The 144,179-nt window shown below is 40.7% G+C and overlaps 4 protein-coding genes and 1 pseudogene across 5 annotated transcripts in view; 3 read left to right on the forward strand and 2 right to left on the reverse strand.

Moving 5' to 3' along the window:
• Positions 1-8,364: 8,364 nt before the first annotated feature.
• LOC137262022 (uncharacterized) lies at positions 8,365-40,996 on the forward strand. The gene is made up of 6 exons (XM_067799818.1): positions 8,365-8,552; positions 33,832-34,173; positions 37,010-37,561; positions 37,919-38,026; positions 38,566-39,128; positions 39,430-40,996. Exons 1-5 carry the CDS (start codon positions 8,495-8,497, stop codon positions 38,688-38,690), a joined length of 1,185 nt encoding a protein of 394 aa, XP_067655919.1. The 5' UTR covers positions 8,365-8,494; the 3' UTR covers positions 38,691-39,128; positions 39,430-40,996.
• Positions 20,084-21,612, reverse strand: LOC137261928 (uncharacterized; annotated as a pseudogene).
• Positions 40,997-54,346: 13,350 nt separating the features above from the next.
• On the reverse strand, positions 54,347-55,207 carry LOC137262003 (uncharacterized). Its single transcript, XM_067799804.1, has one exon. It carries the CDS (start codon positions 55,205-55,207, stop codon positions 54,347-54,349), a length of 861 nt encoding a protein of 286 aa, XP_067655905.1.
• Positions 55,208-66,532: 11,325 nt separating this feature from the next.
• Positions 66,533-100,709, forward strand: LOC137262298 (protein rtoA-like). 2 transcript variants are annotated; one of them, XR_010954908.1, is made up of 6 exons: positions 66,579-66,696; positions 95,290-95,625; positions 95,987-96,634; positions 96,878-96,985; positions 97,249-97,816; positions 98,053-100,709. XR_010954908.1 is itself a non-coding variant. In XM_067800115.1 (5 exons), the coding sequence occupies exons 1-5, from the start codon at positions 66,639-66,641 to the stop codon at positions 97,365-97,367; spliced, it is 1,269 nt and encodes a 422-aa protein (XP_067656216.1). In that variant the 5' UTR covers positions 66,533-66,638; the 3' UTR covers positions 97,368-98,277. The 2 variants fall into 2 exon arrangements, 1 of the variants encoding a protein (XP_067656216.1); XM_067800115.1 differs by having other exon boundaries at positions 66,533-66,696; positions 97,249-98,277.
• A 35,250-nt stretch (positions 100,710-135,959) lies between these two features.
• LOC137261679 (autotransporter adhesin BpaC-like) overlaps positions 135,960-144,179 on the forward strand; it is a 9,584-nt gene continuing 1,364 nt past the window's right edge. Inside the window, exons 1-7 of the mRNA XM_067799457.1 lie at positions 135,960-136,138; positions 137,463-137,780; positions 138,324-139,220; positions 139,583-139,705; positions 141,681-141,717; positions 143,270-143,316; positions 144,133-144,179. The exon at positions 144,133-144,179 is cut by the window's right edge and continues 40 nt beyond it. Coding sequence (XP_067655558.1) covers positions 135,973-136,138; positions 137,463-137,780; positions 138,324-139,220; positions 139,583-139,705; positions 141,681-141,717; positions 143,270-143,316; positions 144,133-144,179 — 1,635 coding nt within the window. The 5' untranslated portion in view covers positions 135,960-135,972. The remainder of the gene's footprint in view (positions 136,139-137,462; positions 137,781-138,323; positions 139,221-139,582; positions 139,706-141,680; positions 141,718-143,269; positions 143,317-144,132) is intronic.

A 144,179-nucleotide genomic window follows, 5' to 3' on the forward strand; every position in this document is an offset into this window, starting at 1 on the left:
GCTTTGAATGTCCGTCTTCGCTTTGTAATGTACTCCATCAGTCATAAACAGACATGGATTTTCTGTGATCAAAAGACTGACATTACCATAACTAATCTGACAAATTAGCATATGACCTCTATAATTTGCACCGATATCCGTATTTGACCCCAACGGATACGGAAAATATCCGTTGACTTTATCAAGTGCCTTTGCCAACCAACCAACCAACCAACCAACCTGTCAGCCAGCCAGCCAGCCAGCCAAGCAAGCAAGCAAGCAAACAGATCAATCAATCAATCAATCATGATTTTGATGGACCTCTAGGCTAATGTACTAGAAGTAAACAGAAATATGGCGTCTTCCACATTTGCAATTGTAGTACAGGCATTGTTAATGATTACCCCAAGATGCGATTTACTGTAATCCAATTAATAAACGCTCCATACCTCAGCAATACGTTTAACGATTGACCATGAGACCAAAAACAAGTCGGGAGAATTTCAATTGATAAGTCAATCACAATGACGTTGCGAGTCCACAAGCAGGACAGGGACCAAACGACCATGTCACAAGCTTAATAACGGGTATGTCCACCAACATTGCATCGACGACGCATAGAGTCTATCAAACGTGCAAGGAAGGCTTGTGGGATGTGACGCCAGATTCACTCAAGTTTTGTTGCAAGGTCAAGGACGTTATCTGGTGGATGAGGAAGACGGCCAAGGCGTCGATCCATCTCGTTCCAAACATGCTCTATGAAAGGGAAAGATCCGGTGAATCTGCAGCCCACCTCAGTAAGTATGAGGGCAGGCATTGTCGAAGGCACAAGAAACGTTCTCCCACGCTTCTATTTCTCCATCAAATGAGTTCTTTGGCGTGCCATTATTCTACCCCAAATCACCACGAAACCACCACCACCACCACCAAAGCAATTTCTTTCCAAGACATGGGCCTGTGTATAACGTTCTAACACACGTCTAATGGCACGTTGACGTTCATCACTATGGAAATTGTTATAAAACTCTTGACTCATCTGTAAAAACATTTCTCCACCAACATAAGAGTCTGCGGCACCACATTCGGCGAGTTTGTCGATGGCGTTGTGTCAGGATATAGCGGGACGTCGTAGTCTGATCCAGTGATGACGTAAACGTTGTCGAACTGTGTTGAGGTGAAGTACGGTGACGTCCTGGGATGGTCCCAGCAGTCATCACTGCAGTCTGAAACCTGTGTCGAATATGGGTCACGCTTATCCATCTTTCCTGTCTTGGCGTTGTTACATGTGGACGTTCTGAATGTGGTCTATCGATGACGTCATTTGTTTTCTGATCGCGTTTCACCAGTGCAGAAATGGTGTTCCGGTGGCAGTGGAAATGTGCAACCACTTGTCGTTGAGACATTCCCCCATGGACCATAACAATGGCCTCATGACGTTATGCAGACGTTAGCCTTGGCATGCTATGCGTTTGAATAGAAGTTTAAGTTTTTGAACGATCGCAAGGGTTGGGATTGAGCTTTCCAAAGTGACTGTATTGTGTGCCATTCTTTTGCTCTGTTTCTCTTTCTCGGAATTCACGAGCAACAACGTATTGCACGTATCAAGGACGAAACCACTGACGTCACGGAACGTGGCACTTGCATGTATGTTGGATACATGTCATTAATCTCCGAGTTTAAATCCTTATATGTCTACACAGGTTTGACAAATTTAGATTATAATTTTTGTATGCACAGTTTCTTTATGTGCCTAGTATATAACGATCGATATCACTTGGTGCCGGTGCCCTGTAATAGATCATTGACATCACATGACCGTAACCTGGCCAATTTTCATGAAAAGCAGGTATTGCACGTGCGCTTCCTGCGCTACCTGACTCGTGAGGAACACATGGTTCATTCTGAAAAACGATCTCATTCTTCACATCGATCCTCCTCCCGCCAAACTGGAGAGCAAAAGGATGCGAGTTCGAAACCAGCCGTCGCCACGATATGTTGGAAGTTCCAATAATGTGATATTTTCCGATCAGTGATAGCCAGACACCTTGGTTTAGATATCAAAGTCACATCCCAGGGATTAATCATCTTGCCTGCGTATGACGTAATCCAACAGGAAGCTGAATAACCATTTGTTTTTGTCGCACAGAATAAAATGCACATGCTTTTAAATTCTATGGCATTTTTGTAATTATTCTTTTAACCTGTCTAGTCAATAATCCAACAATAACTCCATAAACCGAGACTGTCTTTGTTGAAATAAATGAGTGTTTTGAAAGCCTGTGAAAAGCTTAACAAGGCCTGGATTTATTCCTAGCTTACATTTCTCTATTGTCATTTCCCTTGTTAAATGCGATCATTGTTATCTCATCACTCATGCCTGGATGAACAGTCCCTGGATTCCATTTGCCCACCCACCCTGCCTGTTTAGCGCAAAGTAACTATCGGCTTCCTTGTTATCTTATCACGGTTGTTTCAATTGTTCGTATATAGCTTTCCGTTCCAGAGATTCTTCATACACCTGAGCGACATAAATCGATAGAATCTCACTCACTTAATTGGGTTGTTGCAGTGGTTGCAGTTGTTGCAGTGGATGATTGTTTGGATGTGTAGGTTGCGTTAGTGCTATCACAATGCCTTATTTTATTGAGAAAATACGGATGGCAATTGAGCTCCAGTTTGTTGTCATTCATGCCTAGACAGGGCTGAATTGTGGGTACTATTGCTTCTCGCTCTCTCGCTCTATTGCTTTCTCGCTCCCTTCCTCGATCGCTTTCTCAAGCAACGATATTGCTTTCTCGTCTCGCGTTATCGCCTTCTCGTCTTGTATGGTGGCTGATTTGGGCCATCGCTTTCTCGCCTTAAAATTTGGAGGTGAGAAGGTGAGAAAGCGATAGCACAAGACGAGAAAGCGATAAAACGATAGAGCGAGATGAGAAAGTGATAAGACGAGATGAGAAAGTGATAACGCAAAACGAGAAAGCGATAGCACTAGACGAGAAAGCAATAAAGCGATAGAGCGAGAAAGCAATAGCGTGATAGTGCGAAAAAGCAATAAAACAAGGCGAGAAAGCGAGAAAGCCAGAAAGCGAGAAAGCGATAGAGTGCGAAAGCGATACCACCTGTCGAAAAAGGCGAGAAAGTAAGAAAGCGAGAAAGCGATAAAACGATAGAGCGATAGGGCGATAAAGCGATAAAGTGATTGAGCGAGAAAGCGAGAAAGTCAGAAAGCGATACAGCGATAAAACCAGAAAGCGAGAAAGCTATATTTACCTTAATACTGCCGTGTCTGCGCATGTCGTCTTGCCTGCATATGACTTAATCCAATAGAAAGCTGAATCACCATTTGTTTTGGTCGCGTACAATAAAATGCGTATGCTTTCAAATTCTATGGCAATTTTGCAATTAATCTTTTAACTTGTCTAGCCAATAATCCAACGACGTCTTCTCTCTTTTGTAGGTAGGTATTGTTATGGGATTAAAAGAGCGGTTGACCGTTCTAATCCTTAAAACAAACAGATTAGACAGGGGTCATCTCAAACTTCACGCCCTACTTTAGCACAGTCACATTTAACTTTACACACAGAAAGAAAATTTACTTAAAGACTTCACAGTCACATTTTAAAATGCAATATATCAGAGACACTTTCATGAACTTTATATCACTCACACATACATTTACATATGTATCACGTATTATTTACTCGCTTTTCAATTCACAATCCTACCAGATGGGACATTGCGTCACCATAAACACCTTAAATTTAAAGTCTATATTTCTGGATGTCAGTGCTCCCGATATTGTTTGCTTTTTAGTCGAAGGGAACCACCGGCTTCCAGTTTCAGAAAGGTGACTTCAGTATGGCATTGTTCAGATTTGATAATGTTAATCAACTTTTATGGTGACATATTTTGGTGACTGGCAGCTGAAAATATCAGTATCTGCAGTCTAAGCAAACTTATACTCAGTACTTTTCGTTACACTCCACTACTGAGGCTAACAAAACCTTATGGGAGATCGTGTCAAGTAACATTTGAGATTGACCAAACAGAACACAGCTTACCAAATCACTTAAGCGTTTCCTGTAGTATTGTACAGCACGTGCTTGATAACAGTGTCTACACCAAAACGTTGCTTATATTATAATAAAGAAGCTGTATATCCATAGAACTGTCCCCACTGTTTAGCACACTAACTGCTAAATACCTCTCTAAGTTCACGATGGTTAGTTAGACCAGCGTTTAACTGCGTAGTGTATACTGTATATACTACCGACGAGAAATAAGGGAACTAATGAAATAATAGCGAATTTGAAACTGCTTTAAATATCCACTAAATCAATTTTAGGCGTCAAGTTCAAGCTGGGCCAGGTTGGCGGGTCCTGGGTCCCTGGCGTACACCCTTCGACCAAGAACGTCCCAGACATGTTCAATTGGGGACAGGTCTGGGGACTTAGAGGGCCAGTCCAATGTCTGGATACCTTCTTGTCTCCGTTAATGATGACCAAATCTGATCGTCTGTCATGTGTAATCCCACCCCACACCATGACACTTCACCTCCATATCGATCATGGTCAAGAATTGCTGCTCTGGCATATCGCTCCCCGCTCCGACGCCAACAACGTTTTCTGCCATCTGTGAATCGTAGGCAAAACCTTGACTCATCAGAGAACATGGTGTAACGCCAGTGGCGCATAGCCCGTCCCTGATGCTGCCTAGCCCATGCCAATCTTTGGCGTTTATGGTGAGCTGAAAGGGTGACACCCTTAAAAGGCCGTCTTGCTTTCAGACGAGCTTGATAGAGTCGGTTTTTAACGGTTGAGGTTGAAATGCGTCTTCCAGTGAGTGTGCGGAATTCTCTATTGATGGCAGGGGCCGATTTAAACCTATCACGTAGAGCAATTAACGTAATGAGACGATCCTGTCGTGGTGTCGTTGATTTTGGTCCGTTTGACGGTACTTATCCCACAGGCGTGAAATTACACTTTTTGATTTACCCATCTGCCGGGCAACTTCACATAATGATGTCCCCCCTCTATCATCCCCACAATTCTCCATTTTGTTGCTTCACCGAGATACTGCCCTCGGAGGCATTTCTGTCAGTAAGTGTCAATCTCTATTGCATTAGTGATTGCGACTTCTCCAGTACATTTACAGGAGTTAACTTCTGTATGCACGTGTAGCACATGCTGGGCATGCATTATGCGAAATTCCATTGTCATTGGATGTTGCGTTTGGGAGATACGTCACGATAACGGACCCTGTCACAGTCAAAGTCATCTACATTCAATTTCTTGGTTCCCTTATTTTCTGTCGGTAGCATATTTTCAACTTTGACTGGACGACTGCATCCTTTTGCCTACGTTAGACCACTGACTGGAATGGATCTGTTTCTACATTTCGGTGCCAATTTAAGGTGCTTTACTGTCAGGCGCGCCTCTTCGTTTACTTGATTTGGGGCGATTTGGGTTCATAAAGGTGAAGATCGTCAGTTAATAAATTTTATCATCTTGAAGAAATCAAAGAAAGTACAACTCTAATTTTTGATAACCATGAAAAACATAAATGGCTCCAGCTTTTTATTATTGCTAAGAGCGACGTAAATCGAATCTCACTCACTTAATGGGGTTGTAGCAGTGACTTTATTTTAGGATGAATGTTTGGATGTGGTTGAATACACCGTTTTAGGTTGCGCTAGTGCTACCACAATGCCTTATTTGTCATTACCCCCCTCCACACTAATAATAATTAGTTGATGTCATTAGGTTTGTTAAGACAATTCCAGTTCAGTGATGGCATAAATCATGCAATTCCCTCAGTCACTTTACAAAATGAATGTTTCCGGTATTTCACATTCAAATAGTATGCCAAAGGAAAGTTTACATCTATCTTAACTTTCAAGCCAAGAAACAATGTCAAGAACATTACTGAAAACCATTTTATACTATTGAGAAACTAAGAATGGCGATAAAGCTCCAGTGTGTAGTCATTCATGTCCAGACATGACTGAATTGTGGGTAATATTGCTTTCTTGCTTTCTCGCATCCTTGCTCTATCGCCTTCTCTCACAATGATATAACTTTCTCGTTTCGTGCTATCGCTTTCTCGTTTCGCGTTATCGCTTTCTCGTCTTGTGCTATCGCTTTCTCGTCTCGTGTTATCGCTTTATCGTCTTGTGATATCGCTTTCTCGCTCTATCGCTTTATCACATTCTCCCCTTGTTTTATTGCTTTCTCGAGCTATCGCGCTATCACTTTCTTGCTCTATCGCTTTATTGCTTTCTCGTCTAGTGCTATCGCTTTCTCGTCTCGTGTTATCGCTTCCTCGTCTCGTGTTATAGCTTTCTCGTCTCGCGATATCGCTTTCTCGCCTCCAAAATTTAAGGCGAGAATGCGATGGCTCAAATAAGCCACCATAGTCATGTGCTATTGCTTTCTCGTTTCGTGTTATCACTTTCCCTTCTCGCGATATCACTATCTCGCCTCCAAAATTTAGGCGAGAAAGCGATGGCCCAAATCAGCCACCATAGAGGTGACTGCTATAAGCGAGCTGGGTTGATAATCTAGAATTACATTTAGGCTATTGCGAATGGGAAGTGACTGGTCCTACAGAAGTAGTGAAAGCAGGGTAGAGTTACAATGGACGATACAGAACGCATTCTACATTATATTTGTTTTGGTTTATTATTTTATTAATAAATGCCTGCTGTACAGATAGAATGTATGAGCTGGTCACATCACGTATGATCTGGTCACATCACGTATTCATGTACATACCTGTGAAAGCGCACGCTCCACACACCTTGAGTCCAACATTGTTTAATCGTCAGGACTTGACGGGTTTGTGTTACATGCAGTCTACTATGCAAGGTACTTGTGACTAAGTATGCACCTTCCCGTCCTTGTGCAACGTGCACAGACTGACCCTGGTTTATGAATCGTATAAGTCGTACTTAACTCTTCAGCTGCAAGTGTCGTTGTAAAACTCCTTTGGTTATGCAATAATTTTAGGTTTGTTTGTGATGTTTACATTTGTCTGTGAATTCATGTTCTTGTTTCAAACCATATTTACTTATTACCGATAGTCACAAAACATTTACAGTTAACAAACGCCTTATCTGTATGGTAGGTGAGCGAGCAGGTACGGACATATGACGAACATGGAGACTGTCAACGTTAGGGTATTCTGCCAGCAGATACTGACAGGCTGTACTTGTCCTGCTATCAAGGATGACATATATCTGTACATATCTAACCACCTGAAACACGTGATGCAATTTATGTAATATTTTCACTATGTATTGTTCGTTCCTATGAGTACTTACCAACTTGGCATGTAACGAACATCGGTGACAACATTCCTTGACGCGTTCATGCATTATATCATTCTGTTTTACATAAATCTCATACAGTTAGGCACATACAAGCATCCGTGATGTCATTCAATGATGCACACATACACGTGCGTGATATTATTTAGTGACACGCAAATATATCATTAGGTGATGCTTGTATCATAAAAAATGTAAACTGTTGCTATTAAACAATTCAATTCCATCAATAACACACACTGAAACATATTTCAGCGATACACATCTAAACAACTCAGAGACACATGCATACTTATGTCGCTCCATGACACACATGTAAGTATCCAGCTTTAACACACGTGTAAGTATGTAGCTCCATGACACACATGTAAGTATGTAGTTTTAACACACGTGTAAGTATGTAGCTCCATGACACAAATGTAAGTATGTAGTTTTAACACACATGTAAGTGTGTAGCTCCATGACACACATGTAAGTATGTAGCTCTGACACACGTGTAAGTGTGTAGCTTCATGACACACATGTAAGTGTGTAGCTCCATGACACGCATGTAAGTATGTAGCTCCGACACACATGTAAGTGTGTAGCTCCATGACACACATGTAAGTATGTAGCTCTGACACACGTGTAAGTGTGTAGCTCCATGACACACATGTACGTATGTAGCTCTGACACACGTGTAAGTGTGTAGCTTCATGACACACATGTAAGTGTGTAGTTCCATCACTTACATGTAATAGTCTGCTCACAAGGTTTTTACACCCTGTCACAGGTGGGCTCAATCCCGTCACCTCAACCTCGTTGGATCATTAGCAGACACTTTAGTCAGCTCGCCCACTGCGCCCCGCAAATTGGGATTATATCAATAATATCCAACTCCTCCACATGTTATAAAAAATTGTACTACCCGGAGCAAGCTTTGTACTGACTGACTGGATCACTAAGCTTAGTACTCCAGATACCCAAAACACTCTCACATGTGTTGTAAACCAGGAAGTTTCTTCGATTATCGCTTTTTATTAGTGGCGAGGCACATACGTTATCTTTTAATAACCTTTGTCCTTTCTTTTCCTTTCTAATCATTTGTGAGTCTGTGACACACCACCCAAAGTGATTTACTGCGACTCTGAAATTGCATGTGATAAATTTACAGGACAGGAGTCAGTAACAGTTCATCTAGCTACGGTCATGGAAACCTTCTTGTACCATATGTTAATTGTGATGGTTTCATCGGCTTCCGTTTGTGGTAAGTTTTCGAAAGAAAATACCCTTTTTCATAATTCGTTGTCTCCAGTTGTTATCTTCTTATAAAACTGAACCTTTGAAACATGGCAATCAATGTCAAATGTGTGTTTTCATCTTATACTCAGTTTCAAAAAGAATGATCATTCCGAAGAAATGACATGAATGAATACACTGAACGCCAAAAGAAACGTTACCTTCCTACCTTTATGAATTACTGAAAAAAATATCAAAGATGATTATGTTACCTTTATGATGTATCTGGAAACCTATCAAAGATGATTCTGTTAGAAGGCACCCATATACAAGAACGCTGAAGAACACAAAGTTTAAGAAAATCACGAAAACACATTTCTCAAATGCTTTCATATTTAGGTGAAATACATTCTTTTAAGAAGTGCCAAATTGTCTTCTTTTCGACCACGCCGAAATAATCCACAACAGTGATTTAGATGTCCAAAAGAAACGTTGAAATAAAATTCTGCTTTCAGACAAAGATAAATGATTTATAAAGTCGCAGTTTTCAACTATTAAAACAAGAAAAGATGTAAAAGAATCATTCTTATGATATCAGGCTTAGAAAAATGTTTCTGCCGATCTAAACTATTGAAAAGGAGTAAAACGTGTCTTTGATATTGTGAAAATGTGTTTACAACATCTAAAATTATCTTTCCTACAAGTTTTGCTTGCAAATGTAACATTTTCTGTTGCGCATAGCAATATCAAACGCCAAAATGTAGCAATATTCAAGCTGTATTTACATCCATTTCAATGATTCAACAGGGTATAAAGAGAGACTAGAACGCATGGTATAATACGCAAGTACGCAAAATATGCTACCATTAACAACTGAAGAGAGAGAAAGAGCTGTTGGGGTGTTGTAGATGAGGTCGACATACAATGCTGTTGCCAATGCCCTCGGATGCCAACGTATCACAGTTATAAAACTTATTCAGTGTAACAGGGAGACTGTGGTCACCGGAGACAGACCATGAAGTGGACGTCCATGCATCACAACGATACTTTCCGCATTAAAGGTCACATGCAACGTAAAACACAACACCTTTCGGTATGCACTTACCGAAACAAATCATCCAAAATGCCAGTTCCACCTATAAAGTATAAACACGATGAAAAAAAGCCCGCGATAAAGGAATTCAAACCAGTCACTAATTTCAATAACTATGTGTATAACTATGGTATGCCTGCCCAGAGCATGAGTTCGCGAGCAGTAGTTTAATGTAATAATTTAATAACATACTCGTTAAATAAAAAATCACAATGTCTGGTTTATTGACACCTATAAATGTCTGCCTGTCTGCCTGATAATGACAATATACAATGCACAACTTCAAAAAATTGACCACATGCAATGGGCTTGTAAGCGGTAAAGAAGAGCCGGCAAAGCGTATCGGCAAATGAACAAGTAACCAATAAAAAGGCTTCGTTACACTTGAGTGCACACCCTCCGGCTCTGACTGGATTCGGCATCGCGGCTGCTTCGTTTCGAGGGATGTAAGCCCAAGAACAAAATACGGGACATTTGATCTGTGATTATACGCTTATAATTTTGTTGATTTGTTTTTTCTTAATCAGCAATGCATTTCATATATCATGAATAAGTGATAACTGTGTTTTAATCATGTTAAAAGGGTAACGTTTCTTTTGGCGACTATTATGTGTAGTGGCTCTAAGTGTCCTGCGTTATAACTTGTTCGAAGTATTAATAAACATTTCACTTGAAAGACCGAGAGGCTGGATAATTCCTTATCTAGAGCAGAATGAAAACGTACACTGCCGCTGTGATTTCTTAAACCTGACATATATTCTTGAAAAAGAACGCACAAGCCCTAAGTAAGAAAATGTAAAAACGTGTACATTAATCGATTAAGTTTGAGCATATACTCTTTAAAAATAAAACAGCTTGACATACTAACAAGTTGAATTTTCGGAAAATATCTGACTCAAACCAGTACATACTGAATCCCAACATGTAGAGGAATGGTTGCCGACGACAAGACGTTCGTGAAAAAGGGAACAAAGGAAAACATCTGACAAAAAACAATATATGCTTTTTCCGAACATGACTGCCGACGACAAAATGTTTAAAAATAGGAACGTTGAAGAAAAACTTAACGTTACACTTTAGTGAAACGCTAAAACGCAACCTACATGAAATGCACGTGCATCATGATACGTGTATCACCCCGTGCTGAAGTCTATGACTATAGACTCTAAAACACCACATGAATGGTACACCACATGTATTTCTTTAAGTAACTATAGACGGCAAGAGAATCAAAAGACTGACGGAAGCTCAACGCCATCGGCCGTTTTACAACAACGGGCAAATGGCAGGGCAACTGTTAAACGCAGTTCGGCACAAAAGTGCGTGGCATCGACAGACACGTTGTCTCCCATCCCGTCGTTTGCAGGAGGAAACACGATTCATCGCTGAACCAAACGTGTCGCCAGTCCTCAAGGTTCCATGCCTGTACCATGTTGCACCACTGAATAGAACCAAATAGAATCGGGCATATGGATGCCATAATGGAGACATGGCATAGGAACAGCAGACTGGAACTCCTCTGCTTCCAAACGTTCAGTGCCGATATTTCGGTCAGTAGCACTGGATCTTGGCATTTTGGTTTACGTCATAGATTTCATTTGGCTTTTTGTGCGTTTGGGATGCGTTCGCGGGCAATATACAACCACAACCCGAATTGGACTGCTGAAAACGCTTGTACACTTATTGTCTTTCTTTCGAAGAGTGTACAAATTTTGAAAAACACATATATCGATGGATGATTTTTTAGTGATCAATGACCTAAATAGTTTATACAGGAAGGTGTACTTCATGATCTGAGTGGTGCTGTAGTGACTACACAAGCATTCATGCCTTATGTACAGTTATTACAGTTATTTTTTTTAAAAAATACACACTGGGGAACAGTACGATATATAAGGAATGAGCATCAATTAAGCACCCAAAAGTGATCAAATCAGAGACGTCAACGAATTATATCTAAATACGCATGCAGTTAACATGGAATTCACTTGCAGACTCAAATGCATGCTTTTCATGCTAACGTTCTGTCATGGTACAAGCGACTGAGGGGTATGAACAGGTGAAATGAAGTTTCTCATTGCTTTCTTATCGACGCATCAATAAGTGAACAGTGCTAAAATTTTAGACATGCAGAGGCGTAGGCTTTCTGGAAATACCAGACGGCAGATTATTGGTATGCAAGAAGCTGGTTTGTCCTGTCAAGGCTTGGGGTCCTGATTGAATATCTGTCACACTGTCATTAGTCGCCTTGTAAGGAAACATAACGGCCACTACGTCAAGGATCGTCCATGATCAGGATGGCCGAGAAGGACCACTCCCTGTGATGACCGTGTCCCTGTTCGCCGACTGAGACGCAGGCCCATGACCAGTGCCAAAGATCTCAGAGAACAATGGAGAGTGGGTGTTCGTCTCCATCCAAAGGAGGCTCAGGTCCGCTTGACTGCACGTCGTCGAATCAGACGTTCTTTACTCAGTGATAGACACAAGGCTCAACGTTTGGCTTGATGACATTGACGGGAAAACCACAATCTGAGGACATGGCGCAGGATCCATTGGTCTGATGTAAGCCGTTTTCTTCTTCGTGTTACTGATGGTCGTTGGCGAGTTTGGAGAAGGTGCAATGAGGGTTATCAACAGTGGATGATCAATGCAGTTGAACCCTTTGAACCTCTGTAATGGTGTGGGGGTGTATCTCCTATGACTGTAAGGTGAATCAGACAGATTACAGATTGACAGATTACCTTGGTCTGTGAGAAGCCCTGATCTCAACCCATTTGAGCATTTATGGGGCCATCTGGGGTGTCACGTTCAAGAAATGATCCATCTGCTCAAAATCTACAGGAATTAGCCCAGGCTCTTCATAACAAATGGCAGAGGATTCCAATGATGTGCATTCGGCGTTTGATTTCCAGCATCAGGAGGAGGGTTGCAGCAGCTATCCGTGCGACGGGAGGATACACCAAATACTGATGTCACCATTACCACAGACATTGTCTGTGTATCCATAGTTTTGGACATGATAACGTTTGATAACGTTTTTAGTGCCCCCATATGACCGTCAATAAATTACAGATGAAAGTAGCAGCAGTGTTGTTAGTTGACAGATTGACATTTTAGATCATTCAGTAACGAAATTGTAGCCATGTGTTTAGTTTCCATATCATGAGTGACCAGAGTGTTGTGTTAAAGACAAAATCTTATAGATCAAATCTAAATACAACAAGTGGTATTTGATGGATGAAAATTCATATTGCTAAAATAGACATATTCATGACGCCTGGAGAGGGAGTTTGGATGGCTGAACAGTGAAAGTCACCAACATAATCCGTTTATCAACGTTTATAAAACTCTGCCTACAATTTATATACATATAGAATAATCAATAGACTTGTGCTAGTTACATGGTTGACGCCAAATGTTGCATGTAGTGTTATGAATAAAGAATGCATCTAATTATATTATATATAAACAAAACCTGATCAAATGACATCCAGAAATTGTCCAGTGAAGACTACACCTATGACAGAGACCAAGAGGAGACACCGCTTTCTCGCATTCAATTAGGGCAGCAAGAAAATGATAAAGCTATAACATGAGACAATATGGCAATAACACCGAGTAGTATAAGTACTGGGGCTTCTAACTCACATCAAATATATAAGCTATATAATATCAATAACGTGATCTAGACCTTCTTCTTCACAAACTCTGAAAAAACAGACACTACCCGTCTGGGTTCACATAAGGTCGGGTTTGTTCACATAAGGTGATCTTGGGGTGACGTGCAGACAGCCAACTGCAAGTCACTACACAACCTGTTTGAGAGGTCCGACAGTAGACATTGCAGAAGTATATATGTATATCAGTTTCTAATAGGATACTTACACAGTAATCACGTGCTGTATTCAGGGTAACTACATCGATTATGGGCTCAGTGTTGTATTCTTTTCTTATCATGTCGTTTAGGTAGCTGGCTATACATATATGTAAACTATCAACAATCAGTTCAGTCAGAAAATACTCTTTGAAGACATCTTCATTAATAACAATAGTCAACTGATAGATGCCGTGCCCTAATTCTATGAGTTTGTTAACAATCAGAGGCTTGGCATCAGCCAAAGATATATTTTCAGCCCACCACAAGTCCATTATTATACATAGGTGAGAACAAATCTCTAATGGGGTCGTGATCACGTGATAGGAAAATATTTGAGAGGCTGGAAGATGGAAGTTCAAAGAAGTATAAACTTTGGGGATATAATACAATTGGTATTTCATAAAGTGGATAAAGAACTGAAACATTTAAGAGGTATTAAATTTCAGCTCACATCAACCTGGATATAGCAAACTATAAACCGTTGAAAGGAGGGAAATCTTACCAACCCCTAAATATTTCACAGACAAACACGCTACAGTCAATATTCCAAATATTCAAGGGGAAAAATGTATGAGGATATGATTAAGAGTTATCAAATTTCCAGTTAAGAAAAATCAATGCAGACTTTCCAGTTACCCGGAAGATGATGGCTTTATTTGGGATGGTATAGATGAACCCATCCTTATCTCTCAGTGCACAAAAATAGAAAAAATGGATCCAGATTTGGCTATAAACATATTCGGGCACGAAGGAAAAAAACTCATATTCCACAGGATAAGTCCTGTAATTGTATAAGGATGGTAGAAAAACAGCTAATGTATTTCTAATACAAGAATGTGAACAATGTCACTACATATCGGTAACACATTTCAGCCGCTTGGTGTACAGTCAGTCTAAACACAAGGAAAAGAAACACTTGTGAAAGGTGCTTTCACAGGTTTTTTAGAGCCGATCTGTTCAATTCGCACACGGAAGATTACCTAGGTGTAGGGGAGACAGTTGTACAAATAGGTACGCTGACCGAAAACACTAAAATCTTCCAGAAATATCAAATGTCAGTACCTTATATTATCTACGCCGACTTCGAGGCTATCATTAAACCAATCGATACGATTGCTCCATTCCCTAACAATACTTTCACTCAGAAAGTTCAACAGCACGAAGTGTGGGTATGTGGTCGTTCGTTGTGATGGCCAAACTACCCCTCCCATTATTTATAGAGGCCCAGACATGGCTCGGGCATTTCTAAAGTTTTTACAACGTGAAGAGGAAGAGATTACGAAAAAATTGCACAACATAACACAAGTGCCCATGACCCAAGCAGATAAGGAAGCCCACAGCAAAAGCATGCATTGTCATGTATGCTGTAAACCTCTGAATGGTGATTTGGTCAGAGACCACTGTCACATTACTGGTAAATACAGAGGTGCAGCTCACAATGACTGTAATTTTAAGTTGAGGATCAATCATAAACTTATTCATATCCTGGTTGAGTATTCCAAACAATATGGAGAGATAAATATCCTTTTCGTTAAACAGGTTGAGATTCATAGACAGTGTTCAGTTTCTGTTGTCGTCTCTAGACAGTGTGGTCAAGGCCAATAATCCATACGACTTGGCTGTAACTAATCATTACACAGAAGAGACACTAGAACTTTGGTGGTACGTAAGGTTATTTACCCGTATCAATATATGGATGACTGGTCTAAGTTTAATGAGACATAGTTACTTCCCATTAACCGCTTCTATAGAAAGCTGACTGATGCGTCTGTCTCGCAAGACATTTATGAACACGTGAAAAATGTATGGGAAAAACTAGACTGTAAGAATTTAGGTGATTACCACGATTTATATTTGAAAACGAACGTGTTGTTGCCAGCTAATGTCTTCGAGATATTCAGAAAAACGTGTTCGAAGCAATACGGTTTGGACCCCGCTTGGTATTATTCAAGTCCTGGGTTCCCTCGGGATGCCCTACTGAAGAAAACCAGTGTGGAATTATTCACAGATTATGATATGCATCTGTTTATTGAGAAACAGTTAGGCGGGGTATTTCTATGGTATCGAAACGTTATGCTTATCAAGTATGTGGAAGGTCATAACCCTAATAAACCAGCAAACCACCTACAACAGGGGGATTCAAATGGGTCCAGTCGGATTGGGCTTTACCCCACGGGGATGTCATGAGTATTGCACCTGATTCTAATAAGGGTTATATACTCGAAGTGGACTTAGAATACCCCATGTGGAATTGCACCAGTCTGACAACAGTTACCCCCTGGCACCCGAACGGTTGAGGGTTAGCCAAGACTGGATGTCTGAGTAACCAGCTTGGGGTAATGGGGGTATCCCCCATTGAGAAACTGGTACTGAATTTGATGAAAAAAAGTATATCGTTCACTATCGTAATTTACAGCTGTATCTATCGCTGGGTATGAAGCTGTCTAAAATACATAGAATACTGAAGTTCAATCAAAACCCCTGAATGGAACCCTACGTCGGGATGAACATGGACTTGAGAAAGCTGGCCACTAACAACCTCAAGAAAAACCTGTACAAACTAATGAACACCTCTGTATTCGGTAAAATGTTGGAGCATTTATGAAAACGCATTAACATGAAGCTAGTCTGGTCGAATGAGGAAGATATGATCAGGAAACTGATAGCGAGGTTGCCATACAATAGACGTACTATATTCGATGGTGACCTGGCAGCGATACATATGAAAAGAGCCACACTGAACGTAATCGACCAGTCTATGTTGGTGTGAGCATTCTAGACCTTTCCAAACACCTGTTGAATGACTTCTACTATAATGAGCTCAAGAAGTAGTATCCGGGTAGGGGTTTGGGAGGCACCCCCACCTGTGAGGTGTTGCACACGGATACTGATTCACTTCTGATGGAGATTCAAACCGAGGACATGTACGAGGATATGAAATCAAATATACACCTGTACAACCCCAGTGACTACCGGAGAGACCACCCTATGCACAGTCAAGTCAACAAGAAGGTATTGGATAAGATGCAGGATGAGTGTGCTGGTGCACCAATTGTTGAATACGTGGGACTGAGACCTGGCTGAAACAACATATCAAGCATACCATCTACAGACAGGCCCCATTCGAGAAAAAAACGTTCAAACACCAAATGAATATAGTTCGTTGTGATGGGCATAAGATATGTGGGTTGAATTTGAAAAAGACGTCTCTGTCACCGATGGACACAAAACGATGGATAGCTCTGGAGGGTGTCAATACATACGCTTATGGTCACAAAAATATTTAAATTATGTATACATAAGTGAGAAAATTTACTACAGCCTGTGGGGATATTGGAAAAGGGCAGATGCTATTAAAAAATTAACTAAAGCCGCACACGTTTCTGAAGGAAAAGCCAGAGCCTGGTTACAAAAACAAGCTAAATGGCTACTATACTTATCAGCGCCGAGATATATACCCAGGAGAAAAATTGGTATTCATATTCCTAATCAAGTTCACCAGACCGACCTGTTGTGTCTTCCACGTGATATGGTCAGATGTAAATCCTACAAGTATGCCCTGACAGTTGTAGACATAGCCAGTCGCTATAAGGAAGCTGAACCGTTGACCATGAAGGACGCGACACAAGCAGCACGTGGTTTCAACCGTATATACAAATGCAGTCCACTGACGTGGCCCTTCCAGCTGCAAGTCGACACAGGTCAGGAATTCATGGGTGACGTGTCACAACCAAACACAATGTCGAGATAAGGAGGGGTGCGGACAGTGAACATCGAAGTCAAGCCATAGTCGAGCGATTCAATCGCTCCATAGCGGAACGTTTGTTTGCACATCAATATTCACGTGACTTGCAGTCAGCTGTCTGCAGGACCTCCAACACTGAATGGATAGTACGACTTCCTCGTGTGGTTGACTCGATGAATCACGAAGTAACAAGACTACTTGGGGGTGTGGGTAGACCCCACACGAGGACAGTCAACACGATCCGTATGAAATTAGTTGTATCAGAGGTGGTAACACCATGTCCAAAAAAAGAAAAAGATTCCAGATTGCGCGATTGTTAGATATTTATATCAACCAGGTGAATACGAGGGATACACCCATAAACGTGCTACAAATCCTATCTGGTCAATGAAAACATACAATATTGATCGAGTGGATATCAAAGCCGGGCAATCCAACCTGTACTTCTTGGAAAATGGGGCACATAGAGGGTTCATACACGAGGAATTACAAATGACACCTTGATCTTTAATAAACGTTTAACATCACTGATGTAGCCTTTTTTCTCTTGTAAATAATCTGAAATCGTTTTTTATCCGTGCCGTGGGCTTTACATAATCGGTAATAACCTTTCACCCCTATACCACACACCGAGCACGTATAGTTAGTATGGCTTGTACGGTGAAAACAACAATAATCCTCTACTTCGGTTTTATTACCAATTTCAAATTACAGTTTTCCCCATATGCACCCGGTGACAAATATACGGAGCTGTTCTCATTTTTTGTGATATACTAATTTGTGTAATGAATCTAATTGTTTAACTATTAACACTGTCGCTGCTAAGCCAAGTGCCATGAAGACCAATTCACGATCTTTCTGACCCTCTCAAGGACTGTAATACTGAGACATAGTTGGGGCATTGCCTAATGGTTCCAGTTGTTTACCCGTTAACACGTCGTATTCTTTCAGAGCTTCGTTGACGTCCTCGAAACTTCTAACGGCATGATTTTTGCGCTGGAGTTGATTATTGATAAAATCTAGTCTCTTCATTCATCTCTTAGCATATTCAGCCTGTGAAGCCTGTAGTTTTTCTACGGCTATATTCTGTTGTTTTCGCTCTGCTTCTACCTCAGCCACGTTTGCCTCTCAATTGAGAAACCAGAAAATTACTCCTGGAAAATGCTAGGGCATTCACGAGAGTCCCGCCAACCATCATTGCTACTGTGGCCATTTTATATATATCACTTTAACATATTTTCGGGTATAATACCTTGCTTTACCAGAACGTCTTTGGTGGCCATTGCCATACCAATGTTCATAGTAAGCATAAAAATTTCTCCTAGCCCCTCCAACACAATACAACAAATAACATAACACACACTGGATGGCTATGCTGTGCACCGCCGTGTTTATTGCGTGAAAAAAGGGTGCATATGTCTACGAGTATGCCTCTCAGACACTTGTGACAAGCCTCAAAATTGGGGACAAGCCTCTGAAATGTGTGACAAGCCACTTTGACGGCAACGAGCCTCCACAACAGCAACAAGCCTGATGGCAGCAACGAGCTGCTCACATAACGATGAGCTGTACACTGACCTGAAACATTTAGAATAGGTTAAAGCACAGTATCAGAACCCTTTTTTTAAGTATCCATGCCGCAATGTGTAAGTGGTGCACAACAAGCGAGAATGATAATTCAAATACAATACGCCGTATATACTCTCAGTAGGCGTCACCTACAAATGAATTACACCCCTTCGTTGTATTCCCCTAAAACGATAGAAATATCATTTCTCCTAGCCCCTCCAACACAATACAACAGATAACATAACACAGATTGGATGGCTATGCTGCAAGACTCAAAGAATGAGCAAACTAAAGGCCAAGTGAATGCAACACTTGCAAACGCTTTTCCATGGAATCTTTTACATAACCATCTTTAGCGCTCTTGCTCTTCCATCCACCGTGCCTCTTGGACATCTTGTCTGGAAAAGCACTGTTAACAGCTACTGAGGTGCCACCTGCATGCAAACTGTGCGAACCGTATTGCCTAATGTCGGAAATGAAGGGAGAAAACGTTTCAATATACAACTCTCTCAAGCGTGAATAAGTCATAGATCTATTTTCTTTTCTGAGAACAAACCTAGCTTGGCACTTGGAAATGTTTCTATACAAGTATTCTTGTGATCCTTCAAGGAACTGCGTTAACTCCAGATACTTCTCCAACCACATGACTGGACACATTTTGGAACCTGTCCTACTGATCAATAACCATGCACCATCTTTATACACATCAGTCTTTGATTTCTCAATAAAAACCATTATGTAAGCTTCATAAGTCAGAATATCGGTGCGTCTCAAACTCAGCAATATCTCAGGAACCCTGCATAGGCATGCTGACACATTGGCACAGTGAGGACATCTTTCAAGCACTCTGTATCTGAATGAAAATCAACCAAATGTTCTAATATGTCGATAGATATAGGTTCTTTTTTACACACTGGTTTAGCCAGTTTGCTCTGAGCAGGCTCCAATACATTTCTCACCAGAAGATTCTCAGTTGGACTGGACAAGCCTATAATACTGTGAGCGTGATGAATGCTATAAAAAGCCGCATGTACAGGAGAAAAAGAATGACTTAGTTGCATCACAGAAACTAGATAAATGGCACAATGTAAAGGTTTAATGGGAAAATGTATAGGCATATCCTTACTTCTTGCCCACCTAAGCCACTTCTGAATTCCATAGTCATATTTCTTATTAGTTGAATCAGCTCGAGTAAATTCCAAACGTTCTGGAATTCTTCTAACCAGCTCTCTGCCTGGGCCTGAAAGGCTATGAATGTCATCAACGTATGCATTCTCAAACACATCTGCAAAGAGAACAAGTCAATCTGTATTTCATTTTGATTGCAAGCATGTCAAAGGTTAAGTCTCTCTCACCAAAGATACCCCCTGGAATACGATTCCTTGTCTCTGGTAAATACACGAAATCAAGCAATTCAGGTATGAAAGTTCCTTTCAGACACAACAGTGGCCAATAACTAGTTGAGTACCATGCAGGTACAACTAAAGTACCTTTAGCTTTACAAACCCTCATATGTGCAAGAACTGTACAAAACAAAGGTTGTACACAGGCGGTACAATCCACTTGATTGTATCACCCCAATGCTCAGTGAGAACATCTATTGCAGCGCATCTTTGATCCCAGAATCGTGAACAGAAACTTGAGACTTTTGCATTGTAATGAGAAGCGACTCTGTCAACATCATATCTTCCCCACATCTTCTCCAGATTTGTGGAAATATATAGTGAAATTCACCAATCATCGTGATCTTTATTCCTGTTCAACAAGTCAGCCTTATCAGTAAGGGACCTAGGAAGCCACTGCATTTCCAAATGAACGAAATGATCTAGACACGCGTCGAATGTAGATCTGGCAACAGCCTGCATGTCTGGTTTCATGCTACCTTTACACACTGTGGATTCAACGTTCATATTGTCAGTGAACCATTTCACTCGCTGTGAAGCTAACTTTCCAGCCAAGCTTCACGTTCACTGCCATCAGCTCTCGCCAGGTAGAGCTTTTATTCGCCTCTTCTGTGGACCAATGTCCATGTATCTCACTCTTGCCAAGCTGAACACAATATCCACCATACCCACTAGAACTAGCATCACTGTACACTACCTTAGTGACCATGCCTTGTTCTACTAGCATACAGTCCTTGTGCTTATGCAGATTGTTCTTCCTAAATAGCAGTTGATCTATACTCTCAGGAGAAAGTGAAATATAATCATTCCAAGAAATAACTTCTAGAGTCTGCATAGTCAATGATCTTGTCATCAGCTGACAATCTTTATGGAAACAATCTGACCAACAACTAAAGTGACAGATTGAACGGGAACTTTGCCTGAATGATCTAGCAGATACTGGACAGATGACAATAGTTTATCCAGTCTCCGTATAGGAATTGACATCATATCTATGGTATCAATAACAAGACCCAACCAGTCAACAAGTTGATTTGGCTCCCATGAGGACTTCACGACCTTCGGTACAAAACCAGATTTTACTAGGTCACTCTTGATAGCTAACCCAGTGCTTCTTACATCATTCAAACTATGACCGGAGATTATTCCATCATCCAGAAATGTCACACATCTGTACGACTGAGATCACCAGTACTTTACCAATTGCCGTGTAATTTTAGTAAACACGTATTGAGCAGTTGTCAGTCCAAAGGGCATAGCTACAAACTTGTAAAATGTCCTATCACCACCAACACCCCAGGAAAATCCTAGAAAATCAGTATGAGGTTCGAAAATATGTACATGGTGATAGGCAGAATGTATGTCAAATTTCACCAACCAATCATTTTTGTTTATGTACATAAGAGCTGTACGCCAATCTTCATACTTCACAGAGCATTTCCAAACATGCCTATTTAGTAATGATAGATCTAAATCAGTCTCTTCTTCCCGGACGGACCCGTGAAGGTCCCGGGGTAGAATAGGCCTTCAGCAACCCATGCTTGCCATAAAAGGTGACTATGCTTGTCGTAAGAGGCGACTAACGGGATCGGGTGGTCAGACTAGCTGACTTGGTTGACACATGTCATCGGTTCCCAAATGCGCAGATCGATGCTCATGTTGTTGATCACTGGATTGTCTGGTCCAGACTTGATTATTTACAGACCGTCGCCATATAGCTGGAATATTGCTAAGTGCGGCGTAAAACTAAACTCACTCACTCACTCACTCTTCCCGGACGACCGAGTCACAACAGATAGACGACTAACGATAGTAGGCTTCTTTTCACAGACAACGACCAAACCTTTCTTGACTAAATCATGAATAGCACCTTCTACAAAATCAAGATTTGCATAGCGCTGATCGGTTATTCCTAATTATCTGGGGGATGAATAGAAAGGTATTCTGTAGCCATTATCAGTGATGTCAATGTTACAGCTGAGATAAGGCGCCAAGAATCACATGACTCGCTGTAGGGGAGTGAGGGGTGGTTTATTCAGTTCATATTGGTAATCGTAAGCACTGGAATGACATAACATTCTTATTAAAATTTGTACAATACATGATGTTTGGCATAGGCAGCCCAAGCAGTTTACCACAATAAATTCTGTAATCCAACAATGAAGTTATTCAACATAACTGAGCAAGTGAAATAATTACATGATACATTGGCTGTGCCACCAAGGGAAATAGTTCATGGTCCAGTAACCTAGTTTGCCCAAGAAACTGTTAAACTTAGCAATATGTACACATATATTGATAGGCAATAAAGTTCACAACTATAAAAACATACAGTCAGATAAATATTTGATAACCCTTCGTAGATACTGGAAAGCTGTACATAACAAATAGACATATGTGGACAAATGAAAATGCATCTTACCCATTTGTGGAATAGAGCCTAGTATGTGATCTTGATAATCTGGACCATGTGTTCACATGTGACCTGCCAAGTGCAAACATCATTTGTCATTGTGACAACACATTCACCATCATATTTGATGATCTCCATTCACACAATGCAAAGAAACCCATTGCATGCATAAACACAGGGAAGCAGATACCAATCATTCAGAAATATAAAAAAACGCTTTCATCTATATCTCTGCTCTCCACTCACAAACAAACAATAAACCTATAGCACATATACATCTAAACAACCGTGAACCATGGTTGTAGAAAAATGAAAGAATACTTGCAATACTGTTTGATTTTACACCTGAGCTATAATACAATATGACATGAACTTTGGGTTTAAACATAAGTTATCACCTTTGTCTAGTTTACAATATTACCATATGTAGCAAATTACCAAATAACATTTATAATGTAATTAAATTAATGAAGTTATTAAAAAGTCCAAGGCACTTGAACTTAGCATCATGTTAAAGTATCAAACTGACCTGTCTGATGAAAACTACAGCTGTACGCCTGGGCGACCTTGTTCCTTGTTGTACTGTGCTATATTAAAGTATTCTTAGATGAGTACCCATTGTAGCATAGGAATTATGGGAATTTTTAAAATTAGCCAATTGGGAACTAAAAATTAGGGTCATGTGATACACAATATTCCAAAGTGAGACAATACTCTTGATCCAGCACTTTTCTGAACCACAAATGCAATAGCAACTTTTCAGATGAATAAAATGCATCTGGAATACTTTCCATACCGTACTAAATGTCAATATGATTGACATATGCATAAAACCACAAACTTTAGAACACTACCACCAACCTTCAATATTTTTAGTGACCTTTTTATGACTTATATAATATTTTTATTCCTATTTTCCTTGTAAAGAATAAAACACTGTAACACCAATTTATATAAGATAGTTATAAAATAGTTCACAGCAAACAAACCAAACTGATTTATGAAAAGCATTAAAATATCACTGCTACATCAAGAACAAAATCACTTGCATTAATAAACTTCCAAAATGCGATATTTTCTTTCAATATGCCTTTAACCATAACTTCCACGTGACATTGTTCATACTCGTAATAATCTGTCATTAACCTCAAATTATCTGAACGAACCTTAAGGGAATCATGAAAACTGTTGTACTTAACTGTAGAACCACTCTGATCATGCTGAACTCTATCCGATGTGGCATGTTTGCTGACGTGGAGGGGACAATTCCTACGCCAGTGTGAGAAGTCACCACAGTGAAAGCATGATCCAGACCTTTGACCTCCCCAAACCCGATATCTCGCTCTGCACTACTTCTTTGATATAATATAATTTGTCATACTCGACGCCAAATTCAGTTTGACGAAGGGTCTCAATTGTCTTTTATTGAAATTAGACTGGATTCTGTTACCGTCTCTTGTCCATGTACGTCTCTTGTCCATGTAAACTCTTTGTCCGCCTTCAATTTTTTAAATTTCGTTTGTGTTTTTTTGCAAATTCTGGTCTCAAACCCTCGAGACTGGCCTCTATTTTAGATTCAATCTTACGTTCCAAGTCCACCTGAGAAGAATCCATACGCTTTAACAAGGCGTCGAGTCTGTCGTTGATGGGATTTCTGTTTTTGGAAGTATCCATGACGCAATGTGTACATGGTGCACAACAAGCGAGAATGATAATTCAAATACACTACACAATATATACTCTCAGTAAGCGTCACCTACAAATGAATTACACCCCTTTTTTGTATTCCCCTATGCTAGGAGAAAGTAATTTCTATCTCATTTGTCCCTTAAACGACAGAAATATCATATCTTGCATGTCGATAGCTGGTTGTTTTATATGCATTTTAGTCAACCAAATGTACATAATATATTAAGGAAAATATATAATTTTAATTACAACACAATATGAGGATCGATTGGGGGAGCCCCCACTGGGGTGACTCGCAGTCGGCTGTCTGCTGGTTCTAACCCCTCCCCCCCCAAAAGTCTGTGGTGAGGGCATGGAAAATGCACGTCTTTTGCAGTCGGTTGTCTGCAGGACCATATATAATGAAACAGCAGCAACGGCTCCTACACCACCTACGGTCACAATATAATTTTTTTTTTTGTGCCTGACTAAGGCATTTTTCCTACCAGCTTCACCTCTTTTTTGGTTCTTCTTCTTGGTGACTTCCGTCACTGGCTCCGCAGGACTACCCATCAGGCTCTCCACCGTCTGGGGGTGTGGGGCTTGCCCCGCTATCTCTTGGGCAGCATTCATCATCTATATTATTATTATGTTTTACAGATTAAGATAGAATGCAGCAGACAGGGTTTGGGTGATCCTGGCACAATCAGGCCGGTAAGGCTCATCATCAGCTCAGGGCCCTCGCCCCCTCTACAATTAGCCCAGACAGTGAAACGGACTTCTCCCAGGAAACACTGCCTAGTCGAACCCACCAAGAACTTTCCGGAGAATATGAAGGTTCCCCAACACTGCAGTCTTCTGCATTACCCAGATTGTCAGAAGGGCTGTGCTCCCGGTGGAAAACCCGGGCACTCTCCTCATCTGCGCCAAGAGATCAGGAGGTACCAAACCAAGCTTAAGGGCACCGAGAACAATAGGGAACCTTACGACAGTGTACTTGGGATGCAATCGAGACATTTCAAATGCGAGGTCCACATATTTATCATGCTTTTCCTGAATCTTGCCAATCACATTGCTGTCAAAAGGGACAGAAAATTCTATGATATAAATAATTTCATTGGCTTTATCAAAAAGAACAAGATCAGGTTTGTTGGCTGGAATTCGTCTCAGACTGTACATTGGCCTGTTCCAGAGAAGCTTAAAAGCATCATTTTCCAGGACGCCCTGGACATGTTCAGGGTTGTACCATGGATGGACCTCGAAGTCAAAGCCACAGGCATGGTGGAGACGATAGTAAAAGCAGCGAGCCATGCCATCATGTCTTTTAAGATATACTGTTTGTGCCAAGGAAGGGCATCCACAGACAAGGTGTTGGACACTCTCTGTAAATTCATTGCAAAGACGACATTTCATTTTGATATTGTCTTTAAGAATAACATTCTGGCGATTGCGAGTGGGAAGTGACTGGTCCTGAGCAGCAAAAAGGAAGCCCTCAGTTTCACATTTGAGACCAGCCGACTTCATCCAGTCGAAGGAGTCGCTTGGATTGCTGTTCTGTTCCACACACTCCAGGTACACACGATGCAATGGCTTCTCAGACAGCTTCTCCACAAAGGACCGACTCTGGGCTGACTTGGTGAAGGACTTCACCTGGTTTACTCCCATCACTGTACCGTCCAGCAGTACATCGCCATCAACAAAATCAACCGCCATCAACAAAATCAACCGCCATCAAGAAAATCAACTTAGATGTTTTGACCAAGATATTCTTGGTCGGGTTCTGTGCCTTCCCATGGGGCAAGTCCCAGCTCCAGTGTGGTTGGTGTCACTACCGGAGGAAGGCTGACTGGGCTGCGGAGTTGTGAGATGTTGTTCTCCTTGTTTGTCTGTAACCCAGTAAAAACCAGCTTCGTGGGGTAAGCACTAACTGGGCGATGTACGTTCAGTTCAGGGAATAAAATTCCCCTATCTAGGCCCACCACGGAGAGGCTGGCCCACCACGGAGATTATTATTATTACTATTTGTTTTATTAAATGTACAATGCTTTGCCGTGATGATCGCTGCCGTCATCGGGGCTAGATACATACCGTATTTGTGATACAAAGCACAACTGATGTAGCAGAAGGCACTATCAATAAACGGGTCCTTCTCTAAGTCCTCCCACAAATAGAGTCGACATTCCGCTGGGATCGGTAAAAAGTGTGACACTATGCCAGTGCAAATCTTGGTAATAGTAGAACCTATGACTTTTGTCATCTCGGCCCCGAGTTGTGCCTCATACCTAGCATATCATTTATTGATTTCCTAGTCTGACATTTTTCTGAATTTTGTCAGCAGCGATGTTGTTGCCTAAATATTGCTTTCCCTTACCACCTACAACTAGTGTTACCAGTCTGTCTCGCTGCTTGTTGTCCTTTCGTTCCTCTGAAACTAATAGCTGTTCTAGTAATTCATCACACTCCATTTTATAATATATTAATCTAGTTTTAATTTTCAAAAAATAACAACCAACAAACACTAAACTCAGAGAGATAAAGCTTAGGTTACATACAACCAGAACTTCAAAAACCGACATTGCTAACATTTACTAAAATGTTACTGAAAATTACTAAAACATTACTAAAAATTACTAAAACGTTATTAAAAACAAAGGCCGACCAATAGGTCATTACTAAAAATTACTAGGCCGACCGCTAGGTCACTTGGTAATCCACTGGTTTTCAAAAAGAACTTGGCATGTTTAGTTCCATAGAACTGTTTTTTCACCCGTTCCCCCTCTAATTTACTCATCACATTGTTCTCTCTCAAACACTCCTCGATCGAATCCCTGTCCTTGCAGTGAAATAATGGAACCCAAACACGTCTGCTCCCTCAAATCTTTCAAGACCGAGTTTAATTTTTGTGTCAACACCCAGATGCTGTCATTTGTGTGCCGGCCAGAGAAGGCTAAATATGATAGCATGTCTCTCTATTTTGTTATATCTCTGTTACCACTGCAGTCATCCAGGATGAACGACTTTTTCCTTCAAATTGGTTGTGAAACAACGTTAAATACTCTTGCAGGCGTGTACCAGGATCGACTCTGTGTACGTCCGGGTCCGTCATCACCCAAGCTCTTTCCTTGTAAGTCTTGTTCTTGCCTATAGTAGGGCATAGGATAATGATTTTATCAAATACTTCCTTATAATATCCCTCCGACAAATCAAGCATGAAAACAGTCTTGCCACACCCCATCTGCCCGCATGTAATAGCGTGGTGTGGATCATTGGGTAAGTGGGGGTGAATTGCAGTCGGCTGTCCACAGGACCCATCAGTGGGCCCAGCCAACAACAGGTCAGTAGATGGCTTGCATGAATCTCCCATTTGCTATATTAAGATGCACGTCCATAATTACATATATATATGAATACAATTTACCAGTTGATTGAGCCTTCTTCTTTATTTGAATCGTTATCCCCTTGCTTCCATTTTCGATGCGGCGCCTACTACTGTGTAGATTGTTATCATCCGGGATTCAAATTCTGCTCCCGTATGCTTTGGCGATTGCTTTTTCACTACCAGTACCAGTGGTTTTACAGTGGTCTTCTTAACTATAGCACGTCCCACATTATTCACGAGATGACGTTTGTCGTTGTCCGAAGTCAACTTGATGTTAAACGCCAATCGTGCCGTACCCGTTACTTTGGCGTCGTTCTCACCCAAGTTTGGAAATCTAACCAACAGTACTAGTACTTGGTTCTGGTCTATCTTGCTGGGGTTGTTCGTAATAGTAACCGACTGGTGCACGGCTTTGACACCTAGTGGTTCTCTTTAGAAAGGATTTAGTATTCTACCGTAAGACATTATACTTTTATAATATTTGATACAATATAATTTCAAAATATGGGTGATTTTGAGATGGATGATTTAGGAACTACTGCACCAACTGATGTTGATGACGATGAAGAAACTTTGTTAACTAGATCGCCGTCAATGCATGAAGAACTTTTGAACCCAGCAGTAGATAATTATTACAACGGATTCAAAAATGATAATAACTGTGTCGAGCCTCTGTACCGAGACTATTCAAAGTTCACCTTAGATGATTATGGAAATAGAACACGAGTATATGAAGCGTCGTATCACGGAATAACTATGCAATTTAGAAGACGAGAGACGCATGCGATTAGAATCTGATTCCTCGAATCGTGAACAGCTTTGAACTCAGATCAGCCGCATTCGGAAAACAATCGATAGAATGCTGAACGAGGATACAACTTTAGCCAACAATCCGGTGGGTGGTACTACGTGGGAGACGTTTATATCAACATTAACACCCATTTTTTGATCGGCTGTGGCGATGATTATTTCATTGTTGTAGCCCGTAATTTTATTGATTCTCAGGCTCATGTCACTAAGAGCCATGTGCAATCCCACACCAAACATGTTGTCGACTTTTGACTTATGATATTGCAACATGTCCTGGTATCTCTTAATAGCAGTAGGTAGATGTACCGGTATTAGCCACGAACTGTTCTGTGCATCGTAAGCGGTTCCATGACCTATGATACTGGAGTGTGTCTGCGATTGTGCACCCAGAATAGTCCACACGTACGCTCTAATCGAATTATTTAAATGGATAATGCCAGCACGAGTGTATCCTTTCGATATATCCAGCATAAATATTTTCCAACCATCATTCAAACTGGGAGGCTGCCCCACTTTTTGGACGGTGAAAGCCACGCCACCTTCAAATTTCATACGATCATCCCTCCATTCATTACTCGACAAAGCAAAGTCCGGCCCAAGAAGACCTCGTTTCAGTAAATCATCACTGACCTCTTTTACTGTTCTCGCACCAGAAAAGACATCAATAGACCCTGCAATGGCAACGTGCCCCCCATTGCTATGTGTATCAGTTCTGGAGTATGGAATGCCTAATCCATGATTTACACCGGGCAAACGCCAGTCTGTCTTTGGATCGACACCAAATTCGTTACAAACTAGATCATATGCCCACCTATCATACGGGTTGTTTATTGCATTTCACGCCTTATCTTGAGGTATTCGTGCACTTATTTCTTTGAGAATACGTCTGATATGGTAGTACACGTGAAATGTAAACAAAGATTCACTCAATTCATCACGTCTAGTGTCTGTCAACGTCCAGTGGTCGCGCACCATATCGCAAAATTGAATTGATTCTGCCAGAATTGCATCAGGTTGTTAAACCATGTGTGTGCCGTGTTCACATTCATGGCAGAAACCAAATAATGTTCAAACACATCCATGAATTGGGTTTTGAAATACGAACCATCCGCATCAACCAAGATTTTCATTTGTGTGAAGTCGGAGGCATTTATGTTGTCGTTTTTTTTATAACGTACTTTGGGTTTATACATATTTATTATTGTATATGATTAATATTTTATATACATTACTCTTCCGGACATAACGAACGTTGAGACCATTCAGCTTATACACGCCATTGATAACACGTCTGGCCAACTCGATATAACGTACTATACACGATGGACAAACATCAACAAAAGTACTAATGAGATATTCATTAATGGGGACAAACGCTTAATACCCAATGGATACTACAGCGTGTGTTCTCTCGACGATGAAATTTTCAAACCCTTAGGAGCTGAACTTAAAATAAATGACTCAAACGGAACAGTGGTGTTAGACAACAAAAATATGAAAAAACACACTGAGACTCGCTCGACCGTTGGCGAAGATACTAGGGTTCGCAACAAGTGATATAAACCCTCAGTCTGCCGTCACTGGTTCGAAAGTATCAGAGCTAATTCCATACCATGAGTTATGCTTTCATCTAGACCAGCTTAGCACAACGAATAACATACAAAATGAACGTCCTTCTACGTTGTTGAGAGCTGTCCCGGTTAGAACAGAAAAATAATGAGGGTCGCACCAAGTCATTTTCATCGCGCCTGTATAAAACATTAATAAATGGTAATATTCCCGAATGAAAAGTATCAATTGTAGATACCAAAAACAATACTGTCAATATAGGACACCTAAACGTAGCACTACATATACAAAATGGCTAGTAATCAAGAGCCAGGAATGCGAATAAAAAGATGCATTTATGTTGGTTTATCAGACCTAGGTGATACCAGAGGGTTTGATGAAAGGAATAGATGGTAAAATATAAGCTTATGAACAAAATTTACAAACGATTTGAAGTTCCCGTCATCGGTGGGAGTTCACCCACCCACCTCGTTTCCGAAATTACTAACAATGGCTTCCTTCTCACGTCCTTTGTTCAGTAGATATCAGTAGATAATTTCTATACAAGTGTTACGAATACCATATCACATTGGCAACATGTTAGCCACAGTCAACTCAGACGCCATTTTAATTATTCACACTAAATCCCATTACCATCGTCTTTATTTTCTGGGTTCATAGCTTAAAATCACACACAACACTAATTATAGACGTATATCTCGCAAAGAGTCCCACCGATCCAATAGAACTTTTATATGGACTGTCAATAATTTGGAATAAAAACACCTGAGATTAAACGTTGTCGAATCATAATAATACAAAGCTAAAAACTATCAATAAGCCTCGATGGGGTTCATATTATGGATAGAACAGATATTTTAATCAATAGAATTTGCATATACAATAATTTAAACTTTATAGGCTTAAACTATATCAATCAAAAATTAACTTGACGTATAATTAAAAACTAATTAATACACCATATTAAAGACAAATAGAATGGGTCTGTATCCAGCTGTAGATGAAGAAGGAAATATCAAGGGAATTGCAGACGGATTGAAACAGATATGTAAAATAAAACGTCGGCTATAGCAAGGGCATGATACGTGGACATCACTACATAAAAAATACAATAGAACATTAAACTACATAGATGGTGCAGATATCACCCTAATGACAACTAGCATGGGATTAGGAGCAGTAGAAGTTGGACTGTTGACAACAGTTGTAGCCGCACCGGTGGTGTTAGGACTTAAATTAGCAGCCACAGTGACAGGAACATTTGGGTCGATGTTTAAATTTGTTGCTCACAAATTGAATCATAAAGCAAAGAAACACGATGGAATTAGACTTCTTGCTGGAGCAAAGTTAAGCACGACAGAATATCATGTTTCAGATGCACTCAATGACAATAAAATCTCAGAAGATGAGTTTCGTTAGATCTTAGGCGAAGTAGAAAAATACAAGAAAATGAAAGAAGAGATTCAATTGAAAATTCATAAAACATCATCTATAAGTGAGGAGGAGAAAAAAATATATAAAACAAGGGATCCAACAAGCCCAAAAGGCATTTATTATCAAACCCAATGACATAACATAAGATACACATTAAACTGTTTTGCTGAGGTCATTATAGGGGGTCCTGCAAGACAGCCAAATGAAGTGTCCTGCGGACAGCCAACTACAAGTCACCCGACCATCCCGCTACATCTAAACTGTAATTATTTTATAGGTATTCCATGACGACCCACATAGACCGCTTGTGAAAAAGCAATGAGACTTAGTACTTGCCTTTTTAACTCGTACACTGTAGTCATGTTACAGTGTATGTCACTGGTGCAGACTTTATCGATCGCATACATTGTGCTCAGCCAGCTCAGCACTTTATCAATCGTGTACTTTTAAACATTTGGGTCACTACCATATATTGAAAGGACCCAAGGTCACCTTATGTGTACAAACCCAGCCTTATGTGAACGCAGACCGGTAGTGTCTTTTTTTTTAGAGTTTGTGAAAAAGAGGGTCTAGATCGTGTTATTGATATTATTTACCTTAGATATTTGATGTGAGTTAGAAGACCCATTACTTATACTACTCACCGTACGATATGGTCATGTACAAAATATCACTTTCTCATAAATTTGTATCACTTCCTTGCTTTCATTATCCCCGTTCTGTCAAAATTAATTTTCTCGATAAGATGCACATGTATCCTCAGTTACTAGATTCACGATTTTCTTCATCTCACTGTCCTTCAAATTGGGCTAAAGAGTTATTATCCCGTCCGAGGGCTGAATTATTATAAACACAGTTTCCTATTCACGTAGTGTTTCACAATTACGGAAAGTGTCCTTTACTTTAATGCAAAATAGGATAAATACGAAGTTACACGTGAGAGGCATCTTGGAATTGTCTCACGATACAAACTGTCCACGTGAGGAGTAAACGGGGTCATCACGACGTCGAGGGCATTGCTAGCTTAATATTTCAGTTTAACTAGATTTATACAATCAAGAGAATTTACAGACCGCCAGTTTCTTGTTCGTGGTAATCTGTGAATAGTAAGAGAGGTACAATTTTTTTAGAAGGGTTAAATTTCAAATGATGCCAAAATGTCTTGTATGGGCAAAAAACGGAATATGACCTTTCCCTGTTCCCGATAAACCACTAGTTATCCCCACCATCCCAGCACATATCCCTGCATTTCCACCACTTATCCCTGCATCCCTACATCTTAACACCGTATCCCCAACACTTATTCCCACCACCTTTCATTTATCCCCGCATTCCCACCACTTATCCCCACCACTCCACCACTTTTCTCCATCACAGCACCAGTTATAGCCACCACTCCACCACTTATCCAGCATCCCCACCACTTATCCCCGCATCCCCACCACTTATCCCCCAAATCCTAAAACCCCATCATCCAACCATCACCCAACCATTTATCCTGCATCCCCACCCATCGACTACACTTCAACATTGTGATACCACTTATCCCCACCACCCAATCACTTATCCCCGCATCCAGACCACTGATCCTGGCATCCCCACCATTAATCCCCGCACCCCCACTACGTATCCACACCACCCTATCACTTATTCCCACCACCCTACCACTTATCCCAGCATCACCGCCAGTTATCCCCGCATCTTCACCACCTATCCTGCATCCCGGCATGAATCCCCGCATCCCCACCACCCTACCACTTATCCCCACCTCTTATGCACTCATGCCACCACTTTGTCCTGCATTAACACTACTTATTCAAACGACCCTACCACTTATTCCCAGCAAATTACCACTTATCCCAGCATCCCCACCACTTATTCCGCATCCCACCCTTTATCTTCACCCTACCATTTATCCCCGAGTCCCGACCACTTATCCGCACCACTCAAATGCTTATCCACACATCTCAACCTTTCATTATCACTGCCCTACCACTTATCGACACATCCCCACCAATTATCCTCACCACCCTACCACTAATCCCCACGTCCCCACCACTTATCCCTACCACCCTACCTCTTATCCACACATCCCCACCTATTTTCCTCTCCACCCTACCACTCATCCACAAATCCACGCCACTTATCCTCACCATCTCACCACTTATCCACGAGAGAGAGAGAGAGAGAGAGAGAGAGAGAGAGAGAGAGAGAGAAATCATTCATGAGCGAAAGGTCACAATATTTGTTATACGCAAATTCCGATCCCTTGTAGCTCTGCTTTATGTACACTGACCACCCTATATCCTTAAAAGAACGTTACACTGAAAGTAGCTGTGTTGTTTAGCAACAGGATCTGTCAACCTTACAAGCCTCCGACTAACCAGTTCACAGACGGACCAGTATACCCTCGAGTGTGACAGTGACGTCAGCACTCCCGGAGGACGTATTATCTTTTGGTTTAGAAACGGAACAGAAATCTTTCAGACAGAAGAGCAACCCAAGTCATCCTGTAGAGTGACAACGTCCAATGTTAGCAACATCATCGATGGTAGTATCGATTTCAACTGTACATCAACGAGTCACATTGTGACGTTCAGACTCAGTTCCGGTGCTGACGATGGTTCTGAGTGGTGGTGTGAGGAAACGGCAGAGGGTCAGTCACGTACCAGCAGCCCCTTGAGACTAGGTGAGTACAGAATCCAAGGAATACACATGTTTAAAATGTATCTGTGGAACAGCACATACTTACTGAGACTAGGTGAATACAGGATCCAGAGAATACACATACACAAGTTTTTTTGGTTTTTTTTTTGTTTTGTTTTTTTCCAAAGTCAAGATTCTTTAATTATAAGATGAAAGGAAGGTCTTATAGCAAAACATATGTAAAACCCGAATACTGTCGTTTTATATCCTGATTTCAGCTAACTGAAGTTCGCAGTCTGAAACCTCAAATTGAAATCCTGACGTTTGAGGTATGAATGACATTCACAAAGATTCAATTTGCAGTGAACACAGACTCTATAATCAGAGGAAACAGTTTACAGAAGTACCACAGCTGTCAAATATAGAATGATCCTCACTATCGGGACAATGCAGCTGAGAGCAACTACTTTGTACATTTACAAGGGTTAACATGAAAACAGATGTGAGAAATTCGAGTTCACAGGGGTTAAGATGGGAACACAAACATTCCAGAATGACTGAGCCATGTGTTTGTCGTTTTTCACGAAACACTTCCATGAGGATATAGAGAGTATCAATTAGTCTGGGCAAAGCTGACGTACATCTACATCTTGTCCCTAATTATGTACCTGATTTTTTTATATTTTTATTGTTATTATTATTATTTTTATTGGTTCAGGTTATTACATATTGTGTCATGTACAAAGCAGAAGTACATATCGATGGATGATATACAGAAATTATATCGACATTATGATAATAGACATATACAGGTTGATATAGGTGATATATGACAGATATATAGAAACATTCCAATTTATCCAAGCACTGGGAAAAGAGGGCCCCATTTATGATTGAAATGGCCTATCTTATTTTTTTCTCGACAAAGAAAATTTCTTTTACGGTTTTTGTAAATGAAGTTATGTTAGGGTGTATATTCTTAATACCACATATGTAAATGTGTCTTTGGCTGCAATGATGATGTGACTTAGTAATGTATTTCGGTGTAGAGTACCAAACCAAACCAGATGTTTTATAAAGTGAAATGGATGAGGGAATGAATTGTTAAGCCAAATTTGTAATTTTCTCCCAAAAGTATGTGTCACTTAACAAACACTCTCATTTAGATCCTTGCAGAAACAGCATATATTACTATCGGCTCACTTCATTTTAAGCAATTCTCGTTTAGTATAAATAGCACCCTGTGGAGATCTATATTGAAAATCTATGAGTTTTGTGTCTTGCAAAACTTTTCTGTATCATGTAAATATTTTTCCCAGTCAAAGTCTGTTTCCGGGAATAATAGCTGTCACTTTTCACAAACATTTTGGTATATATCACTGGAAATAAGCTTATCATAAAAATTTCTGCATCCTTTAGATGTTTTTATGAGACAAATCTGGCAATGGTTAATATTTAAATACCAAACTGCCATTAAATGACATAGGTTTAGGGTTTTTTTCCAAGAGTCTGAAAATATATGTTGTAAATATTTATAATCTAAAAAAGTACCTTGGATATCATATATTTCTTTTAAAGATTCCAATGAGAATAGTCCATTTTTATGACAGAGATCCCTAATATTGATAATCCCTTTATCTGCCCATTCTTTATATAGTTTAATGAAGTTTTGAAATTGTGATTAAGCCATAATGGTTTTGATCGAATTTCATTGATGTTATTTGGGTCAATATAATTTTTAGGTGAAATATTTGTCATGGTTTTAGTACATCCTACCAAAAAGGGTTTTCAATCTTAATGTAGGTATCAGAATTTGCTCCTTAATCAAATATGTCTTTGAAAGGTATGTTGCATGGATTTTCCTTTTCACCTTTTCCGAAATATCGTCGTAACGTAGATAATTTCAAAGCGTCTATAAATGTTTTAATATCGATCATTCTCAAACCTCCTTCTTCATAGTTATTTTTTATTATGTTCCTCTTTATTTTGTCATTCTTATCATTCCAAACAAATTCTAAAAAACATTTTTTCTATAGAAGTAATAAAATCTGCTGGTGGGTTGGGCAGGGAATTGAAAATATGAACCAATTTGGAGATTGCTAGAGTTTTTATTACTGTTATTTTACCAATAAGTGTTAAATTTCTATTTCCCCAAGACGCCAGGATTCTTTTAATTTCTTCTAGTCTTATTCTAGTGTTAATTACCCAGAGATCTTCAAGATCTGGTGTAAATTTTATACCTAGTACATCAAATTCACAAACTACCCATTCAACGTTTAGACCATTACATATCACATCAGTAGATTTAGCTTTTGATCCAATCCATATTGCTTTTGATTTATCCAAATTGATTTTCAAACCTGACATTTTGTAAGAAAAGGTATTAACTGTGTCTATTGCAGAGTACAAACTCTCTTCAGTCCCATTCAGGAATAGTTTAGTATCATCAGCATATTTATTCAGTTTATATTCATTATCATTGATAACTATACCTTTGATGTTTTCATTATGTCTTATCATGCAACTACGAATCTCAGCTACAAGTTTATGTGTGTGGAACAGCACATACTTATTGTTAATCTGTCAGTGGGATAAAGTGTGTATCTATCGATAGTACTACAAAGTGCGTATCTGTCTCTAGACGTACTCATGAAGCATGTGGCGATGTGTGTATGACTACACATGGTACGTTGTAATTGTATGTCGAAATAGACAACATCAGTGACGTAATATGACATTTTACCTGTCAAGTTTAGTGTGTTTTTTATTATTTTTTACTCCTTTTCTTGAAGTTTCGCATGTTCAATGAAGAAACCAAAATGTGACTTGCGAGGTTAGACACCTTTCAGTCATTTGTCTCGTCTGTAACGTTTTAACAGGAAGTACAACCATCGAATCATCTAGTAGAAAAACCTTACCGACAGGCAGCGCATCAACTGGAGTTGATGCCAGTGGTACCTCAACAGGCAGTACAACCATCGCATCATCTAGTGGAAACAGATCATCCACAGGCAGCACATCAACTCGAGTTGGTGTCAGTGGTACCTCAACAAGAAGTGCCGCCATGGCATCATCTACTGGAGAGAGGTCATCGACAGGTAGAACATCAACTGGAGCTGATGTCACTGGTACTTCAACAGGCAGTACAACCATCGCATCATCTAGTGGAAACAGATCATCCACAGGCAGAACATCAACTGGAGCTGATGTCACTGGTACTTCAACAGGCAGTACAACCATCGCATCATCTAGTGGAAACAGATCATCCACAGGCAGAACATCAACTGGAGTTGATGTCACTGGTACCTCAACAAGAAGTGCCGCCATCGCATCATCTACTGGAGAGAGGTCATCGACAGACAGAACATCAACTGGAGCTGATGTCACTGGTACTTCAACAGGAAGTACAACCATCGCATCATCTACTGAAAGTTTGTAAAGTTCCATTTCATGACTTTTTGTTTTCCTCGAATGCTGTAATTGTTTATAACATACTCAGCATATCGGAAGTTGCATTAACACAAAGGGCACTTTCTATAAGGTTCAAATACTATAGGACACTTTCTATAAGGTTTAAATACTATAGGACACTTTCTATAAGGTTTAAATACTATAGGACACTTTCTATAAGGTTTAAATACTATATGAAAAGAACTAAACCTTGTATTGATTCATCTCTTGAGTGAGATAATAACTCTTTAACCAAATTTGATTTGAAGGAGAGTGAGGAGAAAGTTTGATCAAGTCATGTCACTTTTAACTGAGGATGTATGCGTTTCTTATTCAAGACTCTAGCGACCTTGTCTACGCTATTGTTGGCTCGGTATGGGGAATTGTCGTTGCTGCAATAGCCGTCGCCATAGTTGTATATGTCTGCAGGAAACGCGGAGAGAGAGGTAGGAGGTTCACACATTATCACATGTAACATTTGTCATATCAGCACTGAAGATGGTTAACAGCATAGTGGGTCATCTGCTACGTCAAAGATCTGGATGTTATTACCCATTTGAATGTGTGTACGCTTATGATAGGACTGGCATGTTGTCAAACATGACATAAAGGTATACCCATCCATAACTATAGGGGCTAACAAACCAAAAACCAGCGGGAATGGAAGAGGGGATGGAACCAAAGATCATCAGAGATCCTGGTACATATTTCGTATTACGAAGCCTGCCCGCCAGTGATCTTTGGACTTTCCCATCACTGCCACTCGGCTTCAGTTCTTAGACTTTGTTGCCGTTGGGCTTTCTTCTAGGAAATGTGTTTTTCCGGGTTTCCCTTACCTCTTATTATGTGTTATTTCATGATCCGATCCTTAAAGGATCCATTTTTTATTAAGCATTTTTGTCTGAGTACTCAATGAGAGGTGTCAAATATAAACTTCCTTGAAACTCCCAAGATTTAACTAGTCTATTTATTATGATTGTTTCAGAAATGGAGGATGACTTGCCTATGAATTCAAACGAAGAGCCCCCTCCTGAACATTCACCAAGTATTGAAAGCACTCACAAGGGGAGGTCAAACAGTTTTGAGAACAGGATATACAATATTCACTGAGCAGCTTTGAAACCTTCAATTTTAACTATCATCTTCCTCCAATTCAATACACTTTAAGCAAGCTGGCAATGGCCTGGAAATATATTGATCCCTAAACCAAGCTTTTGTTCTAGCCTTGCGTTCAGCATCATTGTTAAATCGTCTTCCAAGCAAATGAGACTTCAAATTTTCGAAAGAGTTTATAATCACTGGGTACCCGGTCAGGACTGTACTCGTGGATTCTGTTTGCCCTCTGGTGTGAGGACGTGAACTACAGCTCTGTACCTAGCTTTAGAATTCTCCTTGATATCAGTAGGGTATATGGTATATCATCCCTGGTGGAGCAGTTGAGGCATCTCATGAATGATTAATGTATGCAATACTACTGCAGGCATAGCTGTTTCACACCTTTAGGTAGTGAGTTCTGAAAACGTTTTGACGTCCCCTCATATGTAAAAGGTGAGGCATTACGGTAATGCGAACATTTTGTCATTTTCTTCGATATTAAAATACCATTGAATTAAGTAAACGTTATACCACACACTCTAGAATCTCATGATAGACAAGCAAAGTGACAAACCTGAAACTTGGTGACACGTCATATACAGTGATGGCGTCCACTGAAATGAAATGAGTAAGAAAATGTTTACCCTTTATTTTGCTTGGCGAAAACAAAGTAATCGGAAATTTGTCACCACATTGCCAGAATTACAGGATGTATGATTCACCGTATTTATAGAAACATCTTACTTGATTTCAGATGTGTATACAAAGGGCACGACACGACCTAATGAACAGATGCACGTGTGACAGTGAATACTGATCATCAATTAATCGATACGGTCCTTGAGAAACACTGTTGTCCTATTGCAATACATACGAAGTTACTTATACCTATCCATAATGCTATTGTAGTGTGTTATGCACGTGTTTAAAGTGGGTCGTCTAAGACCCCGCAATTAGGTCAACAAACTTAGAGTATAACAGTACCGTTATCATTTTTTCATAAATAACTATCGATTAGATCATGAATGTTCAAGAAGTGACCGTAAACAGTGGACAAGTCTGACTTATACATAAGTGTCCCACACTGTATAGTTGCCAAGGTATACTCTCATTTGGCCTACATCTCAGTCTGCCTACAGACATGATAAAAGTGTAGGCAGAATGAGAAAATCAGGCTACCCCTAATTTGGAAATGGACTTGCCCATGACAACAACATAACACGAGCCTGATTGGTTTTTTCGATGAGAGCGTTGTGCTGGACCATATAGAAAGCTTTACTAAAGTGAATTAATAAGGTCATGGTGTATCGTCTTTCTGCCTGCTCCACTTTACCGTCATGATCCAAAGGTAACACATGGTCTAACGTTTGTCGCTTTGGCGTACAACCACTCAGGTCCTCCTTGATAAGTTTTTTAGTGAGGATTTGGTGTTTAAGCCAATTGTTTTATATGTACATGAGCTGGATTTGGGTGACATCGGTTGAAGGGAGTCGTGGTCGTTGTTTGGTTTCACTGTTTTGAGGATTGACCCCCATCCTGGCTGTTTTCCAAGATGTGGATATGTTAAATGACGTCCAGATATGCTTGAAGAGATTAAGTGTGAGGTTTTGCATGTTAGGTGGGAACTTGTTTGTGTTTGTGATGTTATCTGGACCTGATGTTATCCAGTTATTGCTGCCCTCATAATTTGTTTAGATTTCTTTCTTAGGTTTTTAGCCAAAAATAATTAGGATCTGTGCCTTTTAGATTGTTTAAGTTACAGATACCTAAACTCAAGAAACGTTGTAGGTAATTTAGATGCACAATATTATTTAGAGAGAAACCAGTCTGTACGTTGGTGTAACTGTTAGGTAAGAAATCGGTAAGCAACAAAATCATATACAGTATATGAATGTCCACATAACAAGGCTTCATCAAGCAGTCTGCATATCAAAACAACTTAAACAAAAAACCGAAGACACATAAAGGCACCAAAAAATCAAGCTCTGTTATTTTTGTCATGTGGGGAGGTAGTGTCAATTATTATCTATCGCCTTTTCATTCTGCCTACACAGTTGTGACCAACAGACCATGACTTGTGTTGTCTTTAGCCGTAGGCAGAATGAGAGAATATCGTTGCCAACCCATTGGGGTAAACGTGTCATACCGCACCAGCGATGGGACAAGGCCAAGTCGACCTATGATGTGTGTAAGTCATTATAAGTCGAACCAGATGTTCCAGATGTGTGTGTGTGTGTGTGTGTGTGTGTGTGTGTGTGTGCGTGTGCGTGTGTGTGTGTTTGGGTGTTTCATAGGAAATAAACATTATATTTAGCGAGCCTTTGAGAGTTAAATGCATTGTGGTTATTCTTAATGCTGAATATTAACCATCTCAAAACACACGACTGTAATCTTCTTTTTGTCATACGATGTTATTCTTGCATTACGATTTTAGAAAATGCGATTTTAAATGCCACAAATAAAGAAACTAAATTTCGTGGAATGTCTATGACGTCACAAATATGTGTGTAGTAATACATGACGTCAGTGACATATTTTTCTCCTGATCACTCAGCTTACCGCGTTAGGTCATCTGGTTGTTAGTAGGTTTTTATGTTAAAGCACGTATTGCTTTGAATTTCTGTCTTCGCTTTGTAATGTACTCCATCAGTCATAAACAGACATGGATTTTCTGGGATCAAAGGATTGACATTACCGTAACTGCATGATAAATAAATAAATAAATAAATAAATAAATAAATAAATAAATAAATAAAGAAATAAATAAAGAAATACATTTAATGGACCTCTAGACTAATGTAGTCGGTATAAACAGGAATATGGCGCCTTCGACATTTGCAGTTGTAGTACAGGCATTGTTAATGATTACCAAAAGATGTGATTTACTGTAATCCAATCAATACACGCTCCATGCCTAAACAATAAGTTTAATGATTGATATTACCACTGACAATTTATATTCATTTCATGTATACGGAAAAAACCCTCCGTAAACATATCAGCCGAAATAGACAGAAACGTTCAAAGCGAATGTTTACCAAAGCGTGCAGCCATCATGGGTCTGTGTGCACTCCTGTGGATGGAACTCCTACCCGCTAACTTGTTCAACTGTCCGCATCCCAGTGCAGTATGGCCCCTGCTTGTCCAGAATATTCTGGGATTTCCATATTATATACATCTACATATTAGTATTGTATACTGATGAACTTGGAAAACGCATGGATGATCTTTAAAGATATTAATGCAAAAAATATACCAATTGAAAATGAGTTATCCAACGTTTGAAATGCTTAAAGAAAGACAAGGTTATGACTTATTGTCCGAATTCAAATCCACGTCATGTTTTCGGAAGCAGGTAGCGTCGATAAAACACATCTTCTCCTCATTATGTTGATAATGCAATGTGGTATTGTGAAAAAGGAAATGCACGTGCATTACAAAAGGCGTCATGCATTTAATGCAAAGGAGTCGATGGCAGAGCAGTCATTTGAAACAATACCACGACTGACATTAGACGAACGAGAGCGTGCTCTTGGACTGCTCGAAGCAGGAACTTCACAGACAGCTGCTGCCAGGCGTCGCCATGTCCAACAGTCAACCATCAGGTGAAGAGCCAGGTTCTATTCCCAACACGGGTACAATTTCTGGAGTCGTGATGCTGCTGCATATCGCTAAATGCGAAGTAAAACCATACTCACTTTCCCATCCAGCGATGAGCGTAAACCGGGTGACCGAAGTCTGCTCAGAGTAGGTCCTTTGTGGAGAAACTGTCTGAGAAGCTATTGCATGTGGATGGTACATGCAGTGGATGGAACAGAATACCAATCCAACCGACTCCTTCGCCAGGATGAAGTTGGCTGGTCTAAAAAATGTGAAACAGAGGGCTTTTTTGCTGCTCAGGTCCAGTCACTTACCATCCGCAATCGCCTAAATGTAATTCTAAATTATCAACCTGGCCATAGCGGTCGTCTCAGACAGTCTTTTCAAGGTCGTACCAACTGGTTACACTATATAATCAGGAGATACGACAGTGATTTCTAAACCAAGGTGTTGAAACTTTGTCCTGTTTGTCTTGCTATCACTGATCGTAAAATATCACATTAATAGAAACTTCCAACATATTATGGCGACACCTGGTTTCGGACCTGCAACCCTTTGCTCTCTACCTTGACGGGTTTATCAGCTCGGCTACGAAGGATCGATGTGAAGAAATGAGACAGGTACTGCAAGAAGCCCACGTGCAATACGTGGAATGCACCAGCTTTCCATGAAAAATGGCCAGGTTACGGCCATGTGATGTCAATGCGCTCACTTTACCGTGTACCCCATTGCGATCTGTCACAAGGCACCGGCGCCAAGTGATATCGATCGTTATATACTAGGCACATAAAGAAACTGTGCATACAAAAAAATTAAATCTAAATTTATCAAACCCGTATAGACACATAACGATTTAAACTCAGAGACTAATGACATGTATCTAACGTGCATGCACGTGCCACATTCTGCGACGTCAGTGGTTTCGTCCTTGAGGCCTGTAGTACGTTGTTTCACGTGCATTCCGGGAAAAAGAAACAGAGCAAATGAATGTCACACAATACTGTCAGTTTGGAAAGATCAACCCCTGCACTTGCGATCGTTGAAGAAATTAAACGGCATTTGAAACGCATAGGATGCCAAGGCTAACGTCTGCACAACGTCATGAGGCCATAGGGGAATGACTCAACGATTACTGGTTGCACATTTGCACTGCCCCCGAAACACTATTTCTGCACTCGTGAGACGCGACCAGAACACAAATCAACTATATTACCCATCTAAAGTTTAGACTCACTAGTGTAAATCTAGTCGCACACTTCAGTCAACTGTTCTAAACTAGGTGTTGTCAAATATTCCATTCTGTTTAAAGGTACTGTTTACACATGAACTGATGTTTAGTAAAGCAAATTGGTAAAGTTGAAAAGATTACTGTCGTGCTTTCAACAAATGATGAGACTGGGTGAAAAATGGGAAATTCTTATCAAATCTTTACAGCAAACCCATCAGTTCAAATGCACGATATTTGCTCATACTTTTCAGCAATTTGATGAATCATCCTCGTGCAATTAATCTGCATAAGGTTTGAAGTTGTTTACCCCAAGTTGGTGGAGAAATTCGTCTTCATTGTAACCATGTATACATGTATAAGTACATATAGTAAGTGTTTTAAGTGAGTCTAGACTTTTAATGGGTAGTATCATTGTTGCACAGTACTTTCATGTGTTGGACCGACTGGTGTACGTTACTGCCTCACGTTCAGTTTGCTCTATTGTTGCGTTGCAGTTAGTTCACTAGTACATGTTGCACTTTGCTACATATTTCTAGTATGCGCTGGAGATTAGTCATAATCTGCGTGCACAGACGTGTCTTATGATGATAGTTAAAACAGAGAACCACGCCAACTGTATTGATTGGTTAATCCTGTCTGATGACGTCACACTAAAAGTAGACACACATCAAAATAGTTAATAATAGCACTACATTCTTTCAATGACAAGTAGGTCACATAATGAACTTTGAAAGAGATACCAAGCCAGGTGATTCAATATGGAGAGTCGAGAAAGTGCTTTAGTGTTAGCTTATAATTATGGGTTTTGCATTCTTTTACTTCACTTAACACGTATCCAGTATCTTTTACAGGCCCGTCAAAATTATATTACATCATGAAAAGTGAAGGAAACATTGATATAGGTTTACATCGCATCAAGAAGTGGTTAGCTAATCAGGATGCTTATTCTCTGCAACGTGCATTGAGATACAAGTTCAAAAGCAACAGAGTGGTATCAATGGGTTTGGATTCGCGTGGGACTTAGATCTAGCCGATGTATCCAATACAGCCTAAGACAATGAGGCAGCTGTGCAAAAACTGTATGACAATCTGACTGTTGATCTACGACCTACCACTCTTGAGTCAGATAGACTACAACCTAATGCAGTTACAAAAGCTGGCATACTCTGGGATAATAAAAGATAAATCATCCATCAGAATCAAGAGACATTGAGACAGGGGGCATATCTATAAAAGAGGAGCAACCTGAACCACCTTATCGTTTGTCTCCAGACACTCAAAGAGATAACATCTCCATGCTGGCCGAGAATACTGTACCCCCGCAAGACGAAAACGTACCCTCCTGTTACGAGTGTGATATTGTATTTGAAAACAACAACGGTCTTCAACGTCGCGTGAGGACCTGGTGCCCGGAAAAGGGCGGTGAGCCTCTGCAGAAGCGAGCTAAGGTGGATGCAGCTGCTGATGCTAAGAATGATACCCTGCGTCCAGTAGAGACAGGTACTATAGTTGATCAAGAGAGAGAAGTGAAAGGGCATTGAATAAATGTGGGAACAAACTTTGGAAACCTGTAAGGAGGACATCTGGAAGAAAAATGAAGACTTTGATGATAAAGGAAAGAATAAGCGATATATTGAATAGTAACTGAGAAAATGCTGGCAAACTACTTTTTTTATATGCTTGCAATATCTATTTGCTATGCTAGCTATTTTGGACCCCTCTTCAAGCCCTTAATAGAGAAAGTAAGAGCCGCCCTGGATCCTGACATGGACCCCAAAAGACATGAATGCTAAAATCAGTAAGTGGATGAAAACTATCGTGGATATTCTCTCCCTTGTGGACCTAGCCCAGGCTGAAGATTTGGACCTTGTCGACATGGGGTGGGGTGGTAGCGAGATACCATTCATTCAAAACGTAAGCCTAGTCAGAGTTAAATATATCTCGCTGATATAGAGGCACACAAGGCGAAAGATATCTGGATCACTCGTTATCATAGCAAGTCACAAAGTGTGTTGGTGACGTCACAGACCAGCCATATAGCTCGCACATCGCTGTGGACAGATGACAAAGCAAAGTGAGCTGGCTGTAAGTGAAAGGGTTGTTGAAACAGATATGGCTTGGGTGCTGAGTGAGAAATACACAATCATGTTCATTATGTCTCAACATGTCCAAAGCTGACAATCGCTCATCGATTTCAGATTCAAACTTTAGTTCGACCTACTTTTTTATGTGAAGAGAGTTTCATGTGTTTTAATAATAGCTCGTAAACTTCGCCCATCTTCGGCAAATTCCGGCAGGAAATTGTAAATACATAATTCCAGTAAGATTTCATAACCTTCCCATATATTTTACAGTTACTGTTATTTGGTTGCAAATCAATTCGCTCTTCACTAAAGTATTTCAATTGTAAACAATCTTTGTGAAAGTCGTCAGGACACTCGGCAGAAGAAAGCACGCTCTTGCCGAGGTCGGTCACAAAGAACATTATCACGCTCGTTCATCATTGTTCCACCTATATTTCAATGTGAGTACACTCCTTAAGCTATTTCATACATGCGTTGTATACCAACTACAGAAAACCCACTTGATGTGTATGTGATTTCTTATAATTGTTATTGTACAGATGAAATTGTCTGTCCGTTTTTTCTGAGCAATGGCCCACCACAGTATATGCGAACTGCAAATCATGAATTAACATTGCTCTACAATTTTATATTAATGTAGTACTGATGCATTTTGTAAGTTTTAATTTGTCTTACATGTACCTACCAAGTATATATTATGTTTTGGAATCGCTGTCAATGAGTTACCTTTCGCGCGAGAACAGGCAATCCTTAGTTCCCCTTGCCAACACACCGTGCAGCAGCAGTCGTGATAGATAATGTGAATATACACAGGCTGGCAGAATATGATATTTACATTTTCTGTCTCAGGATTCTGTTTTTATTGTTCACAAATCCAGTCATTGTTATTTAACTATTCTAGCATTTGTGTCAACTTTGAACCTTCAAGTATTAGTGTATTTGTGTTTTTGTGAGGTAGCTTGAGCGTCAGTACGTGGTGACTGATGTCACTCCAAGCTTGGCTTCGCTGTTGAGCAAGTCTCCTGGGGGTGAGTTCATCATTCTGAAGTGTATACCGTTCATATGTATTCCAGAATTTGTTATGAACAAGCTGTTAGAATTTGTTGGTGCTATCCTTCATTGTACTGTAAAGTAGAAATACATTTTCATTACAATCACATGTATGTCAGTCCAACTGTAGGTAAAAATTGTTTCATATTTGGGATTCTAGTCATATTTTCATATCTTTATATGCTCAATGTTCATCTTGGTATTATGTTTCATGTTTGGAATTCTAATCATATTATCATATCTTTAAATACTCAATGTTTATCTTGGTATTATGTGTAAGCTGAACTAATTGTCAGTTTATATCTGTACTTCCGTCGGAATATCAGTACTGAACTTTGTGTATAACATACAATATCAGGTGTAGGTATATAGCATGGTGATGAAGCATTATACAGAAATATTTTTCATTCTGTTGCTCAGTGACTGTTACCTAATAGAGATATTTGTATGTTGCAGGTATCTTGCTTCAAGCTGAGAAGATTAAAATATGCACTGAATACTCAACACCTTGTGTCACATTTTCCGCCTCACACTTAATTTATCTACACTACATTTGTGTTGTAATAAAAGTGAATTCATTTTAACTAATTGTAGTCTCATGTCAATGATGATCCGTTTGTAGGTTAGATAAACTCACTTTATCCACACTATGATATAAATTAATCACAACTTGACTGTAAGATAATCACACGTGTCCTGTAGCCACTCTGTACAAGAGGCAAGGTGTTTAGTGCTGAACCAATCTGCTATGACATCCATAAGCATACACAGCTAGTTAACATGGTGTGACTGAACATAAACATCAGGCATTGCCAGAGTTGAGCTAGATCTGTGTAAAGTATAGACAACCATATCTACTTTTAGTGCGACGTCATCAGACGGGATATTATTAATCAATCAATACAATGGCACCATGGTCAGCTGGTGCGGTTCTACAATGGCGCCATGGTCACTTGGCGTGGTTCTTCTAACTATCATCAGTCTTAGGCTATCGGTGGCAGTCTATGCGCACTTGTTGCCTTATGTTTATACAAACAACTATAATGACAGTTGTTTCCCTTTATTGCCGTATTGCATTACACCGCATTCAATACTTTTCCACCCGATCCATGTCAACTTGTAAACAATCACGAAAACACAAATCGAGCATTATATATGACCCAGCCTATGAAGACAAGCCATATGAGAATTTCACATCCGAAACTTCTTCAAACCTCCTCTGTGTCTGTGCATGCGTGCGTGAGAGTGTGTGTGTGTGTGTGTGAGAGAGAGAGAGAGAGAGAGAGAGAGAGAGAGGGAGAGGTGAGAAAGATAGAATGCCCATAATTGGTATTAGATCAAGGTCCACGTCACCCAAACGTTACACACATACACACACACACACACACACACACACACACACACACACATACACACAAAATAACACTGTGTCGTAACACTGCCTTCGTCTTAAGAATATGCATTTTCTACTATCTTAAGTCCTGCATAAACAAACATTTCTCAACTTAATAACCACAATTCATAATCCGAACCTTTAGCAGGATATAAGAGGTACTACATAGCAGATAGTATGTCCTACGCAGGGAATACTATGTCATACGTGGGTGGTAATTATGTCCTATGAAGGAGATATATAACGTATGAGATAGTAAGTCCTACGTATAAGACAGTATGTCTTACGTAGGAGAAAGTGACACCCAAAACAATTTCACTACACTCAAGGGCAAAAGAAACGATACCAAACTTATAAAGGTGATAAGTGGTGTTTGGACGTCAATATTATGAGAAATTATGGCTAAGAACATTCACCCAAACGCAACAAGGCTGGCGCAATGAAACAAAGATGCACGTGCAAAACAAGAAGCCAGAAAAATGAACTTATTCGCAATAGTTTAGTGCACGTGCACGCATGATACACGTGACTATATTCGGTATGAAAGCACATGAAAATGTTTGTCGATATCTACATTTTGCGATTACATTTGCGACCATGCCGAGATTATCGACAGTAGAGAAAGAAAGGGCAATTGGCATGATCCAGCTTGGCGTCACACACACTCACGTCGCAAGGATCTGCTGTTGTACCCGACTTACAATGACCAGGCTAATGACCCGTTAAAGACAGACAGGCAGGACACAGGACAGGCCCAGGAGTGGCAGACCTCGGGTCACGAACCCAGCTAAAGATCGGTACCTGCGCGCACTGCATTTGCGCAACCGACTTCTCACTGTGACGTCACAAGCAGCGACTGTCCTGGGTCATCGTATCAGCCGGAGGACTGTGTCCAGGAGACTTCTTCATGCATGGTATCCGAGCCTACAGACTCTACCGTGGTGTAGCACTGAGGCGTGAACATCGACGTCAACGTGTGAGATGGGCACGTGTCGTTCAAGGTTGGCAGCGCAGACAGACCTGATGGCAGGCAACGAGTGCATCGACGCAGAGGAGAGCGGACGGCACGTTGCTGCGTGCAGGAGGTTGAGCCGTTTGGAGGGGGAGGCGTTATGGTGTGGGGGAGCGATATGTGGTGACAGAAAGACAGATCGGGCTGTTGTGGATGGGAATTTGAATGGGCAGCGTTATATCGACCAAGTCCCTCTACCCTTCCTGCAACAGAATCCAAGAACCGTCTTTCAACAGGACAACGCCCCATGTTACACAGCTCGACGTGTTCAAGGCTTTCTAAACGCTAACAACGTTGTTGTCCTGCCATGGCCATCACGCTCTCCGGACCTTTCACCCATTGAGCATTTGTGGGACCATCTTGGGAGACAGATTCATGCCACACAAGGCGCCCCGGTGAACAGGCAAACCCTCATCCAAGCTTTGAGGGAGGGATGGAACAGGATACCTCCTCGCGTGATCAGACGTCTGACCTCATCTGTTCGACGTCGTGTTAGAGCCTGTATTGATGCCGGTGGTGACCACACTCGATATTGACTCACAGTCGTGTCTCTGTGTCACTGACATTGTGTTATCTCATAAAGCTGGAGTGATTGAATACAGGACATATAAATATCATGTGGTTTTATGCCATTATCTCTCACAATTATTGACCTCGTTTGATGAATTTGATGTTCCACACTCCTCACCCATTTGTCTTCAAATTACAACATTGATGTTCTGTTTATATTTTGTCATCTTTGATTAATTGTCTTCAATAATGTGGTATCGTTTCTTTTGCCCCTAAGTGTATGGGCCTACTGTGCTTCCGTACATGACCCCTTCCTTGGTACAAGCAGCACATCACAACTGACATAATGGCATGGCTTGCTGCTCTTACTGCCGTCTCTGCCTGTGACATTGACTTCGAGGCACATCCTTGAACTCCGGGTTCTCCATGTGTGGGCACAGCCTTTCTGACACTCTGGGTAATGCAGGAGACTGCAGTGTTGGGGGGCCTACATATTCTCCGAAAAGTTCTTGGTGGGTTCCATTAGTCACCGTTTCATAGGAGACGTCTCATTCGCTGCCTGGGCTGCGTGTAGAGGGGGCAAGATCCCGACCTGATGGTAAGCCTTACCAGCCTGACTGTGCCAGGATCACCCGAACACACTCTAATGCATTTTCATCTTAATCTGTAAAACATTATAACGTGTCAGAAGGTACAATAAAACTTATGTAATTGTTACCATAACAAGAATATCACTATCTCGAGCAACATTTGTACTGCGTGAGTTAAATTTAACGTCACATCGGCAATATTTCAGCCATATCGTGACGAGAACATTTAATACTGAAATGGAAGATATGTATTTCATAAATAAACCTGTCGCCAAAGGACAGTAAAACAAATAGAATATCACAGTTGCAATTTAAAACCAGTGTCGAAAGTTAAAATCAGGAAATCTAGCCATAGATTTGAAAAGACGGTTGTTCTACGATTAGAAACAGTGGAACGTTTTGATGTACTTTGAATGTTTTGGGACTTACGTACCCTCTCATGAGGAAGAGTTTAGAGTGCTTTTACCCCGCTCGAGGATACAGCAGCCACTAACACTCTGGGTTACTAATTCAAACTTCCAGTGATAAAATATTTATTTATATACAAATCATCTAGCAAATGTTTCATCGATAAACGCTATCTGTTAACAACCTTTGTCCTATCACCTCATTTTTTAGCCATGTTTGAATCTGTGACACGTCGGACTGCGACTCTGGAAAGGGTTGTGATAGATTTACAGGACAGGAGTCAGTAACATTTACCGACGGTCATGGAAACCTTCTTGTACCAGACGTTAATTTTGATGATTTCATCGGCGTACCCTGTTTGTGGTAAGTTTATGATTTACTTTTCATAAATCGTTGCCTTCAGTTGTTGTCTTCTTCTAAAGCTGAAGCTTTGACACAAGGCAATCAAAGTCGAATAGTTCCATCTTATAATAATCCGTTTCAGAAGGAATGACATGATATGGAAGAAAATGATATGGATGAATACACTAAACGCCAAAAGAAACGCTATCCTCCTGCCTTTATAAAATGCTGAAAAAAACTATCAAAGATATGTTAGAAGACACTCATACATACAAAAGCTGAGCAACACAGCTTTATGCAATTCAGGAAAAGAAATTCTCAAGTGCATTCACATTTAGGTGAAATGCATCTTTTTCAGAAGAATCAATTTATCCTATTCGATCAAGCCGAAATAAACCAAAAACAGTGATTTAGATGTCCAAAATAAAGGTTCAAGTAAGATTCTGCTTTGAGACAAAGATAAATAACTTTAAAATCATCTGTTAAATTAAGAAACAACAACTGTTGTGGCAGTTGTAAAATTGTCAAAGAATCTTTTCTATCATTTCAGTCCTTCAAAACAGCGAGTGAGTGAGTTGGTTAATGTTTAGCGTCACATCGGCCATATTGCAGCTATATAGTGACGAGAACAATTCAGTTTATATCAATATTGAAATCAATATACTGAGAACGTAAACACACCGGACTATCACAGATATGGACATAAAACTAGTATAGATTGCCAACACCGGAGGGTAGATCACCGTACTAGGGACCATGGAAACTACAGTATATTGCTTCCTGTATGGACCCTAGCTGGATTTACGCCATCCCTTCACCATTGGTGATAGAAGACAAATCTAGCCAGAAATAAAAAACACACATACACATACGATTGAAAAAAGTGTAACGTTTAAATATACTGCAAATGTGTTGGGAATTACGTACCGTGACAGGGGGATAATAATTTTACAATACTAAAACCGCCTTTTGAGGAGAAGATATTGTCCTGGATCCAATGACCGTGGCACAAGCCACTGCCCCACCGTTCTTGGACCCGTCTGTAAATAAGGATTTGCAAGTGGTATCTTATTCGTTTTACTAATTGATTATAATTTTGTTTACATTGTAATCCATTAGTTTCTGACTTCTTAAACTGTGTTGGAGTTAAGTCAACTTGTCGTTTCGCCATGATAGAAGATCCTCAAGTAGATTACCCAGTATCAACTTTTACAGGAGAGGAGACTGCATCAGAGTACGTCATTGACGAAGTAGATTGTGAAGAGTCAGTGGCAACCAGTTTCTTAACTCCACTGAAAGATATACTATTGGTATATCTGACTTTAAGAATTTCAGACTGTAAAAGAAAACAGGACAAGAATTTTAAGAGCACATGTTCACCACCACATCGGATGGTATCAGTGCAGTTAGTGCTTTCATGATTCTTACTGCAGCACACCAGTGAGTTGTGACAGGATTTAGCCCCACGCCCAAACTGCTGACATTTAAAACACCGCAGTATACGAGGTATACACACATCAAGCCTGATACGAATATAACCAGCTTTGGTCGACGATACAACCTTTGTGAGTGCAAAAGTGACAAGATAGGTATTTGTTTTAATCAACGTTTAACCATCTTTTCTGCTGAACCGCTCCACTGATGTTGCACACTGATACTTCATTTCTGATACAATCTCCTCTTCTGACATGTCAGAGAGGCACTTTGCACGACCATGTACAATGCCTCTGTATGAATACAATGTGTGCATTGGCAGATTAACAGACAGCTCTTTCTTTGCACATTAAGTAAGCAGCGATCCGAACCGCTGGCAAGTAACGTTCTTCACAGTACCACATATTCCTTAAATAGATTTAGAAATTACGAAGGGGTTCAGTTTAAGTGGCTGCCCTTCAGTTCCCTCTCCTACCAAACAACAGGGCCAAGAATCCACATTCTTTGTGCCTGATTCATCCTCAGAAGATGAAAGAGTGTCTAAGTCAAGATGTCTTCTCTTTGTCTTTGAATGAGAATCAGTTATTGTTGGGTAGCCATAATGAGTTATTTATGGTTCGACACACCTGCTCCCCACCCACCATGGAGTGGGTGGAATCCGACAACATCAAGGTTACAGAGGTGCTGTACGTCAGCAATACAGAAGCAGGAAGCTAATATTGCTAAACTGAGGCTGACAGCTATCAGAAGACAATTGGAACCTGGAGGTCTTCATTAGGCAATGAAATATAGTGACAATTTGCATAATCAAAATTCAAGGTACCAAGACCCAATAACAAGACAAAGTGTCATAATAATAATCGTTGCGCACAGAACCTGACGTGACAAGCCGATTGGTTGAACCTGGTCCATCTGCTTAAAGTGGGCTGTAGTGTTTGAACGGTTCTTAGCGTTACTCAGCACCCATCACGGGATGGTTGGTCACGGGTGCCTATTTTAACACAGTTTTTGCATTAGTGAAAACAAGTGAAACTTGTCTTGGTGAAAAAGTGTTTAGGTACATCTAAAATGGTCTCTGTTACCATTATTGCTTGCACAGATACATTTTACCATTTTCTGTGTACACATGGCAAAATCAGTCGCCAAAACAGCAATATTCAAGCAGTATTTACATCCATTTCACTTGCATATTTATTCTACTGGGTATATAAAGCAACTAGAATGCGTGATACGGCACACAAGTACGAGACATATGTCACGATTAACAGCTGCAGAGAGAGAAAAATCTATTGGGATGTTGCAGATGGAGGCGACATACAACGCCCTCTGATGCCACCGTATCACAGTCATGACTTATTCAGCGCTATAGGGAGACCACAAACAAACCAAGAAGTGCACGTCCACGCATCACAACAGTAGTTGAAGATAGGTACCTCCGTCATTAAGGAAGGAGAGTAACGTTTCTTTTGGCTTTTAGTGTATGTGGTGTTTTTGGACGTACAACATTATAACTTGTTTATTGACATACTTCGTTCAGTACCACTTATCTACACATCCCCACCACGTATCCTCACCATCTTACCACTTATCCACACAACCCCACCAACCATACCCACCACTCGTCCCCACATCCCCACCACTTGCCCCCTCACATCGCCACCACTTATCCCCCACATCCACACACCCATTCCCACATTGTCACCACCCATCCCCCATACAGGCGGTGGGAACTGTTAGTACTAATAATATCACTGACACAAGTTCTGCTGTACTCTTTAAGGATTCAGAAACCATTCACAAGCAAAAGGTCACACTATTCGTTATACGCAATAGGAACCTTGTAGTTCTGCTGTATGCGCACTGACCACCCTGTGTCCTTAAAAGGACGTTGCACTGAAAGTAGTTATGTTGTTTATCAACAGGATCTGTCTACCTTACAAGCCCCCGACTAACCCGTACACAGAAGAACCAGTATACCCTCGAGTGTGACAGTGAACAGGAAGTACAAACATCGCATCATCTAGTGGAAACACATCATGGACAGGCAGAACATCAATGGAGCTGATGTCACTGGTACTTCAACAGGGAGTACAACCATCGCATCATCTAGTGTAAACAGATGATGGGCAGGCAGAACATCAACTGGAGCTGATAGCACGGGTACTTCAAGAGGAAGTACAACCATCTCATCATGTAGCGTAAACAGATCATGGACAGGCAGAACATCAACTGGAGCTGATGGCCTTCGTGCCTCAACAGGAAGTACAACCATCTCATCATCTAGTGGAAACAGATCTTGGACAGGCAGAACATCAACTGGAGCTGATGGCCCTCGTGCCTCAACAGGAAGTACAACCATCTCATCATCTTGTGGGAACAGATCATGGACAGGCAGAACATCAACTGGAGCTGATAGCACGGGTACTTCAAGAGGAAGTACAACCATCTCATCATCTAGTGGAAACAGATCATGGACAGGCAGAACATCAACTGGAGCTGATGGCCCTCGTGCCTCAACAGGAAGTACAACCATCTCATCATCTTGTGGGAACAGATCATGGACAGGCAGAACATCAACTGGACCTGATAGCACGGGTACTTCAAGAGGAAGTACAACCATCTCATCATCTAGTGGAAACAGATCATGGACAGGCAGAACATCAACTGGAGCTGATAGCACGGGTACTTCAAGAGGAAGTACAACCATCTCATCATCTAGTGGAAACAGATCATGGACAGGCAGAACATCAACTGGAGCTGATGGCACTCGTGCCTCAACAGGAAGTACAACCATCGCATCATCTACTGGAAACAGATCATGGACAGGCAGAACATCAACTGGAGCTGATAGCACGGGCACTTCAACAGGAAGTACGACCATCGCATCATCCACTGAAAGTTTGTAAAGTTTAATTTCATTACTTTTCGTTTTCCCCGAATGTTGTAATTGTTTGGGTATTTTAACATATTCCCCATACCGTATACTGCATTAACACAAAGGATTTTCTATAATCTTTAAGTACTATATGAGAAGAACTAAACTTATTGATTGAGATAATCAATCTTTCGACCAACTAGATTTGAAAGTTTTATCAAATCAAGTCACTGTTAACTGAGGATGTATGCGTTTCTTATTCAAGACTCCAGTAACCTTATCTTCGCTATGGTTGCCTATTGTGGAATTGTCGTTGCTGCAGTAGCCGTCGCAATAGTGGTATATGTCTGCTCGAAGCGAGGAGAGGGAGGAAAGAGGTTCAGACATTATCACATGTAACATTTGTCATGGCAACAGTGAAGATGCTTAGCAGCATGGTGGGTCAACTGCTACGCCGAAGATCTGGGTGTTATTACCCGTTTTTACATGTGTACACTTGTGATAGGGCTGGCCTGTTGTCGAGCATAACATAAAAGTAAACCCATCTATAACTATAGGGCCTGGCAAACCAAGGGTATTGATCATCAGAGAAGGAACCAACGGGAATGGATGAGGGAATGGAACCAAAGATCATCAGAGATCCTGGTACACATGTCGTGTTGTGAAGCATGTCCTCCAGTGATCTTTGGACTTTCCCGTCACTGCCACTCGCCTTCAGTTCTTAGACTTTGTTGCCGTTGGGCTTTCTTCTAAGAAATGTGTTTTCTCCAAGTTTCCTTTACGCCGTATCATGTGTTGTTACTTCCCATGTTGAATGCATGTGGAAAGTGTTTAATTAAAGCAAGTTAGCACGTCTCATGGTCCGATCCTTAAAGGATCCATTTTTGAAGAAGCATTTCTGTTGAGTTCCTAATTAGAGGTGTCAGAGATAGTAAATATATACGTGTTTGAAGGGTTTGAAATACCCAAGATTTAACTAGTTTTTTCATTTTGACTGTTTCAGAAATGCAGGACGACTTGCCTGTGAGCTCAAACGAAGAGCCCACTCCTGAACATTCATCATGTATTGGAAACACTGACGAGGGGTGGTCAAAAAGTTTTGAGAACAAGATGTACAATTAACTGAGCAGATTTCGAACTTTTAATTTTCACTAACATCTTCCTCCAGTTCAATACACTTTACCCATGTGTGCTGTAAGCTAGCAATACCCTGGAGATAGGTTTGTCCCTAAACCAAGCTCCTGTTGTAGCCTTGAGTTCATCACCATTGTTAAATCTTCTTCCAAGCAAGTGAGACTTCAAATTTGAAAAAGTAGGACTGTACTCGTGGATTCTGTTTGCCTTCTAGTGTGAGGACACGAACTACAGATCTGTACCTAGCTTTAGAATTCTCCTTGATATCAATAGTGTATATGGTATATCTCTGGTGGAGCAGTTGAGGCATCTCATGAATGATAAATGTATGCAATACTACTAGAGGCATAGTTATTTCACAACTTTAGGTAGTGAATACTGAAAACGTTTTGAACTACCCTCATATGTAAAAGGTGAGGCATTTGCTTTGATTCTACATATGGATACGAACATTTTGTGACATTGATGCAGTCATTTTCTTTGATATTAAAATACCACTGAATTAAGTACCCTGTCAGGAAACGTTAACCCACACACTCCAGAATCCCACGATAGTCAAGCAAAGTGGCATGCCAGAAACTTGGTGAGACGTCATATACAGTGATGGCGTCAACTGAAATGACAGTTTTGTTGTTGAACTTAATGAGTAAGAAAAAAGTCCGCCCCTTATTTCGCGTGGCGAAAACAATGTAATCAGAAATGTGTCACTACATTGCCAGAATTAAAGGGTGTATGGTTCTCCGTATTTGTAGAAACATTTGACATGATTTCAGATGTGTATAACAAGGGGACAAAGACACGAGCTACATGAACATGTCAACAAACTGAGAGTACAACAGTACCGTTACTAAGTTCTGATAAATAATTAGATCTTAAATTGTTTAACATGAATGTTCACGAAGTGACCATAAACAACAGAAAAAACTGGCCTATACATAAGTGCCCCACACTGTATAGTTGCCAAGGTTTACTGCCATTCTGCCTACATCTCATGCTGTCTACAGACATCATAAAAATGTAGGCAGAATGAGAAAATCAGGCTACCCCTAATTTAGAAACGGACTTGCCCATGACAACAAAATAAGACAGCCTGATTGGTGTTTGATGAGAGCGTTATGCTGGACCATATAGAAAGCTTTACTAAAGCTTACTAATATGGTCATGGTGTATCGTCTTTCTGCTTGCTCCTTTATAACTTCTTGGTCCAAATATAATATATGGTCTAAAGTTTCTCACTTTATAAATGCTTAAGCGAGTTGTTTTACATACGTGGGATGTGAGTGACATTGGTCGAATGGAGTCGTGGCCGTTGTTGGGTTTCACCGGTTTCCCTACCCTGGCTGTTTTCCAAGATGTGGGTATATTAACTGACGTCCAGATATACTTGAAGAGATTATGTGTGAGGTTTTGCATGTTTAATACTGTGTTTGTGATGTTGTCTGGACCTGGGACTGAGGCTGTTTTTGGATTTGAGGGCTGCCTTAAGTTCATGTATGTTCATTTGCTTGTTTATGGGAAGTGGACAGCAACTGCATTAGCTTTGTCTTTGTTTGTGGGAGGTTTGGTGAAATGATTTTATGGAATTGCCCTGCATGGCTTTAATTTTGTTCCGCAGTTTCCTAGAGTTTTGATAGGTAAGTCTGAGTGATGAGCAGAAAGTTTTCCAAGGATCAGTTATTGCTGTCCTCATAATTTGTTTAGTTTTCCTTCTTAGTTTTTTTAAGGCAAAACAATTAGGATCTGTGCCTTTTATATTGTTTAAGTTACAGATATCTAAACACAGTTTATCTATCATGTCAACGTTGTAGGTAATTTAAATAGCACACTATGATTAGAAGAGAAAAAAGTTTGTTCACTGGTGTAATTGATAGGTAAGAAATCAGTAAGTAACAAAATGATAAGAATGTCCACATTGCAAATATTAATCAGTCTGCTTATCAAAACAATTTATACAAAAAACCGAAGGCACAAAAAGGCACAAAAAAATCTTCTACTTTATTTTTCTTGTGGGGAGGTAGTGTCTGTTATTATCGATCGCTTTTTCATTCTGCCTACACAGTTGTGACCAACAGACCATGACTTGTGTTTTATTTAGCCGTAGGCAGAATGAGAGAAGACCGTTGCCAACCCATTGGAGTAAACGTGTCATACCGCACCAGCGATGGGATTAGGTCAAGTCGACCTATGACGTGTTGTTGTAAAGTCATATGGCATCTTCCATATTTGAAGTGGTAGTACGGGCATTGTTAATGATTACTCAAGATGTGATTTACTCTAATCCAATCAATAAACGCTTCATGCCTAAACAAGAGTTTAATGATTGATATTACCTTTGAAAATTTATACTAGGCACATAAAGAAACTGTGCATTGTCAAAATATTATCCCACTTGATAAGTACGATAACAATGTCAAGGGTATATATAAACTTTAATGGAGTTATCATGAGACCAAAACACGTCGGGCGAATTTTAATTGTAAAGTCAATCACAATGACGTCACGAGTCCAAAAGCAGGACAGGGGCCAAACGACCATGTCACAAGCTCAATAACGGGTATGTCCACCACCATTGCATCGACAACGCATAGAGCCTATCAAACGTGCAAGGGAGGCTTGTGGGATGTCACGCCAGATTCTCTCAAGTTCTGTTGCAAGGACGTTTTCTGGCGGATGAGGAAGACGGTGTAGACGTCGATCCATCTCGTCCCAAGCATACTCTGTCGGGGGGAGATACGGTAAATTTGCAGGCCAAGGCAGTAAGTCAACGTTGTGGTGTTGCAAGAAATCCATAACAGCCCTTGTCGCATGAGGGCGGGCATTGTCCTGTTGGAATGTTAACCCAGGGCCATGACGTTGCTGAAAAGGATTTGCCACAGGTCGAAGAATCTGCCCCCTGTAGCCCACGCCAGCCCTGGACAATCACCAAAGGACTTCTTTGGCGTGCTGTTATTCCACCCCAAATCATCGCGGTATCACCACCAAAGCGATTCCTCTCCAAGACAAAGGCCTGTGCATAACGTTCTAACACGCGTCTATGGGCACGTTGACGTCCATCACTATGGGGAATGTGTGAGATGTAAACATGAGACGGACGGTCCCTTTAATTAGTGCATCACACCCGTGCATCACACGTGACACAGTGAGCCAATCAGAGGAGTTTACTGTAAGCGGGGCGTCCGTGCTGCATATGTGCATCAGTCTCGTCTTGTCTTCTGTCTTGTCCAGTCCTCGTGAATAAATGTTTTGTGTACCAGCCGGCGCTTTGATTGTTATCCCTTACATTTGGTGGCAGCGGTAAATGAAATTGAAGTTGCAACAGATGAAAACCCGACGTGTGAGTGAAAAATTGACTTTGTACATTATTATCGTCGCAATTGTTGTTGAGTGTTCAATGCAAAGTGAGGTTAACATGTCCGTCCCTGAGGGAGAGAATGCTGCTGGCTCCCAGAATGCTGACCAGTCGTGTACTTTCGGAGGAGGTTTTAAAATGCCAGTTTATAACCCTAAGCAAATGACATTTGCATATATTGACCATATTTACGAACTAAAAGCCTGGGGGTTTGGCTGGAGTTCAATTCCAAAACTTCATGGACTTGCACTTTTTTTTACCACCGGGTCATTGTGCTAGAGTGTTTGGTCTCTGCCCCCCTGAATTAAAATCTGACTTCGAAACTTTCAAGAAGTATTTGATAAAAGAAATTGACAGGACTGTTGAACGTAAACAAAATGCGGCAAGTGATTTCCATACCTTGTCACAAACGGTTTCTGAAACCATTGATGAATTTGTGCATCGTTTGCCTTTGAAAGTAGACGAGGCTTATCCTTCATTTGCAAAGTCAAATAAGGAAGAACTATGTGCTCAGCGTTTCTATGATGGTCTGTATTCCAAATCTGTTAGGGATCATTTACAGGTCATTGTTTGTCAGCAAGCTAAACTGCCCAAATTTGACAGTCTTGTAGATATGACTCGTCGTTTACAAGATACTGAGTCCCAGAAAAACTTGGATAATGCTGTAGTATTGCGTATCAAATGTTCATTTTGCAAAAAAACTTGGTCATAAGGCGAAAGATTGTCTTACTAGATTACGCTTAGTCTCTAGTCAGGTGGGTGCACATTCTGGTGTTATGTCACAGTCCTTTGGGTCACGTGGTGCATCGGGTTCAGGGAGACGTACACATGATGAGAGGAAGTGTTACCAGTGTGGTATGCGAGGTCACATTGCACGACTCTGTCGTAAGAGAGTGAATGTAGTGCAGCCATCTGCTTCACCATCCATGTTGTGATTGGTAGGCTAAGTACGCAAGCAGTCATTGATTCGGGTGCGTGTGTGTCATGCATTAGTGTTAGCTCGTTGGAGAAGGCTTTTCCTAGTGGGTGTCCATACAGGAAACGAAGTCGAAGCTTAAGAGCTTATCTGGCGAGTCAGTAGATGCTATCGGTACAGTTGATACGTGTGTCCGTATTGACGGTAGTATCTATGAGTGTATTTTCCATGTGTTGGAAATCAGAATGATCTACTTGGCTGGGATTTCCTATCAAAATTTGACAGTGTAACTATGGTACCTAAACATAATGAAGTCAAACTGGGTAACTTAATCGAGTCAGGGTTGCCAGTGTACATTTGACTGAATCTGTTGTTATACCACCAAGGTGTCAGAAAGTGACACCTGGACTCATCTTTAAAAGCATTTCTCCACCAAAACAAGGGCCTGCGGACATGATTTCGGCACCACATTCGGCGAGTCTGAAACTGTGTTGGGGGGAATACGGCTGAGTCCTGGGATGGTCCGGGCATTCATCACTGCAGTCTGAAACCTGTGTCGAAGATGGGCCAACCTTATCCATCTGTCCTGTCTTGGCGTTGTTACATGTGAACGTCCAGAACGTGGCCGATCGATGACGTCATTCGTGTTCTGGAAGCATCACACCGGTGCGGAAATGGTGTTCCGGTGGCAGTGGAAATGTGCAGCCACTTGGACATTTCCTAATGGACTATCCCAATGGCCTCCTGACATTGGCATGCTATGCGTTTCATTAGCCGTTTAAGTTTTTGAACGATCGCAAGAGCAGGGGTTGAGCATTCCACAGTCACTGTATTTGCTCTGTTTCTCTTTCCCGGAATGCACGTGCAACAATGTATTGCACACTTCAAGTACGAAACCACTGAAAGTGGCACTTGCATGTATGTTGGATACATGTCACTAATCTCTGAGTTTAAATCTTTATGTGTCTACACAAGTTTGATAAATTTGGATTTTAAATTTTTGCATGCACAGTTTCTTTATGTGCCTAGTATATAACGATCGATATCACTGAACGCCGGTGCCCTGTAATAGATCCCATTGGGATACACGGTACAGTGAGCGCATTGACATCACATGGCCGTAACCTGGCCAATTTTCATGAAAAGCTGGTGCATTCCACGTTCGCTTCTTGTAGTACCTGTCTTGAGAGGAACACATGGTTCATACTGAAAAACGATCTCATTTCTTCACATCGATCCAAGTGGATAAACCTGCCAAACTTGAGAGCAAAGGGATGCGAGTTCGAAACCAGCCGTCGCCACGATATGTTGGAAGTTTCTAATAATGTGATATTTTCCGATCAGTGATAGCAAGACAAATAAGACAGAGTTTCAACACCTTGGTTTAGATATCAAAGTCACATCCCAGGGATTACAATACACACCTCTGATTATATAGTGTAACCATGTGATACGATCTTGACAAGACTGTCTGAGACGACCGCTATAAGCGAGAACGATTGATAATCTAGAAATACAGTTAGGCGATTGCGAATGGAAAGTGACTGGTGAGTGAGTGAGTTTAGTTTTACGCCGCACTCAGCAATATTACAGCAATATGGCCGAAGTCTGTAAATAATCGAGTCAGACAATCCAGTGATCAACAACATGAGTATCGATCTGCGTAATTGGGAACCGATGACACGTGTCAACAAAGTCAGCGAGCCTGACCACCCGATCCCGTTAGTCGCCTCTTACGACAAGCTGAGTCACCTTTTATGGCAAGCATGGGTTGCACATGCTCCTGTACATACCTGCGAAAGCACACACCCCACACACCGTGAGTCCAACATTGTTTAATCGTCAGGACTTGATGGGTTTGTGTAACATGCAAACTACAATGTACTGTGACTAAGCGTTTACCTTCACGTCCTTGTGAGATAAGACAGTCACGTACACTTTAGCTCCGCGCAGATCCTCATATGGAAGCCCGGTCATTAAGGCAACTTGTGGATCTGCCGTGCATATTTTCTTGATCGAGAATTACTGCCGTTTATCGATGTAATCTAAACACCCATTGGCCAGATCACCCGTCTCCATGGAAACATGCAGTGATTTGATTGGTTATTTAATGAAGCTCGTGGAGTATTCACGCCTGATAGCCAACCGGAGTGTGCACTAACTCAGAAAGTGCTGACCATGCGTTTTCATGTCAAACCCTTGCTACGTCTGTCCAGTCAATCACACACACATTTTGATAACGTTAAATGGATATTCTAGTATTGCATGACACTGTAACTGTACTACAGCATAATACTACAGCACTGAAGGTTCTGAATATCATTGTCAGACTGATACTAAATCAACATTACAACGTACACAGACAGGTTTATGAATCGTATGAAGTAGTACTTAACTCTTCAGGCGTAAAGCTTCTTTGGTTATGCAGTAATTTCAGTTTTGTTTGTGATGCTCACATACTTACATGAAAGTGTCTAGCTCCATGACACACATGTAAGTGTGTAGCTACACGATACACATGTAAGTATGTAGCTCCATGACACACATGTAAGTGTGTAGCTACACGATACACATGCAAGTATGTAGCTCCATGACACACGTGTAAGTGTGTAGCTACACGATACACATGCAAGTATGTAGCTCCATGACACACATGTAAGTGTGTAGCTACACGATACACATGTAAGTATGTAGCTCCATGACACACGTGTAAGTGTGTAGCTACACGATACACATGTAAGTATGTAGCTCCATGACACACGTGTAAGTGTGTAGCTACACGATACACATGCAAGTATGTAGCTACACGATACACATGCAAGTATGTAGCTCCATGACACACATGTAAGTGTGTAGCTACACGATACACATGTAAGTATGTAGCTCCATGACACACGTGTAAGTGTGTAGCTACACGATACACATGTAAGTATGTAGCTCCATGACACACATGTAAGTGTGTAGCTACACGATACACATGTAAGTATGTAGCTCCATGACACACATGTAAGTGTGTAGCTACACGATACACATGCAAGTATGTAGCTCCATGACACACATGTAAGTGTGTAGCTACACGATACACATGTAAGTATGTAGCTCCATGACACACATGTAAGTGTGTAGCTACACGATACACATGTAAGTATGTAGCTCCATGACACACATGTAAGTGTGTAGCTACACGATACACATGCAAGTATGTAGCTCCATGACACACATGTAAGTGTGTAGCTACACGATACACATGTAAGTATGTAGCTCCATGACACACGTGTAAGTGTGTAGCTACACGATACACATGCAAGTATGTAGCTCCATGACACACATGTAAGTGTGTAGCTACACGATACACATGTAAGTATGTAGCTCCATGACACACGTGTAAGTGTGTAGCTACACGATACACATGTAAGTATGTAGCTCCATGACACACGTGTAAGTGTGTAGCTACACGATACACATGTAAGTATGTACCTCTAGGACGCATATGTAACTATGTAGCTCCATGACATATTACACCCCAATGTGTTGTGATGACGAAAATATCGTCAACCACAGTAACCACATATGGTTAACAGCTGGTTTCTCTGTTTGGCTGATGTGTCATTAGCGACCATTTTTGACTGGTTTGTCACCCTGTCGTCGTAGGCTAGTGTGTCACCAGTGACCATCCCTAGCTGGTTCGTCACTCCGACATCACGGGTTGTATGTTATCAGTGACCGTTTTCATCTGGTTTGTTACCTTTGGCCGTTCCGATCAAGACCCATTTGTCTCTGTTCGAACTGGGTTATTAGAGTCCACTTGTTGATAAAAGATTACATGAGAAAAATTATGTTCTTTGAAAGTTGTGGAAATAAATGCAAGTCTATGCTTTTCGAGCAAGTCTTAGTATAGAGTAGACATGCAACGTAATGTAGGTTACCTTTGAATGGTGTGTCGCTAGCGTGGCATAATGAAATTAGGACAAATCTCCCCCAAAGTCGACTTCAAGTGTTTTTGTAGTGAGACGTAGTATCACTGACAGATTCCCCTGCATGTTTGACATGTATCTTGTGTGTAATTTGACCCAGATTGAAATTCATTCATGCATAACAAAATGAACGAAATGTTTTGCGAGTCGTGTAAGGGACGGACAGAAAATATGGATCATTTTCCTACTGTTATAGTGTCTACTTCAGGACAGCCATGACCAAATATTTCCAAAGAGCAAAAACTACGTAGCCAGGACATATGATATTTAGTAATTATTATTCAATCTGCATTCTTAATCTTTATTACTAACGCAGAGTACATCGTTTAGACAGCTACCCTGTTCATCTTTGTCACTTCCATTATTTACCCAATATGACATTTATGGTCTTTATTGGTCACCCCCTTGGCTGTGTCTAATGCTATTGGTTCCCTATCTGTCCATTGTTTAATCTTTGCCTGTCCATTGTTATTAAAATCTCTCTCTCTCTCTCTCTCTCTCTCTCTCTCTCTGTGTGTGTGTGTGTGTGTGTGTGTGTGTGTGTGTATTCATGTATACGTATTTGCAATTTGCAATATCTTGTGAAACCAACTAAAGAAGTTCAATGGCTTAAACTATGCCTTCGTCTTCATCAACGTATTCATTCATTTTTGTCAACATGTTGTTCATTATGTTGTTCTTAATTATGAGCTCATTCCCCCGTCGACGCGCCCACCGTATCCACACGCTGACACTATCATTGTGACACTATCATTGTGACACTATCATTGTGACACTTTCTTATGAGCACTTTCCTAACCTTCTTACTGGCCAGGTTAGACTTGTCGTGCGTCAATAAAGGTTCCATGTAAGCAAACAGAAGTGACAAAACCCTTTCCTCATCCACAAGAAATATCTGCTAAAAGTAGTTTAACTGTCACTCTATCATGAGTTTCAAAGCACGAAGGAAACATTTTAGGGCTTGATCAGGTAATTTAGTACTCAATGACTACCAAGTACTGAAGACATATTGCCAAACCTTTTTACCAGCTTTACCAATTGGCAGTTCTACACACTGACTCCAGAGACACGAAACCCGTGAAGGTTCCGGGGTAGAATAGGCCTTCAGCAACCCATGCTTGCCATAAAAGGTGGCTATGCTTGTCGTAAGAGGCGACTAACGGGATCGGGTGGTCAGACTAGCTGGCTTGGTTGACACATGTCATCGGTTCCCAATTGCGCAGATCGATGCTCATGTTGTTGATCACTGGATTGTCTGGTCCAGACTCGATTATTTACAGACCGTCGCTATATAGCTGGAATATTGCTAAGTGCGACGTAAAACTAAACTCGCTCGCTCGCTCGCTCGCCAGAGACACGAATGAATGAAATAATACCGGTGGTATTTGTCATACAACTGAAATTCCTTTTCGCTCGTTGGTTTCTCACCGAGTTCTTTTACAGATTGATTTCAAGTCAATCTATTGTTTCAACTTTGGCATCAACATGTAACATGCATTGAAATGGAAATGTAATCTCTCACCCAGCCCCCTAAAAATCTAAAATTGTGTCACTGTTGTGTAATTGAGAGACATTTGTTGGTCAGTCTTCTTAGGAAAATGACTCTCATTGCTCCAATTCCTGTTAGATTGGCGAAACATTACTACTTTGAGTGTATTGGTTCCTGATGTCTACGATTGAAAGAGTAGATCTGAAAGGTGAAGAGGTCTACTCTTCTGTTAAGTTTGGTTGTAAGGATGAAACTGAGCTATTACACCAGGGATAGCGTTTTTAATGAGGAGATTATGTACCTGGAGATAATAAAATCCACTTCGACTTTTGAAGAACACTTGAACGAAACTTACATTGGATACACTTTTTACTATGTTTGAAGTGTTCCAGATACCAAACGTACTCTGACATGTCGAGTATACCAGGAAGTTTCGTCGACGTTACCTTTTAAAACAACCTTTGTCCTTTCCTCTCCTTTCTAATCACTCACTCAAAGTAATATACTGTGACTCTGGAATTGCATGTAATGAATTTACAAGACAGGAGTCAGTAGCAGTGCATCTAGCTACGGTCATGGAAACCTTCCTGTACTATATGTTAATTGTGATGGTTTCATCGGCTTCCGTTTGTGGTAAGTCTTCGAAACAAATTACTTTTTTCATATTTCGTTGTCTTCAAATGTTGCCTTCCTATAAAATTGAACCTTTGAAACAAGGCAATCAATGTCAAGTGCGTGTTTTCATCTTCTACTCAGTTTCAAAAAGAATGATCATTCGGAAGAAATGACATAACTGCATACACTGAACGCCAAAAGAAACGTTACACCCCTACCTTTATGTATCTGAAAAACTATCAAAGATTATTCTGTTAGAAGGCACCCATATACAAGAACGCTGACGAACACAAAGTTATGAAAATCACGAAAAGAAATTTCTCAAATGCTTTCATATTTAGGTAAAATACATCCTTTCCAGAAGAATCATTTTCTCCTATTTTCGACCACGCCGAAAAAAAAAAAAAACCCAGTGATTTACATGTCCAAAAGAAACGTTGAAATATAATTATAATTCCAGACAAAGATAAATGATTTAAAGTCACCGTTTTCAACTATTAAAACAAAAAAAACAACAGTTGTACCGAGTGTAAAATTGTAAAACAATCATTCCAATGATTTCAGACATTTAAAATTTATTTCTGCTGACTTGAACTAGTGAAAAGAAGTAAAACGTTTCCTTGATATTGTGAAAAAGTGTTTAGAAAATCTAAAATTATCTTTGTTACATTTCTTTTGTTGCAATGTAACATTTTCTGCATACACACAGCACTATCAAACTCCAAATATTCAAGCAGTATTTTCATCAAGTTAAATGATTCAACAGGGTATAAAGAGAGACTAGAACGCATGGTATAATACACAAGTACAAAAATATATGCCGTGATTAACAACTGAAGAGAGAGAAAGAGCTATTGGGGTGTTGTAGATGAGGTCGACATATAATGTTGTTGCCAGCGCCTTCGGATGCCATCGTATCACGGTTATTAAGACGTATTCAGTGCCACAGGGAGACTGTGGTCACCGTAGACAGACCGTGAAGTGGACGTCCACGCATCACAACGATAGTTTCCGCATTAAAGGTCACATGCAACGTAAAACACAACACCTTTCGGTATGCACTTACCGAAACAAATCATCCAAAATGCCAGTTCCACCTATAAAGTATAAACACGATGAAAAAAAGCCCGCGATAAAGAAATTGAAACCAGTCACTAATTTCAATAACTATGCTGTGCTGCGTTCAAAACGCATGCGCAGTGAATAGGTTCGCGGAACTTATGCTATGCCTGCCCAGAGCATGAGTTCGCGAGCAGTAGTTTAATGTAATAATTTAATAACATACTCGTTAAATAAAAAATCACAATGTCTGGTTTATTGACACCTATAAATGTCTGCCTGTCTGCCTGATAATGACAATATACAATGCACAACTTCAAAAAATTGACCACATGCAATGGGCTTGTAAGCGGTAAAGAAGAGCCGGCAAAGTGTATCGGCAAATGAACAAATAACCAATAAAAAGGCTTCGTTACACTTGAGTGCACACCCTCCGGCTCTGACTGGATTCGGCATCGCGGCTGCTTCGTTTCGAGGGATGTAAACCCAAGTATAAAATACGGGACATTTGATCTATGATTATACGCTTATATATTTGTTGATTTGTTTTTTCTTAATCAGCAATGCATTTTATACATCATGAATGAGTGATAACTGCGTTTTAATCATGCTAAAAGGGTAACGTTTCTTTAGGCGACTATTATGTGTAGTGGCTCAAAGTGTCCTGCGTTATAGCTTGTTCAAAGTATTAATTTTACTTGAAGGCCCGAGAGGTTAGGAGGCTGGATAATTCCTTATCTAGAGCTGAATGAAAACGTACACTGCCGCTGTGATTTCTTAAACCTGACATATATTCTTGAAAAAGAACGCACAAGCCCTAAATAAGAAAATGTAAAAAAGTGTACATTAATCGATTAAGTTTGAGCATATACTCTTTACAAAGAAGCAACTGGACATACTGACAATTTGAATTTTCGGAAAATATCTGACTCAAACCAGTACATACTGAATCCCAACATGTAGAGGAATGGTTGCCGACGACAAGACGTTCGTTAAAAAGGGAACAAAGGAAAATATCTGACAAAAACTACATATGTATTTTCCGAACATGACTGCCGACGACAAAATGTTTAAAAATAGGAACGTTGGAGAAAAACTTAACGTTACACTTTAGTGAAACGCTAAAACGCAACCTACATGAAATGCACGTGCATCATGATACGTGTATCACCCTGTGCTGAAGTCTATGACTATAGGCTCTAAAACACCACATGAATGGTACACCACATGTATTTCTTTAAGTAACTATAGACGGCAAGAGAATGAAAAGACCGACAGAAGCTCAACGCCATCGGCTGTTTTACAACAACGGGCATCCCAGCTACAAATGGCAGGGCAACTGTTAAACGCAGTTCTGCACAAAAGTGCGTGGCATCGACAGACACGTTGTCTCCCATCCTGTCGTTTGCAGGAGGAAACACGATTCATCGCTGAACCAAACGTGTCGCCAGTCCTCAAGGCTCCATGCCTGTACCCTATTGCACCACTGAATAGAACCGAATAGAATCGGGTATATGGGTGCCATAAAGGAGACATGGCATAGGAACAGCAGACTGGAACTCCTCTGCTTCCAAACGTTCAGTGCCGATATTTCGGTCAGTAGCACTGGATCTTGGCATTTTGGTTTACGTCATAGATTTCATTTGGCTTTTTATGCGTTTGGGATGCGTTTGCTGGCAATGCACAACCACGACCTGATTAATGGGATTCAAACATTAAAATATCGTAATGTTGATTGCTGTAAAATATATCGAATTAGACTGCTGAAAACGCTTGTACACTTATTGTCTTTCTTTCGAAGAGTGTACAAATTTTAAAAAACACATATGCTACCGACAAGAAATAAGGGAACTAATGAAATAATAGCGAATTTGAAACTGCTTTAAATATCCACTAAATCAATTTTAGGCGTCAAGTTCAATATCTGGTGTGTCCACCATGTTGGGCAACACATTCACGGCACCTTGATGGCATGCTGTTAATCAATATCCGGATGGTTGCCGGTGGTATTGCCCGCCATTCCTCTTGGAGAGCTGCACCAAGCTGGGCCAGGTTGGCGGGTCCTGGGTCCCTGGCGTACACCCTTCGACCAAGAACGTCCCAGAAATGTTCAATTGGGGACAGGTCTGGGGACTTAGAGGGCCAGTCCAATGTCTGGATACCTTCTTGTTGGAGATAAGCGGAGACAATTCGGGCCCGATGTGGTCTGGCATTATCATCTTGGAATACAAAATTTCGGCCGATAACTCTAGCCAATGGCGCAACAACAGGACGCAATATTTGGTCAACGTATCGCTGACCAGTCATGGCTCCGTTAATGATGACCAAATCTGATCGTCTGTCATGTGTAATCCCACCCAAACCATGACACTAACACCTCCATATCGATCATGGTCAAGAATGGCATATCGCTCCCCGCTCCGACGCCAACAACGTTTTCTGCTATCTGTGAATCGTAGACAAAACCTTGACTCATCAGAGAACATGGTGTAACTCCAGTGGCGCATAGCCCGTCCCTGATGCTGCCTAGCCCATGCCAATCTTTGGCGCTTATGGTGAGCTGAAAGGGTGACACCCTTAAAAGGCCGTCTTGCTTTCAGACGAGCTTGATAGAGTCGGTTTTTAACGGTTGAGGTTGAAATGCGTCTTCCAGTGAGTGTGCGAAATTCCCTATTGATGCCAGGGGCCGATTTAAACCTATCGCGTAGAGCAATTAACGTAATGAGACGATCCTGTCGTGGTGTTGTTGATTTTGGTCTACCACGCCCAGGTCTCGTTGCAACCCCACCCGTTTGACGGTACTTATCCCACAGGCGTGAAATTACACTTTTTGATTTACCCATCTGCCGGGCAACTTCACATAATGATGTCCCCCCCTATCATCCCCACAATTCTCCATTTTGTTGCTTCACCGAGATACTGCCTCGGAGGCATTTCTGTCAGTAAGTGTCAATCTCTGTTGCATTAGTGATTGCGACTTCTCCAGTACATTTACAGGAGTTAACTTCTGTATGCACGTGTAGCACGTGCTGGGCATGTATTATGCGAAATTCCATTGTCATTGGATGTTGCGTTTGGGAGAGACGCCACGATAACGGACCTTGTCACAGTCAAAGTCATCTACATTCAATTTCTTGGTTCCCTTATTTTCTGTCGGTAGTATATATCGATGGATGATTTTCTCATGATCAATGACCTAAATAGTTTATACAGGAACGTGTACTTCATGACCTGAGTGCCGCTGTAGTGACTACACAAGCATCCATACCTTATGTACAGTTATTACAGTTATTTGCTTTTAAATACACACTGGGGAACAGTGCGATATATAAGAAATGCGCATGAATTAAGCACCCAAAAGGGATGAAGTCAGTGACGTCAACCAATTATATCTAAATACGCATGAAGTTAACATGAAATTCACGTGCTGACTCAAAGGCATGCTTTTCATGCTAAAGTTCTCTCATGGTACAAGCGACTGAGGGGTATGAAAAGGTGAAATGAAGTTTCTCATTGCTTTCTTATCGACACATCAATAAGTGAACAGTGCTGAAATTAAACCTTTTTAGACATGCAGAGGCGTAGACTTTCTGAAAATACCAGATGGCAGATTATTGGTATGCATGAAGCTGGTTTGTCAAGGCTTGGGGTCCTGATTGAATGCCAGTCACACTGTCATTAGTCGCCTTGTAAGTCAACATACGGCCATTACGTCAAGGATCGTCCATCATCAGGATAGCCGAGAAGGACCACTCCCTGTGATGACCGTGCCCATGTTTGCCTACTCAGACGCAGGCCCAAGACCAATGCCAAAGATCTCAGAGAACAATGGACAGTGGGTGTTCGTCTCCATCCAAAGGAGGCACAGGTCCGCTTGACTGCACGTCATCTAATCAGACGTTCCTTACTCACTGATAGACACAAAGCTCAACGTTTGGCTTGATGAAATTGACGGCAAAACCACAATCTGAGGACATGGCGCAGGATCCATTGGTCTGTTTTTCTTCTTCATGTTACTGATGGCAGTTGGCGAGTTTGGAGAAGGTGTAATGAGGGTTAGCAACAGTGGATGATCCATGCAGTTGAACCCTTTGAACCTCTGTAATGGTGTGGGTGTGTATCTCCTATGACTGTAAGGTGAATCTTATCACCATTCAAGGGACACTCAATGGTAAGAGATACCAACAGGAAGTACTGGAAGCTGCTGTTATCCCGCATTTTGATAACCACCCCTTCGCCAGTCGGCCAGTATTTATGGACGATAATGCTAGGGCCCATCATTCCAGATCTGTTATGGCATACTTGCAGAACAACGCAGTTGACAGATTACCTTGGTCTGTGAGAAGCCCTGATCTCAACCCAGTTGAGCATTTATGGGACCATCTTGGGTGTCAAGTTCAAGAAATGATCCACCTGCACAAAATCTACAGGAATTAGCCCAGGCTCTTCATGACAAATGGCAGCGGATTCCAATGATGCACATTCGGCTTTTGATTTCCAGCATGGGAAGGAGGGTTGCAGCAAAGGTTGAAGGAAAAAAACCTCATATTCCACAGGATAAGTCCTATATTGTATAAGGATGGCAGAAAAACAGCTAATGTATTTCTAATACAAGAAGGTGAACATTGTCACTACATATTGATAACACATTTCAGCCGCTTGGTGTACAGTCAGTCTAAACACAAGGAAAAGAAACACTTGTGAAAGGTGCCTTCACAGGTTTTCTACAGCCGATCTGTTCAATTCTCACACGGAAGATTTCCTAGGTGTAGGGGAGACAGTTGTACAAATGGATACGCTGACCGAAAACACTAAAATCTTGCAATTTATCAACCAGAAATATCAAATGTCAGTACCTTACATTATCTACGCCGACTTCGAGGCTATCATCAAACCAATCGATACTGTAGCTCCATTCCCTAACAATACTTTCACTCAGAAAGTTCAACAGCACGAAGCGTGGGTATGGCATGGCTCGGGCATTATGAAAAAATTGCACAACATAACACAAGTGCCCATGACCCAAGCAGATGAGGAAGCCCACAGCAAAAGCATGTATTGTCATGTATGCTGTAAACCTCTGAATGGTGATTTGGTCAGAGACCACTGTCACATTACTGGTAAATACAGAGGTGCGGCTCACAATGACTGTAATTTAAAGGTGAGGATCAATCCTAAACTTATTCATATCCCGGTGGTGTATCCCAAACAATATGGAGAGATATATATCCTTTTCGTTAAACAGGTTGAGATTCATAGACGGTGTTCAGTTTCTGTTGTCGTCTCTGGACAGTGTGGTCAAGGCAAATAATCCAGACGACTTGGCTATCATTACACAGAAGAGAAACTAGAACTTTGGTGGTACGTAAGATTATTTACCCGTATCAATATATGGATGACTGGTCTAAGTTTAATGAGACATAGTTACTTCCCATTAACCGCTTCTATAGAAAGCTGACTGATGCGTCTGTCTCGCAAGACCATTATGAACATGCGAAAAATGTATGGGAAAAACTAGGCTGTAAGAATTTAGGTGATTACCACAATTTATATTTGAAAACTGACGTGTTGTTGCCAGCTAATGTTTTTGAGATATTCAGAAAAACGTGTTCGAAGCAATAAGGGTTGGACCACGCTTGGTATTATTCAAGTCCTGGGTTCCCTCGGGATGCCCTACTGAAGAAAACTGGTGTGGAATTATTTACATATTATGATATGCATCTGTTTATTGAGAAAGAGTTAGGCGGGGTATTTCTATGGTATCGGAACGTTGTGTTTAAGCAAGTATGTGGAAGGTCATAACCCTAATATACCTACAAACCACCTACAACAGGGGGATTCAAATGGGTCCAGCCGGGTTGGGCTTTACCCCACGGGGATCTCATGAGTATTGCACCTGATTCCAATAAGGGTTATATACTCGAAGTGGACTTAGAATACCCCTGTGGAATTGCACCAGTCTGACAACAGTTACCCCCTGGCACCCGAACAGTTGAGGGTTAACCAAGATTGGATGTCTGAGTAACCAGCTTGGGGTAATGGGGGTATCCCCCATTGTGAAACTGGTACTGAATTTGATGAAAAAAACAAAGCATATCGTTCACCATCGTAATTTACAGCTGTATCGATAGCTGGGTATGAAGCTGTCTAAAATACATAGAATACTGAAGTTCAATCAAAACACCTGAATGGAACCCTACGTCAGGATGAACATGGACTTGAGAAAGCTGGCCACCAACAACTTCGAGAAAGACCTGTACAAACTAATGAACAACTCTGTATTCGGTAAAACATTGGAGAATTTATGAAAACGCATTAACATGAAGCTAGTCTGGTCGAAAGAGGAAGATATGATCAGGAAACTGATAGCGAGGTTGACATACAATAGAAGTACTATATTCGATGATGACCTGGCGGCGATACATATGAAAAGAGCCACCTTGAACTTAATCGACCAGTCTATGTCAGTATGAGCATTCTAGACCTTTCCAAACACCTGTTGAATCACTTCTACTATAATGAGCTCAAGAAGTAGTATCCGGATAGGGGTTTGGGAGGCACCCCCACCTGTGAGGTGTTGTACACGGATACTGATTCACTTCTGATGGACATTCAAACCGAGGACATGTACGAGGATATGAAATCAAATATACACCTGTACAACCCCAGTGACTACCGGAGAGACCACCCTATGCGCAGTCAAGTCAACAAGAAGGTATTGGGTGAAAGATGAATGTGCTGGCGCACGTTCAAACACCAAATGAATATACTTCATTGTGATGGGCATAAGATATATGGGTTGACTTTGAATAAGACGTCTCTATCACCAATGGACACAAAACAATGGATAGCCCTGGAGGGTGCCAATACATACCCTTACGATCACAAAAATGTTTAAATTATGTATACATAAGAGAGAAAATTTACTACAGACTGTGGGGATATTGGAAAAGGGTAGATGCTATTAAAAATTAACAAAAGCCACACACGTTTCTGAAGAAAAAGCCAAAGCCTGGTTACAAAAACAAGCTAAATGGCAAGTATACTTACCAGCACTGAGATATATACCCAGGAGAAAATTTGGTATTCATATTCCTAATCAAGTTCACCAGACCAACCTGTTGTTTCTTCCACATGACATGGTCAGAGGTAAAAGCTACAAGTATGCCCTGACAGTTGTAGACATAGCCAGTCGCTATAAGGAAGGGTGAACATCGAAGTCAAGCCATAGTCGAGCAATTCAGTCGCTCCATAGCGGAACGTTTGTTTGCACATCAATATTCACGTGACTTGCAGTCAGCTGTCTGCAGGACCCCCAACACTGAATGGGTAGTACGACTTCCTCGTGTGGTTGACTCGATGAATCACGAAGTATGCCTCTCAGACACTGTATGCCAAGAGTATGCCTCTCAGACACTGGTGACAAGCCTCAAACTTCGTGACAAGTTTCTGACATGGGCGACAAGCCACTTTGACAGCAATGAGTCTCCACAAGAGCAACAAGCCTGATGGCAGCAACGAGCTGCTCACATAACCCTGAGCTGTACACTGACCTGAAACATTTAGAATAGGTTAGAGCACAGTATCAGAATGATAATTCAAATACAATACACCATATGTACTCTCAGTAGGCATCACCTACAAATGAATTACACCCCTTTGTTGTATTCCCCTACGCTAGGAGAAAGTAATTTCTATCTCATTTGTCCCTCAAACCATAGAAATATCATTTCTCCTAGACCCCCTACACAATAACACAGATTGGATGGCTATGCTGCAAGATTTAAAAAATGGGCAAACTAAAGGTCAAGTGAATGCAACACTTGCAAACGCTTTTCCATGGAATCTTTTACATGAGTTAGTGCCTGAGGCTTAACATCAGAACTTCAGGAAAGCTCACAAAAGGGACAATGAGACTTTTGTAGAGTTTGCTAGAGAAAAGGAAACATTGTTTTATAGGTGGTGTGGGTCTAAGGAGGTCACAGATTTTGATGGTTTGAGACAGTTAGTGTTGAAGGAAGATCGCAAGCAGAGTGTTCATTCTTACCTTAAGACTTATTTGGATGAACAAAAGGTTGATGACTTACATAAGGCAGCAATGTTGGCAGATGATTATTGTTTGATTCACAAGAGTTCTTTTAAATCTCCGGGTAATACACATTTTTCTGGTCAAAAGGACTTTTCCCCAGTTAAGACTTTAGGACATGCAGGTTACAGTGGTGTTAGAACAGGTTCAAATTCTAGTGGCACATACTTTTCAGTCTAAGCCTAAGACTACCAGTGGTTCTGATCCTGTTTGTGCGTATTATAAGAAGCCAGGTCATTTGGTGTCTGCATGTTACAAACTCCAGTTTAAAAATCAGGCTACAGGTTCTCCAAATGCTTTTGTGTCCATCGCACCTAAGCCTATCTTTCCAGTGGTTCTGAGGAGAGTTTTGTTTGTGAGAATAAGTCTCCAGATTCTGTAGTTCGGAAGCAGCTTTTGCCCTTTGTGTATAAGGGTTCTGTGTCACTTATGGGAGATAATTCTACCCCCGGCCCGTTATTATCTTGAGGGATACTTGAGCTCTTCAATCTCTGATTTTGAAGGATATTTCGCCTTTTTGTGATGAGTCTTCAGCTAACTCAGATGTTTTGCTTCAGGGTATAGGTGGCATTCTTCTGCTCCTCTCCATTTTGTGAATTTGACCTCAGATCTAATTTCAGGTGAGGTGAAAGTTGGTGTTTTTGACTCTCTCCCAGTTCCGGGTGTCGATTTGTTGATCGGTAATGATCTTCTGGGTGCAAAAGTTGGTGCTGATCCAATTGTCACTATTTTGCCGGAGAGTTCAGTTAGTACTGAAAAGTTGGAGGATGAATTTCCAGGTATTTTTCCCTCTTGTGCAGTGACTCGTTCAATGTCGAAAGGCATTTCTTCCAAGACTTCTTTGCAGAATGATACCATTTATGATTTGTCAGGTACTTTTATTGATCATTCTTTGTGTGAGGTGGAGACAGAGCACTTATCTTCAGAGAGTAGTAACTCTTCAGCACTTCTTGATAAGTCAGATAGTTTGTCAGGTGGTGAACATGTTCTTTCCAGAGAGCAGCTTATTAGTGTACAAAGTGAGGATGTTGAAGTGCAGAGGTTGGCTAGTAAGGCTGTTTCTTTTGAGGAGGTTAGCAAGGTTCCAGTTTGTTATTACTACAAGGACGGTGTTCTGATGAGGAAATTTAGGTTGCCGGATGTTCCTGCAGAGGATGAATGTAAATTGTACCTTCAAATTGTGGTACCCAAATTATTTTGAAAACATGCAGTTTCACTGGCCGATGAAAGTCCCATGGCAGGTCATTTGGATGTAAACATTGGCACATTTCTTTTGGCCCAGTCTGAGATATGATGTGGCTGAATTTTGTAAGACCTGTCATGCACGCCAAATTGTTGGAAAATCAAATCAGAAAATTCCTACCACTCCCTTGAAACCTATACAGGCTTTTGAGGAACCTTTCAGTAGAGTTATTGTTGATTGTGTTGGTCCACTACCTAAGACTAAGTCTGGTAATCAGTATTTACTTACAATCATGTGTGCTTCTACCAGATTTCCTGAGGCAATTCCGCTTCGTAAGATTGTTGCTACTGTGATTGTCAAGGCTTTGATCAAGTTTTTCACTTTAGTTGGTTTGCCAGATGTTGGTCAGTCTGACCAGTTAGGTATTAAGCAAGTTAAGTCTAGTGCTTATCATCCAGAGTCACAGGGTGCTTTAGAGAGGTTTCATCAAACTTTGAAGAATATGATCAAGACTTATTGTTTTGAGAGAGAGGAAATTTGGGATAAGGGTGTGCATTTGTTGTTTGCTGTCAGAGAGTCAGTTCAGGAAAGTTTAAGGTTTAGCCCCTTTGAGCTTGTATTTGGTCACAGTGTGTGTGGGCCGCTAAAACACTTAAAAGAACAGTGGCTCAATGACAGACCTGAGATCAATCTCTTAGACTATGTGTGTACATTTAGAGACAAAAGCAAGTGAGTTGGCCAAAAGAAACTTGAAAGTTTCAAAAGACAAAATGAAACTAAACTATGACAGGAAGTCAAAAGAGAGAAATTTCACTTGTTGTGAGAAAGTGTTAGTTTTGCTTCCCATACCTGGTCAGCCACTGAGAAAAGATATCAAGGTCCATATGTTGTTGACAAAAAGGTTAGCGACACTATGTCGTCTTGACGCCTGGTCATTGTAAACAAAAGAGATTGTGTCATGTCAACATGATTAAGAAATATCATGACAGGTTAGAAACCAAACATGTCAATTGTATTGCCACACTCTCCCCAGTTACTGATTGTACTAAAGACAATTGTGAAAATGTTGACAACATTGATGACTGTGTTAGCAATGTGAAGTTTGATGATCTTAGTGATAATGTTTCACCAAAGTTGAGAAATTCTGATGTGTTAGCTCACCTTGATGAGAAACTATCACATTTATCTCCTGAACAGAAAGTTCAGATGTCAGATCTCATTTATGAGTTCTCTCACTTATTTCCTGATGTGCCTGGCCGAACTTATGTTGTTAGCCATGATATAGATGTAGGTGATGATGTGCCTGTGAAACAACACCCTTACCGCATGAATCCAGCGAAGCGTGAAATTCTGCAGAAAGAGGTGAAGTATATGCTGGACAATGACATTATTGAACCCAGTGACAGTCCATGGAGTTCACCGTGTGTTCTTGTGCCGAAGAGTGGAGGTGGTTGGCGCTGCTGCACTACCATGAAAGTTGTCAGTGTTCTCTCACGAACTGACTCGTATCCTATTCCAAGAGTGGACGATTGCATTGATTGCATTGGTCAAGCCAAGTATATAAGTAAGTTTGACTTACTGAAGGGCTTCTGGCAGATACCACTTACAGACCGTGCAAAGAAAATATTGGCATTTGCTACACCAGATGGACTATATCCGTTTTGGTCTGAAGAACACTCCAGCGACGTTCCAGAGACTCGTCAACAATGTCACATCAGGTCTTGATCGTGTCGAGGCGTACATGGATGATGTCATTGATTATGATATGGAGTGGGATGACCATCGCTTTCTTTGAAGGACCGTCTGTGGTGAAGTTAACTGTGTATCTCGCCAAGTGTGAATTCAGGAAGGCACAAGTTCAATTTTTAGGGCATGTTGTAGGGCACGGCCAGGTACAACCAGGTCATGCTAAAGTTGAGGCAATTGTACATTTTCCAGTACCTCAATCTAAGAAAGAACTCATGAGATTCTTGGGTATGGCTGGCTATTATAGAAAGTTTTGTCAAAACTTCTCAGATGTTGTATTTCCACTAACTAACCTTTTGGGAGAAAAGGTAAAATTTCAGTGGGATGGCAGTTGTCAGACTGCATTTGAAAAAGTCAAAGCCATACTCATGAATTCTCCAGCATTGCAGGCACCAAATTTTGAGAAAGCTTTTAAGTTGCAAATTGATGCAAGTGATGTTGGTGCAGGTGCTGTCCTGATTCAAGAGGATGATTCAGGGATTGAACATCCAGTTTGTCATTTTTCAAAGACATTTGACAAGCACCAAAGAAATTATTCTACCATTGAGAAAGAGACATCAGGTCTTTTGTTAGCTTTACAGCATTTTGAAGTGTACCTTGGTACCACCACTTTGCCAATTGAAGTTTTTACTGATCACAATCCCTTGACTTTTCTTCACAAAATGAAGAACACAACTCAGAGACTTATGAGGTGGAGTTTGACCTTGCAAGGGTTCAATCATGTGATCAAACACATTAAAGGCAAAGACAATGTTTGGGCTGACGCACTTTCCAGGGTATAAATGTTTGATGGCTTGATGATGCTGTATGTATGTATCTGCATTTTGTCATAGTATTTCTACAGCAAGTTTTTTATATTGCTCATATTATTACATGTTATTATGTTATTATTGCTATGATTGTAACAGAGAGTTTCTGCAAAACTTTCTTTTCCTCAAGGGGGGGGGGAGGGGGGGGGGAATGTTATGATTATGTATTTTCTGTATATTTGGTTATTAATTCAGTATTAATTATTATTGGGTCACAATGTTTAGTGTTTTGAATAGTATATATTATGGGTCACATTTCGTTTTAATATCTGGTCAACACTTTTAGCATTCTGGCATTCTGGAATTTATCTGCTCCCAGTTAAAATGTTTCACTTCCGGGATACTGTTTCGAGACCATTCTACAGTGTTGACGACGTTCGTTTGTGCCCAAACTTTCGGGAAATGACTGTGTAAACATATTTAAAGGCTGGTTGCCGTGCAGAGGGTGACACTCACACTCACACACTCATTTACATCTCTGCCACGCTTGAAACCCGTCAGTGCCAGATCTACATTATCTGCTGTCGCACCGATCGCTGCGTTTACATTCTGCCATTGCTGATCTCTCTCACACCAAGACTTTGGTGAGTTTGCTTCATTGTATTTTGTGACCCACTGACTTAGATTTTGTCTCTCTTGAAACGTATTTGTAATTTGAATTGTTATTTTGCCTTGTGACTTTGTGTTTCTTGCTCTCGTTGCATAATAATAATAACAATAATAGAACTTGAACGTAAACAACTTGTCTTTGTTCTGTTTTGCTGGTTTACAAGGGGATTTCTTAAATTGTTGTCACGGTAAATTCTTAACCGTAACAACGGTCTTTAGCGCTCTCGCTCTTCCATCTACCATGCCTCTTGGACATGCATCCTGCCTGGAATACCACTGTTAGCAGCTACTGAGGTGCCACCTGCATGCAAACTGTGCAAACCGTATTGCATAATGTCGGAAACGAACGGAGAAAACGTTTCAATAAACAGTTCTCTCACACGAGACTAAGTCATAGGTCCATTTTCTTTTCTGAGAACAAACCTATCTTGGCACTTGGAAATGTTTCTATACAAGTGTTCTTGTGATCCTTCAGGGAACTGCGTTAACGCCAGATACTTCTCCAACCACATGACTGGACACATTTTGGAACCTGTCCTACTGATCAATGACCATGCACCATTTTTATAAACATCAGTCTTTGATTTCTCAATGAAAACCATTATGTAAGCTTCATAAATCAGAATATCGGTGCGTCTCAAACTCAGCAATTCTGCGTATCTCAGGAACTCTGCATAGGCAAGCTGACACATTGACACAGTGAGGACATCTTTCAAGCACTCTGTATCCAAATAAAAATCAACCACATTTTCTAATATGTCGATAGATATAGGCTCTTTTTTACACACTGGTTTAGCCAGTTTGCGCATAGCAGCCTCCAATACATTTCTCACCAGAAGATTCTCAGTAGGACTGGACAAGCCAATAATACTGTGAGTGTGATGAATGCTATAAAAAGCGGCATGTACAGGAGAAAAAGAATGACTTAGTTGCATCACAGAAACTAGATAAATGGCACAATGTAAAGGTTTAATGGGAAAATGTATAGGCATACCGTTACTTCTTGCCCACTTAAACCACCTCTGAATTCCATAGTCATTTCTTATTAGTTGAATCAGCTCGAGCAAATTCCAAACGTTCTGGAATTCTACTAACCAGCTCTCTGCCTGGGCCTGAAAGGCTATGAATGTCATCAGCGTATGCATTCTGAAACATATCTGTAAAAAGAATAAGTCAATCTGTATTTCATATTGATTGCAAGCCTGTCAAAAGTTAAGTCTCTCTCACCAAACATACCCCTGGAGTACGATTGGGTATACATAAGCTTCCATGTCTCTTGGTAAATACACGAAATCAAGCACTTCAGGTATGAAAGTTCCTTTCAGACACAACAGTGGCCAGTAACTAGTTGAGTACCATGCAGGTACAACTAAAGCACCTTTAGCTTCATGTGTACAAGAACTGTACAAACAAGAGGTTGTACATAGGCGGTACAATCCACTTGATTGTATCACCTAAATGCTCAGTGAAAACGATAGAAATATCATATCTTGCAGGTCGATAGTTGGTTGTTTTGTAATCATTTAGTCAACCAAATGTACCCTACTGCTAACGCGGAAACCACTAATGCGTAGTATGCGTCATTAACGAATCATTTTCCCACAGACATAATATATTAAGGGAAATATATAATTTTAATTACAACACAATACGAGGGTCGATGGGGTTAGCCCCCACCTGGGTGACTTGCAGTCGGCTGTCCGCTGGTTCCAATTACTGAAACGTTATTAAAAAGAAAGGCTGACCACTAGGTCATTACTAAAAATTACTAGGCCGACCGCTAGGTCATTTCTAGGCCGACCGCTAGGTCACTTGGTAATCCACTGGTTGATCGGTTTTCAACACAAACTTGACATGTTTAGTTCCATCGGGCTGTTTTTTCACCTGTTCCCCCCTCTGGTTTACTCATTGATATTACATCGTTCTCTCTCAAACACTCATCGATCGAATCTCTGTCCTTGCAGTGAAATAATGCCACCATCGCGTCTGCTTCCTCAAATCTTTCAACACCGAGTTGAATTTTTGTGTCAACACCCAGATGCTGTCATTTGTGTGCCGGCCAGAGAGGGCTAAATACGATAGCATGTCTCTCTTTTTTGTTATATCTCTGTTAGCACTGCAGTCATCCAGGATGAACAACGTTGGTTTTCCTTCAAATTGGTTGTGAAACGTTAAATACTCTTGTAGGCGTGTACCAGGATCAACTCTGTGTACGTCCGGGTCCGTCATCACCCAAGCTCTTTCCTTGTAAGTCTTGTTCTTGCCTATAGTAGGGCATAGGATAATGATTTTGTCAAATACTTCCTTATAATATCCCTCCGACAAATCAAGCATGAAAACAGTATTGCCACATCCCATCTGCCCGCATATAATAGCATGGTGTGGATCATGGGGTAAGTGGGGGTGACTTGCAGTCAGCTGTCCACTGGACCCCCCAGTGGGCCCGGCCAACCACAGGTCAGTAGATGGCTTGGACGAATCTCCCATTGTCTATGTTAAGTTGCACGTCCATAATTACATATAGATATAAGTACAATTTACCAGCTGATTGAGCCTTCTTCGTTATTTGAATCGTTATCCCCTTGCTTCCATTTTCGATGTGGCGCCCACTACCGTGTAGATTGTTCACCCGTCAATCTCATATCCAACCATAACGCGTACTCTGTTGTTAAGTAATCACCGATATTCATGGAGTATAGATCCAGTTCACTGACTACGTTGTCAACTATTGAGTTTCGTTTGATCGTCAGGAGCTTCACTATTTCATCCCACTGCTGGTACGCTCTCATTCCATGGCTAAATAACTGATTAGGCATTCCCTCTATGGTCACTTCTACTGTGGTGATTTCTGGATTGTAAAATTTCTCGCTGTCTCTTTCGAATGTACTCCTCCACAGCTGTGATCAATATATACCTTTCTTCGATCGCGCCGACACATTCATGTTGATATTCCATACGGTGTCGCTCCGTAGTATCCTGTCTTACAGGGTGGTTGTTTTTCCAGAGTACTGATTTCGAATCTGCCGGACAAGATCCGGACTAGTCACCATGTCGAACTCCAACGATATGTTGTCGATCTCGTAACTGCCCTCGTCACTGTTCGGTGTACGCACGACTTTGCTGTAATCATTGAATATGAGTTCGTATTCCAGCCTGTCGCCCAATACAGATTGGTAAAACAGTGCGTGCCCAGTTAGCAACTCAAAGTCAAGCGGGATTCAAATTCTGCTCCCGTACGCTTCGGCGCTTGCTTTTTCACTATCGGGTATTTTGGCTGTCTCTTCTGGTGTGAAGGCGTACCAAATATGTAACACATCCAAGGATTTCTGCTGCCGATTCCGTGGTACACACCATTGGCGTGCTCTCCCTCACTTCGCTGTCGTCTATGCTAAGCACCTCGTTGCCGCTAATTTTTACAGTGGTCTTCTTGACTATGGCACGTCCCACATTATTCACGAGATGACGTTTGTCGTTGTCCGAAGTCAGTTTGATGCTAAACGCCAATCGTGCCGTACCCGTTACTATGACGTCGTTCACACCCAAGTTTGGAAATCTAACCAACAGTACTTGGTTCTGGTCTATCTTGCTGGGGTTGTTCGTGATAGTAACCGACTGGAGCACGGCTTTGACACCTAGTGGTTCTCTTTAAAAATGACTTAGCATTCTAAGACATTATACAATTAATATTTAATACAATATAATTTCAAAATATGGGTGATTTTGAGATGGATGATTTAGGAGCTACTGCTTCTCCTGATGTTGATGACGATGAGGAAACTTTGTTAACTAGATCGGCGTCAATGCGTGAAGAACTTTTGAACCCAGCAGTAGATAATTATTACAACGGATTAAGAAATGATAAAAACTACGTCGAGCCTCTGTACCGAGACTATTCAAAGTTTACCTTAGATGATTATGGAAATAGAACACGTGTATATGAAGCGTCATATCACGGAATAACTGCGCAATTTAGAAGACGAGAGACGCATGCGATTAGAATCTGCTTCCCCAGATCAGCTGCATTTGGGAAACAATCGATAGAATGCTGAACGAGGATACAGCTTTAGCCAACAGGATTCGAATATTGTTCCGTGAGCAAGGCATCACCATTGCCAGCGTTCTGACAGCATTGGGATTCATCATATCAACTATTGTAGTATCGCTGAGTGGGGGAGATCTGCCAGTTAGGCAATTTCAATACCCTTGGCTCTGGTGGTGATGCCAAAGTGGGGGGTCCTGCGGACAGCCCGGTGGTTGGTACTACGTGGGAGACGTTTATATCAACATTAACAACCAAGTTTTGATCGGCTGTGGCGATGATTATTTCATTGTTGTAGCCTGTAATTTTATTGATTCTCAGGCGCATGTCACTAAGAGCCAGGCACCCGTGGCGAGCCACCTCCTCGTGGTGGGTGCTGGGTAACGCTAAGTGCTCGCCAAGCCCCCGTTGTGGACCTGGGGGCATATTTGGTCCACCAATCTGTTAGCCGTGGGTTGCGGCCCTGTGTCGGTGGAGGAGGGGATCCTGGTGGTTGAGGGTAACAGGGGCCTGCAACCGTGTTTCTGTTGCTCAACACGCCACTTTGGCCCTAACTTCACCTAGACGGGAAGTTGAATAGGCCCAATTCAATCAATCGGCTGTTCACGCCAAGCCCTGTGCATGGTGAATACTTTTGCACGTATTACTTTGATTATATGATCTTGGCTTTTTTGGCTTTCAATGTACATTTTTTTGTGTACTAATTTGCCTAGAGTCCCATGCCAGAAGGCGGTGGCTCATGGGTCAATCTGGCAATATTAACCTCTCAATTCTGTGTTTCATCAGATATGTGTCGAGGGCGAACCAGCCTGGCATTTGTTCTGTTTGATTCAACAGCTTTTCACGTTTTTATTGGCTGGAGTATAACATCCCTGTAGCCCTGGTGGAACAGACTGGTTTCCGCTGTAACACCGTCCTCGTTGACACTCCATGGTGGGTGGGGAGCAGGGTTGTCGAACACTTTTCCTACATTATGGCTACCTCCATTCCTTCTCGTTCACCGAAGAATAAACGCCGGTATGTTGAATCTTCGTCATCTGATGAAGGCTCATCTGACTTAGTTGACTCGTGGCCGAGATTTATTGTCATCTCATCTGCTGATGAAAACCCTCTCAAGCTGAACCCCTTTGCTATTTCCAAGGGCATTCACGGTGTCTGTGGAGAAGTTAAGGATGTAACGCGACTTCGAAATGGCTCTCTGTTAGTGGAATGTGCGCGTACGCAACAATCGGACAATCTGTTGAAATTAAAACAGTTTGTGAATACACCCGTTGTTGCCTCTGTACACAGAACTCTGAATTCCTGTAGAGGCATTGTCAGAGATAGGGCTCATTGTCTTTCTGACATGACTGAGGAGGACATTGTTACTAAGCTTCACAATCAAGGGGTCATCGCTGTAAAGCGATTTTCCAAAAAGAAAGACGATGGCACAACAATCAAGCTCAATACGTATTTGTTCACGTTTTCACATTCCGTCCTTCCAAAATCTGTAAAAGCTGGCTATTTCAACATTGGGGTGGAGGTGTATGTACCGTCTCCTCTCCGATGTTTCAAATGTCAGAAATTTGGTCATGGGGCCAAGTTCTGCCGCAACAGCTCGGTATGTTCCCGTTGTGGTAGTGCACACGAACTTTCTGAGTGTACGAATGGCATTAAGTGTGCTAACTGTGATGGAGACCACTTAGCCTCACCTAAATCCTGTCCTTTTTATGAACGTGAGACAAAAATTCAACATATCAAACACACTAACAATATCTCGTATTCTTCTGCAAGAAAGTTGGTACCCCTTCCTACCACTTCATCAAATTTATACTCAAATGCAGTCTCTTCTCGAGCTCTTGTTTCCAGACCTCCCATGACATCAAAATCATGTCAAACATCCTTATCTTGGGTCAATCAACAAGTCATAATCAGTGACACTATTCAGACTTCTCAGGTTCTGATTGACGTATCTACATCAACTTCTCAGACAGAGGCTGTAGCATCACTGCCGTCGGTAGATTTATCTTCAGCAGCACAATGTATCGCAGAGGAGAGATCACAGAGTCAGAGTAAATCTTCAAAAAAATGGCAAAAAGGAAAAGAAACAATCCAAAAGGACCAGAACCATCCAGCATTTGGAGGTGCCTTCCTCAGAGTCTTCCCCTATCACGGTTCACAACCAATTTGAACCTTTAGAGATGGAGGTCAATCCGTCACTCCCAGTTAGTGGAGCTAGACCCCACTCCAAATCACGAACTCCAATTGAACCTCCATGAGCCGCTCATCTAACATCATCCAGTGGAATTGTAGAGGACTAAGGAACAATTTCAATGATTTACAGTTACTGATACAGGACTTCAAACTATCGGCATTTTGCTTGCAAGAAACCTATTTTAGAGACACTGACCTTATGGATATAAGGCAATATGATTCTTATAATTATTTTTCTCCTCCAGGACCTAGAGCTACAGGGGGTTCTTCAATTTTGGTGAGGCAGGGTGTTATACATAGCCCTGTCCCCCTGAATACACCACTTCAAGCTGTTGCTGTCAGGCTGACTTTGAATATTGTTTTCACTTTGTGCTCAATTTATGTATCACCGTCTTTTACTCTACAGCAAACAGATATTCAGGCTCTTTATCACCAGCTCCCTAAGCCATGTATCATTATGGGTGACTTTAACGGCCATAATCCACTTTGGGGTAGTTCTGATACAAACAGAAATGGGAGGATATTAGAAGACTTGATGTTCTTTCAAACAATGAACTATGTCTATTCAACAATAATTCGAAAACGTACTTACATCCTGGTACAGGTACATATTCTTCTCTTGATTTGTCACTCACTGATGCAGATCTCTTAAATGAATTCGAATGGTCAGTTCACAATGATCTGTGTGGCAGTGATCATTTTCCGACCATTCTTCAGGCAATAGCTCCAGGTGATATCCCTCCATCGTCAAGATGGAACTTCAGTAAAGCTAACTGGCCTTTGTTCAAACTACTTTGCAAGGACAAATTAATTCCTGATCGTTTTATTGATGTTCCTGATTCAGTCCAATTATTCTCTGATGAGCTCAACAAAATAGCCGATGAATGTATTCCTAAGTCCTCTATAAATCCACACATACGTAAACCATGGTTTACTAATGAATGTAAACAAGCTAGGAAAGCACGGGAAAATGCTGAACATTATTTCCGCCGCCACCCAATGGTGCATCATTTAAATAAATATAAAGTGTTAAATGCTAAAGCAAGGCGCACACTTAAGCAAAACAAACGCCAGTCTTGGCAAAAATATGTTTCGAAAATAAATTCGCGAACGCCTATGTCCAAGGTATGGAACATGATCCAGAGAATAAAAGGTAAAGGTACTAAATCAACCATACATCATCTCAAAACTGGGGATCAGTTGTTAACAGATAAATCTGATATTGCAAACAAACTGGGATAAACTCTCGCTAAACACTCTTCCTCGTCTAATTATGTTCCCAAATTTCAAAAATATCAAAAACAGCAGGAAAAGAACAAAATCAATTTTCATTCAGATAATGGGGAAGATTATAATGAAATATTTTCTATTCATGAGCTTCAAACTGCTCTTGAACAATCTCACGATACTGCTACAGGAGCTGATAATATTCATTATCAACTCCTGAAACACTTACCTGAATCCTGTTTAGAGACACTATTGAATATTTTTGATGATATTTGGACATCTCGTAAGTTTCCTCCATCCTGGCGTAATGCCATTATTGTACCCATACCTAAACCAGGCCGTGACCATACAGATCCCTCTAATTATAGGCCTATTTCCTTGACTAGCTGCGTTTGCAAAACCATGGAACGTATGGTCAATAACCGACTAACTTGGTACTTAGAGTCAAATAATTTAATCACAAATATACAATGTGGTTTTCGTAAAAATCGCAGTACCATAGATCATTTAATTCGATTGGAATCATTCGTTAAGAACGCCATCATTAACAAGCAGCATGCAGTATCAGTCTTTTTTTATTTAGAAAAAGCTTATGCTACGACATGGAAGCATGGCATTTTAAAAGATTTACATGATTTTGGTTTACGGGGTCGTTTGCCTCAGTTTATATCCGAGTTTTTAACTGACAGACAATTTCAGGTACGCGTGGGTTCTACCCTGTCTGATCATTATACTCAGGACCAGGGCGTCCCACAAGGCAGTATTTTGTCTGTCACACTCTTTAGTATTAAAATTAACAGTCTATCAAAGGTTTTGAATGATTCAATTGATGGATCACTCTTTGTGGATGATTTTAATATTTCTGGTCGTGGAAAAAATATGCATACTATTGAACGACAACTGCAGTTATGTTTAAATAAAATAGGTAAATGGTGTCTCGAAAACGGCTTTAAATTTTCTAAATCCAAAACGAATTGTATACATTTCTGCCGCAAATACAAACCACATAAAGACCCTGAAATATTTCTAAATGACACTCCCATCAAAGTTGTAAAGGAGGCAAAGTTCTTGGGTATAATTTTTGACTCCCATTTAACTTTTCTTCCACACATTAAATACCTAAAAAATAAATACTTGAAGGCACTAGATCTATTAAAAGTTATTTCCAGTTCCAAGTGGGGAGGGGATCAATCTACCCTCCTACACCTGTATCGATCACAGGTTCGCTCGAAACTTGATTACGGCTCCATTGTGTACGGTGGAGCCTGCAAAAGCAACCTAAAAATATTAGATTCAGTCCATCAAGGTCTAAAACTCTGTCTTGGCTCCTTTCGAACTTCACCTGTTGACAGCCTGTATGTCGAGGCTGATGAACCATCTCTTGAGCAGCGACGTATAAAATTAGCTTTACAGTATATAACAAAACTGCATTCGAATAAGTCAAATCCTGCATATAACTGTGTCTTCAATCCTCTGTATGAGGATTTATACAATAAGAAATCTTCTCTTGTTCCGCCTCTTAGTTTAAGAATGAAACCACTTATTTTTGCTACCGGCATTGAGCTGGAAAATATAGCTCCTTCCCGTCTTCTTTCTTCTCCTCCTTGGCAGTTGGTTAGGCCACAAGTTGACCTAACATTAACTACATTTAAAAAACCAGACACTAATGAATTACAATACAAGCATGTCTTGCTTGACTGTGTCGAATATTCCATCACAAGGGATACCTATTTCAAATCACGAACAATGAAGGATCTTTTTAATAACATAAGTTCTCATTTAATCATTCAATTTTTAAAAGAATTAGATTTGTTAAATGACTTGTGAATAGATAAATATTATAGTACTGGAAGTTTAAATTCGTAACTGTGCTTGTTAGTGGCTGTATCCTCGAGGGGGGTTAAAGTACTGTAAAATTATTGTCCTCCTGAGAGGGTACGTAAGTCCACAAACATTCAAAGTCAATTCAACCTGTCCATATTTTTAATCGTAGAATATGTGTCTTTTTAATATATGGCTAGATTTCCTAAATTGCTAACAACTGAAGGGATGATGTAAATCCAGCTAGGGTCCATGCAGGTCCCCATGGTCCCTAGTATGGTGATCTACCTTCAGATGATGGTGATATATAGCCCGTATTTTATGTTGTATTGTCCAAATAGTGATATTAGTTTTAACTTTCTACACTAGTTTTGAATGATAACTGTGATATTCTAGTTATTTTACTGTCCTTTGACGACAGCTTTTTATAGTATATGCACATTTCATTTCAATATCAAACATGTTCTCGTCACGATATGGCTGGAATATTGCCGATGTGACGTTAACTCACTCACTCACTCACTCACTCACTCACTCACTCACTCACTCACTCACTCACTCACTCACTCACTCACTCACTCACTCACTCACTCACTCACTCACTCACTCACTCACTCACTCACTCACTCACTAAGAGCCATGTACAATCCCACACCGAACACGTAGTCGCCTTTTGACCTAGCATATTGTAACATGTCCTGGTATCGTTTAATAGCACTAGGGAGATGTACCGGTGATGCGATAACATCCTCAATATTAGCCACGAACTGTTTCTGTGCATCGTAAGCGGTTCCATGACCTATGACACTGGAGCGCGTCTGCGTTTGTGCACCCAGAATAGTCCACACGTACGCTCTAATCGAATTATTTAAATGGATAATGCCAGCACGAGTGTATCCTTTCGATATATCCAGCATAAATATTTTCCAACCATCATTCAAACTGGGAGGCTGCCCCACTTTTTGGACGGTGAAAGCAACATCTCCTTTAAAATTCGTACGATCATCCCTCCATTCATTACTCGACAAAGCAAAGTCCTACCGAAGTAGACCTCGTTTCAGTAAATCATCACTGACCTCTTTTACTGTTCTCGCACCGGAAAAGACATCAATAGACCCTGCAATGGCAACGTGCCCCCCATTGCTATGTGTATCAATTCTGGAGTATGGGTACACATCCATGAATCGGGTTTTGAAATACGAACCATCCGCATCAACCAAGATTTTCATTTGTGTGTAGTCGGAGGCATTTATGTTTCTTTGATAACGTACTTTGGGTTTATACATATTTATTATTGTATATGATTAATATTATAATATGTACATTACTCTTCCAGATATAACGAACGTTGAGACCATTCAACTTATACACGCCATTGATAACACGTCTGGCCAACTCGAAATGGCACTATGCGATATACCTACTACCCACAATGGACAAACATCAACAAAAATACTAATAAGATATTCATTAATGGGGACAAACGCTTAATACCCGATGGATACTCCAGCGTGTGTTCTCTCAACGATGAAATTTGCAAACCCTTAGGAGCTGAACTTAAAATAAATGACTCAAACGGGACAGTGGTGTTAGACAACAAAAATATGAAAAACACACTGAGACTCGTTGGCGAAGATACTAGGGCTCGCAACAAGTGATATAACCCTCAGTCTGTCGTCAGTGGTTCGAATGTACCAGAGCTAATTCCATACCACGAGTTATGTGTTCATCTAGACCAGCTTAGCACAACGAATAACATACAAAATGAACGTCCTTCCACGTTGTTGAGAGCTGTCCCGGTTAGAACAGAAAAATACAAGGAGGGTCTCACCAAGTCATTTTCATCGTGTCAGTATAAAAAATTGATAAATGGTAACATTCCCGAATTAAAAATATCAATGTTAGATACAAAAAACAATACTGTAAATACCTAAGCGTAACACTACATATACAAAATTGCTAGTAACGTAGGTGATACTAGAGGGCTTGATGACATAGGAATAGATGGTAAAATATACGCTTTTAAGCGTATTAGGATCTGTCAGCAACACACGATATGACATAGTTCTCAACAATGCGGATGAATGGAGAATACACCCATCATTCGATGGTACATTGTTTGATGTAGAAGACTTTGATAGGCCAATAGATATTTATCAAAACATACCCTACCATCTAATACGCAGTAGCTCCAATCAACTAGGATGCCATTTTAATGATTCACACTAAACCCAATTACCATCGTCTTTATTTTCTGGGTTTATAGCTTATAAAACCACACACAACACTAATTATAGAAGTATATGTCGCAAAGAGTCCCACCGATCCAATAGAATTTTTATATGGAATTTCAATAATTTGGTATAAAAACACCTGAGAATAAACGTTGTCGAATCATAATAATACAAGGCTATAACCATCAATAAGCCTCGATGGGGTTCATATTATGGATAGAACAGATATTTTAATCAATAGAATTTACATATGCAATAATTTAAACTTTATAGGCTTAAATATAATATATCAGTCAAAAGTTAACTGACTTATTTATTAAAAACTAATTTATACACTGTATTATAGACAAATAGAATGGGTCTGTATCCAGCCGTAGATGAAGAAGGAAATATCAAGGGAAGTGCAGAATAGAGCATTAAACTACATAGACGGTGCTGTTATCACCTTAATGGCAACTAGCATGGGATTAGGAGCAGTAGAAGTTGGACTGTTGACAACAGTCGTAGCTGCACCGTTGGTGTTAGGACTTGAATTAGCAGCCTTAGTAACAGGAACATTTGGGTCGGCGTTTAAATTTGTTACTCGCAAATTGAATCATAATACAAAGAAACACGATGAAATTGAATTCAACAATTAAACACGATAGAAGATCATGTTTCAGACGCACTCAATGACAGTAAAATCTCTGAAGATGAGTTTCGTTTGATCCTAAGCGAACTAGAAAAATACAGCAAAATGAAAGAAGAGATTCAATTGAAAATTCATAAAACATCATCTATAAGTGAGGATGAGAAAAAAGTATATAAAACAAGGGATACAACAAGCCCAACAGGCATTTATTATCAAACCCAATGACATAACAGAAGATACACATTAAACTGTTTTGCTGAAGTCAATATAGGGCGTTCTGCAGACAGCCAACTACAAGTCACCCAACCATCCCGCTACATTTAAACTGTAATTATTTTATAGGCATTCCATGACGACCAACACAGACCGCTTGTGAAAAAGCAATGAGACTCAGTACTTGCCTTTTCAACTCGTACACTGTAGTCATGTTACAGTGTATGTCACTGGTGCGGACTTTATCGATCGCATACATTGTGCTCAGCCAGCTGAGCACTTTATCAATCGTGTACATTTAAACATTTGGGTCACCACCATATATTGAAAGGACCCAAGGTCACCTTATGTGAACAAACCCAGCCTTATGTGAACGCAGACCGTTTGTGAAGAAGAGAGTCTAGATCATGTTATTGATATTAATTAGCTTAGATATTTGATCTGAGTTAGAAGCCCCATTACTTATACTAATCACCGTACAATATGGTCATGTACAAAATATCACTTTCTCATAAAATGTTATCACTTCCTTGCTTTCATTATCCCCGTTCTGTCAAAAATCAATTTTCTCGATAAGAAACACATGTATCCTCAGTTACTAGAGACACCATTTTGTTCATCTCACTGTCCTTCAAATTGGGCTAAAGAGTTATTATCCCGTCCGAGGGCTGAATTATTATACACACAGTTTCCTATTCACGTAGTGTTTCAAAATTACAGAAAGTGTCCTTTACTTTACTTTAATGCGAAATAGGATAATTACGAAGTTACACGTGAGAGGCATCTTGGAATTGTCTCACGATACAAACTGTCCACGTGAGGAGTAAACGGGGTCATCACGACGTCGAGGGCATTGCTAGCTTAATATATCAGTAAAGTAGATTTATACAATCAAGAGAGTTTACGAACAGTTTCTTGTTCGTGGTAATCTGTGAATAGTAAGAAAGGTACACATTTCTTACAAGGGTTACATTTCAAATGATACCAAAATGTCTTCTATGCGGAAAAAACGAAATATGACCTTCGTTTCCCTTTCCCCATGAACCCACCACTTATCCCTTCCACTTATTTCAATCCCAACAACAGTTACTAATCCCCGCATCCCCACTACTTATCCCCGCATCCTAACAACTAATCCCCGAATCCCCACTACTTATCCCCGCATCCCCACCAACCTACCAGCAATCCCCGAACACCCATCACTTATCCCACATTCCCACCACTAATCCCTACCACCTCCTATCCCTGATAAACCACTAGTTATCCATCCATCCATCACCATCCCAAAACATATCCCTGCATTTCCACCCCTTATCCCTGCATCCCTACATCTTAACGCCGCATCCCCAACACCTATTCCCACCACTTTTCATTTATCCCTGCATCCCCACCACTTATCCCCATCACCCTACCACTTATCCCATCACTCCACCACTTATCTCCATCACAGCACCACTTATAGCCACCACTCCACCACTTATTCAGCATCCCCACCACTTATCCAGCATCCCCACCACTTATCCCCGCATCCCCACCACTCATCCCCCAAATCCTAAAACTTAAACCATCACCCAACCATTTATCCTGCATCCCCACCCATCGTACACGCATCCCCATTACTCAGCTCATCCAATACACTTATCCCCGTCACGAAACCACTTATCTCCAACACCCAAGCACTTATTTCCGCATCCACACCACTTATCTTGTCATCCCCAGCACTTATCCTCCCTACGACTTATCCCCCCATCGACTATATTTATCAGCATCATGATATCACTTATCCCCACCACCCAATCATTTATCCCCGCATTCAGACCACTGATCCTGGCATCCCCACCATTAATTCCCGCACCCCACTACTTATCTACACCACCCAACCACTTATTCCCACCGCCCTACCACTTATCCCAGCATCACCACCAGTTATCCCGCATCCTCACCACCTATCTCGCATCCCGGCATGAATCCCCGCATCCCCACCACTATCCCCACCATCCTACCACTTATCCCGACCTCTTATCCCATCATGCCACCACTTATTCCTGCATCAACACTACTTATCCACACAACCCTACCACTTATTCCCAGCACCTTACTACTTATCCCAGCATCCCCACCATTTATCCCGCATCCCACCCTTTATCTTCACCACCGTACCACTTATCCCAACTACAGTACCGTAAATCCACCCTACCATTTATCAACGCATTCAAACCACTTATCCACCCGTTCCAGCTGCCCATCCCCACCACTCTACCACCTATCCCCGCATCGTTATTAGTTATCCCCACCACCCTTCCACATATCCCTGCATCTCCACCCCGCCACCCCGCGTCCCTAACACTTATCCCAAGCACCCTACCATTTATCCCCATGTCCCGACCACTTATCCGCACCACTCAAACGCTTATCCACACATCTCAACCTTTTATTATCACCGCCCTACCACTTATCGACACATCCCCACCAATTACCCTCACCACCCTACCACTAATCCCCACGTCCCCACCACTCATCCCTACCACCCTACCACTTATCCACAAATCCCCACCACTTATCCTCACCATCTCACCACTTATCCACAAGAGAGAGAGGGAGAGAGAGAGTGAGAGATGAGAGAGAAACATTCATGAGCAAAAGGTCACAATATTTGTTATACGCAAAGTCCGAAACCTTGTAGCTCTGCCTTATGTACACTGACCAGCCTATGTCCTTCAAAGAACGTTACACTGAAAGTAGTTTTGTTGCTTATCAACAGGATCTGTCAGCATAACAAGCCTCCGACTAATCAGTTCACAGACGGACCAGTATACCCTCGAGTGTGACAGTGACGTCAGCACTTCCGGCGGACGTGTTATCTGGTGGTTTAGAAACGGAAGTAAAATCCTTAAGACAGAAGAGCAACCCATGTCATCCTGTAGTGTGACAACGTACAATGTCAACAACATCATCGATGGTAAGATCAGTTTCAACTGTACATCAACGAGTCACATTGTGACGTTCAGACTTAGTTCCGGTGCTGACGATGGTTCTGTGTGGTGGTGTGAGGATACGGCAGAGGGTCAGTCACGTACCAGCAGCCCCTTGAGACTTGGTGAGTACAGAATCCAAGGAATACACATGTTTAAAATGTATCTGTCTGTGGAACAGCACATACTTATTGTTAATCTGTCAATGGGACAAAGTGTGTATCTATCGATAGTACTACAAAGTGCGTATCTGTCTCTAGACGTACTCGTGAAGCATGTGGGGATGCACGTTTGACTACACATGGTACGTTGTAATTGTATGTAGAAATAGACAACATCAGTGACATATGCCATTTTATCTGTCAAGTTTAGTGTGTTTCTCTACCATTTTCTACTCTTTTTCTTGAAGTTCCGCATGTTCAATGAAGAAACAAAATGTGAATTGTGAGATTAGACGCCTTTCAGTCATTTGTCTCGTCTGTACAGTTTTAACTGGAAGTACAACCATATCATCATCTGGTGGAAACAGATCATGGACAGGCAGAACATCAACTGGAGCTGATGTCACTGGCACTTCAACAGGAAGTACAACAATCTCATCATCTAGTAGAAAAACCTTACCGACGGGCAGCACATCAAGTGGAGTTGATGTCATTGGTACCTCAATAGGAAGTACAACAATTGTATCATCTACTGGAAACAGAGCATCGACAGACAGAACATCAACTGGATCTGATGTCATTGGCACATCAACAGGAAGTACAACCATCGCATCATCTACTGGAGAGAGGTCATCGACAGGCAGAACATCAACTGGAGCTGATGTCACTGGCACTTCAACAGGAAGTACAACAATCTCATCATCTAGTAGAAAAACCTTACCGACGGGCAGCACATCAAGTGGAATTGATGTCACTGGTACCTCAACAGGAAGTACAACCATCGCATCATCTACTGGAAACAGATCATCGACAGACAGAACATCAACTGGATCTGATGTCACTGGCACTTCAACAGGAAGTACAACCATCCCATCATCTACTGGAGACAGGTCATCGACAGGCAGAACATCAACTGGAGCTGATGTCACTGGCACTTCAACAGGAAGTACAACCATCGCACCATCTACTGAAAGTTTGTAAAGTTTCATTTCATTACTTTTCCCCAAATTTGTAATATATTTATCGTATTGCATTACCACAAAGGGAACTTTCTATAATGTTTAAATGGTATATGAAAAGAACTAAACGTTGTATTGATTCATCTCTAGAGTGGGATAATAACTCTTTAGCCCAGCTTGATCTGAAGAAGAGTGAGAAGAAAGTATAATCAAATCATGTCACTATTAACTGAGGGCATACGCGTTTCTTATTCAAGACTCCAGTGACCTTGTCTACTCTATTGTTGGCTCGGTGTGTGGAATTGTCGTTGCTGCAGTAGCCGTCGCCATAGTCGTATATGTCTGCAGGAAGCGAGGACAGGGAGGTAGGAGGTTCAGACATTATCACATTTAACATTTGTCCTGGCAGCATTGAAGATGGTTAACAGCATAGTGGGTCATCTGCTACGTCGAACATCTGGGTGTTATTACCTGTTTAAATATGTGTACACTTGTGATAGGGCTGTCCTGTGGTCAAAAATAAAAGCATTTTTGTCTGAGTACTCAATGAGAGGTGTCACAGATAATAGATATAGACTTGTTTGAAAGACCCAAGATTTTACTAGTGTATTAAATATGATTGTTTCAGAAATGGAGGACGACTTGCCAATGAGTTCAAGCGAAGAGACCCCTCCTGAACATTCACCAAGTATTGAAAACACTCACGAGGGGAGGTCAAATAGTTTTCAGAACAGGATATACAATTAACCGAGCAGCTTTCAAACTTATAATTTTCACTATCATCCTCCTCCAGTTCAATACACTTTACCCATCTGTTCTGCAAGATGGCAATGACCTGGAAATAGATTTGTCCCTAAACCAAGCTTTTGTTGTAGTCTTGAGTTCATCATCATTGGTAAATCTTCTTCCAAGCAAGTGAGACTTCAAATTTGAAAAGAGGTTATAATCACTGGGTGCCAGGTCAGGACTGTACTCGTGGATTCTGTTTGCCCTCTAGTGCGAGGACATGAACGGCAGCTCTGTACCTAGTTTTAGAATTCTCCATGATATTTGTACTGTATATGGCATATCTCAGGTGGAGCAGTTGAGGCATCTCATGAATGATCAATGTATGCAATTGTACTAGAGGCATAGCTGTTTCATAACTTTGGGTAGTGAGTTCTGAAAACGTCTTGACGTCCCCTTACATGTAAAAGGTGAGGCATTTGCTTTGATTCTACACATGAATACAAACATTCTTTGGCACTGATGCAGTCATTTTCTTCGATAATAAAATACCATTGAATTAAGTAAATGTTAGACCACACACTCCAGAATCCCATGGTAGACAAGCAAAGTGACAAACAAAGTAATCCGAAATGTGGCACCACGTTGCCAGAATTACAGGATGTATGATTCTCCGTATTTGTAGAAACATTTTACTTGATTTCAGATGTGTATACAAAGGGAACAAAGACACGAGCTACATGGACAGAGGTTTCAGATTGTTGTAAAACTGTACGTGTGACAGTGAATACTGACCGTCAATTAGTCAATATGCATATACCTATGCATAATGCTATGTTAGTAGGGTCGTCTAAGGCCCCACAATTAGGTCTGAGAGTATAACAAACTAAGAGTATAACAGTACCGTTATAAAGTTTTGATAAAAAAAGAACTAATCTTAAATTGTTTAACATGGATGTTCACGAAGTGACCATAAACAACGAACAAGGTTGACTTACACATACGTGTCCCACACTGTCTAGTTGCCAAGGTTTTCTGTCATTCTGCCTACATCTCATTCTGCCTACAGACATCATAAAAGTGTAGGCAGAATGAGAAAATCAGGCAACCCCTAATTTGGAAATGGACTTGCCCATGACAACAACATAACACGAGCCTGATTGGTTTTTGATGAGAGCGTTGTGCTGGACCATATAGAAAGCTTTACTAAAGTCAATTAATATGGTCATGGTGTGTCGTCTTTCTACCTGCTCCACTTTAACGTCATGATCCAAATGTAACATATGGTCTAAAGTTTGTCGCTTTGGCGTACAGCCACTCTGGTCCTCCTTGATTAGTTTTTTAGTGAGGATTTGGTGTTTAAGCCAATTGTTTTACATGTACACGAGCTGGGTTTGAGTGGCATCAATTGAAGGGAGTCGTGGTCGTTGTTAGGTTTCACTGTTTTGAGGATTGGCCCCCACCCTGGCTGTTTTCCAAGATGTGGGTATGTTAAATGACGTCCAGATATGCTTGAAGAGATTAAGTGTGAGATTTTGTATGTTAGGTGGGAACTTGTTTGATACTGTGTTTGTGATGTTATCTGGACCTGATGTTATCCAGTTATTGCTGCCCTGATAATTTGTTTAGGTTTCTTTCTTAGGTTTGTAGCCAAAAATAATTAGGATCTGTTCCTTTTAGACTGTTTAAGTTACAGATACCTAAACTCAAGAAACGTTGTAGGTAATTTAGATGCACAATATTATTTAGAGAGAAACCAGTCTGTACGCTGGTGTAACTGTTAGGTAAGAAATCGGTAAGCAACAAAATCATATGAATGTCCACATAACAGAAATTAATCAAGCAGTCTGCTTATCATAACAACTTAAACAAAAAACCGAAGACACATAAAGGCACAAAAAAGCAAGCTTTTCCATTTTTTTTCTTGTGGAAAGATAGTGTCAATTATTATCTATCGCTTTTTCATTCTGCCTACACAGTTGTGACCAACAGACCATGATTTGTGTTGTCTTTAGCCGTAGGCAGAATGAGAGAAGACCGTTGCCAACCCATTGGGGTAAACGTGTCATACCGCACCAGCGATGGGATTAGGTCAAGTCGACCTATGATGTGTGTAAGTCAGTGTAAGTCGAGCCAGATGTTCCAGATGTGTGTGTGTCTGTGTGTCTCTGTGTGTGTGTCTCTGTGTGTCCGTAAACATGTCAGCTGAAATAGACAGAAACGTTCAAAGTGAATGTTTACCAAAGCGTGCAGCCATCATGGATCTGTGTGCACTCCTGTGGATGGAACTCCTACCCGCTAACTTGTTCAACTGTCCGCAACCCAGTGCAGTATGGCCCCTGCTTGTCCAGAATATTCTGGAATTTCCATATTATATTAGTATTGTATACTGATGAACTTGGAAAACGCATGGATGATCTTTAAAGATATTAATACAAAAAACATACCAACTGAAAATGAGTTATCCAACGTTTGAAATGCTTCAAGAAAGACAAGGTTTTGACTTATTGTCCGAATGCAAATCCACTCCATGTTTTCGGAAGCACGCAGCGTCGATAAAACACATCTTCTCCTCATTATGTTGATAATGCAATGTGATATTGTGAAAAAGGAAATGCACGTGCATTACAAAAGGCGTCATGCATTTAATGCAAAGGAGTCAATGGCAGAGCAGTCATTTGAAACAATACCACGACTGACAGTAGAAGACTGCTCGAAGCAGCGACTTCACAGACAGCTGCTGCCAGGCGTCACCATGTCCAACAGTCAACCATCAGCCGCCTTGTCAGCAGACATCAGCAAACAGGAAGTGTTGCACATTGACCCAGACCAGATGAACTTCCGGTGCCGACGGCTAGAGAAGACTGATAGGTTCGAGTGGCGCAGGCCAGAGATCGCTCAACTTACCACTGCATCCGATTGTATGCCCTCTGCATAACAGAACTTGTACGCGTATATGTTACTGTCAGATTGTGAAATCAGTCATTTCATTAAATTTACAACTGTTTGTTCGGCACTCGCTGTGTCCAGAGCAGCCACACCTGACAAACCCCTGTCCATATAGATGAGTGTACACATTTCATGAAATGACTGAAGTATATTGATTGTAGTTACACGAAAAGAAGCGTAATGCTAACCCTCTTAGTCATTTCACGAAATGACTGATTTCACAATCTGAGTGTACAACGTATATGCCGATTTATAGATATGTAATTTCTTGAAAGCTGTTTCAAAGTCATTTAGAAGTTGGTGGAATCAAGGTAAACATGCTTTATAGTTCAACACTTCACCTCACCTGAAGAAGAGACTAGGAGCTGTCTCGAAACGTTGTGAGCTTGTATAATAAAGAAGTTGAACCATAAAGCATATGTGATTTCTTGACATAAAACATTCAGTGAGTCACACTGGTTGTTGCGAAACTCTCTGTTCCCCTGATCTATGCGTATAGCTCTCTGACTCTCGAGCTTGTTTTGTTTCTCTATATTTTCCTTGGCTGACAGCATACATAGCCTTAGTATTAGCGTCATCCCTTCTATGGACACATTAGAAGGAGCAGCCTGTTGAGCAAATACATTCATTGAACTTTACCATTAGCCTCCTGATAAATATGGCTGCCTTTGTATCACTTACGGGCTGCCCTGTGTAACAACACATAAATCAAGAATACCATTTCATCCAGACGGGGTGCGGTGGGTAGCCTAGAAGTTAAAGTGTTCGCTAGTCACGCTGAAGAGCCAGGTTCCATTCCCAACACGGGTACAATTTCTGGAGTCATGATGCTGCCTGCATATCGCTAAATGCGAAGTAAAACCATACACACTTTCCCATCCAGCGATGAGCGTAAACCGGGTGACGTCCTTCACCAATTGCAAGTCTGCTCAGAGTCGGTCCTTTGTGGAGAAACTGTCTGAGAAGCCATTGGATCGTGGGTACATGCAGTGGATGGAACAGAATACCAATCCAACCGACTCCTTTGGCTGGTCTCAAAAATGTGAAACAGAGGGCTTTTTTGCTGCTCAGGTCCAGTCACTTACATTTCGCAATCTCCTAAATGTAATTATAAATTATCAACTTGGCTATAACGGTTGTCTCAGACAGTCTTTTCAAGGTCGTACCAACTGGTTACACTATATAATCAGAGGTTTGTATTGTAATCCCTGGGATGCGACTTTGATGTCTAAACCAAGGTGTTCAAACTTTGTCCTATTTGTCTTGCTATCACTGATCGTAAAATATCACATTATTAGAAACTTCCAACATATTATGGCGCCACCTGGTTTCGGACCTGCAACCCTTTGCTCTCTAGCTTGACGGGTTTATCAGCTCGGCTACGAAGGATCGATGTGAAGAAATGACATAGTTTTTCAGTATAAACCATGTGTTCCTCACAAGACAGTTACTGCAAGAAGCGCACGTGCAGTACGTGGAATGCACCAGCTTTCCATGAAAAATGGCCAGGTTACGGCCAATGTGATGTCAATGCGCTCCCAATACCGTATACCCCAATGAGATCTATTATAAGGCACCGGCGCCAAGTGATATCAATCGTTTTATACTAGACACGTAGAAAAACTGTGCATACAAAAAAAAATTAAATCTAAATTTATCAAACCCGTATAGACACATAAGGATTTAAACTCAGAGACTAATGACATGTATCTAACGTGCATGCACGTGCCACATTCTGCGACGTCAGTGGTTTCGTCCTTGAGGCTTGTAGTACGTTGTTTCACGTGCATTCCGGGAAAGAGAAACAGAGCAAATGAATGTCACACAGTACTATCACTTTGGAAAGATCAACCCCTGCACAATTACACAGCATTTGAAACGCACAGCATGCCAAGGCTAACGTCTGCACAACGTCATGAGGCCATAGGGGAATGACTCAACGATTACTGGTTGCACATTTGCACTGCCCCCGAAACACCATTTCTGCACTCGTGAGACGCGACCAGAACACAAATCAACTATACTACCCATCTAAAGTTTAGACTCACTAGTGTAAATGTAGTCGCATACTTCAGTCAACTGTTCTAAACTAGATGTTGTCAAATATTCCATTCTGTTTAAAGGTACTGTTTACACATGAACTGATGTTTAGTAAAGCAAATTGGTAAAGTTGAAAAGATTACTGTTGTGCTTTCAACAAATGATGAGACTGAGTGAAAAATGGGAAATTCTTATCAAATCTTTACAGCAAACTCAGCAGTTCAAATGCACGTTATTTGCTCATACTTTTCAGCAATTTGATGAATCATCCTCGTGCAATTAATCTGCATAAGGTTTGAAGTTGTTTACCCCAAGTTGGTGGAGAAATTCGTCTTCATTGTAACCATGTATACATGTATAAGTACATATAGTAAGTGTTTTAAGTGAGTCTAGACTTTTAATGGGTAGTATAATTGTTGCACAGTACTTTCATGTGTTGGACCGACTGGTGTACGTTACTGCCTCACGTTCAGTTTGCTCTATTGTTGCGTTGCAGTTAGTTCACTAGTACATGTTGCACTTTGCTACATATTTCTATTATGCGCTGGATATTAGTCATAATCTGCCTGATAGTTAAAACAGAGAACCACGCCAACTGTATTGATTGGTTAATCCTGTCTGATGACGTCACACTAAAAGTAGATACACATCAATATCTGGGAAACAAAAAAAATAGTTAATAATAGGACTACATTCTTTCAATGACAAGTACGTCACATAATGAACTTTGAAAGAGATAACAAGCCAGGTGATTCAATATGGAGAGTCGAGAAAGTACTTTAGTGTTAGCTTATAATTATGGGTTTTGCATTCTTTTACTTCACTTAACACGTAATCTTGCCCGCTGAAGGATGGGAGGACTATTTGTCCAGTATATTTTACAGGCCCGTCAAAATTATATTACATCATGAAAAGTGAAGGAAACATTGGTATAGGTTTACATCGCATCAAGAAGTGGTTAGCTAATCAGGATGCTTATTCTCTGCAACGTTCATTGAGATACAAGTTCAAAAGCAGCAGAGTCGTATCAATGGGTTTGGATTCACGTGGGATTTAGATCTAGCCGATGTATCCAACAGAGCCTAAGACAATGATGGAGTCAAATACTTGCTAATAGCCATCAATGTATTTACACGGTTTAAATGGATGGAACCCCCTAAAGATAAAACACCAGATGCAGTAGAGACAGGTACATTAAAGTCCAGTAGAGACAGGTACTATAGTTGATCAAGAGAGAGAAGTGAAATTCATTGAATAAATGTGGGAACAAACTTTGGAAATCTGTAAGGAGGACATTGGAAAAAAATGAAGACTTTGATGATAAAGGAAAGAATGAGCGATATATTGAATAGAAAATGCTGGCAAACTACTTTTTTGACATCCTTGCAATATCTATTTGTTATGCTAGCTATTTTGGACCCCTCTTCAAGCCCATAATAGAGAAAGTAAGAGCAGCCCTGGATCCTGACATGGACCCCAAAGACATGAATGCTAAAATCAGTCAGTGGATGAAAACTGTTGTGAAGGATATGCTCTCCCCTGTGGACCTAGCCTAGGCTGAAGATTTGGACCTTGGCGACATGGGGTGGGGTGGTAGCAAGATAGCATTCATTCAAAACGTAAGCCTAGTCAGAGTTAAATATATCTCGCTGCTATAGAGGCACACGAGGTGAGAGATATCTGGATCACTCGTTATCATAGCAAGTCACAGAGTGTGTTGGTGACGTCACTCACCAACCATATAGTTTACACATCACTGTGGACAGATGACAAAGTAAAGTGAGCTGGCTGTAAGTGAAAGGGTTGTTGAAACAGATATGGCTTGGATGCTGAGTGAGAAATACACAATCATTTTCATTATGTCTCAACATGTCCAAAGCTGACAATCGCTCATCGATTTCAAATTCAAACAGTTTAGTGCGACCCACTTTTTAAAATTTAGCTACACTACATTGGTGTTGTAAAATAGTGAATTCTAAAATAGTGAAAACTAATTGTAGTCTCATGTAAATGATGACCCTTCTATAGGTCAGATAAACTCACTTTATGCACACTATGATAGAAATAAATCACAACTTGACTGAAAGATAATTTTGTAAGCACATGTGTCTTACAGCCACTGTGTACAAGAGGCAAGGTGTGTAGTGGTGAACCAAGTGTCTCTGACCTCCATAGCCCATAAGCTTACATAGCAAGTTAACATGGTGTGACGGAACATAAACACCAGGCATTGCCAGGGTTGAGCTAGATCTGTGTAACGTATAGACAACTATATATACTTTTAGTGTGACGTCATCAGGGATATTATTAATCAATCAAAACAATGGCACCATGGTCAGCTGGTGCGGTTCTACAATGGCACCATGGTCACCTGGCGTGCTTCTCTCTTTTAACTATCATCAGTCTTAGAATATCGATGGCATTAATATTGTATGCGTACTTGTTTCCTTATGCTTATACAAACAACTATAATCACAATCATTTGTCTTTTTTCATTCCGTATTGCGTTACACCGCATTCAACGCTTTTCCACCCGAGCCATGTCAACTTGTAAACAATCACGAAAACACAAGCCGCAAACGAGAGTTAGTCTGATCCAACCTAGCCTCATATGAAGACAAGCCAAACCTTCGGAGGACGTGTCATACCGAGAATTTCATATCAGAAACGTCTCCCACCTCCTCTGTCTGTATGTGTGCATGTATGCTTGAGAGCGTGCGCCCGCGTGTGTGTGTGTGAGAGAGAGAGGGTTAGAGAGTGAGAAAGACACAATACCCATAATTGCTATTAGATCAAGGTCCAAGTCACCCAAACGTAACACACACACACACACACACACACATACACACACACACACACACACACACACACACACACACACACACACACAATAACACTGTGTCGTAACACTGCGTTAGTGTCAGGAATATGCATTGGCGTGCATTTCTACTATCTTAAGTCCTGCATAACCAAACATTTCTCAACCTAAATACCGCACTCCATAATCCGAGCCTTTAACAGGATATATTAAGTACTACGTACCAGATAGTATGTCCTTCGCAGGGGATAGTAAGTCACACGTGGGTGATATTAAGTCCTACATAGGACATACTAAGTTCAATGTCAATTCGACATTGTTATCGTATGGGCTACACATTCTCCGAAAAGTTCTTTGTGGGTTCCACTAGGCAGCGTTTCCTAGGAGACGTCTGTCTGGGCTGCGTGTAGAGGGGGACGGGTCCTGAGCTGATGATAAGCTTTGCCAGCCTGGATCACCCGAACACACTCTGCTGCATTTTCATCATAATATGTAAAACATTATAACGTGTCAGACGGTACAATAAAATATAACCTATGTAACTAAAATGATAACAAGACTATTTTGTACTGATAACATGATGGCCATTCGAATTGTGTGTTTATCATTAGTGATGAGGCATATACGATATCTGTTAACATTTTTATCCATGTTTGAATCTGTGACACGTCAAACGTTGACTATTGAAAGGGTTGTGATAGATTTACAAGACAGGAGTCAGTAACAGTGCATCTAGCTAAGGTCATGGACACCTTCCTGTACTATATGTTAATTGTGATGATTTCATCGGCGTCCTCTGTTTGTGGTAAGTTCATGATTTACTTTTCATAAATCGTTGCCTTCAGTTGTTGTCTTCTTCTAAAGCTGAAGCTTTGAAACAAGGCAATCAAAGTCGAATACTTTCATCTTATAATAATCCGTTTCAGAAGGAATGACATGATATGGAAGAAAATGATATGGATGAATACACTAAACGCCAAAAGAAACGCTACCCTCCTGCCTTTATAAAATGCTGAGAAAAAAAACTATCAAAGATATGTTAGAATACACTCGTACATACAAAAGCTGAACAACACAGCTTTATGCAGTTCAGGAAAAGAAATTCCCAAGTGCATTCACATTTAGGTGAAATGCATCTTTTTCAGAAGAATCAATTTATCCTATTCGATCAAGCCGAAATAAACCAATAAGTTTTAGATGTCCAAAATAAAGGTTCAAGTAAGATTATGCTTTGAGACAAAGATAAATAACTTTAAAATCATTTGTTAAATAAAGAAACAACAACTGTTGTGGCAGTTGTAAAATTGTCAAAGAATCTTTTCTATCATTTCAGTCCTTCAAAACAGCGAGTGAGTGAGTTGGTTAATGTTTAGCGTCACATCGGCCATATTGGAGCTATGTCGTGACGAGAACAATTCAGTTTATATCAATATTGAAATGAATAAACTGAGAACGTAAACACACCGGACTATCACAGATATGGACATAAAACTAGTATAGATTGCCAACACCGCAGGATAGATCACCGTACTAGGGACCATGGAAACTACAGTGCATTGCTTCCTGTATGGACCCTAGCTGGATTTACGCCATCCCTTCAGCCATTGGTGATAGAAGACAAATCTAGCCACAAATACAAAGAACACATACTCTACGATTACAAAAAGGTGTAACGTTTAAATGTACTGCAAATGTGTTGGGAATTACGTACCGTGACAGGGGGATAATAATTTTACAATACTAAAACCGCCTTTTGAGGAGACGATATTGTTCTGGATCCAGTGACCGTGGCACAAGCCACTGCCCCACCGTTCTTGGACCCGTCTGTAAATAAGGATTTGCAAGTGCTGTCCTATTCTTTTTACTAACTGATTATAATTTTGTTTACATTGTAATCCATTAGTTTCTTGACTTCTTAAACTCTGTTGGAGTTAGGTTTCAACATAATAGAAGATCCTCAAGTGGATTACCCAGTATTAACTTTTACAGGAGAGGAGACTGCGTCAGAGTACGTCATTGAAGAAGTAGATTGTGAAGAGTCAGTGGCAACCAGTTTCTTAACTCCACTGAAAGATATACTATTGGTATATCTCACTTTATGAATTTCAGACTGTAAAAGAAAACAGGACAAGAATTTTAAGAGCACATGTTCACCACCACATCGGATGGTATCAGTGCAGTTAGTGCTTTCATGATTCTTACTGCAGCACACCAGTGAGTTGTGACAGGATTTTTGCCCCACGCCCAAACTGCTGACATTTAAAACACCGCAGTATACGAGGTATACACACATCAAGCCTGATATGAATATAACCAGCTTTGGTAGACGATACAACCTTTGTGAGTGCAAAAGTGACAAGATAGTTACTTGTTTTAATCAAATTTCACCATCTCTTCTGCTGAACCGTTCCACTGATGTTACACACTGATACCTCATTTCTGATATAATCTCCTCTTCTGACATGTCAGAGAGGCACTTTGCATAACCACGTACAATGCCTCGACATGAACAGAATGTTTTGTGTGCTGAGACAACAATCTCAATATTTGCAAATCTGTGTGCATTGGCAGATTAACAGACTGCTCTTTCTTTGCACATTCAGTAAGCAGCGATCCGGACCGCAGGCAAGTAACGTTCTCCACAATACCACATATTCCTTAAATAGATTTAGAAATTACGAAGGGGTTCAATTTAAGTGGCTGTCCTTCAGTTCCCTCACCTACCAAACAACGGGGGCCAAGAATCCACATTCTTTGTGCCTGATGCATCCTCAGAAGATGAAACAGTGTCTAAGTAAAGATGTCTTCTCTTCGTCATTGAGCGAGAATCAGTTATTGTTGGGTACCCATAATGAGTTATTTATGGTTCGACACACCTGCTCCCCACCCACCATGGAGCGTAGTGGAATCCGACAACATCAAGGTTACAGAGGTGCTATACCATGGCCCAATAACAAGACAAAGTGTCATAATAATAATCGTTACGCACAGGACCTGACGTGACAAGCCGATTGGTTGAACCTGGTCCATCTGCTTAAAGTGGGGTGTAGTGTTTGAACGGTTACTCCGCACCCATCACGGGATGGTTGGTCACGGGTGCCTATTTTAAAACAGTTTTTGCATTAGTGAAAACAAGTGAAACTTGTCTTGGTGAAAAGGTGTTTAGGTACATCTAAAATAGTCTTTGTTACCATTATTGCTTGCACAGATACATTTTAACATTTTGTGTATACACATGGCAAAAGCAGTCGCGAAAACAGCAATATTCAAGCAGTATTTACATCCATTTCACTTGCATAATTATTTTACTGGGTATATAAAGCAACTAGAATGCGTGATATGACACACAAGTACGAGAAATATGTCACGATTAACAGCTGAAGAGAGAGAAAATTCTATTGGGATGTTGCACATGGAGGCGACGTACAACGCCCTCGGGTGCCACCGCATCCGTCATTAAGGAAGGAGAGTAACGTTTCTTTTGGCTTTTAGTGTATGTAGTGGTTTTGGATGTGCAACATTATAACTTGTTTGACATACTTCGTACAGTACCACTTATGTACACATCCCCACCACTTATCCTCACCATCTTACCACTTATCCACACAACACCACCAACCATACCCACCACCCACCCACCCCCATACACACACACATCCACACCACCCATCCCCATATAAAATGGGAATTGTTAGTACTAATAATATCACTGACACAAGTTCTACTGTACTCTTTAAGGATTCAGAAACCAGTCATGAGCAAAAGGTCACACTATTCGTTATACGCAAATTCCGAAGCCTTGTAGCTCTGCTTTATGTACACTGACCAGCCTATGTCCTTCAAAGAACGTTACACTGAAAGCACTTATGTTGTTTATCAACAGGGTCTGCCAACCTTACAAGCCTCCGACTAATCAGTTCACAGACGGATCAGTATACCCTCGAGTGTGACAGTGACGTCAGCACTCCCGGCGGACGTGTTATCTTGTGGTTTAGAAACGGAAGTAAAGTCTTCCAGACAGAAGAGCAACCCAGGTCATCCTGTAGTGTGACAACGTACAATGTCAACAACATCATCGATGGTAATATCAGTTTCAACTGTACATCAACGAGTCACATTGTGACGTTCCGACTTAGTTCCGGTGCTGAAGATGGTTCTGAATGGTGGTGTGAAGATACGGCAGGGGGTCAGTCAAATACCAGCAGCCACTTGAGACTAGGTGAGTACAGAATCCAAGGAATACCCAGGTGCGTACTATTGTTAATCTGTCAATGGGACAAAGCGTGTATCTATCAATCCGACTACACAAGAAGTCGTTGAAGTGATTGTTTTGTGCCAGGCCCCTTCTAAGGCTTAAGGCTTATTGTGTAAGGCTTCTTGAAGGATGAACAAAATTGTTCTGGTTTTGGTTTTTGATTTTGTAATACATCCACTCATAGCCCATAGGCTTTTTCGACGCTAGAAGTAGTATACTCATTAGGGGCACGGGCTCAAACACTTCACTAAGACTTAAATTAACCAAATTAAGCCTTCATGGAGTACCTGGTCCAACCCCCTCCTACTGTTGATACAACTAAGTGCATCCCTATATCACGTTATGGTGATATCCGCGAAACAATTTATCGTGAATCTTCATCTCTGATTTGTATGGTTTTCGTAAGGAATATTTGCCGGACTTTTTTCTTGTCTTCAGTGATGGCATTGCTTTTATGAGATTTGGTTCGAATCTCTATTTTCGCTCATTTGGTGAGTTCCAAGAGAACTAAATGCAACTCCTGCGAGAGTTTGTTATCGATGAGAGCTGTGGAAATGTGGTAGTCGTGCTGAGCTTTTCTATAGGTAGAATTCTAATTTCATTGTGTCTTCAAGCTTTACATTGCAGTTTGCGAGATATGTGCTTAAAGGCCACACCTGCCGACCTTGTCAGGGCGGTGTCGTACCATCTAGGGAATTAACAGTCCTGTGATATTTTTTCTGTAGTTCTGACCATCTGTTGGGTTCACATTTTAGAAAAATTTCTATGTCACATAATTGTTTCAAGAGAAACCTGTCTACAGTTTCCAGTGTTTTTACCACATTGTCTACTATGGGGTACAGTACCATCCTATATATATATATATATATAATATTCATAAATATTTGTATTTAATTGGTCCTCAATCAATTGTTGGAGAATATACTTTAAGCTGATGACGTGAAAATGTGTGGATAAATTGATGGTATTGAATGCAATGGGTGGAGAATCAATAGTCTGGCTTCTCTAGATTGGGATGAATGCGGCAAGTCCAGGTTTCAGTTCTTCTTTGTCAAATTGAGGATCAGACGCTTTCTTTATCTGAAAAGAAATAATAAATCATTGATATCTATATACAAGAAAAGAAGATGAGTTGACTCTGCATAGGAACATTGCTCAAACTTTTATTATATATTAATTATAACTTATTGGATCAATGAGTTGTGTACAGGCTTGTATTCCTTTCAGTAAATATATTGTATAAAAATAAGTAAAATTAAAGCCACTTTGGCAATAGTTCAGGTATATATTAATAATTAAAAGGTAAATGATGCAATATATAAAAAGAACAGGCTATGGACTGCCAACTCCTGGGAATGTGAAAGAGTATAAGCATTTAGGAAGATTAGTATAAGTCATTAAAACAATTGTCAGTTCGGTACTTACATGATGATATTTCTCAATGTCCAGAATATACGTGAATTATACAATAAACTGAGGCAGTGTGTAAAGTTTAGCATTAAAAGCATTTATAGTTGGCATACTTTGACACTGAGTTCAAATACTTGACAATTAATCAGTGTCAGATCATTAGTGTGTCGGGGTTCATGTGTCGGCTTCATTGGGGCAGTCCCCACTTAACAGGCTCCTATTATCAAAATTAGCTTGCTGTAAAAACAATGGAACTTACCTGAGGCTGGTGTTGACAGACGAAACCGGAAGTAATGAATCGGTAATCCATGGGCACGCAAACTCGTGACATTTTATAAAAGCAACAGTTTTATGTACTGAAGTGGTCGTTTTCAGTCTTTGTCTTAAAATCACGTCCAAATTGGGTCAGAGAAGGAATCGAAAAAGGAAGAGGTATTTGTTATTACCCACAATGCCCCTACGCACAGTTGCCGCCATTTTGTCACTTGATCCCAAGTTGTTTTGAGACGACAAGGAACGCAACACAATGCAGTATTCCCACGTTTGCCCGTGTTATCTGATTCAAGAGACTGGCAATGAGATTTACAACAGAAGCTTTGGAGATTCGGATACGTCGATCGCAGCGGGGGAAAAGGAACATTCCACGATCTGGTCAGGTACAGTGTTATTTTCTTGAAATAAGCAATAGCACGTGTTATTCGTAATGTTTAACGTAAATAAGTAACTACTACAATACATATGAAATTTTAGACTTGATGGACCTCGGTAAACAAATGTGTGTCGAATTCTTAGCAAGAGACATGGCTTCCTTCACCTAACACTCGGTTAATTCAAGAACTCAATATTACTGTGATTTGGATCAGCTTACACACGATTAAAATGTTTCATTGTGTTAATGAATGAAAAATTATCGTTGCAAAAAAAATTAAATCACAAATATCTCTAGTATATTATTGCTAATGTGCTTGTTACGACTCAAAATAACTTCAAACGTATTTATAAATACGAATATTTATTTACGAAATCCTTTTCATATTGCTTTTGATATTTGCACCATTGAAAACAATGTACTTTGGGATAGTGAGTCATTTTGCGTTTATAGGTTAGGGATTCTCTGACCAGATTGGGTGCATTGAAATTTCACAATGTTTTCAAACTAATATTGAACTTTTTTTATATTATTGATTTGTGAGATAATTTAGGTTTGCCATCTGATGTAAGTAGTGTTATGCTTATCATATCAAGATTTATCGAACTCTGAATGAAGAAATGTGGATTGTGTTAGGCCCACAGAAAAGGTTGCGAAGAGTATTTGATATAAAGAATATATGGGTATACAATGATGGATTGCAAACCAAAAATAGTATATGAATTTGTTGACCTGGATTCTTTTCCTCAAGCATATTATACACTTTGCAAATTGATATATATTCTTTTTATTCGACACTTTATTGTTATCAAGAGTGCAATATGACAAGTTCCTGACTTTTTTTTAATCGATGCATTTCTACGTTTCCAGCATAAAGGAGGGCAGTGTTGGAAAAACTGAAGAAGGCAGCCAGGACCAACTCATTTTGACATACAAAAGGTATGTATAACCTGAACTGTCCAGTACATAATGTACATACAACATAACCAAATAATGTAAATCCTAGAAATCAGTAAAATGCATGACACAGTCACTATTCTTGTAACCTCCAACTGGAAACATGTTTCACTTATAGTAATGCATCATGCACATTTCTCCTTTCAGAAGCTTTTTGATGGGTTTGGATGAACAAGATGGATCACTTAAGAAAGTGTGGGGAAAGCAGAGGCCCGTGGCTTGTGCGCAAAGAACAGCAAAAAGTTCAGAGTAAGTAAACGTATTCTAGTCAATTTACATCTTGCAGAGATTAAAAATTTAAAGGAAACCTTTAAAATATCAAGTTAATTTAGATTCTTTCTATGTACATTCAAGGAATTTCAAAATGAACACTGTTCAAAAAGTCCAATTTTTCCTTTGAAATATACAGCTTTAAAAGTTTTAAATAGCAGACATTATGCTGCAGTGTATGCTTGTGCCCCCATATTCATAGCTTGTCTGCCTGAATGACTCCACATTATTGGTTAAGAAAACATGTCTTTTCACAATAACGAATAAATCGTAGTTCTATACTCATAATGTGTATTGTAAGTAACATTCAGACAATTAAATATGGCTTTCACAGGGGGTTCCTTAACCCTTTTGGCACACCAAATTCTTATCTGTAACATTGTACATAAATATGACAGTATCGATTTTCATGGTGACCATACCAGTGTATCTATACTCTTTAAAAAGTAGGGGAAATTCTTTTTTTAGTTTATTTATGATTTAAATTATTTAGATTTATCAGAGTCAATCAATGTTGATGTGATATAACTGAATGCTTTGAGAGTCCATCAACATTTGCACTTCATTACAACCATAGTTATTTGGAATGTAGTCGCTTCAGAATGATGGCTGGTGTCTGACATGTAATTTGTATGTATGCGATTTTCAATTTGAAACATATGACTAAAACCAAACACTAACTAATGTATGATGCAAGATGAGTGTCAAAATCAATGTTCTGTGTAATTTCTCGACCTTCTTGAAAAAAACTCAAAATCAAGAGTGGGACCCCATTCAAGTGTATGGGGCTACTGTGTTGTGCACGTGCATATCATGTGTTGTGTTTCGGGGTGGTAATAAAGGGAAATAGTGGTACGTTCATAAAATGTCTGTCCTAGAAACGTTTGTTAACATTTACATTTTCTATCCAAATTGAAAGTTCAGGTTCCCCTACTTTTTGTGAAGAGTATATAACTCACCCAGAATTCCCAAACATTTTCCGGCAGCATTGCTAAGATAAACTTTGATAATAAGGGTAGAACCTTGTATCGTATGCACCCACCAGTGTGGGACTTTGTTTTTCAATGAGTTTGGGCCCATGAAGAGCAACTAACGTATCACCCGTTTCATCTGGCAATTGTCCCACATATGCTGTCTTTTCCACAAAAGAGCATAAGCATCCAGCAGCACCTCCAGTTCGATGACATTATGATCCTCGTCCATGATGAGAAAAGAACCAGATTATTAATCCAGTTCCATTTGATCATGGCTTCTGGTCATGCATACACATTGTTTTGTAATTGCAACAAGTACAGGGTGTTTTTCATTGCAGGTTGGTCGAATCATTACCTGTCCACAAGAGGTCGGTGGTTCATCTCACATATATGATGCATAACAAAATGATTTTCAGTTGTTTTTCAGATAATTTCTCGCATATGCACTTCAACCCCATGAGATGGATGTTGTTGGGTAAGAAAGTTTTAGTGAGCGATCTTGCCAGACAACGTGGTCTTCGTTCAACACTCAATCGATGGTTTTGCTCGTCAACATGAAGGATAAATGCACCAGTATGCTGATCACTGAATAGGTAGACTTGAGACCCAAAATCTTTTCAATCAAGAAACCAAACGACAACAAAATCAGAAAGGCGAAAGATGTGAAGAAACACATGGTGAACATATATATATGGAAAGGTACTGAAAAGGTGCTGTGCCATCCCAAAACTAGCAAAAGTCGACTGATTCTCGGAAGAAAAAGCCAAGGTTTGGCTCAAAAAACAAGCCATCTGGCAAACATACCTACTGGCGCCTCAATGACATCCCGAGAAGAATTTGAAAGTTGACATTTCAATGCCAAATCATGCTCACCAAGTCCTCCTCCTGTTTCTACCCCATGAAAGGATGAGGCATAAAACCTACAAGTATGCTCTGATAAATGTCGACATTGCTAGTCACCACAAGGAAGTTCAACCGTTGATTACTAAAGATTTAAATAAAGTCGCCAAAGCCTTAGAATGCATATACAAATGCAGTTGCTTGACCTGGCCCAGATGCAAGTTTATGTGATCTGTGTCACAGCCAAACACAAAGTCCAGGTGAGGTCAGGTATAGTAGGAGCTCACTGCAGCCAAGCCATCATTGAGAGATTCAATCGCACCTTAGCCAGCCGCCTATTCTCACACCAATACTCACAGGTTGTAATTGATCCTGAAAATCGAAACATAGAATATTGGCTGCCATCAAGAACGACTCGTGGGTAAGAGACCCGTACGCATTGAGGTCATCACAATGATGCTTCTGCCAGACCAGCAACAGCACGTCACAGTAAAACAGAAAAAAATTACCGGACCATGTCAGCGGTTAGGTACTTGTTAAGTAGGAAAAGCGACACTGATCCGATATGGTCCATAAAAATGTATAATATCAACACAGTGAACATAAGAGAGTGCAAACCGAGCTCGTACTATTTAAAATATGACCCACCAAGAGGATTTGTAAGAAAGAAATTGCAAATCCTCCTACATGACACAGTCCCCTACAGCAATGTGCATCGGCAAGTATAGCAAAAGCAGGGGGTTACCTTACCACTTCCCCCACTACTTCCCCTGTGGGCTTGCCCATCCCCCACGGCAGGTGCTTCCCCTATGGGCTTGCCCAAAATACGGTTTAATTCCCCTCCCAGCCCCCAGTAAAAAAAGCATCCCCGAGAGTATATATAAGACATCGTTTGTTGTCCAGCCATGCTTACCACCCTTGCCCCTGTGGCCTGTGACTGTTATCTGACAGTCTCACGGTTGGACTGGAAATCCAGTCAGTGGAATCAAGGAGAGTTTGAGACAGGGTAGCGATGGAAACTTTTGTAAGTGGGTAATCCCGATATGTGGCAGTCTATCTCTCTATCAGCTGGCTAGTTCAATCATTCTTCGTGGAACTCTCGACATAGATACCCCAGCTAAGTGACAGGCAGCACCATGTGAGTGGTTCGTGTGTGTTTAACCATGGTCCTTGCATAACTTCAAGGCATTCTCACACCTTTTCCGCATAGTTTGCAAGCATAGTTCATTCCTATGTTCACACTCATGTCCATTCCATTCTCAGCCACAGCACTGTATGCAGACGTATACACAGTAAACCAAAACGATGTTGGTCGACATCTTGTCTAGGCTGGACGATGATCACAATGATGACGACCAAGAACTCCAGTAAGACATAGAAAACCTTGAGGAACAACAAAAAGAGATGCGACTGGATATCCAGAAAGTGCGGCAGATACTAAAATTGGCCTAAAAGAGCTTTCACTAGCTGCCCATGTATCTCTGGAAAGTCTTCCAGAAGACCTGGAAGCACTACACACCAGCCAACGCGTTGGTTGAGACCAGTTGACAGACAGGCAGGCAAGAAGAAGTTGGAAACATCCAAACCCGGGGACCCCTTCTAAAATGCGTGCGTGCGTGCGTTAGTTAGGTATCATCATGGCTACCGTCAGGGAACTGAAAGCAATAGGTAAGTAGCATGGTGTGATTGGTTATTCTGGCATGAGGAAAGCTGAAGGACATACTGCTGCTGGCCAAAGCCCACGAGACATTAAAAAACATGTCTGAAACAGTACCAAGGCAACCCCACTTGGTACAACACCAACCCTGGGTCTGTCGTGGAATTGTTGACACATTATAACCTATGCAACTATTTATTGAGAAAGGAATGCACGACAGGATTCCCATGGTCTCAAAACGCTGCGTGAAAGCCAACAACAAGTATGTGAAAGACTATAATCTGAATCAACCTGCCAATCATCTCCTCTGTTTCAACACTACAAATCTCTATGGCTGGGCTATGAGTCAACCTTTGTCTATGGTCTGGGTGAATAGCAACCATTTTAAAATGGAGAACATAATGACAATCCCCGAAAACTTTGAAAGAAGATACATATTCCAAATGGACTTGGACTATCCTGAAGAATAGCAAACTTTCCACAACAGTTACCCGCTGGCTCAAACACGATTAATGGTGGAACAAGACTGGATATTGGACTTGGGAGATGTTGGGAAAGAACAACACACACACACACACACACACACACACACACACACACACACACACACACACACACACACACACACACACACACACACACACACATATATATATATATATATATACACACACACATACATACCTACCTACCTACATACATACATACATACATACATACATACATACATACATACATACATACACACACATATATATACATATACATATATATACATACATATATATATTAAAACAATGAGATAATATAGTATACATATATATACATGTTCCGGATTTCATGCATCATTCCTGCTTGACAACGGTACAAGAATCCATAGGGAACCCTTTAATGGAACCACCCACTATATAACTTTGGCGAACCATTAACATGTGCAAAGAAATATTCCCGTACACAATAGGAATACGAGAAGACAACTGTGGAGCAATATGGAGCACCATCGCTAGAATCGAAAAACTGGACAGATACTGAAAGAAAAGTTGAAAGAACTGTCTCTGAAAGAGAAGGCATATGCTCTGTTCATAGCAAAGATAGATGTTTCCAAATACAATACAGACAATATATACAGACCTACAAAGGTCGAGTCCAAAACTAGAACACCAACTTCTAGTACATGTCTAGGGCCTGTATTCTATCAACCATACAAGTGATTTCTCCGTTGTGCTGGACGGCAAGCGACTGGCAGAATATCTTTGGAAGAAACATGGTTTTGAGAGCAAGGAGAGTTGTCTTCTGTTATGCTGTTGAATTGTCCAGCAATTCTAGACAATACGGGTAGTGTTGTACTTAGATGGACACATTGAATGGCTATTCAGTGTGGACGAAACTCTACAGTACGGGTGTTTCCAATTTCAAAGCAGGAGTAGTCCGGGAGCATACTGGTGGCCATCCGGCATACTATGTGGCATACTATAGCTATATATATATACTATATATAGTCTGGTTCATAATTATTGAGAATTTTTCTTCTTACTTTGAGCTATCCTAACACCTCAACTGATTCACTGATACTTAAAACTAAGTAATGGTATAAGGGAGGTAACTCATCTTGGCCTACTGAGTATAGTACAATTAGAGTTACCTCCCCTGAATTTGTAGCAGACGTCATTTTCCTCAGCACTGTCAACAATGTCTGCTGAAGATAAAACAAGGTTGATTTTTGAGTTGTGTAATCAAGGAATTGATGATGTAAATACATTGGCAGAGAGAACAGGAACTCCTCTTTCTACTGTGTATAGGATTAGGAAGAATTTTAAAGAGGGAAAGGATTTGGGGCACCAGAAAGGAGCAGGGAGACCCAGAAAATTGGACTTCTCAGATCGCGTCCGGCTGGGAATTTTAGCGTCTAAAAAGCAAAGGGCAAGCATCTCCAACATCAAGTATGAAATGATAGAAAGGGGATCAACAGTTGTATCAAAATCTACAGTTAGAAGAAATTTGATTGATCTTGGATGGGAGAAAAAGACTGGAATTACTTCTCCTCTCATGAAACAAGAACATAAAGACAGGCGTGGTGAGTGGTGTTTGGCACATGAAAACTTTGACTGGGAAAATGTGATTTTTACTGATGAAAGCTCAATATGGGTATATCCCAATAATGTGAAAATATGGACAAAGTCTGCGTCAGCACCGTTGTATCGACGACCTAAATACAGCCCAAAGTTTCATGTATGGGGAGGGATATCCTTATTAGGAACGACCCCGCTGTGTGTGTTTGAGGGAAATCTGATAAGTCAACGCTACACTAACATATTAGATAATTTTCTGCTTCCAAGTGCACATGTGTTTTATGGAAATGACTGGATTTTGCAGCAAGATAATGATCCTAAACACACCGCAAAACATGCCAAGCAGTGGTTTCAGGAGAAAAATGTGACTGCATTACCATTTCCTGCATATAGTCCTGACTTAAATCCCATTGAGAACATTTGGGGGATGATGAAGGAATGTGTGAATCAAAAGGGGTTGACAAAAATTGAAGACATGAAGAGAGACGTGGTCCGATACTGGGACAGCATAACTCACGAGACACTAACCTCTCTGATAGGAAGTATGCCTACCCGTCTTAGACTGTGTCGTGAAGCTCAAGGAGACTTGATAAAATATTAAATTGTTACCTACACAACATGAAAAGGTCAGTTCACTTTTACAATACATTCAATTTTATCTGATTTGTTCTCGTTTAATAATATGAAATGCTTTAGCTATTCTCAATAATTTTGAACCATACTGTATATACTATATACTATATACTATACTATATACTATACTAAACGTTCCTGCATCCACACGTGCAATCTCATGGTTGTACTAGCAAAAAGGTTTGTGTATGCACATCCACACAACTCTGAAGAAATAGCAAAGATCTGATAGAAGGAACTCTAGAGATGGTATTTCCCCCAGACAGCAACTTATTCGTAGTACAACCACCAGCAAAACAATGGGAAAACCTATCAGAATGTCTAGACCGCTTTTGTGGGGGGAAAAGGGTGATTTTCAATATCTATCCACCGCCCCATACTCAACCTACACCTTAGTTGACTTTGATGAGTTTATGGCTGACCATCCATGACATTGTCTCTCAATGTTTCGGCTACATTTGAAAGGTAGAACCAGTCTGCCAGTGTAGGGGGAACGCTTCGGAAACACAGTTTTAGCCTTCCAATTCTGGAAAACAAAAACATTTTATTTCAAAACCAACAAGGATGAACCAATTAGCTCATCCTTCAGGAAGTCTTATTAAACCATAGAACCTGGCCCAAAACAATCACTTCTTCTTCTTCTTCTTCTTCTTCTTCTTCTATTACCACCACCACCACCACCACCACCACCACCACCACCACTACTACTACTACTACTACTACTACTACTACTACTACACATGCTGAGCGTGTATCTGTCTTTAGAAGTACTCACAAAGCGAGTGGAGATGCATGTGTGACTGCACATGGTACCTTCTAATTGTATGTAGGAACAGACAACGTGAGTGACTTGTCACGTTTCGTGCGTTTCGCTAACATTTCACTCTTTTTTCATGCAGTGTCGTGTGTTCACTGAGGACAAAAATGTGACTTTGAATTATTTGTTTCTGTTATATAGGTACAAGGATCCCGTCATCCACTGCAGACAAGGTACTGACAGACAGAACATCAACTGGAACTGATGTCACTGGAAACAGATCATTGACAGGCAGACCATCCACTGGAGCTGATGTCACTGGTACTCCAACAGGAAGTACAACCATCGCATCATCTACTGGAAACAGATCATTGACAGGCAGACCATCCACTGGAGCTGATGTCACTGGTACTCCAACAGGAAGTACGTACAACCATCGCATCATCTAATGAAAGTTTGTAACGATACATTTGATTACTTTTTGTTTTGGCTGAAAGTCTTTGCATTTTGAACCTATTCTTCATATCGTATTATGCATTAAAACAAATTACACTTTCTATAATTTTGAAACACCATAGGCACCCGTGGTGAGCCACCTCCTCGTGGTGGGTGCTGGGTAACGCCAAGAGCTCGCCGACACCCCCGAAGTGGGGGGATATTTGGTCCACCAACCCGTTTGCCGTGGGTTGCGGCCCTGTGTCGGCGGAGGAAGGGATCCTGGTGGTTGAGGGCAATAGGAGCTTGCAAACGTGTTCCTGTTGCTCAATACACCACTTTGGCCCTGACTTCGCCTAGACGGGTGGTCGAATGGGCCAGGTTCGACCAATCGGCTGGTCATGCCAAGCCTTGTGCATGTAGTATTATTACATTTATTAATACACATATATCATTTAGAATTGTTGTTAACTTTGGACTGGCTATCTAAAACATTTTTGATTTTGAAACATGTTGTTCTGAATTTTCCCTAGAGTCTTATGCCCAGAAGGCGGTGGCTCATGGGCCAATCTGGTGGATTAATTCTTTGTAATTCTTCTACTGGAGTATATCATCCGGGTATCCTTGATGCTGCATGCTAGAGGCCCGCTTGCTTTAGCATTGTCCTTGTGATACTCCGTGGTGGGTGGGGAGCTCGGATGATGAACCATATTACACTAACTATGGTGTATGAAAACCCAACCAAAAAAACAAAACGTCCTCTTGATATTGACCCTGTTGATACTGACCATAGACCGTCTGCATCGGTTGAATATTCGCCGCGTTTCGTTGTTAATGAGACTCGTGACAGGACACCCCTTTGCTGTATCCAAGGGTATTCAAGGTATTGCTGGGGAGGTGAAAAACATTAGACACTTGCGTTCGGGTGCCCAGCTAGTCGAATGCGGAGAAAAGCAACAAGCAACGAACTGATGAACATGAAATCTTTCGTGGGCATTCCGGTCACGGTCTCTGCTCACAAGGCCTTAATCGTGATCGATTGTTTGCTGATATGTCCGAACTTGACATAGGGTCAGAAATGAAAGATCAAGGTGTGCTGTGCGTCGAGCGCTTTTCGACTCGTAAGAACAATGACACATTCCAAACAAATACATATCTGTTCACTTTCTCATGTCCAAATGCTCCCAAATCAGTGAAGGCAGGCTATTGTAACATACAAGTTGACACCTACATCCCAAACCCGCTCGGGTGTTTTAAATGCCAGAAATATGGACATGGCGTGAATACTTGCACGTTGTCTGTTGTGTGTGCTCCCTGTGGTGAGAAAACACACAACAGAAGATTGTGACAGTGATTTCAAAAAATGCACCAACTGTTCAGGCGACCATTCATCTTCTTCGAAACAGTGTCCTATTTGGAAAGAATAAATGGAGATAAACAGAATAAAATCTACTCAAAATATCTCCTTTTCTGAGGCCCCAAAACTGGTGAAGAGGTCTGATTTTTCAGAAAGTTATGCTACAGTAGCAAAAACATCATCGGAGTCTACCTCTAAAATAACAAAATAATCCACAGGATGTCAGACTACCTTGACTTGGGTACATTGCCATTCTCCACAGCTTTTGTACCCTGCCATATCATCTCAGACTGAGGAATCACTTCCTAGTACCCCAAAGTCTTCATCTCAGTCACACTCAAAGTCTCAATCGACAGCTGCAGCTGATAGTCAACAAACTGTGAAAAGTAAACCGAAGCCAAAGCCTGATGTTTCAAAACAACAAAGTGGCAGAGCTCCTAAAAGGTTACAGAACAAAATTCAATTGTTCAATAAATACGGGTCTCTTGAAGACATGGACGTTTCTGAAAACGTCCATTCTAGGGCATATAGCTTGTCGCCCTCCAAAAGAGTGTGGGGTAGATCCCCAATAAATCCCCCCCAAAAGATAGTATATTCCAATGATATTGTACAGAGGAACTGCAGAGGATTGAGGACTAATTTACATGAATTACAGCTATTAGTCCAAGATTTTAAACCTTCAGCGATATGTCTCCAAGAGACATATTTAAAACAAACAGATACATTTGACCTTCGTCAATTTAATGCACATCATTGTTTTGCACCTCCAGGTGATCGGGCCACTGGAATATCGGATCATCCATTCTAGTCAGACAAAACGTTATTCAAAGCCCTGTTTCACTTAATACTAATATTCAGGCTGTTGCAGTGAGAATTACGTTACATGTAGCGTTTACGCTATGTTCTCTTTATATTTCGCCGTCTTCGACGTTTGCCAAAACTGATCTTCAAGCTCTATATGACCAACTCCCGAAGCCCTGTATTATAATGGGAGATTTAAATGGGCACAACCCACTCTGGGGTAGTGTAACTACAAACACTAAAGGCAAATTGTTGGAGGACTTTTGTTCTGACAATGATTTATGTATTTATAATGATGGTTCCAACACATATTTACACCCTGGTACAGGGACCTATTCTGCTCTTGACTTGTCACTCACAAATTCAGAACCACTTAATGAATTTAAATGGTCATTCCACGATGACCTCTTTGGAAGTGACCATTTTCCTACTATACTAAAAAATCTGTAACTCCATCTGATGTTCCTCCATCATCAAGGCGGAATTTTAAAAGGGCTAACTGGGCTTTATATGAAAGACTGTGTGCGGAGAAACTTAAACCTGAACGTTTTATTGACGTTCCTGATGCTATTAAATGTTTTTCTGATGAACTGAATTCCACAGCTGATGAGTGTATACCAAAGTCTTCTGCAGTTCCACATATTCGAAAACCATGGTTCAGCGATGAATGCAAACAAGCTAGGCAGGCAAGGAAAAAAGCAGAACATTATTTCCGTCACCATCCTATGGTGCATAATTTAAATAAATTTAAAATTTTAAATGCTAAAGCACGGCGTACTTTTAAACAGAACAAACGCCAATCTTGGCAAAATTATGTATCTAAAATAAATTCTCGGACACCCATTTCCAAAGTATGGAACATGGTCCAGAAAGTTAAAGGTAAAGGTACTAAATCTACTGTCCATCATCTTAAACATGGAGATCATTTACTTACTGATAAATCAGATATTGCGAATAAACATTCTTCCTCTTCTAATTATATACCTAAATTTCAGCAATATAAAAAACAACAAGAAAAGGAAACTATTAATTTCAATTCTGATAATGGGGAAGATTTTAATGAAACGTTTTCTGTTCATGAACTCCATACTGCTCTTGATCAAGCTCATGACACTGCTACTGGAGCTGATAACATACATTATCAACTCCTGAAGCACTTACCGGAATCCTGTTTAGAGACGCTCTTATCAATTTTTGATGATATTTGGACTTCCGGGAAATTTCCTTCTTCATGGCGTGATGCCATAGTAGTACCAATACCTAAACCTGGACGTGATCATACGGATCCATCCAATTATCGTCCGATTTCATTAACTAGCTGTGTTTGCAAGACCATGGAACGCATGATAAATAATCGACTTGTTTGGTACTTGGAAACAAATAACCTTATCACAGATATACAATGTGGTTTCCGTAAAAACAGAGGTACTGTCGATCACTTAGTGCGTTTAGAATCATTTGTGAAAAACGCGCTGATTAATAAACATGCTGTGTCTATCTTTTTTTATTTTGAGAAGGCATATGACACAACCTGGAAGTATGGCATTCTGGGAGATTTACATGATTTCGGTTTGCGAAGTCGTTTACCTCAATTCATAGGCAAATTTTTAAAATAACAGACAATTTCAAGTCCGCGTGGGTTTTACCCTGTCTCATCATTACAACCAGGATCAGGGTGTTCCACAAGGCAATATTTTGTCAGTCACACTTTTTAGTATAAAGATAAACAGTTTATCAAAAGTTTTAAACGATTCAATTGATGGATCGTTATTTGTGGATGATTTTAATATTTCTTGCCGTGGTAAAAATATGAATACCATTGAACGGCAACTACAGTTGTGTTTAAACAAGATTAATAAATGGTGTTTTGAAAACGATTTTAAATTTTCTAAATCCAAAACTAATTGCATACATTTTTGTCGTAAATACAAACCGCATAAAGACCCTGAACTATCTCTAGATGGCACACCGATTAAAGTTGTGACGGAAGCCAAGTTCTTGGGTCTCATTTTGACTCACATTTAACGTTTTTACCGCATATTAAGTCCCTTAAGACTAAATGCCTGAAAGCACTTGACTTGTTGAAAGTGGTTTCAAATTCTAAGTGGGGAGGGGATCAAGCTACCCTTCTCCATCTATATCGATCTCTCGTGCGTTCAAAACTTGATTATGGCTCCATCGTCTATGGTGGAGCCTACAAAAGCAACTTAAAACTATTAGATTTAGTCCATCATCAAGGTCTAAGACTTTGTCTTGACTCCTTTAGTACTTCACCTGTTGACAGCCTGTATGTCGAGGCTGATGAACCATCTCTTGAGCAGCGTGCTATAAAATTAGCTTTACAGTATGTAACAACACTATATTCAAATGAGTCTAACCCTGCATATAACTGTGTTTTCAATCCTCTGTATGAGGATTTATACAATAAGAAATCTTCTCTTGTTCCGCCTCTTGGGTTAAGAATAACACCACTTATTTCTTCTGCCAGCATTGAGCTGGAAAACATAGCTCCTTCCCGTCTTCTTTCTTCTCCTCCTTGGCAGTTGGTAAGGGCACAAGTTCACCTAACATTAACGACTTTTAAAAAATCAGAAACGAATGAATTACAGTATAAATAAGAATATAATCAACTGAAACATAAATATAGCAATTATAAATCCTTATTTACAGATGGGTACAAAGACGGTGGCGCTGTGGCTTGTGCCACTGTTATTGGATCCAGAACAATATCGTGTAGATTAACAGATAACAGTTCTGTTTTAACAGGAGACGCTAACGCCATACTAACAGCTCTTAAATATATTCAAAGACACCCTAAACGTAAACAGTATATAATCTATTCAGACTCTCTTTCTTGTCTTCAGGCTATTAAAAATATCTCTTGTAAACATCCACTTTTAATTGAAATTATTGAATTGTATAATAATCTTGCCACTGGCCAGTACGACATCCTCTGTTGTTGGTTACAACGTAGGCATTTCCGGTAACGCAATGGCCGATCTTGCTGCCAAGGCAGCACTCAACAAATCTGTGACACCACTTCTTATTCCATATTCTGATTATAAAGCTAGCATTAGAACTTACATCCGTGATCTGATGCAGAAGTGGGACACCCAAATAGGTATAAATAAAATACATGAAATAAAACCGTATATTGGTTACACCTACTTGGGTTGTCAGTCCAGATTTGAAGAGGTTATTTTACAACAATGTCGTATTGGCCATACTAGATATACTCATGTGCACTTTTTGAAAGGTGAGGATCCTCCGTTTTGTATCCCTTGTGAGTCACGGTCAAGCATATTCTTCTTGACTGTGTTGAATTCTCCATCACAAGGGATAAGTATTTTACAGTTAAAACAATGAAGGGTCTTTTTACCAGCGTTAATTCATATTTAATAATTGTTTTTTTAAAACAGATTGATTTTTTGGTGGAATTTTGAATGTTATGTTGTGTAAATAGATGTATTTTAATGATCGGTAGTTTGGATTAGTAACTTGAATTGTTGGTGGCTGTGCCCTCAAAGGGGGCTGAAGTATTGTAAAATTATTGTCCTCCTGGTACGGTACGTAAGTCCACAAACATTCACAGTAAATTTAAGTCTACCAAGATTTTAATCGTAGTATTCATGTGATTTCAATTTCGGCTAACTATTCGTACAATCGCCAGCAGCTGAAGGGATGGTGTAAATCCAACTAGGGTCCATGTAGGTAGCAAAGGTACTGTAAGTCCCCATGGTTCCTAGTGTGGTGATCTACCTTCTGATGTTGGCGATCTATAGTCTGTTTTTATATTCTATTGTCTAAATAGTGCTATTAGATTTAACTTTCCATGCTAGTTTTAATTGCAATTGTGATATTCTAGTTGTTTTACTGTCCTTCGTTGACGGGTTTTTATGATGTATATATGCTCTTTTTCATTGTTGAATGTTCTCGTCACGATATGGCTGAGATATTGCCGATGTGACGTTAAATATTAACTCACTCACTTGAAACACTATATGGAAAGAACTAAACCTTTGTTTGTATTGATTCAGTCCTTGAATGAGATAATAAATCTTTAGCCCTACTCTTTAGGAAGACAGCGAAGATTTAAGCAAATCGTGTCTCAATTAATAGAGAATACATGTGTTTCTTATTTAAGACACCAGTAATCTTGTCTACCCTATTGTTGGCTTTGTGTGTGGAATTGTCTTTGCTGCAGTAGCCGTCGCCATAGTCGTATATGTCTGCAGAAAGCGAGGACAGGCAGGTAGGAGGTTCAGACATTATCACATGTAACATTTGTCATATCAGCACTGTCTTAGCAGCATAGTGGGTCATCTGTTACGTCGGAGGTCTGGGTGTTATTCCCCATTTGAATATGTGTACACTTGTGATAGGGCTGGCCTGTTGTCAAACATGACATAAAAGTATACCCATCCATAAGTATAGGGCATTGATTACAGGAAATGGAGCCAGTGATAATCGGGGATCCTGGTTGTGTCTAATGAAGCTCGTCAGAATGTGGATGTGTGTGTGTGTGTGTGTGCGTGCGTGCGTGTGTGTGTGTGTGTGTGTGTGTGTGTGTGTGTGTGTGTATGTTGGGTTTCAATACTATGATTGTTTCAGATATAGAGTTGACGGACTGGAATAAGAGCTCAAATGAAGAGCGTCCTCCTGTACCTCCACCAAGTGTTGAGGACACCATAGTCAATTAACAGAGTAGGTTTCGAAATTATATTTTTTACTATTACCTTCCTTCAGTTCAATACACTTTACCCATCTGTTCTGCAAGCTGGCAATGCCCTGAAATTAGATCGGTCTCTAAACCAAGCTTCTGTTGTATCCTTGAGTTCATCACCATTGGTAAATCTTCTTCCAAGCAAGTGAGGCTTCAAATTTTCGAAAGAGTTTATAATCACCGGGTGCCAGGTCAGGATGTAGTCGTGGACTCTGTTTGCCCTCTAGTGTGAGGACATGAACTACAGCTCCGTAATCACTTTTAGAATTCTCCATGATATCAGTAGGGTATATGGTATATCCCTGGTGGAGCAGTTGAGGCATCTCATGAATGATTAATGTATGCAATGCTACCGGCAGCATAGCTGTTTCAGAACTATATAATTAGGTAGTGAGTTCTGAACCCGTTTCGACGTTCCCCTGTATGTAAAAATGAGGCATTTGTACTAATTCTGCATGTGTTGCATGGATGTAGTAAAAAAACCATTAAATTAAATACCCAGTCAGGAACCCACACACCCACACTTCCATATAAAATGTTGGTGTCAACTGAAATGACAGTTTTGTTGTTACATTGAAAGAAAATGTCCACACGTTACTTCACGTGTCGAAAACAAAGCAATCAGAAATCTGGCACCACATTGCCAGAATTTACAGGATGTATGGTTCTCTGTATTTATTTGATTTCAGATGTGTATACCAAGGGAACGAAGACACGACATGAACAGAGGTGTCAACATCGTTGTAAAAGTGTACGTGTGACAGTGAATAGTGATCGTCAGATAATTGACTCGGTCTTTGAGAAACACTGTTGTTACATTGCAATATATATTAACTCAATTTCACCAATACATATTAGTTTGCTATACACATATATTTAACATGGGTCGTGTAAGGCCCCGCAATTAGGTCAACAAACTGAGAGTATAAATGTTACCAAGGTCTCATAAAGAATTATTAATTAGATCTTAAAATGTTTAACATGAATGTTCATGATGTGTCCATGTACAAGGCTGACTTATACATTGTGTCCCACAATATGTAATGTATAGTTGTCAAGGTTTACTATCATTCTGCCTACATCTCATTCTGCCTACAGACATAATAAAAGTGTTGGCAGATTGAGAAAATCAGGCTACCCCTAATTTAGAAATGGACATGCCCATGACAACAGTATAACACAAGGCTGATTGGTTTTTATGAGAGCGTTAATCTTGACCAAATAGAAAGCTTTACTACAGTCAATTAATAGGGCAATGGTGGATCGTCTTTCTGGTTGGTCTAAAGTTTATCGCTTTGGCGTAAATCCACTCTGGTCCTCCTTAATTAGTTTTTATTGAGGATTCGATATTTAAGCCAATTGTTTTCATGTACATGAGCTGAATGTCAGTGATATTGGTCGAAGGGAGTCGCGATCATGGTGATTCCAAGAATCAGTTTTTGCTGCTCTCATAATTTGTTTAGTTTTGTTTCATAGTTTTTAGCCAAAAATAATCTGGAACTGTCCTTTTTAGACTGGTTACAGATACCTAAACAATCAAGCTCTGCCATTTTTCTTGTGGGGAAGTAGTGTCAATTATTATCTATCATTGGGGTCAGAGTAACATACCACACCAGCAAGTTGGCAGAGGCGCCAGGATCCAACGAGCTTGAGGTGACGAGATCTAGTCACTTGTGTGAAAACCTGGAGTCAACATGGTGTGAAGCCTCTCAGTGTTGTCACAACTATGTGCACTTAAAAGAATCCATGAATCCGCTGCTGCAAAAGTTGTATGATCCCCAGGGAGATGAGGTCCAATCGTCGATGTGAAAACAAGGCGCGTGAGAGCAGGTCATCTGGATATTGGTGCTATACCGGGCAACCATATTCTTCACCTTCGGCGACAGATAACATCCATTCTCCATTTAGACTTTCTGTTTCATGCCCTTGCGACTTCGGTACTCGTGGGTTAAACACACCGAAACTCATTACTGATTGCTTGACGCATATCCCCTCGTTTCTGTTATGTTTCTGTATGCAAACACTGACACAATAGACACTTTCAACTTCTGTTTCACCTTCTGTGTGCACATCATGTAACTTGGGGTCTCATTCTATAGTGTCTTAGTCCAGCAACCAATGTAGTTGCCACATCCACTTTTCCAGGAATGGTTGTAGTCTTCTCTCTCTTTTACGGTTTCTGATTCTTGGTCTGGATAAGGACTGTTATTGACCAGGATGGAGGTGATTGGGTTTCTGCCCTCAACGTCTCCACGCTGAACATCTCCTTGACTGGTTTGTCAGGTGATCACTCATGTTTTGTGACTGTGACACTCTGTCTCTTGGTGGATACTATTTACTTTCTTTTATTTCTGTCATTAATCAGTGTGCATGTATATCACAACCTTGTGAGACAAACGGTGGTATCCGGTGAACCGAAAATGCAGGGGTTGTATAAACATGAGTCTTATTGAACTGGCATTTTCTTCTCATTACCAACTTTGGTCTTCGGCTTAAGGTCCAAACCATAATTCTTTCACCGGTTCCATGGCACAAATGCCCCACCTAGGCATACAAGTCTGCGACACTGCTCATTATGTTGAGATCTCTTTCACACCGGATAAATAGAATGAAAGTCCTGCCATCTAACTAGCGCCATTAACCTAAACTTGAAAGATCTAAACACCGCAAACCCTTTCAGATGAGCCAGTCTCCAACCAATCATTTGGTGGGGAGGGGTTAGGGGGTGGGGGTGCGCGCGTACGTCTACGTATGTATAATCTGAGTCGAAATTAAACTGATTCGTGTCAATATACATTATTTCACCCCTTTAATGTACCAGGTGATCCTTTTGATCCTGGTTACATTAATAACATAAACAATCAAACTGCAGTTTTCTATATTTTAACCTCAAGTTTGCGTTTTCTTCATATTCGGGTTTCAACTCTTTGCGCCTTCATCTGTCAAACGATTCTATCCCCACAATGCGTGCACCCTTCCCTGCTTGCAAGCGTCAACCCTCCAGGACAATCGAAGAAAGACGAATAGGCAGGCAGGCAGGTAGGCAGGTAGGTAGGTAGGTACAAAATGTAAAAAAACATTACAGGTGTTAAGTCATGGCTACAAACAAAACGCTTTGTAGCAGAGTCAGTATGGCGTAATTACATATACAGGATGACGTCACAGTAGAGACTAAGTTCTAGAGTGACACTTTCAAAGCTTACAATGGTTTGAACATATCTATGAAAGTGTTCTTTTGAACTTGATAAAAAAGGAAACGTTATGAATTTAATATCATTTCCTTTGGCACTGACATCCAGATGTCACTCAGTGGGATACATCGGGTTTCAGGTCATCTTTATTGTTGTTTATGGACACGAACACGGGCTCTCAAATTTTCTGATTGAGCAATATACTGTTCATTACAGCCTGTGCATGTTATGACATATATACTCTCCCCAAAAGAAACGCATAATGAAAATTGTAATGTAAAATAGCAATGAATTAAACGTGATTCATTTTACAAAGGGTTTGCTGTGTTTGTGAGTCCTGTGGTGTTTATATCTTGAAACATCACAACAAAACGCACCATCCTTAAAATACCCGACGGCGTATTTAACAGCAAGATTTTCACAGACTACACAATTCACATGCACATACACGATGGGTGGAAAAGGTTTATCGCAGTCTGTCGATTATTCACTGTATTTGGAATATTGTTGACGAACGCAACATGCCACGTCTAAGGGAACCCAGCCGTCATATCACATCTGATCTCCTTGAAGCTGGCCAGTCTCAACGTGCAGTTGCCCTACACATGAATGTTCACCAAAGCACCGTTTCACAGCTCTGGGAGAGATATTGCCAGCACCATTCGGTAGCAGATGCCCCTTGTATTGGGCTACCACTGCGGCACAGGATCGCTACATCCGGGTACATCACCTGTGTCATCGATCAGCTACGGCGACCAGTACCACTCAACAAATACCGAGACTGAGGAGGCTTTCTGCACAGACCGTCAGAAACAGGTTGGGAGAGGCTGGTTTACGTACCAGAAGACCTTATTTTGGCCGTGTGCTTTGACAATAACATCGTCGACATCAAGTTCAATGGTGCACCAACGTTCGGGCCTAGAACCTATCGAATTGGCGTAGAGGTGAATCACTATTTCTATTGGAACGACGCGATGGCAGAATGCGGGTGTACAGACGTCGACGAAAAATTTCGCGAAATTTGCGTTCCCCAGGTGGACAGATTCGTGCAAGCAGTTTTATGATGTGGGGAAATGATCACCTTCAGTTGGAGAAGTGATTTGGGGATGATCCAGGGCAACCCGACAGTTTAAAGGTACTGTGACGAAATCCTACGTACACACTTCCTTCCAATCACTGATCGCCAGTAGGGAGTTGTTTCAACAAAGCAATGCCCGGCCTCACACAGCGCGTCACACTAGCGACTTCCTCCAGAACCACAACATCAATGTGCTCCCCTGGCCCTCCAGATCGCCAGTAGGGAGTTGTTTCAACAGAGCAATGCCCAGCCTCACACAGCGCGTCACACTAGCGACTTCCTCCAGAACCACAACATCAATGTGCTCCCCTGGCCCTCCAGATCGCCAGACTTAAACCCGATTCAAAATCTGTGGGATGCCCTGGACAGACGGGTGCGACGCGGTAACCCTCAGACCCAGACACAGGCACTGCAGGCAGAGTGGGCTGCGATTCAGTAACACGAGATTCTTAGACATATTTGTTCGATGCCGAAGGTGTGCTGTGCAATTCTGGATGCCCACTGTGGTCTCACTGGGAATTGACTTCAGCGACACCACACGTTTCCATGTGACTCTCAAACCGACTTTCCTCGGGTTGGTGCCAAAGACAGATAAGTCTGCATTCCCAGTGTGCAATTTCGTTACTGGGGAGAGAGTATATTATATTTTTGGAGGAACAGTAAGAGTTCTGTTTTACACAAAAATTTCCGTGTCTCGTGAAAGTTACAGAGTGTCCTTCAACACTATGTTGACATGTTCCACAGTTATTTATGTTACATCTGGACACAATTCAATGTAAATTGTGAAATGCAAATTTTGTTTTGGTTATGATCTTTTTAAGATTCTGATTTTGTCTTTTGTTACTTAATATATTTCTTTGTCTTATTTTTCTAGATTTCCAAATCAGTGTTCAAATGTACATTACACAACGCCATTTTAGAAAGTGGTCAAATGTAACACATGTCATATTTGAGCTTAAGCGGCTGACCTTGTGTGCTGGCGATTAGGTGCCTGACTCTTAGGGTGCGGATTCGAATCCCGGCTGGGACTCAACCAAACACGTACTAGATTTGTACTTTAATAAGGAAGTATAATCCCAAATATGACATATGTGAAAACTAAAATGTTTCAATGCATAGGATAGAAAAATAGTGATAGGGAGTCTCTATCACAGCAACTCAATATCTGTTTTATTCACGCCTATGTGTTGCCTACCTGGCTGCCAATGGCAATATGCAGTCCAGAACTTCACTCACTGACCCCATACAATATGAACTTAACACCTATCAGGCTATCCACCATAAACAAAATACACTGTTTTCTGTCTCTGTCACATTATGCAGTTACACAGACAGGCAGGTGTGATACGTGTACACTTGACATGCTACGATGTGTGTTGTTTGCAAACAAACTGCATCCATTTTTCTCGGATGACTGGATGATTGGATCAAGTGGAAAACGGTGCAAACTCAGATTGTCCGTTTCAAGTCCTGCTTTGTACCTGGACGAACGACAGTTTCCAGCCACGTAGTACCATCTCGGTATTTGTTAAATTTTGAAAGACAGCATATATTTACAAACCCTAACATAACTCTTGTTTGAAAACGGTATAAGAATCCACATCGAAACGTCGCATCGTATACAATAATCTAATTTGTTACCTATAAAGAATCACACTATCGTATAACTCACCATACTTCTAAAATGCCAATCAAACAGATCGTGTCTACATGCACACACAACGAACCGTCAGTGTATCGGCAAATGAACCAGGCCATGAAAGGACTTCGATACACTAGAGTACACATCCACCCGCTCTCACTGCGTTCGGTTTCGAGGGAAATAATTACAAAATATTGCACATTTGATTCGCGATTCTACGTTTATAATTTGTTTATTTGGGTTTTTGTTATATGTCATGAACAAGAGATAATTGTGTTTCAATTATATTTGAGTTTTTGGTTGCACGTGACCTTTAAAAGACATAGAAGTACTAGATAATTTTGATAAATGGTTTTTAAAAAGATAAATATTTTATCATTGGTACTTTAGATGAATAACTGAAATGGTTAGTGACTGTACCATCAAAAGGTTTTGAAGCATTATAAAATGATTGTCTTCCTGAGAAGGTACGTAAGTCCCAAAGCATTCAAGGTACATTAAAACCTACTACTAGTTTTAATCGTGGTATACATCTTCTTTAAATTTGTGGCTAGATTATCCAAATTGGTAATACCTGAAGGGATGGTTTAAATCCAGCTCGAGTCCATGCATGAAGCAAAAGTACTCTAAGTCCCCATGGTCCAAAACGTGGTGATCTACCTTCAGCCGCTGGCAATATATAGGCTGCCTTTATATTCAATTCTTATACATAGTTAAATATGAGTTCATTATTAGTTTTAAACTAGTTATTTTACTGTCCTTTGTTCAGAGAGTTTCATAATTTACCCTAATCTATAATAAACATATAACCTGGCATCAGTCACCAAAAAGCTGAAATATTACAGGAGTGACTTAAAAAACTCACGCACACACTCACTTTAGCGACAAAAATTAATCCCGAATCTGGACCAAAAAAATTCAGATTCGGGTTTCGAATAACGTTCAAATATGGAAAACTGTACACCATTGGTTGTTTATTCGGGATTCGAATCCTGAATCTGAAAAAAATATATTCAGATTCGGGATTCGAATCCCCAATTCCGAATCCCGAATCCGTTTCGAGCTTCATGTTGATGTATATATGCCGATTTATTGAGATGTAATTTCTTGAAATAAATCATTCAGTGAGTCCGTGATTGTTGTGTAACTCTTTGTTCCCTCGATATTTGTGTGTAGCTCTCTGACTGTCGAGCTTGCTTTGTTTCCCTATAACTGCATGAGGTGGCTTCATACATAACCTTATTATTACCATCATCCCTGCTATGTACACATTAGAAGGAGCAGCCTGTTAAGTAAACACGTTCTCTGGGCTTCACCATTTGCCACCTGATAAATATGACTGCCTTTGTATCACTTACTGATTTCCCTGCGTAACAACATTGTGAGGTATTTCCCATAAATACCATTTCATCCAGACTAGGGGCGGTGGGCTAGCCTAGAAGTTAAAGTGTTCGCTCTTCACGCTGAAGACCCGGGTTCGATTCCCCACATAGACGCTGTCCCCCGCCATGATATTGCTTGCATAATGCTTAAAGCGACGTAAAACCATGATCACTCTCATATCCCGACTGGATGTAATAAGTTTGGCTTTAAAGGTTACGAAATGAATGGATTGCATACTAGCTTTACACATGAGGCTATGAAAATACTTATACTTATTATTTTTTTACTATTATTTGTGACAATAACTTTTAAGAACAGGGGTGGTCAGTTAGATAGGTTTTGACGGGCCTCGATAAAAGTACTGTCTAAGAGCTGAAGCACAGCACAACATACTAGTGAAAACATAATCTAATAGTATATTACCCAGTGACGTCGCGAAGTGTTGCATATACACATTGACAATTTGTTACAAATCGGAAGATGGCATGTGCGAAAAAAATACCTTTGGAACTCGACATACAGCTAAAAGTCTTAAGCATCCACGTGGGTTTAGTCTTTACTCCACCCTTTCGTCTCCGCTCACCCTGAAATGGACTTGCTCACCTGGCTTACACGAAACATGCGTCATCACAGAGACTGATATCCGGCCGGCACTCTCGCCTCACGCAGACTTTCAAACAGTTCTATTCAAATAGGGCCTTGTAGTTAAATCGTTAGCTCGTCACGCCGAAAAGTCGGTTCGATTCCCCAAACAGATACAATGTTTGAAACTGATTTCTTGTGTCCCCTGCCGTGATACTGTTGGAGTATTGCCGAGAGCCTCGGAAAACTCACTCACTAAAGTAATCTAATTATACAAATGTGAGAATCAAAAAGTAATTGAGAGGTTTTGAACCCTAGGACGAAGGCTGTATAGAGACTGTATCTTTGAAAACAACACTTTCCAAGACTACAGTCTGCAACAGCACAATGTGTATTTCTGTAGATACCACAATGACTTATTACCACAATGACTTATTACCACAATGACTTATTACCACAGTAGATATTACCACAATGACTTATTACCACAATGACTTATTACCACAATGACTTATTACCACAATGACTTATTACCACAGTAGATATTACCACAATGACTTATTACCACAATGACTTATTACCACAATGACTTATTACCACAATGACTTATTACCACAGTAGATATTACCACAATGACTTATTACCACAATGACTTATTACCACAATGACTTATTACCACAGTAGATATTACCACAATGACTTATTACCACAATGACTTATTACCACAATGACTTATTACCACAATGACTTATTACCACAATGACTTATTACCACAGTAGATATTACAGGTGGTCGCCAAGGTGCAGCATTGTACTCGCCCAGATACCAGGACACGATCACGTCATGTAGTGTGATCATCCTTCTGACACTGAAAACCGTCCCTATATCGTGTTTTCTTCAGGAATTTCAATATCTCAAGCAATCTCCGCATTGAATAGCGGTGGGTGCATCACTAGGCGTACACATGTGTGTTCAGTTACAAACCTTTGTTGATAATATTTTACCGTCACATGTTTCAGTTTCTATGAACTATGACGCGTCATACATACCAGGATGTTCGCATCGATGTTTATACGGGGTTGTGATGAGGCATGCTGTGATTACATTATCTGTTACGTAAGCTGATGTAATACCTACAATTCTGGAATTTCTACTGATGCGTGGGTACATGACTCATTATTCAACGAGTTGTGCAGCGACTCTGGAGAAGGGTGGTTACATTTGTAGGACGGAGTCAGTACCGGTCAGTCAAGTTACGGCCATGGAGACTTTCTGGTGCCATATGTCCATCGTCATGATGTTGTCCACATCCCGTATACATGGTAAGTTGACAAACACACTTATCTTACCTCACACATGAATGTCGCTTTCTGATTGGCTAAGCGCTATTCTATTATTTTCAATGTACACCGCTCTGAATTCCGAACTCTTCTGGTGCTTCATGGTAGTACTTCTGTGTCTCGAATAACATTGAATCACGAAGTACGGAAATTACCGATGTTTTGCGAATAAAAATCGATGGAAGGGGGATAACTCTAAATCCGTTTACCTTGTGTCGACTGCAAGATGGCGATTCGCCTCGCATTCAACATAAGTGCTTCAAACAGTTCAATATTAAAATTCAGGTGTTAGGTAAAATAAATACGTTGTTCACATGTCCCTCGGGGGCCATGGGTTCATGTATCCTCGAGGTTTGTTTATGTTCCCCTCATCCTGCGGGCTCGAGGAACATAAAGAAACCTCGAGAGTATATGAACCCATGGCCCCCGAGGGACTAGTGAACAACGTATTTATTTCACATTATCGTGTTCAATAACACAAAATATTTTCGAAATCGTTTTTTACAATCGTTTTCTTCTCAAATAACCGAGGGTTTGATAACGTATATAAATACGGTAAAAATAAAGCTGTGCTCTTTTATATCACGTATTACTCCAGAGCGAGCGAGCAGTTGGGCAATGAAAACAGACAATATGTACTTTGAGAAAACAGTTCTGACTTTGTACAGAACCACATGTGAGGAAACTATTTGATAAACTTAGCCGAAGTGGTCGATGGACGGAATATTATGACAGTAGTCGAACTACTTTGAGGAATAAATTATTGCTTTTTACTAAGAAATGTATTATTCATGCCCAGGACGAGTGGATAAATATTCCAGATTTTGAACTGATGGATCAGTTTATCCAACCACCAAGGTCATGTGGCAACGTATACAACAAAGGCGTTGAAACAGTCAGACCAACTGGTCATACAACTATAATCACCACTGGTTGTTCCTGATATCTTCTGCATCCATAAATATTTTATGAATGTATTAAATCATCATTCCTTCATCAATATTAGTGTTACAGCACTGCAGCAAAATACTAACATTTCTATCGTCTTCCACAAATTCATCCCTCATTTGTGTTAGAAACCGGGAGTCGCACAATAATGATACAGTTGTACAGCCTTTCAATATATTGTGACCAAGTTGTTTACATGAAGGAAAGTTGTACAGTTGTAAATTGTTATTTATTTAGTGTTAACAGTGTGAGACCGGTACCTTCTGTAAGTGGCATTGATAACGGGATTAGCATAATAAACTTTATTTCATTCCTATAACCGTCCCCTTGCGTGATACCGGTATGTTGTCATCAACAGGATCTACGAATCTCACAAGCCTCGAACCACAGACAGACCAGTATACCCTTGAGTGTGATAGCGACATCGCCACTCCCGGCGGCCGTACAATCACGTGGTTTAGAAACGGAAGTAAAATATTCAAGACTACGGCGGGGCCTATGTCATCCTGTAACCTGGAACCCAAGCCTGCTTTCATAGACATCATCAGTGTTAGCTGCACATCAACGAGTCACATTGTGACGTTCCGACTCAGTTCCGACGGTGAGGATGGTGCTGAGTATTGGTGTGAGGACACGGCAGGGGGTCAAACAAGTACCAGCAATCACTTGAAACTTGGTGAGTTCAGAAGTGTTAAACTACACGTGCCTGAATACGGGACTACAAATGCCCACCTGTCTGTAGGACTGCACATCTTAAGTCTTTATTTGTCTCTAGGACTATTCAGGGTTAGCGTCTGTCGTTTCATGAAACTGCACATGCTTAGTGCATATGCGCTTCTGGGACTACACATCTTTAGTATTTATCTATATGGGGATGTAAATTAGAACAGAGACACGACATGGCAAGTTAGGTATGCATCCGTGCTTTTCTGAAAATTTGAATTCTGATTTGAAAAGCGACCGTATACTTCCACAACATTAACCTTTCTCAAAGTAAGGCATCCTTGTTCCTAAACATATTATTATTTCTCGACGACATTAAATCTAAACCTATCAATTTATACACAGATATTTAGAATTAGACGTTACTATTGTATAAACCGTTACTACATGAGCAATTCATTTTTCGAGGCAAACCACAATTAAATATTCCTTGAGAATCTGAACATAGTGCAGCGCCTGGTAGTAGAGAAAGTTTCAAAAATCCTTGTTTCAACAGAAAGTACCACCGTCAAATCATCCACTGAAAATACTTGGGAAGGTGGGATATCAGCTGGAACTGAAAATATCAGTGTCAGTGGTTCAACAGTTGCCGGAAGTACCACCATCGCATCATCTACAGATACGTCATCGCCTGGTAGAACGTCATCTAGAACTGAAAACATAAGTCATTCAACAGAAAGTACCACCCTCGCATTACCTACAGATACGTCATCGCCGAGTAGAATACCATCTAGAACTGGAAACATTAGTCATTCAACGAGAAGTACCACCTTTGCATCACCTACAGATAAATCATCGCCTGGTAGAGCATCATCTAGAACTGAAAACATCAGTCGTTCAACGGAAAGTACCACCCTCGCATCACCAACATATACGTCATCGCCTGGTGGAACGTCATCTAGAACTGGAAACATTAGTCATTCAACGAGAACCACCACCTTTACATCACCTACAGAGAAATCATCGCCTGGTAGAAAGTCATCTAGAACTGGAAATATCGGTCATTCAACAGGAAGTACCACCACCGCATCATCTACAAATAACTTATCGCCTGGTAGAACATCGTCTACAACTGAAAACATCAGTCATTCAACAGAAAGTATCACCCTCGCGTTCACTACAGATACGTCATCCCCTGGTAGAACGTCATCTAGAACTGAAAGCATGAGTCATTCAACTGGAAGTACCGCCTTTGCATCACCTATAGATAAGTCATCGCCTGGCAGAACATCATCTAGAACTGAAAGCATGAGTCATTCAACTGGAAGTACCGCCTTTGCATCACCTACAGATAAGTCATCGCCTGGTAGAACATCATCTAGGACAAGGGAAGCCAGTGGTTCAACAAGCAGTTCGATAATGACATCTGAGTCTGAAGCACTTCCTGAGCTTGGTAAGACTATTTATACGCCGACCAAACAAACATCTCAGACGTGTTGAGGTCTTTCCTGAATTCAAAATATAAAATAATGCCCTTGCGTTTAAATATAGCCAGCTTTTAAGTGACAACGATGAATTTGCTTAAACTGCTGAAAACACTATATTCACCTTTCAAACGACATCATGTAGCCAATATTTTGCTTCTGTATCTTGAATGTCCTACTAGCTTTAACCTTTAGCCTTAACGGAGAATGATTATCTGGCACAGTCGTGTATCTTTCTTCCACCTAGAACGTCCCTTAGCATGAAAACATTGGAAGTGGCACCGGAAGAGGTTCACTTTCCCGTTTTCGGATAATGTGTTTCTAATTTAAGACAACAGTGACTCCAGTAGACGTGTCCACATTATAGTCGGCTCTGCGTGTGGGACTGTCGTTGCAGTAGTAGCTGTCGTGGTAGTTGTATTTGTCTGCCGGAGACGACGACTGAAAGATAAAGGTAAGAAGTCCACACATTGTTATCATGTGTATCATTTGTCATGGTAGCATGGTGGTTCAAGTGGTCAAAGGGTCTGGATGTAATTTCATCAGTCGGGTATGTGTGAATGTGTCATTGGGCTGCATCGTTGCCAGAAATAATGTAAAACCATAACCATCCACAGGTAAAATCGCTTGCAGGCCATGGGTTGAACAGACGAGGATCGTTGCACACATGTCAACCTGTTTTGAAGCCTGCTTGTCAGTGTCCAGTGATCTTCTCCGGTCTGCACGTTTTCATTACTGTCCAGCTTTGTGCATCTCGACTTCGTGCACTTGAAGATGTATGCATGTTAAATTTTGGCACTTAGAGATGCGTGCATCTTAACTTCATGCACTTAGAGCTGCGTAAATCTCTACTCCTTGTACTTAGAGATGTATTTGAAATCTACTTCTTGCTTTTAGAGCTGTGCACAGCTCAAGTCCTTGCACTAAGAGATGTGTTACAACTGGACTTCTTGCTCTTAGAAGTGCCTGCAACTGGACTTCTTGCACTCGGAGCAGCATGCACCTGAAGACCTTACACATAGAACTGCGAGCCGCTGGACCTCTTGCACTTAGAAGTGTGTACAGCTAGACTTCTTGTACTTGGAATTATGTGCTGCTAGACTTCCTGTCCATACACCTTTGTGCAGCTGGACGTCTTGCACTGAGAGATGTGTGCAGCTTTACTTCTTGCACTTACAGCTGTGTGCATCTCGTCTTCGTGCTCTTAGAGCTGTGTTGGAGATATACTTTTTGCACGTAGAGATGTGCACAGGTCGAGATTTTTCACTTAGAACTGTGCGCAGCTGAACCTCTTGCACTTAGAAATGTGTGCAGCAGGGCTTCTTGTACTTAGAGCTGTATGCAGCTGGACATCTTACACGTAGAGCTGTGTGTAGCTGAACCTTCTGCACGTACCAATGAAAGCAGCTGGACTTCTTGCACCTAGAGATGTGTGCAGCTCGACATCTAGCAGCTAGATCTGTGTTCAGCTGGGCTTCTTGCACGTTTAGGTGTGTGCATCTGGACTTCTTCTACTCAGAGTTGTGTGCAACTGGACATTTTGTACGTAGCGCTGTGTGCGACTCCACTTCTTGCACTTAGGATGTGTGCAGCTGGAGTTCTTGCACGTAGAGCTGTGTGCATCTGGACCTCTTGCACATAGAGTTGTGTACAACTGGACTTCTGGCACTTGTCGCTATGTGGAACTGGTCGTCTTGCACGTAGTGCTGTGTAGGGCTGCTCGTCCAGCACTTGCACGTCGAGAAACTCAAATTCTTGCACTTAGAACTGTGTGCAGCTGGAACTCTTCCACCTCATCTTCTTGCAGTGTGCAGCTCAACCTCTTGCACTTAGAACTGTATGCAGCTGGAACTCTTGCACACAGCGCTGTGTGGAGCTGGTCTTCTTGCACGTAGAGCTTTGTGCAGCTTGGATTCTTGCACATAGAGAAGGCCAGGGAGTGAGTTCGGATTAACACCGCATTAGCTATTGCGGCAAGAGTGGGTGAGGCCATGGCAAGGAAGTGCGTTGTCACTACATATGCTTCTCCTGTATTTCCGTCGTAACTTATGTTATATATATTATCTAATGCTTCTATTGTCAGTTCTGTCATTTGTACTTATCTGATTGTTAATGTCACCATCTGCCCTTGTTCACCTATTTATAGATTTATTTATGTTACCATGTCGAGGTAGCTAGCGTTTAGGTGCTAGCATTTTGAAGTAAAGTCATCTACACCGTAATCGCAGGATTTCAGTTCCACATCAACTTCTAAGATAGGCAACATATGAGCCTCAACTCCTTTTGACAGAGGTAGTGATATAGATACTCTCCACAGTGTTGACAAAGACTCTGTTGCCATATATGCTATTGATACTGTATTGGTACTCGTGTAGTTTTGTGTAACAGATTGAACAGTAGACCACTTAGTGGCACTCCTGCTCTTTCAGATGCAAGTCCTGGTGATGGATACACTAAGGAATCCACGTATGTCTTCACTGCATCAATATCTGTCTCCTTGTTCCGAATTCCCTTAAAGTGGTAACAGAATTATATACGTTACGTTGGCGATACTCAATCAACAACCTCTGTATTTTTTTCTTATCATATAGAGTTGTCTAAACTGAACCGCAAAAAAGAACGTCGCTCCCTTTCATGAAATTGGTAATCAGTCTAATTTAAACACATGTACATTTCATAATAATTGTCATAAGGATTTCCAAATTCACTTGTTTCATCATCAATACTTAAATACGAATTTCAGACTATTACAAGTGAAAATGAGGACAGGTGGCGCAACAATGCGATCCGAAAGTAGATACCGTGTGTGACCTCCTTGAGAGTTGTATCGTCTACACACTGAGTGGATGAGACGGTTGATGAAGGCCATACGAACTTGCGCCCAGACTCGGTGATACGCAACTGAAGGTTCAGATGGAGTTGTCGACCTTGGTCGCACATTATGGCGCCTCCGCTGAATCTCGTCCCACAAGTGTTCTAACTAGAGACTTTCCCCGTGTTCTAACCAGAGACTAAACTCTGGACTGAGGGCAGGCTAATGAAGACTTTCTATGCCGTGTTGACGGGGAAAGTACTAGTTGCTCTGGCAGTATGGACACGAGCATTTTCCTGCTGGAAGACATGGTTTCCATGTCGACCAAAATGTGGCACGACGAACGGTCTGAGCGCTTGATCAGTGGAACGGGAAGATGTCACACTATTTCCTCTACCAAGACCAACATTCTGGAATACCATAGGGCCTAGTTTGTGACTGAGAGCAATAGCATCCCACACCATTATGCTCGGACTCCTCCACGAGTCTCTTCCCAGGACACAATCATCTGCAAAACGCTCCTCACATCGTCGCTACACTCTCACTCTGCCACCAGCCGTCGAGTCGCAATACCGGCTTTCGTCGGAGAAGACGCTAGTCCCGGTGACGCCAATTCTGATGATTTGTGGCTCACTGGAGACGAGCACGACGGTCTGTTGTCACAGGGGGTCCTCCACTGCGATGACGGTCGGCTTGAACTCGTTGCTTCAGGAGGTATAATGTTCGAATATGAACTGAAAATAATTTGCAACATGTCTTGCAATTTGGCCACCATTGAGTCTTCCTAAAGCTTGGCCCGTCTGTTCCCTTGATAATCGTGGCATGTCGCTACTGTCGAACAGTGGATGACTAGGTGCATGTACGGTGGCTTTTCTTATAGGAATGACACCTCAGGATACACATGCATTGTCATTTTCATGAAATGTGCACACAAGACTCGTCACATCATTACTTTAGTAACTGAGTTTTAACGACATGTTTTTGGTATCAAATACAGAATCTGAAACCAATTTTTCTTGAACTTTGATTACGAAACAGGTCTAGCTAACATATATAAAGTGAAAAATAATTAAAATTAAGACATATCTGGCAAAATGTTTGGTAGGGTGACGTTTCTTTTGTGATTCAGTATATGATCTAACAAACATCAATTTCATTCGAACCTAAAACTAATCGCTAACTTACGGTCTGTACTCATCGTTATAGTTATGAAGCCAGGAGAGACAGCAGCCTTGACGACCAGGAAAAGATAGGTATGAAACAATGTGATACACCCGTCATAGTTACAAAAGTTTTTTAGTCAAATGTTATAGCGCATACGGCGAAAATTATGTCATAATTAATATGTATATTTCCGTGTATTCTGTTTACCTCCTATTTTGCGCTAAATGTTTGCTATCATTCCTGAGTTTCCAACATATTCGTCAACGATGCCTTCTGACGTGTTCAAGGAAACCAGTGTCGCAGATACTACTTCTTGCACTTATAGATGTGGGCAGTTCGCCGTTTTACACTTAGAGCTGTATGCAGCTCATATATTCTTGTTTGAAGGGTTTCCTATGTAATAGCCCCTACAATATTCCATAGTTTCCTATACAAGCCATTTTTCCGAGGCAAGGGGGATAAGTACCTACAAAAGTCCAGCTTCCAGTAGAACTAGACGTGACATATGGAGGCATTGTTTGGATGGACTATGCATAGTCCTGTCAAAATCGTGTCACAAAACTGACATACAACGTGGCGAATACCGTCGATGTTTCTGTATTTGCACAGCTGTAAGTGCCGCTAGGCGTCGGTAGATATATTCAAAATCGATGCCTGATGCACTTTTCCTATCATCTTCATTTACATCGTCCTGTTTGTGAAACAACAGCAGGTGATGTCAGGGCTGTACATAGGTCAGTTGAGGGACACACACGGGTGATAATTCGCAGTAGTCACTGACTTCGTTACGATTGAGCCACGAAAATCCCGGCAAGGGTGGAATCTGGATTTTAACTGTCAGTTACCTGCCTTGGTTCGGGACGATGGTATAAGGTATAAAAGTATATTCACGATCACAATTTCAGTAATGCAGGACAACGACTTGTACATGGGGCCCTCTGAAGTGTCCCAT

The sequence above is a fragment of the Haliotis asinina genome, chromosome 14, assembly GCF_037392515.1.
Source record: "Haliotis asinina isolate JCU_RB_2024 chromosome 14, JCU_Hal_asi_v2, whole genome shotgun sequence".
Lineage (NCBI taxonomy): Eukaryota > Metazoa > Mollusca > Gastropoda > Lepetellida > Haliotidae > Haliotis > Haliotis asinina.

Coding starts and splice junctions, on each gene's coding strand:
- LOC137262022 (XM_067799818.1), top strand. CDS start 8,495: ATGGAAACCTTCTTGTACCATATGTTAATTGTGATGGTTTCATCGGCT. Junction 34,174..37,009: donor CAGCAGCCCCTTGAGACTAG/GTGAGTACAGAA, acceptor ACGTTTTAACAG/GAAGTACAACCATCGAATCA. Junction 37,562..37,918: donor CATCGCATCATCTACTGAAA/GTTTGTAAAGTT, acceptor TTCTTATTCAAG/ACTCTAGCGACCTTGTCTAC.
- LOC137262003 (XM_067799804.1), bottom strand. CDS start 55,207: ATGGTCGTACTTCCTGTTGAAGTGCCCGTGCTATCAGCTCCAGTTGAT.
- LOC137262298 (XM_067800115.1), top strand. CDS start 66,639: ATGGAAACCTTCCTGTACTATATGTTAATTGTGATGGTTTCATCGGCT. Junction 96,635..96,877: donor CATCGCACCATCTACTGAAA/GTTTGTAAAGTT, acceptor TTCTTATTCAAG/ACTCCAGTGACCTTGTCTAC. Junction 96,986..97,248: donor CAGGAAGCGAGGACAGGGAG/GTAGGAGGTTCA, acceptor TGATTGTTTCAG/AAATGGAGGACGACTTGCCA.